This window comes from Manis pentadactyla, chromosome Y (assembly GCF_030020395.1).
Source record: "Manis pentadactyla isolate mManPen7 chromosome Y, mManPen7.hap1, whole genome shotgun sequence".
NCBI lineage: Eukaryota > Metazoa > Chordata > Mammalia > Pholidota > Manidae > Manis > Manis pentadactyla.
The window spans coordinates 16,071,156-16,215,334 of NC_080039.1; positions in this window are offsets into that span (position 1 = coordinate 16,071,156).

Sequence of the window (144,179 nt, forward strand, 5' to 3'; positions counted from 1 at the left end):
AATATCTCATTAATGTACAGTTACATTAATAAAATTAAGTGTGCTAGAACACGCCCATCACAAAGAACCCCAGGATTCGCAATTACAGTCACACACCGTGAGCACAGTTGGATACTGTAGAATCACTACCTGTGTTCCCTGTTTTCTACAGCAATTCCCGTAATGCCCACCCACGCTATTCTTGGAAATCATATAGCACACTTTGTTTACTCCGTCCTCCGCCTCCATTCCCTCCTATCCAGAGCATACCCTTCCCCTATGTAAACTCCTAGTCCAATATTCAGTTCTGTGAATATGCTGATGTTATGCTTCTTCAGTTTTTCTTGGTTCTACATCTCTACAGATGGGTCAAATCATTTGACACTTCTCTTTCTTCACCTCTTATTTCATGAGTATAATGCAATCCAGATCCTTCCGACTTGTTGCAAATGTTAGGACTTTTTTTTCTTCTTATGACTGATTATTATGCAACTGTCGAAATGTAACACAACATGTTTACACATTAATCTACTTATGGACACTTACCTGGGCTACGATGCATGGTGCTGATAAACCCGTGGATGTATATGCCTTTTTAAAGTCGGCTCCTGAAATGGATTTTTGATGAGTTTATTATTGATTTGTTGATTTACCATTAATCTACATTTACATGTGTAACGTATTTACTAGACGCCCTTTACTACGTTCCACGCAATCCACCCCTGCAGTCAATTCCATCACCAGAGCAATGTACCGTAGAATCGCTAATTGTCTTCTCTGCTGGTCAGCACACCACGTGCACCCATTCCCACCTTATACATGCTAACGGAAATGCACACTTTCTTCCCCACCTCCTTTCCCCTCCATTCCCAACCATCCATCTCTGTCTCTTTCCCTTTGGTAACTGTGAATCTGTTCTTGTCTTCTGTGACACTGCTGTTTTTCTCCTTCAGTTTTTTCTTTGTTCTTATACTCCCATGATGAGTGACGTCATTTTACCTGTACAGGTAGGCCAGAAATAGTTATGTTTGCTATGATGGTGCAGCTGTGCAAGGCTGAGCTCTGCCCACCATCTGCTAGTGGCGTTTGCAGGAACAGCACTGTTGCCTGGAGATTCCATGATGTCACTGTGGGCTTCTTTCATGTAGACAGATTCTGTTTGCTCAGAAAATTTGTTTCCCACTTCAGTGCCTGCTATCCTACACGGGGTGTACTTATGGTAAGGTTTCTGCTGAGCACCTTGACAGCATCTGAGGAAATGGAAATGAGTTCCATGATACTGCGTGTTTCTTTTTATTTTGGCATCAATGCCAGTTACCTAAGCAACATTATTTCTACTAGACGACCCACGTTATGAAATCCACACCATATACAGCATAAGGGTCACTGTCCATGAGCCCCGTATTGCACTGTAGAAACACGGCTCTTCTTTGCTGTTCTACCACCTTCCAAGTGCCAAACCCTGCCAACACATGTGTGCTACACGTAATGCCCCATTTTACCTCTCTTTCCTCCCTTCCAAGCCATTCCCCTGTGTCACTTTCCCTTTGGTTACCGTTAGTCCTCTCTTCAGTTCATGGAAGATGCTACTGTCTTGTTCCTTCACTATTTTTCATTTTTTTAAATTCTCCACAGTTGAGTGACTTCAATTGCCACTTGACTTTCTCTTCGTGGCTTATTTCACTCAGAACAATACCCACAAGTTCCATGCATGTTGCTGTAAATGGTAAGATTTGTTTTCTTCATATGGCTGAATAATATTCTACATCTCATATACTGATGGACGTTAAGCTTGGCTTTTGTCAACACTTCAGTGAGAAACATAGGGTTGCAATTCTCGTTTTTAAAATGGGCTGCTGCATTCTGCTTATATATTTATAGATTTGTTGTTTTATGTTTATTCATATATGCCTTTATTGATTCATTAATTATTAATCTAAAATTACATGAGAAACATTAATTTTACAAGACCCACACTATAACCAAGATCAACCCAGTTACTTCCCTGAAGTCACTGTCCATGAGCATAGTAAGATACTGTATATACCATTTCCCCCAATCCACATTAATAATGCTAATCGTTATGCCTACCTTCTCCTTGCTTTCATATCTAACTACGACACTATCTTCCCCTTGGTAACTGTTCCTCCAAACTTGTATTCTGTGAATCTGCTGATGATTTGCTCCTTCTGTTTTATCTTGGCGCTTCGTCTCCACGCATGTGTTAAATCATTTGATACTTATTTTCTCTTCCTCACTTATTTCACTGAGCATAATATGCTCTAGCGCCATCCATGTTGCAGCACATGCTAGGATTTGTTTTCTTGTGATGGCTGAGTAATATTCCTTTCTGTATATGTACCACATCTTCTATACCCATTAATCTATTGATGTCCATTAAGCTCGGTTTCTTTGAATAGTACTCTGATTAACATAGGGATATATATATATCTTTATTAGCTGGGCAGATTCATTGGTTTTATTGGATTCTTTATTTAATTTATTCTTTATTTACTTATTATTAATCTATACGTAAAAGTATAACATGAGATTTTCTAGACTCCACCTGTCTCGAAATTCTTCCCAATGCCCCACTGCAGTCACTTCCATCAACAGAGCAATGTACTGTCGATTCACTGCCTGTGTTCACTGTTTGGTTCAGCACTCACCGTGCACCCACAAAAACATTATATGTGCTAATCATAATGCATCCTTTCTCTCCCCACTGTTATCCCTCCATTCTACCATGTCCACATTAGTCGTTTTCCGTTTGGTAACTGGTAGTTCATTCTTGGGCTCTGTTTGTCTGCCACAATTTTGCTCCTTCAGTTCTTTCCTGCTTCTCTAATTGCACAGATTGGTCATATCATTTGATACTTGTCCTCCTGTCTTAACTCTTTGAAAATAAAACCCCATTTTTTATCCATGTTGTCGCAAAGGGGAGGATATTTTTTCTTCTTATGGGTGAAATGCAATTAATTGTTTATATATATAACTTCTTCTTTATCCATTCATCTTCTGATGGAGATGGATCGGCTACTGTGAATTGTGCTGCGATAAACTAGGGGGTGCACATACCTTTTTTAAAATTTGGCTACTGCCTTCTATCTACTTATCTGTACAACTTTGCTTTCCTCTACGTATCTATCATCTGACAATCTATCTTCTTGCTATCTCACATCTATCATAGTCATTATCTATCTCTATCATCTCTCATCTATCTTCAACTGAAATCTCTGAACCCATCTATGAGTATTTCTTATTTCTCATAATTTCACAATTACATGAGTAACACTGTTTACTAGAACTTCCATCACCAATATATCCCCAGATATCCCATTGCATTCACTATCCTCCAGTGCAGTAAAATAACGTAGAATCACTAGTCTTCTCTGTGACGTACAGTCCTCCACGTAACCCAACCCAACACTATGTACTCTCATTCAATTGCACCGTTTTTAACACCCTGTCCTACTTATCCCTCCACTATAGCACAACCGGCCCAGTCTCTTTCCTTTGGTAACCACTAGTAAATTCTTCTCTTCAGCGTGGCTTGTTCAGTTTGGTTATTTCACTTTTTCTCTATTTGTTATTACTCTGCTAGTGAGTGAAATCATTTACCATGTTTCTGACACTCCATCTCTTATTTCCCTGATCATAATTCTCTGCTATCTACATCCATGTTGTTGTAATTCGTAGGATTTGTTTTCCTCATATGGCTGAATAATATCCCTCTCCTCATCTTCTGGTGGTTACTGAACTTTGCTACTATTAATGCTGTGGTTATAAACATAGGTGAGCACATGTCTTGTTTAAACTGTGCTGCTGTATTCTGTTACTCTGTATTTATTTTATTGCATTTGTTCATTTAATAATATCTCATTAATGTACAGTTACATTAATAAAATTAAGTGTGCTAGAACACGCCCATCACAAAGAACCCCAGGATTCGCAATTACAGTCACACACCGTGAGCACAGTAGGATACTGTAGAATCACTACCTGTGTTCCCTGTTTTCTACAGCAATTCCCGTAATGCCCACCCACGCTATTCTTGGAAATCATATAGCACACTTTGTTTACTCCGTCCTCCGCCTCCATTCCCTCCTATCCAGAGCATACCCTTCCCCTATGTAAACTCCTAGTCCAATATTCAGTTCTGTGAATATGCTGATGTTATGCTTCTTCAGTTTTTCTTGGTTCTACATCTCTACAGATGGGTCAAATCATTTGACACTTCTCTTTCTTCACCTCTTATTTCATGAGTATAATGCAATCCAGATCCTTCCGACTTGTTGCAAATGTTAGGACTTTTTTTTCTTCTTATGACTGATTATTATGCAACTGTCGAAATGTAACACAACATGTTTACACATTAATCTACTTATGGACACTTACCTGGGCTACGATGCATGGTGCTGATAAACCCGTGGATGTATATGCCTTTTTAAAGTCGGCTCCTGAAATGGATTTTTGATGAGTTTATTATTGATTTGTTGATTTACCATTAATCTACATTTACATGTGTAACGTATTTACTAGACGCCCTTTACTACGTTCCACGCAATCCACCCCTGCAGTCAATTCCATCACCAGAGCAATGTACCGTAGAATCGCTAATTGTCTTCTCTGCTGGTCAGCACACCACGTGCACCCATTCCCACCTTATACATGCTAACGGAAATGCACACTTTCTTCCCCACCTCCTTTCCCCTCCATTCCCAACCATCCATCTCTGTCTCTTTCCCTTTGGTAACTGTGAATCTGTTCTTGTCTTCTGTGACACTGCTGTTTTTCTCCTTCAGTTTTTTCTTTGTTCTTATACTCCCATGATGAGTGACGTCATTTTACCTGTACAGGTAGGCCAGAAATAGTTATGTTTGCTATGATGGTGCAGCTGTGCAAGGCTGAGCTCTGCCCACCATCTGCTAGTGGCGTTTGCAGGAACAGCACTGTTGCCTGGAGATTCCATGATGTCACTGTGGGCTTCTTTCATGTAGACAGATTCTGTTTGCTCAGAAAATTTGTTTCCCACTTCAGTGCCTGCTATCCTACACGGGGTGTACTTATGGTAAGGTTTCTGCTGAGCACCTTGACAGCATCTGAGGAAATGGAAATGAGTTCCATGATACTGCGTGTTTCTTTTTATTTTGGCATCAATGCCAGTTACCTAAGCAACATTATTTCTATTAGACGACCCACGTTATGAAATCCACACCATATACAGCAAAAGGGTCACTGTCCATGAGCCCCGTATTGCACTGTAGAAACACGGCTCTTCTTTGCTGTTCTACCACCTTCCAAGTGCCCAATCCCTGCCAACACATGTGTGCTACACGTAATGCCCCATTTTACCTCTCTTTCCTCCCTTCCAAGCCATTCCCCTGTGTCACTTTCCCTTTGGTAACCGTTAGTCCTCTCTTCAGTTCATGGAAGATGCTACTGTCTTGTTCCTTCACTATTTTTCATTTTTTTAAATTCTCCACAGTTGAGTGACTTCAATTGCCACTTGACTTTCTCTTCGTGGCTTATTTCACTCAGAACAATACCCACAAGTTCCATGCATGTTGCTGTAAATGGTAAGATTTGTTTTCTTCATATGGCTGAATAATATTCTACATCTCATATACTGATGGACGTTAAGCTTGGCTTTTGTCAACACTTCAGTGAGAAACATAGGGTTGCAATTCTCGTTTTTAAAATGGGCTGCTTCATTCTGCTTTTATATTTATAGATTTGTTGTTTTATGTTTATTCATATATGCCTTTATTGATTCATTAATTATTAATCTAAAATTACATGAGAAACATTAATTTTACAAGACCCACACTATAACCAAGATCAACCTAGTTACTTCCCTGAAGTCACTGTCCATGAGCATAGTAAGATACTGTATATACCATTTCCCCCAATCCACATTAATAATGCTAATCGTTATGCCTACCTTCTCCTTGCTTTCATATCTAACTACGACACTATCTTCCCCTTGGTAACTGTTCCTCCAAACTTGTATTCTGTGAATCTGCTGATGATTTGCTCCTTCTGTTTTATCTTGGCGCTTCGTCTCCACGCATGTGTTAAATCATTTGATACTTATTTTCTCTTCCTCACTTATTTCACTGAGCATAATATGCTCTAGCGCCATCCATGTTGCAGCACATGCTAGGATTTGTTTTCTTGTGATGGCTGAGTAATATTCCTTTCTGTATATGTACCACATCTTCTATACCCATTAATCTATTGATGTCCATTAAGCTCGGTTTCTTTGAATAGTACTCTGATTAACATAGGGATATATATATCTTTATTAGCTGGGCAGATTCATTGGTTTTATTGGATTCTTTAATTAATTTATTCTTTATTTACTTATTATTAATCTATACGTAAAAGTATAACATGAGATTTTCTAGACTCCAACTGTCTCGAAATTCTTCCCAATGCCCCACTGCAGTCACTTCCATCAACAGAGCAATGTACTGTCGATTCACTGCCTGTGTTCACTGTTTGGTTCAGCACTCACCGTGCACCCACAAAAACATTATATGTGCTTATCATAATGCATCCTTTCTCTCCCCACTGTTATCCCTCCATTCTCCCATGTCCACATTAGTCGTTTTCCGTTTGGTAACTGGTAGTTCATTCTTGGGCTCTGTTTGTCTGCCACAATTTTGCTCCTTCAGTTCTTTCCTGCTTCTCTAATTGCACAGATTGGTCATATCATTTGACACTTGTCCTCCTGTCTTAACTCTTTGAAAATAAAACCCCATTTTTTATCCATGTTGTCGCAAAGGGGAGGATTTTTTTTCTTCTTATGGGTGAAATGCAATTAATTGTTTATATATACCATTTCTTCTTTATCCATTCATCTTCTGATGGAGATGGATCGGCTACTGTGAATTGTGCTGCGATAAACTAGGGGGTGCACATACCTTTTTTAAAATTTGGCTACTGCCTTCTATCTACTTATCTGTACAACTTTACTTTCCTCTACGTATCTATCATCTGACAATCTATCTTCTTGCTATCTCACATCTATCATAGTCATTATCTATCTCTATCATCTCTCATCTATCTTCAACTGAAATCTCTGAACCCATCTATGAGTATTTCTTATTTCTCATAATTTCACAATTACATGAGTAACACTGTTTACTAGAACTTCCATCACCAATATATCCCCAGATATCCCATTGAATTCACTATCCTCCAGTCCAGTAAAATAACGTAGAATCACTAGTCTTCTCTGTGACGTACAGTCCTCCACGTAACCCAACCCAACACTATGTACTCTCATTCAATTGCACCGTTTTTAACACCCTGTCCTACTTATCCCTCCACTATAGCACAACCGGCCCAGTCTCTTTCCTTTGGTAACCACTAGTAAATTCTTCTCTTCAGCGTGGCTTGTTCAGTTTGGTTATTTCACTTTTTCTCTATTTGTTATTACTCTGCTAGTGAGTGAAATCATTTACCATGTTTCTGACACTCCATCTCTTATTTCCCTGATCATAATTCTCTGCTATCTACATCCATGTTGTTGTAATTCGTAGGATTTGTTTTCCTCATATGGCTGAATAATATCCCTCTCCTCATCTTCTGGTGGTTACTGAACTTTGCTACTATTAATGCTGTGGTTATAAACATAAGTGAGCACATGTCTTGTTTAAACTGTGCTGCTGTATTCTGTTACTCTGTATTTATTTTATTGCATTTGTTAATTTAATAATATCTCAATAATGTACAGTTACATTAATAAAATTAAGTGTGCTAGAACACGCCCATCACAAAGAACCCCAGGATTCGCAATTACAGTCACACACCGTGAGCACAGTAGGATACTGTAGAATCACTACCTGTGTTCCCTGTTTTCTACAGCAATTCCCGTAATGCCCACCCACGCTATTCTTGGAAATCATATAGCACACTTTGTTTACTCCGTCCTCCGCCTCCATTCCCTCCTATCCAGAGCATTCCCTTCCCCTATGTAAACTCCTAGTCCAATATTCAGTTCTGTGAATATGCTGATGTTATGCTTCTTCAGTTTTTCTTGGTTCTACATCTCTACAGATGGGTCAAATCATTTGACACTTCTCTTTCTTCACCTCTTATTTCATGAGTATAATGCAATCCAGATCCTTCCGACTTGTTGCAAATGTTAGGACTTTTTTTCCTTCTTATGACTGATTATTATGCAACTGTCGAAATGTAACACAACATGTTTACACATTAATCTACTTATGGACACTTACCTGGGCTACGATGCATGGTGCTGATAAACCCGTGGATGTATATGCCTTTTTAAAGTCGGCTCCTGAAATGGATTTTTGATGAGTTTATTATTGATTTGTTGATTTACCATTAATCTACATTTACATGTGTAACGTATTTACTAGACGCCCTTTACTACGTTCCACGCAATCCACCCCTGCAGTCAATTCCATCACCAGAGCAATGTACCGTAGAATCGCTAATTGTCTTCTCTGCTGGTCAGCACACCACGTGCACCCATTCCCACCTTATACATGCTAACGGAAATGCACACTTTCTTCCCCACCTCCTTTCCCCTCCATTCCCAACCATCCATCTCTGTCTCTTTCCCTTTGGTAACTGTGAATCTGTTCTTGTCTTCTGTGACACTGCTGTTTTTCTCCTTCAGTTTTTTCTTTGTTCTTATACTCCCATGATGAGTGACGTCATTTTACCTGTACACGTAGGCCAGAAATAGTTATGTTTGCTATGATGGTGCAGCTGTGCAAGGCTGAGCTCTGCCCACCATCTGCTAGTGGCGTTTGCAGGAACAGCACTGTTGCCTGGAGATTCCATGATGTCACTGTGGGCTTCTTTCATGTAGACAGATTCTGTTTGCTCAGAAAATTTGTTTCCCACTTCAGTGCCTGCTATCCTACACGGGGTGTACTTATGGTAAGGTTTCTGCTGAGCACCTTGACAGCATCTGAGGAAATGGAAATGAGTTCCATGATACTGCGTGTTTCTTTTTATTTTGGCATCAATGCCAGTTACCTAAGCAACATTATTTCTATTAGACGACCCACGTTATGAAATCCACACCATATACAGCATAAGGGTCACTGTCCATGAGCTCCGTATTGCACTGTAGAAACACGGCTCTTCTTTGCTGTTCTACCACCTTCCAAGTGCCCAAACCCTGCCAACACATGTGTGCTACACGTAATGCCCCATTTTACCTCACTTTCCTCCCTTCCAAGCCATTCCCCTGTGTCACTTTCCCTTTGGTAACCGTTAGTCCTCTCTTCAGTTCATGGAAGATGCTACTGTCTTGTTCCTTCACTATTTTTCATTTTTTTAAATTCTCCACAGTTGAGTGACTTCAATTGCCACTTGACTTTCTCTTCGTGGCTTATTTCACTCAGAACAATACCCACAAGTTCCATGCATGTTGCTGTAAATGGTAAGATTTGTTTTCTTCATATGGCTGAATAATATTCTACATCTCATATACTGATGGACGTTAAGCTTGGCTTTTGTCAACACTTCAGTGAGAAACATAGGGTTGCAATTCTCGTTTTTAAAATGGGCTGCTGCATTCTGCTTATATATTTATAGATTTGTTGTTTTATGTTTATTCATATATGCCTTTATTGATTCATTAATTATTAATCTAAAATTACATGAGAAACATTAATTTTACAAGACCCACACTATAACCAAGATCAACCCAGTTACTTCCCTGAAGTCACTGTCCATGAGCATAGTAAGATACTGTATATACCATTTCCCCCAATCCACATTAATAATGCTAATCGTTATGCCTACCTTCTCCTTGCTTTCATATCTAACTACGACACTATCTTCCCCTTGGTAACTGTTCCTCCAAACTTGTATTCTGTGAATTTGCTGATGATTTGCTCCTTCTGTTTTATCTTGGCGCTTCGTCTCCACGCATGTGTTAAATCATTTGATACTTATTTTCTCTTCCTCACTTATTTCACTGAGCATAATATGCTCTAGCGCCATCCATGTTGCAGCACATGCTAGGATTTGTTTTCTTGTGATGGCTGAGTAATATTCCTTTCTGTATATGTACCACATCTTCTATACCCATTAATCTATTGATGTCCATTAAGCTCGGTTTCTTTGAATAGTACACTGATTAACATAGGGATATATATATCTTTATTAGCTGGGCAGATTCATTGGTTTTATTGGATTCTTTAATTTATTTATTCTTTATTTACTTATTATTAATCTATACGTAAAAGTATAACATGAGATTTTCTAGACACCAACTGTCTCGAAATTCTTCCCAATGCCCCACTGCAGTCACTTCCATCAACAGAGCAATGTACTGTCGATTCACTGCCTGTGTTCACTGTTTGGTTCAGCACTCACCGTGCACCCACAAAAACATTATATGTGCTAATCATAATGCATCCTTTCTCTCCCCACTGTTATCCCTCCATTCTCCCATGTCCACATTAGTCGTTTTCCGTTTGGTAACTGGTAGTTCATTCTTGGGCTCTGTTTGTCTGCCACAATTTTGCTCCTTCAGTTCTTTCCTGCTTCTCTAATTGCACAGATTGGTCATATCATTTGATACTTGTCCTCCTGTCTTAACTCTTTGAAAATAAAACCCCATTTTTTATATATGTTGTCGCAAAGGGGAGGATTTTTTTTCTTCTTATGGGTGAAATGCAATTAATTGTTTATATATACCACTTCTTCTTTATCCATTCACCTTCTGATGGAGATGGATCGGCTACTGTGAATTGTGCTGCGATAAAGTAGGGGGTGCACATACCTTTTTTAAAATTTGGCTACTGCCTTCTATCTACTTATCTGTACAACTTTACTTTCCTCTACGTATCTATCATCTGACAATCTATCTTCTTGCTATCTCACATCTATCATAGTCATTATCTATCTCTATCATCTCTCATCTATCTTCAACTGAAATCTCTGAACCCATCTATGAGTATTTCTTATTTCTCATAATTTCACAATTACATGAGTAACACTGTTTACTAGAACTTCCATCACCAATATATCCCCAGATATCCCATTGAATTCACTATCCTCCAGTCCAGTAAAATAACGTAGAATCACTAGTCTTCTCTGTGACGTACAGTCCTCCACGTAACCCAACCCAACACTATGTACTCTCATTCAATTGCACCGTTTTTAACACCCTGTCCTACTTATCCCTCCACTATAGCACAACCGGCCCAGTCTCTTTCCTTTGGTAACCACTAGTAAATTCTTCTCTTCAGCGTGGCTTGTTCAGTTTGGTTATTTCACTTTTTCTCTATTTGTTATTACTCTGCTAGTGAGTGAAATCATTTACCATGTTTCTGACACTCCATCTCTTATTTCCCTGATCATAATTCTCTGCTATCTACATCCATGTTGTTGTAATTCGTAGGATTTGTTTTCCTCATATGGCTGAATAATATCCCTCTCCTCATCTTCTGGTGGTTACTGAACTTTGCTACTATTAATGCTGTGGTTATAAACATAGGTGAGCACATGTCTTGTTTAAACAGTGCTGCTGTATTCTGTTACTCTGTATTTATTTTATTGCATTTGTTCATTTAATAATATCTCATTAATGTACAGTTACATTAATAAAATTAAGTGTGCTAGAACACGCCCATCACAAAGAACCCCAGGATTCGCAATTACAGTCACACACCGTGAGCACAGTAGGATACTGTAGAATCACTACCTGTGTTCCCTGTTTTCTACAGCAATTCCCGTAATGCCCACCCACGCTATTCTTGGAAATCATATAGCACACTTTGTTTACTCCGTCCTCCGCCTCCATTCCCTCCTATCCAGAGCATACCCTTCCCCTATGTAAACTCCTAGTCCAATATTCAGTTCTGTGAATATGCTGATGTTATGCTTCTTCAGTTTTTCTTGGTTCTACATCTCTACAGATGGGTCAAATCATTTGACACTTCTCTTTCTTCACCTCTTATTTCATGAGTATAATGCAATCCAGATCCTTCCGACTTGTTGCAAATGTTAGGACTTTTTTTCCTTCTTATGACCGATTATTATGCAACTGTCGAAATGTAACACAACATGTTTACACATTAATCTACTTATGGACACTTACCTGGGCTACGATGCATGGTGCTGATAAACCCGTGGATGTATATGCCTTTTTAAAGTCGGCTCCTGAAATGGATTTTTGATGAGTTTATTATTGATTTGTTGATTTACCATTAATCTACATTTACATGTGTAACGTATTTACTAGACGCCCTTTACTACGTTCCACGCAATCCACCCCTGCAGTCAATTCCATCACCAGAGCAATGTACCGTAGAATCGCTAATTGTCTTCTCTGCTGGTCAGCACACCACGTGCACCCATTCCCACCTTATACATGCTAACGGAAATGCACACTTTCTTCCCCACCTCCTTTCCCCTCCATTCCCAACCATCCATCTCTGTCTCTTTCCCTTTGGTAACTGTGAATCTGTTCTTGTCTTCTGTGACACTGCTGTTTTTCTCCTTCAGTTTTTTCTTTGTTCTTATACTCCCATGATGAGTGACGTCATTTTACCTGTACAGGTAGGCCAGAAATAGTTATGTTTGCTATGATGGTGCAGCTGTGCAAGGCTGAGCTCTGCCCACCATCTGCTAGTGGCGTTTGCAGGAACAGCACTGTTGCCTGGAGATTCCATGATGTCACTGTGGGCTTCTTTCATGTAGACAGATTCTGTTTGCTCAGAAAATTTGTTTCCCACTTCAGTGCCTGCTATCCTACACGGTGTGTACTTATGGTAAGGTTTCTGCTGAGCACCTTGACAGCATCTGAGGAAATGGAAATGAGTTCCATGATACTGCGTGTTTCTTTTTATTTTGGCATCAATGCCAGTTACCTAAGCAACATTATTTCTATTAGACGACCCACGTTATGAAATCCACACCATATACAGCATAAGGGTCACTGTCCATGAGCCCCGTATTGCACTGTAGAAACACGGCTCTTCTTTGTTGTTCTACCACCTTCCAAGTGCCCAAACCCTGCCAACACATGTGTGCTACACGTAATGCCCCATTTTACCTCTCTTTCCTCCCTTCCAAGCCATTCCCCTGTGTCACTTTCCCTTTGGTAACCGTTAGTCATCTCTTCAGTTCATGGAAGATGCTACTGTCTTGTTCCATCACTATTTTTCATTTTTTTTAATTCTCCACCGTTGAGTGACTTCAATTGCCACTTGACTTTCTCTTCGTGGCTTATTTCACTCAGAACAATACCCACAAGTTCCATGCATGTTGCTGTAAATGGTAAGATTTGTTTTCTTCATATGGCTGAATAATATTCTACATCTCATATACTGATGGACATTAAGCTTGGCTTTTGTCAACACTTCAGTGAGAAACATAGGGGTGCAATTCTCGTTTTTAAAATGGGCTGCTGCATTCTCTTATATATTTATAGATTTGTTGCTTTATGTTTATTCATATATGCCTTTACTGATTCATTAATTATTAATCTAAAATTACATGAGAAACATTAATTTTACAAGACCCACACTATAACCAAGATCAACCCAGTTACTTCCCTGAAGTCGCTGTCCATGAGCATAGTAAGATACTGTATATACCATTTCCCCCAATCCACATTAATAATGCTAATCGTTATGCCTACCTTCTCCTTGCTTTCATAACTAACTACGACACTATCTTCCCCTTGGTAACTGTTCCTCCAAACTTGTATTCTGTGAATCTGCTGATGATTTGCTCCTTCTGTTTTATCTTGGCGCTTCCTCTCCACGCATGTGTTAAATCATTTGATACTTATTTTCTCTTCCTCACTTATTTCACTGAGCATAATATGCTCTAGCGCCATCCATGTTGCAGCACATGCTAGGATTTGTTTTCTTGTGATGGCTGAGTAATATTCCTTTCTGTATATGTACCACATCTTCTATACCCATTAATCTATTGATGTCCATTAAGCTCGGTTTCTTTGAATAGTACTCTGATTAACATAGGGATATATATATCTTTATTAGCTGGGCAGATTCATTGGTTTTATTGGATTCTTTAATTAATTTATTCTTTATTTACTTATTATTAATCTATAAGTAAAAGTATAACATGAGATTTTCTAGACTCCAACTGTCTCGAAATTCTTCCCAATGCCCCACTGCAGTCACTTCCATCAACAGAGCAATGTACTGTCGATTCACTGCCTGTGTTCACTGTTTGGTTCAGCACTCACCGTGCACCCACAAAAACATTATATGTGCTAATCATAATGCATCCTTTCTCTCCCCACTGTTATCCCTCCATTCTCCCATGTCCACATTAGTCGTTTTCCGTTTGGTAACTGGTAGTTCATTCTTGGGCTCTGTTTGTCTGCCACAATTTTGCTCCTTCAGTTCTTTCCTGCTTCTCTAATTGCACAGATTGGTCATATCATTTGATACTTGTCCTCCTGTCTTAACTCTTTGAAAATAAAACCCCATTTTTATCCATGTTGTCGCAAAGGGGAGGATTTTTTTTCTTCTTATGGGTGAAATGCAATTAATTGTTTATATATACCACTTCTTCTTTATCCATTCATCTTCTGATGGAGATGGATCGGCTACTGTGAATTGTGCTGCGATAAAGTAGGGGGTGCACATACCTTTTTTAAAATTTGGCTACTGCCTTCTATCTACTTATCTGTACAACTTTGCTTTCCTCTACGTATCTATCATCTGACAATCTATCTTCTTGCTATCTCACATCTATCATAGTCATTATCTATCTCTATCATCTCTCATCTATCTTCAACTGAAATCTCTGAACCCATCTATGAGTATTTCTTATTTCTCATAATTTCACAATTACATGAGTAACACTGTTTACTAGAACTTCCATCACCAATATATCCCCAGATATCCCATTGAATTCACTATCCTCCAGTCCAGTAAAATAACGTAGAATCACTAGTCTTCTCTGTGACGTACAGTCCTCCACGTAACCCAACCCAACACTATGTACTCTCATTCAATTGCACCGTTTTTAACACCCTGTCCTACTTATCCCTCCACTATAGCACAACCGGCCCAGTCTCTTTCCTTTGGTAACCACTAGTAAATTCTTCTCTTCAGCGTGGCTTGTTCAGTTTGGTTATTTCACTTTTTCTCTATTTGTTATTACTCTGCTAGTGAGTGAAATCATTTACCATGTTTCTGACACTCCATCTCTTATTTCCCTGATCATAATTCTCTGCTATCTACATCCATGTTGTTGTAATTCGTAGGATTTGTTTTCCTCATATGGCTGAATAATATCCCTCTCCTCATCTTCTGGTGGTTACTGAACTTTGCTACTATTAATGCTGTGGTTATAAACATAGGTGAGCACATGTCTTGTTTAAACAGTGCTGCTGTATTCTGTTACTCTGTATTTATTTTATTGCATTTGTTCATTTAATAATATCTCATTAATGTACAGTTACATTAATAAAATTAAGTGTGCTAGAACACGCCCATCACAAAGAACCCCAGGATTCGCAATTACAGTCACACACCGTGAGCACAGTAGGATACTGTAGAATCACTACCTGTGTTCCCTGTTTTCTACAGCAATTCCCGTAATGCCCACCCACGCTATTCTTGGAAATCATATAGCACACTTTGTTTACTCCGTCCTCCGCCTCCATTCCCTCCTATCCAGAGCATACCCTTCCCCTATGTAAACTCCTAGTCCAATATTCAGTTCTGTGAATATGCTGATGTTATGCTTCTTCAGTTTTTCTTGGTTCTACATCTCTACAGATGGGTCAAATCATTTGACACTTCTCTTTCTTCACCTCTTATTTCATGAGTATAATGCAATCCAGATCCTTCCGACTTGTTGCAAATGTTAGGACTTTTTTTCCTTCTTATGACCGATTATTATGCAACTGTCGAAATGTAACACAACATGTTTACACATTAATCTACTTATGGACACTTACCTGGGCTACGATGCATGGTGCTGATAAACCCGTGGATGTATATGCCTTTTTAAAGTCGGCTCCTGAAATGGATTTTTGATGAGTTTATTATTGATTTGTTGATTTACCATTAATCTACATTTACATGTGTAACGTATTTACTAGACGCCCTTTACTACGTTCCACGCAATCCACCCCTGCAGTCAATTCCATCACCAGAGCAATGTACCGTAGAATCGCTAATTGTCTTCTCTGCTGGTCAGCACACCACGTGCACCCATTCCCACCTTATACATGCTAACGGAAATGCACACTTTCTTCCCCACCTCCTTTCCCCTCCATTCCCAACCATCCATCTCTGTCTCTTTCCCTTTGGTAACTGTGAATCTGTTCTTGTCTTCTGTGACACTGCTGTTTTTCTCCTTCAGTTTTTTCTTTGTTCTTATACTCCCATGATGAGTGACGTCATTTTACCTGTACAGGTAGGCCAGAAATAGTTATGTTTGCTATGATGGTGCAGCTGTGCAAGGCTGAGCTCTGCCCACCATCTGCTAGTGGCGTTTGCAGGAACAGCACTGTTGCCTGGAGATTCCATGATGTCACTGTGGGCTTCTTTCATGTAGACAGATTCTGTTTGCTCAGAAAATTTGTTTCCCACTTCAGTGCCTGCTATCCTACACGGTGTGTACTTATGGTAAGGTTTCTGCTGAGCACCTTGACAGCATCTGAGGAAATGGAAATGAGTTCCATGATACTGCGTGTTTCTTTTTATTTTGGCATCAATGCCAGTTACCTAAGCAACATTATTTCTATTAGACGACCCACGTTATGAAATCCACACCATATACAGCATAAGGGTCACTGTCCATGAGCCCCGTATTGCACTGTAGAAACACGGCTCTTCTTTGTTGTTCTACCACCTTCCAAGTGCCCAAACCCTGCCAACACATGTGTGCTACACGTAATGCCCCATTTTACCTCTCTTTCCTCCCTTCCAAGCCATTCCCCTGTGTCACTTTCCCTTTGGTAACCGTTAGTCATCTCTTCAGTTCATGGAAGATGCTACTGTCTTGTTCCATCACTATTTTTCATTTTTTTTAATTCTCCACCGTTGAGTGACTTCAATTGCCACTTGACTTTCTCTTCGTGGCTTATTTCACTCAGAACAATACCCACAAGTTCCATGCATGTTGCTGTAAATGGTAAGATTTGTTTTCTTCATATGGCTGAATAATATTCTACATCTCATATACTGATGGACGTTAAGCTTGGCTTTTGTCAACACTTCAGTGAGAAACATAGGGTTGCAATTCTCGTTTTTAAAATGGGCTGCTGCATTCTGCTTATATATTTATAGATTTGTTGTTTTATGTTTATTCATATATGCCTTTATTGATTCATTAATTATTAATCTAAAATTACATGAGAAACATTAATTTTACAAGACCCACACTATAACCAAGATCAACCCAGTTACTTCCCTGAAGTCACTGTCCATGAGCATAGTAAGATACTGTATATACCATTTCCCCCAATCCACATTAATAATGCTAATCGTTATGCCTACCTTCTCCTTGCTTTCATATCTAACTACGACACTATCTTCCCCTTGGTAACTGTTCCTCCAAACTTGTATTCTGTGAATTTGCTGATGATTTGCTCCTTCTGTTTTATCTTGGCGCTTCGTCTCCACGCATGTGTTAAATCATTTGATACTTATTTTCTCTTCCTCACTTATTTCACTGAGCATAATATGCTCTAGCGCCATCCATGTTGCAGCACATGCTAGGATTTGTTTTCTTGTGATGGCTGAGTAATATTCCTTTCTGTATATGTACCACATCTTCTATACCCATTAATCTATTGATGTCCATTAAGCTCGGTTTCTTTGAATAGTACACTGATTAACATAGGGATATATATATCTTTATTAGCTGGGCAGATTCATTGGTTTTATTGGATTCTTTAATTTATTTATTCTTTATTTACTTATTATTAATCTATACGTAAAAGTATAACATGAGATTTTCTAGACACCAACTGTCTCGAAATTCTTCCCAATGCCCCACTGCAGTCACTTCCATCAACAGAGCAATGTACTGTCGATTCACTGCCTGTGTTCACTGTTTGGTTCAGCACTCACCGTGCACCCACAAAAACATTATATGTGCTAATCATAATGCATCCTTTCTCTCCCCACTGTTATCCCTCCATTCTCCCATGTCCACATTAGTCGTTTTCCGTTTGGTAACTGGTAGTTCATTCTTGGGCTCTGTTTGTCTGCCACAATTTTGCTCCTTCAGTTCTTTCCTGCTTCTCTAATTGCACAGATTGGTCATATCATTTGATACTTGTCCTCCTGTCTTAACTCTTTGAAAATAAAACCCCATTTTTTATATATGTTGTCGCAAAGGGGAGGATTTTTTTTCTTCTTATGGGTGAAATGCAATTAATTGTTTATATATACCACTTCTTCTTTATCCATTCACCTTCTGATGGAGATGGATCGGCTACTGTGAATTGTGCTGCGATAAAGTAGGGGGTGCACATACCTTTTTTAAAATTTGGCTACTGCCTTCTATCTACTTATCTGTACAACTTTACTTTCCTCTACGTATCTATCATCTGACAATCTATCTTCTTGCTATCTCACATCTATCATAGTCATTATCTATCTCTATCATCTCTCATCTATCTTCAACTGAAATCTCTGAACCCATCTATGAGTATTTCTTATTTCTCATAATTTCACAATTACATGAGTAACACTGTTTACTAGAACTTCCATCACCAATATATCCCCAGATATCCCATTGAATTCACTATCCTCCAGTCCAGTAAAATAACGTAGAATCACTAGTCTTCTCTGTGACGTACAGTCCTCCACGTAACCCAACCCAACACTATGTACTCTCATTCAATTGCACCGTTTTTAACACCCTGTCCTACTTATCCCTCCACTATAGCACAACCGGCCCAGTCTCTTTCCTTTGGTAACCACTAGTAAATTCTTCTCTTCAGCGTGGCTTGTTCAGTTTGGTTATTTCACTTTTTCTCTATTTGTTATTACTCTGCTAGTGAGTGAAATCATTTACCATGTTTCTGACACTCCATCTCTTATTTCCCTGATCATAATTCTCTGCTATCTACATCCATGTTGTTGTAATTCGTAGGATTTGTTTTCCTCATATGGCTGAATAATATCCCTCTCCTCATCTTCTGGTGGTTACTGAACTTTGCTACTATTAATGCTGTGGTTATAAACATAGGTGAGCACATGTCTTGTTTAAACAGTGCTGCTGTATTCTGTTACTCTGTATTTATTTTATTGCATTTGTTCATTTAATAATATCTCATTAATGTACAGTTACATTAATAAAATTAAGTGTGCTAGAACACGCCCATCACAAAGAACCCCAGGATTCGCAATTACAGTCACACACCGTGAGCACAGTAGGATACTGTAGAATCACTACCTGTGTTCCCTGTTTTCTACAGCAATTCCCGTAATGCCCACCCACGCTATTCTTGGAAATCATATAGCACACTTTGTTTACTCCGTCCTCCGCCTCCATTCCCTCCTATCCAGAGCATACCCTTCCCCTATGTAAACTCCTAGTCCAATATTCAGTTCTGTGAATATGCTGATGTTATGCTTCTTCAGTTTTTCTTGGTTCTACATCTCTACAGATGGGTCAAATCATTTGACACTTCTCTTTCTTCACCTCTTATTTCATGAGTATAATGCAATCCAGATCCTTCCGACTTGTTGCAAATGTTAGGACTTTTTTTCCTTCTTATGACCGATTATTATGCAACTGTCGAAATGTAACACAACATGTTTACACATTAATCTACTTATGGACACTTACCTGGGCTACGATGCATGGTGCTGATAAACCCGTGGATGTATATGCCTTTTTAAAGTCGGCTCCTGAAATGGATTTTTGATGAGTTTATTATTGATTTGTTGATTTACCATTAATCTACATTTACATGTGTAACGTATTTACTAGACGCCCTTTACTACGTTCCACGCAATCCACCCCTGCAGTCAATTCCATCACCAGAGCAATGTACCGTAGAATCGCTAATTGTCTTCTCTGCTGGTCAGCACACCACGTGCACCCATTCCCACCTTATACATGCTAACGGAAATGCACACTTTCTTCCCCACCTCCTTTCCCCTCCATTCCCAACCATCCATCTCTGTCTCTTTCCCTTTGGTAACTGTGAATCTGTTCTTGTCTTCTGTGACACTGCTGTTTTTCTCCTTCAGTTTTTTCTTTGTTCTTATACTCCCATGATGAGTGACGTCATTTTACCTGTACAGGTAGGCCAGAAATAGTTATGTTTGCTATGATGGTGCAGCTGTGCAAGGCTGAGCTCTGCCCACCATCTGCTAGTGGCGTTTGCAGGAACAGCACTGTTGCCTGGAGATTCCATGATGTCACTGTGGGCTTCTTTCATGTAGACAGATTCTGTTTGCTCAGAAAATTTGTTTCCCACTTCAGTGCCTGCTATCCTACACGGTGTGTACTTATGGTAAGGTTTCTGCTGAGCACCTTGACAGCATCTGAGGAAATGGAAATGAGTTCCATGATACTGCGTGTTTCTTTTTATTTTGGCATCAATGCCAGTTACCTAAGCAACATTATTTCTATTAGACGACCCACGTTATGAAATCCACACCATATACAGCATAAGGGTCACTGTCCATGAGCCCCGTATTGCACTGTAGAAACACGGCTCTTCTTTGTTGTTCTACCACCTTCCAAGTGCCCAAACCCTGCCAACACATGTGTGCTACACGTAATGCCCCATTTTACCTCTCTTTCCTCCCTTCCAAGCCATTCCCCTGTGTCACTTTCCCTTTGGTAACCGTTAGTCATCTCTTCAGTTCATGGAAGATGCTACTGTCTTGTTCCATCACTATTTTTCATTTTTTTTAATTCTCCACCGTTGAGTGACTTCAATTGCCACTTGACTTTCTCTTCGTGGCTTATTTCACTCAGAACAATACCCACAAGTTCCATGCATGTTGCTGTAAATGGTAAGATTTGTTTTCTTCATATGGCTGAATAATATTCTACATCTCATATACTGATGGACATTAAGCTTGGCTTTTGTCAACACTTCAGTGAGAAACATAGGGGTGCAATTCTCGTTTTTAAAATGGGCTGCTGCATTCTCTTATATATTTATAGATTTGTTGCTTTATGTTTATTCATATATGCCTTTACTGATTCATTAATTATTAATCTAAAATTACATGAGAAACATTAATTTTACAAGACCCACACTATAACCAAGATCAACCCAGTTACTTCCCTGAAGTCGCTGTCCATGAGCATAGTAAGATACTGTATATACCATTTCCCCCAATCCACATTAATAATGCTAATCGTTATGCCTACCTTCTCCTTGCTTTCATAACTAACTACGACACTATCTTCCCCTTGGTAACTGTTCCTCCAAACTTGTATTCTGTGAATCTGCTGATGATTTGCTCCTTCTGTTTTATCTTGGCGCTTCCTCTCCACGCATGTGTTAAATCATTTGATACTTATTTTCTCTTCCTCACTTATTTCACTGAGCATAATATGCTCTAGCGCCATCCATGTTGCAGCACATGCTAGGATTTGTTTTCTTGTGATGGCTGAGTAATATTCCTTTCTGTATATGTACCACATCTTCTATACCCATTAATCTATTGATGTCCATTAAGCTCGGTTTCTTTGAATAGTACTCTGATTAACATAGGGATATATATATCTTTATTAGCTGGGCAGATTCATTGGTTTTATTGGATTCTTTAATTAATTTATTCTTTATTTACTTATTATTAATCTATAAGTAAAAGTATAACATGAGATTTTCTAGACTCCAACTGTCTCGAAATTCTTCCCAATGCCCCACTGCAGTCACTTCCATCAACAGAGCAATGTACTGTCGATTCACTGCCTGTGTTCACTGTTTGGTTCAGCACTCACCGTGCACCCACAAAAACATTATATGTGCTAATCATAATGCATCCTTTCTCTCCCCACTGTTATCCCTCCATTCTCCCATGTCCACATTAGTCGTTTTCCGTTTGGTAACTGGTAGTTCATTCTTGGGCTCTGTTTGTCTGCCACAATTTTGCTCCTTCAGTTCTTTCCTGCTTCTCTAATTGCACAGATTGGTCATATCATTTGATACTTGTCCTCCTGTCTTAACTCTTTGAAAATAAAACCCCATTTTTATCCATGTTGTCGCAAAGGGGAGGATTTTTTTTCTTCTTATGGGTGAAATGCAATTAATTGTTTATATATACCACTTCTTCTTTATCCATTCATCTTCTGATGGAGATGGATCGGCTACTGTGAATTGTGCTGCGATAAAGTAGGGGGTGCACATACCTTTTTTAAAATTTGGCTACTGCCTTCTATCTACTTATCTGTACAACTTTGCTTTCCTCTACGTATCTATCATCTGACAATCTATCTTCTTGCTATCTCACATCTATCATAGTCATTATCTATCTCTATCATCTCTCATCTATCTTCAACTGAAATCTCTGAACCCATCTATGAGTATTTCTTATTTCTCATAATTTCACAATTACATGAGTAACACTGTTTACTAGAACTTCCATCACCAATATATCCCCAGATATCCCATTGAATTCACTATCCTCCAGTCCAGTAAAATAACGTAGAATCACTAGTCTTCTCTGTGACGTACAGTCCTCCACGTAACCCAACCCAACACTATGTACTCTCATTCAATTGCACCGTTTTTAACACCCTGTCCTACTTATCCCTCCACTATAGCACAACCGGCCCAGTCTCTTTCCTTTGGTAACCACTAGTAAATTCTTCTCTTCAGCGTGGCTTGTTCAGTTTGGTTATTTCACTTTTTCTCTATTTGTTATTACTCTGCTAGTGAGTGAAATCATTTACCATGTTTCTGACACTCCATCTCTTATTTCCCTGATCATAATTCTCTGCTATCTACATCCATGTTGTTGTAATTCGTAGGATTTGTTTTCCTCATATGGCTGAATAATATCCCTCTCCTCATCTTCTGGTGGTTACTGAACTTTGCTACTATTAATGCTGTGGTTATAAACATAGGTGAGCACATGTCTTGTTTAAACAGTGCTGCTGTATTCTGTTACTCTGTATTTATTTTATTGCATTTGTTCATTTAATAATATCTCATTAATGTACAGTTACATTAATAAAATTAAGTGTGCTAGAACACGCCCATCACAAAGAACCCCAGGATTCGCAATTACAGTCACACACCGTGAGCACAGTAGGATACTGTAGAATCACTACCTGTGTTCCCTGTTTTCTACAGCAATTCCCGTAATGCCCACCCACGCTATTCTTGGAAATCATATAGCACACTTTGTTTACTCCGTCCTCCGCCTCCATTCCCTCCTATCCAGAGCATACCCTTCCCCTATGTAAACTCCTAGTCCAATATTCAGTTCTGTGAATATGCTGATGTTATGCTTCTTCAGTTTTTCTTGGTTCTACATCTCTACAGATGGGTCAAATCATTTGACACTTCTCTTTCTTCACCTCTTATTTCATGAGTATAATGCAATCCAGATCTTTCCGACTTGTTGCAAATGTTAGGACTTTTTTTTCTTCTTATGACTGATTATTATGCAACTGTCGAAATGTAACACAACATGTTTACACATTAATCTACTTATGGACACTTACCTGGGCTACGATGCATGGTGCTGATAAACCCGTGGATGTATATGCCTTTTTAAAGTCGGCTCCTGAAATGGATTTTTGATGAGTTTATTATTGATTTGTTGATTTACCATTAATCTACATTTACATGTGTAACGTATTTACTAGACGCCCTTTACTACGTTCCACGCAATCCACCCCTGCAGTCAATTCCATCACCAGAGCAATGTACCGTAGAATCGCTAATTGTCTTCTCTGCTGGTCAGCACACCACGTGCACCCATTCCCACCTTATACATGCTAACGGAAATGCACACTTTCTTCCCCACCTCCTTTCCCCTCCATTCCCAACCATCCATCTCTGTCTCTTTCCCTTTGGTAACTGTGAATCTGTTCTTGTCTTCTGTGACACTGCTGTTTTTCTCCTTCAGTTTTTTCTTTGTTCTTATACTCCCATGATGAGTGACGTCATTTTACCTGTACACGTAGGCCAGAAATAGTTATGTTTGCTATGATGGTGCAGCTGTGCAAGGCTGAGCTCTGCCCACCATCTGCTAGTGGCGTTTGCAGGAACAGCACTGTTGCCTGGAGATTCCATGATGTCACTGTGGGCTTCTTTCATGTAGACAGATTCTGTTTGCTCAGAAAATTTGTTTCCCACTTCAGTGCCTGCTATCCTACACGGTGTGTACTTATGGTAAGGTTTCTGCTGAGCACCTTGACAGCATCTGAGGAAATGGAAATGAGTTCCATGATACTGCGTGTTTCTTTTTATTTTGGCATCAATGCCAGTTACCTAAGCAACATTATTTCTATTAGACGACCCACGTTATGAAATCCACACCATATACAGCATAAGGGTCACTGTCCATGAGTCCCGTATTGCACTGTAGAAACACGGCTCTTCTTTGCTGTTCTACCACCTTCCAAGTGCCCAAACCCTGCCAACACATGTGTGCTACACGTAATGCCCCATTTTACCTCTCTTTCCTCCCTTCCAAGCCATTCCCCTGTGTCACTTTCCCTTTGGTAACCGTTAGTCATCTCTTCAGTTCATGGAAGATGCTACTGTCTTGTTCCATCACTATTTTTCATTTTTTTTAATTCTCCACAGTTGAGTGACTTCAATTGCCACTTGACTTTCTCTTCGTGGCTTATTTCACTCAGAACAATACCCACAAGTTCCATGCATGTTGCTGTAAATGGTAAGATTTGTTTTCTTCATATGGCTGAATAATATTCTACATCTCATATACTGATGGACATTAAGCTTGGCTTTTGTCAACACTTCAGTGAGAAACATAGGGGTGCAATTCTCGTTTTTAAAATGGGCTGCTGCATTCTCTTATATATTTATAGATTTGTTGCTTTATGTTTATTCATATATGCCTTTACTGATTCATTAATTATTAATCTAAAATTACATGAGAAACATTAATTTTACAAGACCCACACTATAACCAAGATCAACCCAGTTACTTCCCTGAAGTCGCTGTCCATGAGCATAGTAAGATACTGTATATACCATTTCCCCCAATCCACATTAATAATGCTAATCGTTATGCCTACCTTCTCCTTGCTTTCATAACTAACTACGACACTATCTTCCCCTTGGTAACTGTTCCTCCAAACTTGTATTCTGTGAATCTGCTGATGATTTGCTCCTTCTGTTTTATCTTGGCGCTTCCTCTCCACGCATGTGTTAAATCATTTGATACTTATTTTCTCTTCCTCACTTATTTCACTGAGCATAATATGCTCTAGCGCCATCCATGTTGCAGCACATGCTAGGATTTGTTTTCTTGTGATGGCTGAGTAATATTCCTTTCTGTATATGTACCACATCTTCTATACCCATTAATCTATTGATGTCCATTAAGCTCGGTTTCTTTGAATAGTACTCTGATTAACATAGGGATATATATATCTTTATTAGCTGGGCAGATTCATTGGTTTTATTGGATTCTTTAATTAATTTATTCTTTATTTACTTATTAGTAATCTATAAGTAAAAGTATAACATGAGATTTTCTAGACTCCAACTGTCTCGAAATTCTTCCCAATGCCCCACTGCAGTCACTTCCATCAACAGAGCAATGTACTGTCGATTCACTGCCTGTGTTCACTGTTTGGTTCAGCACTCACCGTGCACCCACAAAAACATTATATGTGCTAATCATAATGCATCCTTTCTCTCCCCACTGTTATCCCTCCATTCTCCCATGTCCACATTAGTCGTTTTCCGTTTGGTAACTGGTAGTTCATTCTTGGGCTCTGTTTGTCTGCCACAATTTTGCTCCTTCAGTTCTTTCCTGCTTCTCTAATTGCACAGATTGGTCATATCATTTGATACTTGTCCTCCTGTCTTAACTCTTTGAAAATAAAACCCCATTTTTATCCATGTTGTCGCAAAGGGGAGGATTTTTTTTCTTCTTATGGGTGAAATGCAATTAATTGTTTATATATACCACTTCTTCTTTATCCATTCATCTTCTGATGGAGATGGATCGGCTACTGTGAATTGTGCTGCGATAAAGTAGGGGGTGCACATACCTTTTTTAAAATTTGGCTACTGCCTTCTATCTACTTATCTGTACAACTTTGCTTTCCTCTACGTATCTATCATCTGACAATCTATCTTCTTGCTATCTCACATCTATCATAGTCATTATCTATCTCTATCATCTCTCATCTATCTTCAACTGAAATCTCTGAACCCATCTATGAGTATTTCTTATTTCTCATAATTTCACAATTACATGAGTAACACTGTTTACTAGAACTTCCATCACCAATATATCCCCAGATATCCCATTGAATTCACTATCCTCCAGTCCAGTAAAATAACGTAGAATCACTAGTCTTCTCTGTGACGTACAGTCCTCCACGTAACCCAACCCAACACTATGTACTCTCATTCAATTGCACCGTTTTTAACACCCTGTCCTACTTATCCCTCCACTATAGCACAACCGGCCCAGTCTCTTTCCTTTGGTAACCACTAGTAAATTCTTCTCTTCAGCGTGGCTTGTTCAGTTTGGTTATTTCACTTTTTCTCTATTTGTTATTACTCTGCTAGTGAGTGAAATCATTTACCATGTTTCTGACACTCCATCTCTTATTTCCCTGATCATAATTCTCTGCTATCTACATCCATGTTGTTGTAATTCGTAGGATTTGTTTTCCTCATATGGCTGAATAATATCCCTCTCCTCATCTTCTGGTGGTTACTGAACTTTGCTACTATTAATGCTGTGGTTATAAACATAGGTGAGCACATGTCTTGTTTAAACTGTGCTGCTGTATTCTGTTACTCTGTATTTATTTTATTGCATTTGTTCATTTAATAATATCTCATTAATGTACAGTTACATTAATAAAATTAAGTGTGCTAGAACACGCCCATCACAAAGAACCCCAGGATTCGCAATTACAGTCACACACCGTGAGCACAGTAGGATACTGTAGAATCACTACCTGTGTTCCCTGTTTTCTACAGCAATTCCCGTAATGCCCACCCACGCTATTCTTGGAAATCATATAGCACACTTTGTTTACTCCGTCCTCCGCCTCCATTCCCTCCTATCCAGAGCATACCCTTCCCCTATGTAAACTCCTAGTCCAATATTCAGTTCTGTGAATATGCTGATGTTATGCTTCTTCAGTTTTTCTTGGTTCTACATCTCTACAGATGGGTCAAATCATTTGACACTTCTCTTTCTTCACCTCTTATTTCATGAGTATAATGCAATCCAGATCTTTCCGACTTGTTGCAAATGTTAGGACTTTTTTTTCTTCTTATGACTGATTATTATGCAACTGTCGAAATGTAACACAACATGTTTACACATTAATCTACTTATGGACACTTACCTGGGCTACGATGCATGGTGCTGATAAACCCGTGGATGTATATGCCTTTTTAAAGTCGGCTCCTGAAATGGATTTTTGATGAGTTTATTATTGATTTGTTGATTTACCATTAATCTACATTTACATGTGTAACGTATTTACTAGACGCCCTTTACTACGTTCCACGCAATCCACCCTTGCAGTCAATTCCATCACCAGAGCAATGTACCGTAGAATCGCTAATTGTCTTCTCTGCTGGTCAGCACACCACGTGCACCCATTCCCACCTTATACATGCTAACGGAAATGCACACTTTCTTCCCCACCTCCTTTCCCCTCCATTCCCAACCATCCATCTCTGTCTCTTTCCCTTTGGTAACTGTGAATCTGTTCTTGTCTTCTGTGACACTGCTGTTTTTCTCCTTCAGTTTTTTCTTTGTTCTTATACTCCCATGATGAGTGACGTCATTTTACCTGTACACGTAGGCCAGAAATAGTTATGTTTGCTATGATGGTGCAGCTGTGCAAGGCTGAGCTCTGCCCACCATCTGCTAGTGGCGTTTGCAGGAACAGCACTGTTGCCTGGAGATTCCATGATGTCACTGTGGGCTTCTTTCATGTAGACAGATTCTGTTTGCTCAGAAAATTTGTTTCCCACTTCAGTGCCTGCTATCCTACACGGTGTGTAATTATGGTAAGGTTTCTGCTGAGCACCTTGACAGCATCTGAGGAAATGGAAATGAGTTCCATGATACTGCGTGTTTCTTTTTATTTTGGCATCAATGCCAGTTACCTAAGCAACATTATTTCTATTAGACGACAGACGTTATGAAATCCACACCATATACAGCATAAGGGTCACTGTCCATGAGCCCCGTATTGCACTGTAGAAACACGGCTCTTCTTTGCTGTTCTACCACCTTCCAAGTGCCCAAACCCTGCCAACACATGTGTGCTACACGTAATGCCCCATTTTACCTCTCTTTCCTCCCTTCCAAGCCATTCCCCTGTGTCACTTTCCCTTTGGTAACCGTTAGTCCTCTCTTCAGTTCATGGAAGATGCTACTGTCTTGTTCCTTCACTATTTTTCATTTTTTTAAATTCTCCACAGTTGAGTGACTTCAATTGCCACTTGACTTTCTCTTCGTGGCTTATTTCACTCAGAACAATACCCACAAGTTCCATGCATGTTGCTGTAAATGGTAAGATTTGTTTTCTTCATATGGCTGAATAATATTCTACATCTCATATACTGATGGACGTTAAGCTTGGCTTTTGTCAACACTTCAGTGAGAAACATAGGGTTGCAATTCTCGTTTTTAAAATGGGCTGATGCATTCTGCTTATATATTTATAGATTTGTTGTTTTATGTTTATTCATATATGCCTTTATTGATTCATTAATTATTAATCTAAAATTACATGAGAAACATTAATTTTACAAGACCCACACTATAACCAAGATCAACCCAGTTACTTCCCTGAAGTCACTGTCCATGAGCATAGTAAGATACTGTATATACCATTTCCCCCAATCCACATTAATAATGCTAATCGTTATGCCTACCTTCTCCTTGCTTTCATATCTAACTACGACACTATCTTCCCCTTGGTAACTGTTCCTCCAAACTTGTATTCTGTGAATCTGCTGATGATTTGCTCCTTCTGTTTTATCTTGGCGCTTCGTCTCCACGCATGTGTTAAATCATTTGATACTTATTTTCTCTTCCTCACTTATTTCACTGAGCATAATATGCTCTAGCGCCATCCATGTTGCAGCACATGCTAGGATTTGTTTTCTTGTGATGGCTGAGTAATATTCCTTTCTGTATATGTACCACATCTTCTATACCCATTAATCTATTGATGTCCATTAAGCTCGGTTTCTTTGAATAGTACTCTGATTAACATAGGGATATATATATCTTTATTAGCTGGGCAGATTCATTGGTTTTATTGGATTCTTTAATTAATTTATTCTTTATTTACTTATTATTAATCTATACGTAAAAGTATAACATGAGATTTTCTAGACTCCAACTGTCTCGAAATTCTTCCCAATGCCCCACTGCAGTCACTTCCATCAACAGAGCAATGTACTGTCGATTCACTGCCTGTGTTCACTGTTTGGTTCAGCACTCACCGTGCACCCACAAAAACATTATATGTGCTAATCATAATGCATCCTTTCTCTCCCCACTGTTATCCCTCCATTCTCCCATGTCCACATTAGTCGTTTTCCGTTTGGTAACTGGTAGTTCATTCTTGGGCTCTGTTTGTCTGCCACAATTTTGCTCCTTCAGTTCTTTCCTGCTTCTCTAATTGCACAGATTGGTCATATCATTTGATACTTGTCCTCCTGTCTTAACTCTTTGAAAATAAAACCCCATTTTTTATCCATGTTGTCGCAAAGGGGAGGATTTGTTTTCTTCTTATGGTTGAAATGCAATTAATTGTTTATATATACCACTTCTTCTTTATCCATTCATCTTCTGATGGAGATGGATCGGCTACTGTGAATTGTGCTGCGATAAACTAGGGGGTGCACATACCTTTTTTAAAATTTGGCTACTGCCTTCTATCTACTTATCTGTACAACTTTACTTTCCTCTACGTATCTATCATCTGACAATCTATCTTCTTGCTATCTCACATCTATCATAGTCATTATCTATCTCTATCATCTCTCATCTATCTTCAACTGAAATCTCTGAACCCATCTATGAGTATTTCTTATTTCTCATAATTTCACAATTACATGAGTAACACTGTTTACTAGAACTTCCATCACCAATATATCCCCAGATATCCCATTGAATTCACTATCCTCCAGTCCAGTAAAATAACGTAGAATCACTAGTCTTCTCTGTGACGTACAGTCCTCCACGTAACCCAACCCAACACTATGTACTCTCATTCAATTGCACCGTTTTTAACACCCTGTCCTACTTATCCCTCCACTATAGCACAACCGGCCCAGTCTCTTTCCTTTGGTAACCACTAGTAAATTCTTCTCTTCTGCGTGGCTTGTTCAGTTTGGTTATTTCACTTTTTCTCTATTTGTTATTACTCTGCTAGTGAGTGAAATCATTTACCATGTTTCTGACACTCCATCTCTTATTTCCCTGATCATAATTCTCTGCTATCTACATCCATGTTGTTGTAATTCGTAGGATTTGTTTTCCTCATATGGCTGAATAATATCCCTCTCCTCATCTTCTGGTGGTTACTGAACTTTGCTACTATTAATGCTGTGGTTATAAACATAGGTGAGCACATGTCTTGTTTAAACTGTGCTGCTGTATTCTGTTACTCTGTATTTATTTTATTGCATTTGTTCATTTAATAATATCTCATTAATGTACAGTTACATTAATAAAATTAAGTGTGCTAGAACACGCCCATCACAAAGAACCCCAGGATTCGCAATTACAGTCACACACCGTGAGCACAGTAGGATACTGTAGAATCACTACCTGTGTTCCCTGTTTTCTACAGCAATTCCCGTAATGCCCACCCACGCTATTCTTGGAAATCATATAGCACACTTTGTTTACTCCGTCCTCCGCCTCCATTCCCTCCTATCCAGAGCATACCCTTCCCCTATGTAAACTCCTAGTCCAATATTCAGTTCTGTGAATATGCTGATGTTATGCTTCTTCAGTTTTTCTTGGTTCTACATCTCTACAGATGGGTCAAATCATTTGACACTTCTCTTTCTTCACCTCTTATTTCATGAGTATAATGCAATCCAGATCTTTCCGACTTGTTGCAAATGTTAGGACTTTTTTTTCTTCTTATGACTGATTATTATGCAACTGTCGAAATGTAACACAACATGTTTACACATTAATCTACTTATGGACACTTACCTGGGCTACGATGCATGGTGCTGATAAACCCGTGGATGTATATGCCTTTTTAAAGTCGGCTCCTGAAATGGATTTTTGATGAGTTTATTATTGATTTGTTGATTTACCATTAATCTACATTTACATGTGTAACGTATTTACTAGACGCCCTTTACTACGTTCCACGCAATCCACCCTTGCAGTCAATTCCATCACCAGAGCAATGTACCGTAGAATCGCTAATTGTCTTCTCTGCTGGTCAGCACACCACGTGCACCCATTCCCACCTTATACATGCTAACGGAAATGCACACTTTCTTCCCCACCTCCTTTCCCCTCCATTCCCAACCATCCATCTCTGTCTCTTTCCCTTTGGTAACTGTGAATCTGTTCTTGTCTTCTGTGACACTGCTGTTTTTCTCCTTCAGTTTTTTCTTTGTTCTTATACTCCCATGATGAGTGACGTCATTTTACCTGTACACGTAGGCCAGAAATAGTTATGTTTGCTATGATGGTGCAGCTGTGCAAGGCTGAGCTCTGCCCACCATCTGCTAGTGGCGTTTGCAGGAACAGCACTGTTGCCTGGAGATTCCATGATGTCACTGTGGGCTTCTTTCATGTAGACAGATTCTGTTTGCTCAGAAAATTTGTTTCCCACTTCAGTGCCTGCTATCCTACACGGTGTGTAATTATGGTAAGGTTTCTGCTGAGCACCTTGACAGCATCTGAGGAAATGGAAATGAGTTCCATGATACTGCGTGTTTCTTTTTATTTTGGCATCAATGCCAGTTACCTAAGCAACATTATTTCTATTAGACGACAGACGTTATGAAATCCACACCATATACAGCATAAGGGTCACTGTCCATGAGCCCCGTATTGCACTGTAGAAACACGGCTCTTCTTTGCTGTTCTACCACCTTCCAAGTGCCCAAACCCTGCCAACACATGTGTGCTACACGTAATGCCCCATTTTACCTCTCTTTCCTCCCTTCCAAGCCATTCCCCTGTGTCACTTTCCCTTTGGTAACCGTTAGTCCTCTCTTCAGTTCATGGAAGATGCTACTGTCTTGTTCCTTCACTATTTTTCATTTTTTTAAATTCTCCACAGTTGAGTGACTTCAATTGCCACTTGACTTTCTCTTCGTGGCTTATTTCACTCAGAACAATACCCACAAGTTCCATGCATGTTGCTGTAAATGGTAAGATTTGTTTTCTTCATATGGCTGAATAATATTCTACATCTCATATACTGATGGACGTTAAGCTTGGCTTTTGTCAACACTTCAGTGAGAAACATAGGGTTGCAATTCTCGTTTTTAAAATGGGCTGATGCATTCTGCTTATATATTTATAGATTTGTTGTTTTATGTTTATTCATATATGCCTTTATTGATTCATTAATTATTAATCTAAAATTACATGAGAAACATTAATTTTACAAGACCCACACTATAACCAAGATCAACCCAGTTACTTCCCTGAAGTCACTGTCCATGAGCATAGTAAGATACTGTATATACCATTTCCCCCAATCCACATTAATAATGCTAATCGTTATGCCTACCTTCTCCTTGCTTTCATATCTAACTACGACACTATCTTCCCCTTGGTAACTGTTCCTCCAAACTTGTATTCTGTGAATCTGCTGATGATTTGCTCCTTCTGTTTTATCTTGGCGCTTCGTCTCCACGCATGTGTTAAATCATTTGATACTTATTTTCTCTTCCTCACTTATTTCACTGAGCATAATATGCTCTAGCGCCATCCATGTTGCAGCACATGCTAGGATTTGTTTTCTTGTGATGGCTGAGTAATATTCCTTTCTGTATATGTACCACATCTTCTATACCCATTAATCTATTGATGTCCATTAAGCTCGGTTTCTTTGAATAGTACTCTGATTAACATAGGGATATATATATCTTTATTAGCTGGGCAGATTCATTGGTTTTATTGGATTCTTTAATTAATTTATTCTTTATTTACTTATTATTAATCTATACGTAAAAGTATAACATGAGATTTTCTAGACTCCAACTGTCTCGAAATTCTTCCCAATGCCCCACTGCAGTCACTTCCATCAACAGAGCAATGTACTGTCGATTCACTGCCTGTGTTCACTGTTTGGTTCAGCACTCACCGTGCACCCACAAAAACATTATATGTGCTAATCATAATGCATCCTTTCTCTCCCCACTGTTATCCCTCCATTCTCCCATGTCCACATTAGTCGTTTTCCGTTTGGTAACTGGTAGTTCATTCTTGGGCTCTGTTTGTCTGCCACAATTTTGCTCCTTCAGTTCTTTCCTGCTTCTCTAATTGCACAGATTGGTCATATCATTTGATACTTGTCCTCCTGTCTTAACTCTTTGAAAATAAAACCCCATTTTTTATCCATGTTGTCGCAAAGGGGAGGATTTGTTTTCTTCTTATGGTTGAAATGCAATTAATTGTTTATATATACCACTTCTTCTTTATCCATTCATCTTCTGATGGAGATGGATCGGCTACTGTGAATTGTGCTGCGATAAACTAGGGGGTGCACATACCTTTTTTAAAATTTGGCTACTGCCTTCTATCTACTTATCTGTACAACTTTACTTTCCTCTACGTATCTATCATCTGACAATCTATCTTCTTGCTATCTCACATCTATCATAGTCATTATCTATCTCTATCATCTCTCATCTATCTTCAACTGAAATCTCTGAACCCATCTATGAGTATTTCTTATTTCTCATAATTTCACAATTACATGAGTAACACTGTTTACTAGAACTTCCATCACCAATATATCCCCAGATATCCCATTGAATTCACTATCCTCCAGTCCAGTAAAATAACGTAGAATCACTAGTCTTCTCTGTGACGTACAGTCCTCCACGTAACCCAACCCAACACTATGTACTCTCATTCAATTGCACCGTTTTTAACACCCTGTCCTACTTATCCCTCCACTATAGCACAACCGGCCCAGTCTCTTTCCTTTGGTAACCACTAGTAAATTCTTCTCTTCTGCGTGGCTTGTTCAGTTTGGTTATTTCACTTTTTCTCTATTTGTTATTACTCTGCTAGTGAGTGAAATCATTTACCATGTTTCTGACACTCCATCTCTTATTTCCCTGATCATAATTCTCTGCTATCTACATCCATGTTGTTGTAATTCGTAGGATTTGTTTTCCTCATATGGCTGAATAATATCCCTCTCCTCATCTTCTGGTGGTTACTGAACTTTGCTACTATTAATGCTGTGGTTATAAACATAGGTGAGCACATGTCTTGTTTAAACTGTGCTGCTGTATTCTGTTACTCTGTATTTATTTTATTGCATTTGTTCATTTAATAATATCTCATTAATGTACAGTTACATTAATAAAATTAAGTGTGCTAGAACACGCCCATCACAAAGAACCCCAGGATTCGCAATTACAGTCACACACCGTGAGCACAGTAGGATACTGTAGAATCACTACCTGTGTTCCCTGTTTTCTACAGCAATTCCCGTAATGCCCACCCACGCTATTCTTGGAAATCATATAGCACACTTTGTTTACTCCGTCCTCCGCCTCCATTCCCTCCTATCCAGAGCATACCCTTCCCCTATGTAAACTCCTAGTCCAATATTCAGTTCTGTGAATATGCTGATGTTATGCTTCTTCAGTTTTTCTTGGTTCTACATCTCTACAGATGGGTCAAATCATTTGACACTTCTCTTTCTTCACCTCTTATTTCATGAGTATAATGCAATCCAGATCTTTCCGACTTGTTGCAAATGTTAGGACTTTTTTTTCTTCTTATGACTGATTATTATGCAACTGTCGAAATGTAACACAACATGTTTACACATTAATCTACTTATGGACACTTACCTGGGCTACGATGCATGGTGCTGATAAACCCGTGGATGTATATGCCTTTTTAAAGTCGGCTCCTGAAATGGATTTTTGATGAGTTTATTATTGATTTGTTGATTTACCATTAATCTACATTTACATGTGTAACGTATTTACTAGACGCCCTTTACTACGTTCCACGCAATCCACCCTTGCAGTCAATTCCATCACCAGAGCAATGTACCGTAGAATCGCTAATTGTCTTCTCTGCTGGTCAGCACACCACGTGCACCCATTCCCACCTTATACATGCTAACGGAAATGCACACTTTCTTCCCCACCTCCTTTCCCCTCCATTCCCAACCATCCATCTCTGTCTCTTTCCCTTTGGTAACTGTGAATCTGTTCTTGTCTTCTGTGACACTGCTGTTTTTCTCCTTCAGTTTTTTCTTTGTTCTTATACTCCCATGATGAGTGACGTCATTTTACCTGTACACGTAGGCCAGAAATAGTTATGTTTGCTATGATGGTGCAGCTGTGCAAGGCTGAGCTCTGCCCACCATCTGCTAGTGGCGTTTGCAGGAACAGCACTGTTGCCTGGAGATTCCATGATGTCACTGTGGGCTTCTTTCATGTAGACAGATTCTGTTTGCTCAGAAAATTTGTTTCCCACTTCAGTGCCTGCTATCCTACACGGTGTGTAATTATGGTAAGGTTTCTGCTGAGCACCTTGACAGCATCTGAGGAAATGGAAATGAGTTCCATGATACTGCGTGTTTCTTTTTATTTTGGCATCAATGCCAGTTACCTAAGCAACATTATTTCTATTAGACGACAGACGTTATGAAATCCACACCATATACAGCATAAGGGTCACTGTCCATGAGCCCCGTATTGCACTGTAGAAACACGGCTCTTCTTTGCTGTTCTACCACCTTCCAAGTGCCCAAACCCTGCCAACACATGTGTGCTACACGTAATGCCCCATTTTACCTCTCTTTCCTCCCTTCCAAGCCATTCCCCTGTGTCACTTTCCCTTTGGTAACCGTTAGTCCTCTCTTCAGTTCATGGAAGATGCTACTGTCTTGTTCCTTCACTATTTTTCATTTTTTTAAATTCTCCACAGTTGAGTGACTTCAATTGCCACTTGACTTTCTCTTCGTGGCTTATTTCACTCAGAACAATACCCACAAGTTCCATGCATGTTGCTGTAAATGGTAAGATTTGTTTTCTTCATATGGCTGAATAATATTCTACATCTCATATACTGATGGACGTTAAGCTTGGCTTTTGTCAACACTTCAGTGAGAAACATAGGGTTGCAATTCTCGTTTTTAAAATGGGCTGATGCATTCTGCTTATATATTTATAGATTTGTTGTTTTATGTTTATTCATATATGCCTTTATTGATTCATTAATTATTAATCTAAAATTACATGAGAAACATTAATTTTACAAGACCCACACTATAACCAAGATCAACCCAGTTACTTCCCTGAAGTCACTGTCCATGAGCATAGTAAGATACTGTATATACCATTTCCCCCAATCCACATTAATAATGCTAATCGTTATGCCTACCTTCTCCTTGCTTTCATATCTAACTACGACACTATCTTCCCCTTGGTAACTGTTCCTCCAAACTTGTATTCTGTGAATCTGCTGATGATTTGCTCCTTCTGTTTTATCTTGGCGCTTCGTCTCCACGCATGTGTTAAATCATTTGATACTTATTTTCTCTTCCTCACTTATTTCACTGAGCATAATATGCTCTAGCGCCATCCATGTTGCAGCACATGCTAGGATTTGTTTTCTTGTGATGGCTGAGTAATATTCCTTTCTGTATATGTACCACATCTTCTATACCCATTAATCTATTGATGTCCATTAAGCTCGGTTTCTTTGAATAGTACTCTGATTAACATAGGGATATATATATCTTTATTAGCTGGGCAGATTCATTGGTTTTATTGGATTCTTTAATTAATTTATTCTTTATTTACTTATTATTAATCTATACGTAAAAGTATAACATGAGATTTTCTAGACTCCAACTGTCTCGAAATTCTTCCCAATGCCCCACTGCAGTCACTTCCATCAACAGAGCAATGTACTGTCGATTCACTGCCTGTGTTCACTGTTTGGTTCAGCACTCACCGTGCACCCACAAAAACATTATATGTGCTAATCATAATGCATCCTTTCTCTCCCCACTGTTATCCCTCCATTCTCCCATGTCCACATTAGTCGTTTTCCGTTTGGTAACTGGTAGTTCATTCTTGGGCTCTGTTTGTCTGCCACAATTTTGCTCCTTCAGTTCTTTCCTGCTTCTCTAATTGCACAGATTGGTCATATCATCTGATACTTGTCCTCCTGTCTTAACTCTTTGAAAATAAAACCCCATTTTTTATCCATGTTGTCGCAAAGGGGAGGATTTGTTTTCTTCTTATGGTTGAAATGCAATTAATTGTTTATATATACCACTTCTTCTTTATCCATTCATCTTCTGATGGAGATGGATCGGCTACTGTGAATTGTGCTGCGATAAACTAGGGGGTGCACATACCTTTTTTAAAATTTGGCTACTGCCTTCTATCTACTTATCTGTACAACTTTACTTTCCTCTACGTATCTATCATCTGACAATCTATCTTCTTGCTATCTCACATCTATCATAGTCATTATCTATCTCTATCATCTCTCATCTATCTTCAACTGAAATCTCTGAACCCATCTATGAGTATTTCTTATTTCTCATAATTTCACAATTACATGAGTAACACTGTTTACTAGAACTTCCATCACCAATATATCCCCAGATATCCCATTGAATTCACTATCCTCCAGTCCAGTAAAATAACGTAGAATCACTAGTCTTCTCTGTGACGTACAGTCCTCCACGTAACCCAACCCAACACTATGTACTCTCATTCAATTGCACCGTTTTTAACACCCTGTCCTACTTATCCCTCCACTATAGCACAACCGGCCCAGTCTCTTTCCTTTGGTAACCACTAGTAAATTCTTCTCTTCTGCGTGGCTTGTTCAGTTTGGTTATTTCACTTTTTCTCTATTTGTTATTACTCTGCTAGTGAGTGAAATCATTTACCATGTTTCTGACACTCCATCTCTTATTTCCCTGATCATAATTCTCTGCTATCTACATCCATGTTGTTGTAATTCGTAGGATTTGTTTTCCTCATATGGCTGAATAATATCCCTCTCCTCATCTTCTGGTGGTTACTGAACTTTGCTACTATTAATGCTGTGGTTATAAACATAGGTGAGCACATGTCTTGTTTAAACTGTGCTGCTGTATTCTGTTACTCTGTATTTATTTTATTGCATTTGTTCATTTAATAATATCTCATTAATGTACAGTTACATTAATAAAATTAAGTGTGCTAGAACACGCCCATCACAAAGAACCCCAGGATTCGCAATTACAGTCACACACCGTGAGCACAGTAGGATACTGTAGAATCACTACCTGTGTTCCCTGTTTTCTACAGCAATTCCCGTAATGCCCACCCACGCTATTCTTGGAAATCATATAGCACACTTTGTTTACTCCGTCCTCCGCCTCCATTCCCTCCTATCCAGAGCATACCCTTCCCCTATGTAAACTCCTAGTCCAATATTCAGTTCTGTGAATATGCTGATGTTATGCTTCTTCAGTTTTTCTTGGTTCTACATCTCTACAGATGGGTCAAATCATTTGACACTTCTCTTTCTTCACCTCTTATTTCATGAGTATAATGCAATCCAGATCTTTCCGACTTGTTGCAAATGTTAGGACTTTTTTTTCTTCTTATGACTGATTATTATGCAACTGTCGAAATGTAACACAACATGTTTACACATTAATCTACTTATGGACACTTACCTGGGCTACGATGCATGGTGCTGATAAACCCGTGGATGTATATGCCTTTTTAAAGTCGGCTCCTGAAATGGATTTTTGATGAGTTTATTATTGATTTGTTGATTTACCATTAATCTACATTTACATGTGTAACGTATTTACTAGACGCCCTTTACTACGTTCCACGCAATCCACCCTTGCAGTCAATTCCATCACCAGAGCAATGTACCGTAGAATCGCTAATTGTCTTCTCTGCTGGTCAGCACACCACGTGCACCCATTCCCACCTTATACATGCTAACGGAAATGCACACTTTCTTCCCCACCTCCTTTCCCCTCCATTCCCAACCATCCATCTCTGTCTCTTTCCCTTTGGTAACTGTGAATCTGTTCTTGTCTTCTGTGACACTGCTGTTTTTCTCCTTCAGTTTTTTCTTTGTTCTTATACTCCCATGATGAGTGACGTCATTTTACCTGTACACGTAGGCCAGAAATAGTTATGTTTGCTATGATGGTGCAGCTGTGCAAGGCTGAGCTCTGCCCACCATCTGCTAGTGGCGTTTGCAGGAACAGCACTGTTGCCTGGAGATTCCATGATGTCACTGTGGGCTTCTTTCATGTAGACAGATTCTGTTTGCTCAGAAAATTTGTTTCCCACTTCAGTGCCTGCTATCCTACACGGTGTGTAATTATGGTAAGGTTTCTGCTGAGCACCTTGACAGCATCTGAGGAAATGGAAATGAGTTCCATGATACTGCGTGTTTCTTTTTATTTTGGCATCAATGCCAGTTACCTAAGCAACATTATTTCTATTAGACGACAGACGTTATGAAATCCACACCATATACAGCATAAGGGTCACTGTCCATGAGCCCCGTATTGCACTGTAGAAACACGGCTCTTCTTTGCTGTTCTACCACCTTCCAAGTGCCCAAACCCTGCCAACACATGTGTGCTACACGTAATGCCCCATTTTACCTCTCTTTCCTCCCTTCCAAGCCATTCCCCTGTGTCACTTTCCCTTTGGTAACCGTTAGTCCTCTCTTCAGTTCATGGAAGATGCTACTGTCTTGTTCCTTCACTATTTTTCATTTTTTTAAATTCTCCACAGTTGAGTGACTTCAATTGCCACTTGACTTTCTCTTCGTGGCTTATTTCACTCAGAACAATACCCACAAGTTCCATGCATGTTGCTGTAAATGGTAAGATTTGTTTTCTTCATATGGCTGAATAATATTCTACATCTCATATACTGATGGACGTTAAGCTTGGCTTTTGTCAACACTTCAGTGAGAAACATAGGGTTGCAATTCTCGTTTTTAAAATGGGCTGATGCATTCTGCTTATATATTTATAGATTTGTTGTTTTATGTTTATTCATATATGCCTTTATTGATTCATTAATTATTAATCTAAAATTACATGAGAAACATTAATTTTACAAGACCCACACTATAACCAAGATCAACCCAGTTACTTCCCTGAAGTCACTGTCCATGAGCATAGTAAGATACTGTATATACCATTTCCCCCAATCCACATTAATAATGCTAATCGTTATGCCTACCTTCTCCTTGCTTTCATATCTAACTACGACACTATCTTCCCCTTGGTAACTGTTCCTCCAAACTTGTATTCTGTGAATCTGCTGATGATTTGCTCCTTCTGTTTTATCTTGGCGCTTCGTCTCCACGCATGTGTTAAATCATTTGATACTTATTTTCTCTTCCTCACTTATTTCACTGAGCATAATATGCTCTAGCGCCATCCATGTTGCAGCACATGCTAGGATTTGTTTTCTTGTGATGGCTGAGTAATATTCCTTTCTGTATATGTACCACATCTTCTATACCCATTAATCTATTGATGTCCATTAAGCTCGGTTTCTTTGAATAGTACTCTGATTAACATAGGGATATATATATCTTTATTAGCTGGGCAGATTCATTGGTTTTATTGGATTCTTTAATTAATTTATTCTTTATTTACTTATTATTAATCTATACGTAAAAGTATAACATGAGATTTTCTAGACTCCAACTGTCTCGAAATTCTTCCCAATGCCCCACTGCAGTCACTTCCATCAACAGAGCAATGTACTGTCGATTCACTGCCTGTGTTCACTGTTTGGTTCAGCACTCACCGTGCACCCACAAAAACATTATATGTGCTAATCATAATGCATCCTTTCTCTCCCCACTGTTATCCCTCCATTCTCCCATGTCCACATTAGTCGTTTTCCGTTTGGTAACTGGTAGTTCATTCTTGGGCTCTGTTTGTCTGCCACAATTTTGCTCCTTCAGTTCTTTCCTGCTTCTCTAATTGCACAGATTGGTCATATCATTTGATACTTGTCCTCCTGTCTTAACTCTTTGAAAATAAAACCCCATTTTTTATCCATGTTGTCGCAAAGGGGAGGATTTGTTTTCTTCTTATGGTTGAAATGCAATTAATTGTTTATATATACCACTTCTTCTTTATCCATTCATCTTCTGATGGAGATGGATCGGCTACTGTGAATTGTGCTGCGATAAACTAGGGGGTGCACATACCTTTTTTAAAATTTGGCTACTGCCTTCTATCTACTTATCTGTACAACTTTACTTTCCTCTACGTATCTATCATCTGACAATCTATCTTCTTGCTATCTCACATCTATCATAGTCATTATCTATCTCTATCATCTCTCATCTATCTTCAACTGAAATCTCTGAACCCATCTATGAGTATTTCTTATTTCTCATAATTTCACAATTACATGAGTAACACTGTTTACTAGAACTTCCATCACCAATATATCCCCAGATATCCCATTGAATTCACTATCCTCCAGTCCAGTAAAATAACGTAGAATCACTAGTCTTCTCTGTGACGTACAGTCCTCCACGTAACCCAACCCAACACTATGTACTCTCATTCAATTGCACCGTTTTTAACACCCTGTCCTACTTATCCCTCCACTATAGCACAACCGGCCCAGTCTCTTTCCTTTGGTAACCACTAGTAAATTCTTCTCTTCTGCGTGGCTTGTTCAGTTTGGTTATTTCACTTTTTCTCTATTTGTTATTACTCTGCTAGTGAGTGAAATCATTTACCATGTTTCTGACACTCCATCTCTTATTTCCCTGATCATAATTCTCTGCTATCTACATCCATGTTGTTGTAATTCGTAGGATTTGTTTTCCTCATATGGCTGAATAATATCCCTCTCCTCATCTTCTGGTGGTTACTGAACTTTGCTACTATTAATGCTGTGGTTATAAACATAGGTGAGCACATGTCTTGTTTAAACTGTGCTGCTGTATTCTGTTACTCTGTATTTATTTTATTGCATTTGTTCATTTAATAATATCTCATTAATGTACAGTTACATTAATAAAATTAAGTGTGCTAGAACACGCCCATCACAAAGAACCCCAGGATTCGCAATTACAGTCACACACCGTGAGCACAGTAGGATACTGTAGAATCACTACCTGTGTTCCCTGTTTTCTACAGCAATTCCCGTAATGCCCACCCACGCTATTCTTGGAAATCATATAGCACACTTTGTTTACTCCGTCCTCCGCCTCCATTCCCTCCTATCCAGAGCATACCCTTCCCCTATGTAAACTCCTAGTCCAATATTCAGTTCTGTGAATATGCTGATGTTATGCTTCTTCAGTTTTTCTTGGTTCTACATCTCTACAGATGGGTCAAATCATTTGACACTTCTCTTTCTTCACCTCTTATTTCATGAGTATAATGCAATCCAGATCCTTCCGACTTGTTGCAAATGTTAGGACTTTTTTTTCTTCTTATGACTGATTATTATGCAACTGTCGAAATGTAACACAACATGTTTACACATTAATCTACTTATGGACACTTACCTGGGCTACGATGCATGGTGCTGATAAACCCGTGGATGTATATGCCTTTTTAAAGTCGGCTCCTGAAATGGATTTTTGATGAGTTTATTATTGATTTGTTGATTTACCATTAATCTACATTTACATGTGTAACGTATTTACTAGACGCCCTTTACTACGTTCCACGCAATCCACCCCTGCAGTCAATTCCATCACCAGAGCAATGTACCGTAGAATCGCTAATTGTCTTCTCTGCTGGTCAGCACACCACGTGCACCCATTCCCACCTTATACATGCTAACGGAAATGCACACTTTCTTCCCCACCTCCTTTCCCCTCCATTCCCAACCATCCATCTCTGTCTCTTTCCCTTTGGTAACTGTGAATCTGTTCTTGTCTTCTGTGACACTGCTGTTTTTCTCCTTCAGTTTTTTCTTTGTTCTTATACTCCCATGATGAGTGACGTCATTTTACCTGTACAGGTAGGCCAGAAATAGTTATGTTTGCTATGATGGTGCAGCTGTGCAAGGCTGAGCTCTGCCCACCATCTGCTAGTGGCGTTTGCAGGAACAGCACTGTTGCCTGGAGATTCCATGATGTCACTGTGGGCTTCTTTCATGTAGACAGATTCTGTTTGCTCAGAAAATTTGTTTCCCACTTCAGTGCCTGCTATCCTACACGGGGTGTACTTATGGTAAGGTTTCTGCTGAGCACCTTGACAGCATCTGAGGAAATGGAAATGAGTTCCATGATACTGCGTGTTTCTTTTTATTTTGGCATCAATGCCAGTTACCTAAGCAACATTATTTCAATTAGACGACCCACGTTATGAAATCCACACCATATACAGCATAAGGGTCACTGTCCATGAGCCCCGTATTGCACTGTAGAAACACGGCTCTTCTTTGCTGTTCTACCACCTTCCAAGTGCCCAAACCCTGCCAACACATGTGTGCTACACGTAATGCCCCATTTTACCTCTCTTTCCTCCCTTCCAAGCCATTCCCCTGTGTCACTTTCCCTTTGGTAACCGTTAGTCCTCTCTTCAGTTCATGGAAGATGCTACTGTCTTGTTCCTTCACTATTTTTCATTTTTTTTAATTCTCCACAGTTGAGTGACTTCAATTGCCACTTGACTTTCTCTTCGTGGCTTATTTCACTCAGAACAATACCCACAAGTTCCATGCATGTTGCTGTAAATGGTAAGATTTGTTTTCTTCATATGGCTGAATAATATTCTACATCTCATATACTGATGGACGTTAAGCTTGGCTTTTGTCAACACTTCAGTGAGAAACATAGGGGTGCAATTCTCGTTTTTAAAATGGGCTGCTGCATTCTGTTTATATATTTATAGATTTGTTGTTTTATGTTTATTCATATATGCCTTTATTGATTCATTAATTATTAATCTAAAATTACATGAGAAACATTAATTTTACAAGACCCACACTATAACCAAGATCAACCCAGTTACTTCCCTGAAGTCACTGTCCATGAGCATAGTAAGATACTGTATATACCATTTCCCCCAATCCACATTAATAATGCTAATCGTTATGCCTACCTTCTCCTTGCTTTCATATCTAACTACGACACTATCTTCCCCTTGGTAACTGTTCCTCCAAACTTGTATTCTGTGAATCTGCTGATGATTTGCTCCTTCTGTTTTATCTTGGCGCTTCGTCTCCACGCATGTGTTAAATCATTTGATACTTATTTTCTCTTCCTCACTTATTTCACTGAGCATAATATGCTCTAGCGCCATCCATGTTGCAGCACATGCTAGGATTTGTTTTCTTGTGATGGCTGAGTAATATTCCTTTCTGTATATGTACCACATCTTCTATACCCATTAATCTATTGATGTCCATTAAGCTCGGTTTCTTTGAATAGTACTCTGATTAACATAGGGATATATATATCTTTATTAGCTGGGCAGATTCATTGGTTTTATTGGATTCTTTAATTAATTTATTCTTTATTTACTTATTATTAATCTATACGTAAAAGTATAACATGAGATTTTCTAGACTCCAACTGTCTCGAAATTCTTCCCAATGCCCCACTGCAGTCACTTCCATCAACAGAGCAATGTACTGTCGATTCACTGCCTGTGTTCACTGTTTGGTTCAGCACTCACCGTGCACCCACAAAAACATTATATGTGCTAGTCATAATGCATCCTTTCTCTCCCCACTGTTATCCCTCCATTCTCCCATGTCCACATTAGTCTTTTTCCGTTTGGTAACTGGTAGTTCATTCTTGGGCTCTGTTTGTCTGCCACAATTTTGCTCCTTCAGTTCTTTCCTGCTTCTCTAATTGCACAGATTGGTCATATCATTTGATACTTGTCCTCCTGTCTTAACTCTTTGAAAATAAAACCCCATTTTTATCCATGTTGTCGCAAAGGGGAGGATTTGTTTTCTTCTTATGGGTGAAATGCAATTAATTGTTTATATATACCACTTCTTCTTTATCCATTCATCTTCTGATGGAGATGGATCGGCTACTGTGAATTGTGCTGCGATAAACTAGGGGGTGCACATACCTTTTTTAAAATTTGGCTACTGCCTTCTATCTACTTATCTGTACAACTTTGTTTTCCTCTACGTATCTGTCATCTGACAATCTATCTTCTTGCTATCTCACATCTATCATAGTCATTATCTATCTCTATCATCTCTCATCTATCTTCAACTGAAATCTCTGAACCCATCTATGAGTATTTCTTATTTCTCATAATTTCACAATTACATGAGTAACACTGTTTACTAGAACTTCCATCACCAATATATCCCCAGATATCCCATTGAATTCACTATCCTCCAGTCCAGTAAAATAACGTAGAATCACTAGTCTTCTCTGTGACGTACAGTCCTCCACGTAACCCAACCCAACACTATGTACTCTCATTCAATTGCACCGTTTTTAACACCCTGTCCTACTTATCCCTCCACTATAGCACAACCGGCCCAGTCTCTTTCCTTTGGTAACCACTAGTAAATTCTTCTCTTCTGCGTGGCTTGTTCAGTTTGGTTATTTCACTTTTTCTCTATTTGTTATTACTCTGCTAGTGAGTGAAATCATTTACCATGTTTCTGACACTCCATCTCTTATTTCCCTGATCATAATTCTCTGCTATCTACATCCATGTTGTTGTAATTCGTAGGATTTGTTTTCCTCATATGGCTGAATAATATCCCTCTCCTCATCTTCTGGTGGTTACTGAACTTTGCTACTATTAATGCTGTGGTTATAAACATAGGTGAGCACATGTCTTGTTTAAACTGTGCTGCTGTATTCTGTTACTCTGTATTTATTTTATTGCATTTGTTCATTTAATAATATCTCATTAATGTACAGTTACATTAATAAAATTAAGTGTGCTAGAACACGCCCATCACAAAGAACCCCAGGATTCGCAATTACAGTCACACACCGTGAGCACAGTAGGATACTGTAGAATCACTACCTGTGTTCCCTGTTTTCTACAGCAATTCCCGTAATGCCCACCCACGCTATTCTTGGAAATCATATAGCACACTTTGTTTACTCCGTCCTCCGCCTCCATTCCCTCCTATCCAGAGCATACCCTTCCCCTATGTAAACTCCTAGTCCAATATTCAGTTCTGTGAATATGCTGATGTTATGCTTCTTCAGTTTTTCTTGGTTCTACATCTCTACAGATGGGTCAAATCATTTGACACTTCTCTTTCTTCACCTCTTATTTCATGAGTATAATGCAATCCAGATCCTTCCGACTTGTTGCAAATGTTAGGACTTTTTTTTCTTCTTATGACTGATTATTATGCAACTGTCGAAATGTAACACAACATGTTTACACATTAATCTACTTATGGACACTTACCTGGGCTACGATGCATGGTGCTGATAAACCCGTGGATGTATATGCCTTTTTAAAGTCGGCTCCTGAAATGGATTTTTGATGAGTTTATTATTGATTTGTTGATTTACCATTAATCTACATTTACATGTGTAACGTATTTACTAGACGCCCTTTACTACGTTCCACGCAATCCACCCCTGCAGTCAATTCCATCACCAGAGCAATGTACCGTAGAATCGCTAATTGTCTTCTCTGCTGGTCAGCACACCACGTGCACCCATTCCCACCTTATACATGCTAACGGAAATGCACACTTTCTTCCCCACCTCCTTTCCCCTCCATTCCCAACCATCCATCTCTGTCTCTTTCCCTTTGGTAACTGTGAATCTGTTCTTGTCTTCTGTGACACTGCTGTTTTTCTCCTTCAGTTTTTTCTTTGTTCTTATACTCCCATGATGAGTGACGTCATTTTACCTGTTCACGTAGGCCAGAAATAGTTATGTTTGCTATGATGGTGCAGCTGTGCAAGGCTGAGCTCTGCCCACCATCTGCTAGTGGCGTTTGCAGGAACAGCACTGTTGCCTGGAGATTCCATGATGTCACTGTGGGCTTCTTTCATGTAGACAGATTCTGTTTGCTCAGAAAATTTGTTTCCCACTTCAGTGCCTGCTATCCTACACGGGGTGTACTTATGGTAAGGTTTCTGCTGAGCACCTTGACAGCATCTGAGGAAATGGAAATGAGTTCCATGATACTGCGTGTTTCTTTTTATTTTGGCATCAATGCCAGTTACCTAAGCAACATTATTTCAATTAGACGACCCACGTTATGAAATCCACACCATATACAGCATAAGGGTCACTGTCCATGAGCCCCGTATTGCACTGTAGAAACACGGCTCTTCTTTGCTGTTCTACCACCTTCCAAGTGCCCAAACCCTGCCAACACATGTGTGCTACACGTAATGCCCCATTTTACCTCTCTTTCCTCCCTTCCAAGCCATTCCCCTGTGTCACTTTCCCTTTGGTAACCGTTAGTCCTCTCTTCAGTTCATGGAAGATGCTACTGTCTTGTTCCTTCACTATTTTTCATTTTTTTTAATTCTCCACAGTTGAGTGACTTCAATTGCCACTTGACTTTCTCTTCGTGGCTTATTTCACTCAGAACAATACCCACAAGTTCCATGCATGTTGCTGTAAATGGTAAGATTTGTTTTCTTCATATGGCTGAATAATATTCTACATCTCATATACTGATGGACGTTAAGCTTGGCTTTTGTCAACACTTCAGTGAGAAACATAGGGGTGCAATTCTCGTTTTTAAAATGGGCTGCTGCATTCTGTTTATATATTTATAGATTTGTTGTTTTATGTTTATTCATATATGCCTTTATTGATTCATTAATTATTAATCTAAAATTACATGAGAAACATTAATTTTACAAGACCCACACTATAACCAAGATCAACCCAGTTACTTCCCTGAAGTCACTGTCCATGAGCATAGTAAGATACTGTATATACCATTTCCCCCAATCCACATTAATAATGCTAATCGTTATGCCTACCTTCTCCTTGCTTTCATATCTAACTACGACACTATCTTCCCCTTGGTAACTGTTCCTCCAAACTTGTATTCTGTGAATCTGCTGATGATTTGCTCCTTCTGTTTTATCTTGGCGCTTCGTCTCCACGCATGTGTTAAATCATTTGATACTTATTTTCTCTTCCTCACTTATTTCACTGAGCATAATATGCTCTAGCGCCATCCATGTTGCAGCACATGCTAGGATTTGTTTTCTTGTGATGGCTGAGTAATATTCCTTTCTGTATATGTACCACATCTTCTATACCCATTAATCTATTGATGTCCATTAAGCTCGGTTTCTTTGAATAGTACTCTGATTAACATAGGGATATATATATCTTTATTAGCTGGGCAGATTCATTGGTTTTATTGGATTCTTTAATTAATTTATTCTTTATTTACTTATTATTAATCTATACGTAAAAGTATAACATGAGATTTTCTAGACTCCAACTGTCTCGAAATTCTTCCCAATGCCCCACTGCAGTCACTTCCATCAACAGAGCAATGTACTGTCGATTCACTGCCTGTGTTCACTGTTTGGTTCAGCACTCACCGTGCACCCACAAAAACATTATATGTGCTAGTCATAATGCATCCTTTCTCTCCCCACTGTTATCCCTCCATTCTCCCATGTCCACATTAGTCTTTTTCCGTTTGGTAACTGGTAGTTCATTCTTGGGCTCTGTTTGTCTGCCACAATTTTGCTCCTTCAGTTCTTTCCTGCTTCTCTAATTGCACAGATTGGTCATATCATTTGATACTTGTCCTCCTGTCTTAACTCTTTGAAAATAAAACCCCATTTTTATCCATGTTGTCGCAAAGGGGAGGATTTGTTTTCTTCTTATGGGTGAAATGCAATTAATTGTTTATATATACCACTTCTTCTTTATCCATTCATCTTCTGATGGAGATGGATCGGCTACTGTGAATTGTGCTGCGATAAACTAGGGGGTGCACATACCTTTTTTAAAATTTGGCTACTGCCTTCTATCTACTTATCTGTACAACTTTGTTTTCCTCTACGTATCTGTCATCTGACAATCTATCTTCTTGCTATCTCACATCTATCATAGTCATTATCTATCTCTATCATCTCTCATCTATCTTCAACTGAAATCTCTGAACCCATCTATGAGTATTTCTTATTTCTCATAATTTCACAATTACATGAGTAACACTGTTTACTAGAACTTCCATCACCAATATATCCCCAGATATCCCATTGAATTCACTATCCTCCAGTCCAGTAAAATAACGTAGAATCACTAGTCTTCTCTGTGACGTACAGTCCTCCACGTAACCCAACCCAACACTATGTACTCTCATTCAATTGCACCGTTTTTAACACCCTGTCCTACTTATCCCTCCACTATAGCACAACCGGCCCAGTCTCTTTCCTTTGGTAACCACTAGTAAATTCTTCTCTTCTGCGTGGCTTGTTCAGTTTGGTTATTTCACTTTTTCTCTATTTGTTATTACTCTGCTAGTGAGTGAAATCATTTACCATGTTTCTGACACTCCATCTCTTATTTCCCTGATCATAATTCTCTGCTATCTACATCCATGTTGTTGTAATTCGTAGGATTTGTTTTCCTCATATGGCTGAATAATATCCCTCTCCTCATCTTCTGGTGGTTACTGAACTTTGCTACTATTAATGCTGTGGTTATAAACATAGGTGAGCACATGTCTTGTTTAAACTGTGCTGCTGTATTCTGTTACTCTGTATTTATTTTATTGCATTTGTTCATTTAATAATATCTCATTAATGTACAGTTACATTAATAAAATTAAGTGTGCTAGAACACGCCCATCACAAAGAACCCCAGGATTCGCAATTACAGTCACACACCGTGAGCACAGTAGGATACTGTAGAATCACTACCTGTGTTCCCTGTTTTCTACAGCAATTCCCGTAATGCCCACCCACGCTATTCTTGGAAATCATATAGCACACTTTGTTTACTCCGTCCTCCGCCTCCATTCCCTCCTATCCAGAGCATACCCTTCCCCTATGTAAACTCCTAGTCCAATATTCAGTTCTGTGAATATGCTGATGTTATGCTTCTTCAGTTTTTCTTGGTTCTACATCTCTACAGATGGGTCAAATCATTTGACACTTCTCTTTCTTCACCTCTTATTTCATGAGTATAATGCAATCCAGATCCTTCCGACTTGTTGCAAATGTTAGGACTTTTTTTTCTTCTTATGACTGATTATTATGCAACTGTCGAAATGTAACACAACATGTTTACACATTAATCTACTTATGGACACTTACCTGGGCTACGATGCATGGTGCTGATAAACCCGTGGATGTATATGCCTTTTTAAAGTCGGCTCCTGAAATGGATTTTTGATGAGTTTATTATTGATTTGTTGATTTACCATTAATCTACATTTACATGTGTAACGTATTTACTAGACGCCCTTTACTACGTTCCACGCAATCCACCCCTGCAGTCAATTCCATCACCAGAGCAATGTACCGTAGAATCGCTAATTGTCTTCTCTGCTGGTCAGCACACCACGTGCACCCATTCCCACCTTATACATGCTAACGGAAATGCACACTTTCTTCCCCACCTCCTTTCCCCTCCATTCCCAACCATCCATCTCTGTCTCTTTCCCTTTGGTAACTGTGAATCTGTTCTTGTCTTCTGTGACACTGCTGTTTTTCTCCTTCAGTTTTTTCTTTGTTCTTATACTCCCATGATGAGTGACGTCATTTTACCTGTTCACGTAGGCCAGAAATAGTTATGTTTGCTATGATGGTGCAGCTGTGCAAGGCTGAGCTCTGCCCACCATCTGCTAGTGGCGTTTGCAGGAACAGCACTGTTGCCTGGAGATTCCATGATGTCACTGTGGGCTTCTTTCATGTAGACAGATTCTGTTTGCTCAGAAAATTTGTTTCCCACTTCAGTGCCTGCTATCCTACACGGTGTGTAATTATGGTAAGGTTTCTGCTGAGCACCTTGACAGCATCTGAGGAAATGGAAATGAGTTCCATGATACTGCGTGTTTCTTTTTATTTTGGCATCAATGCCAGTTACCTAAGCAACATTATTTCTATGAGACGACAGACGTTATGAAATCCACACCATATACAGCATAAGGGTCACTGTCCATGAGCCCCGTATTGCACTGTAGAAACACGGCTCTTCTTTGCTGTTCTACCACCTTCCAAGTGCCCAAACCCTGCCAACACATGTGTGCTACACGTAATGCCCCATTTTACCTCTCTTTCCTCCCTTCCAAGCCATTCCCCTGTGTCACATTCCCTTTGGTAACCGTTAGTCCTCTCTTCAGTTCATGGAAGATGCTACTGTCTTGTTCCTTCACTATTTTTCATTTTTTTAAATTCTCCACAGTTGAGTGACTTCAATTGCCACTTGACTTTCTCTTCGTGGCTTATTTCACTCAGAACAATACCCACAAGTTCCATGCATGTTGCTGTAAATGGTAAGATTTGTTTTCTTCATATGGCTGAATAATATTCTACATCTCATATACTGATGGACGTTAAGCTTGGCTTTTGTCAACACTTCAGTGAGAAACATAGGGTTGCAATTCTCGTTTTTAAAATGGGCTGCTGCATTCTGCTTATATATTTATAGATTTGTTGTTTTATGTTTATTCATATATGCCTTTATTGATTCATTAATTATTAATCTAAAATTACATGAGAAACATTAATTTTACAAGACCCACACTATAACCAAGATCAACCCAGTTACTTCCCTGAAGTCACTGTCCATGAGCATAGTAAGATACTGTATATACCATCTCCCCCAATCCACATTAATAATGCTAATCGTTATGCCTACCTTCTCCTTGCTTTCATATCTAACTACGACACTATCTTCCCCTTGGTAACTGTTCCTCCAAACTTGTATTCTGTGAATCTGCTGATGATTTGCTCCTTCTGTTTTATCTTGGCGCTTCGTCTCCACGCATGTGTTAAATCATTTGATACTTATTTTCTCTTCCTCACTTATTTCACTGAGCATAATATGCTCTAGCGCCATCCATGTTGCAGCACATGCTAGGATTTGTTTTCTTGTGATGGCTGAGTAATATTCCTTTCTGTATATGTACCACATCTTCTATACCCATTAATCTATTGATGTCCATTAAGCTCGGTTTCTTTGAATAGTACTCTGATTAACATAGGGATATATATATCTTTATTAGCTGGGCAGATTCATTGGTTTTATTGGATTCTTTAATTAATTTATTCTTTATTTACTTATTATTAATCTATACGTAAAAGTATAACATGAGATTTTCTAGACTCCAACTGTCTCGAAATTCTTCCCAATGCCCCACTGCAGTCACTTCCATCAACAGAGCAATGTACTGTCGATTCACTGCCTGTGTTCACTGTTTGGTTCAGCACTCACCGTGCACCCACAAAAACATTATATGTGCTAATCATAATGCATCCTTTCTCTCCCCACTGTTATCCCTCCATTCTCCCATGTCCACATTAGTCGTTTTCCGTTTGGTAACTGGTAGTTCATTCTTGGCCTCTGTTTGTCTGCCACAATTTTGCTCCTTCAGTTCTTTCCTGCTTCTCTAATTGCACAGATTGGTCATATCATTTGATACTTGTCCTCCTGTCTTAACTCTTTGAAAATAAAACCCCATTTTTTATCCATGTTGTCGCAAAGGGGAGGATTTTTTTTCTTCTTATGGGTGAAATGCAATTAATTTTTATATATACCACTTCTTCTTTATCCATTCATCTTCTGATGGAGATGGATCGGCTACTGTGAATTGTGCTGCGATAAACTAGGGGGTGCACATACCTTTTTTAAAATTTGGCTACTGCCTTCTATCTACTTATCTGTACAACTTTACTTTCCTCTACGTATCTATCATCTGACAATCTATCTTCTTGCTATCTCACATCTATCATAGTCATTATCTATCTCTATCATCTCTCATCTATCTTCAACTGAAATCTCTGAACCCATCTATGAGTATTTCTTATTTCTCATAATTTCACAATTACATGAGTAACACTGTTTACTAGAACTTCCATCACCAATATATCCCCAGATATCCCATTGAATTCACTATCCTCCAGTCCAGTAAAATAACGTAGAATCACTAGTCTTCTCTGTGACGTACAGTCCTCCACGTAACCCAACCCAACACTATGTACTCTCATTCAATTGCACCGTTTTTAACACCCTGTCCTACTTATCCCTCCACTATAGCACAACCGGCCCAGTCTCTTTCCTTTGGTAACCACTAGTAAATTCTTCTCTTCAGCGTGGCTTGTTCAGTTTGGTTATTTCACTTTTTTTCTATTTGTTATTACTCTGCTAGTGAGTGAAATCATTTACCATGTTTCTGACACTCCATCTCTTATTTCCCTGATCATAATTCTCTGCTATCTACATCCATGTTGTTGTAATTCGTAGGATTTGTTTTCCTCATATGGCTGAATAATATCCCTCTCCTCATCTTCTGGTGGTTACTGAACTTTGCTACTATTAATGCTGTGGTTATAAACATAGGTGAGCACATGTCTTGTTTAAACTGTGCTGCTGTATTCTGTTACTCTGTATTTATTTTATTGCATTTGTTCATTTAATAATATCTCATTAATGTACAGTTACATTAATAAAATTAAGTGTGCTAGAACACGCCCATCACAAAGAACCCCAGGATTCGCAATTACAGTCACACACCGTGAGCACAGTAGGATACTGTAGAATCACTACCTGTGTTCCCTGTTTTCTACAGCAATTCCCGTAATGCCCACCCACGCTATTCTTGGAAATCATATAGCACACTTTGTTTACTCCGTCCTCCGCCTCCATTCCCTCCTATCCAGAGCATACCCTTCCCCTATGTAAACTCCTAGTCCAATATTCAGTTCTGTGAATATGCTGATGTTATGCTTCTTCAGTTTTTCTTGGTTCTACATCTCTACAGATGGGTCAAATCATTTGACACTTCTCTTTCTTCACCTCTTATTTCATGAGTATAATGCAATCCAGATCCTTCCGACTTGTTGCAAATGTTAGGACTTTTTTTTCTTCTTATGACTGATTATTATGCAACTGTCGAAATGTAACACAACATGTTTACACATTAATCTACTTATGGACACTTACCTGGGCTACGATGCATGGTGCTGATAAACCCGTGGATGTATATGCCTTTTTAAAGTCGGCTCCTGAAATGGATTTTTGATGAGTTTATTATTGATTTGTTGATTTACCATTAATCTACATTTACATGTGTAACGTATTTACTAGACGCCCTTTACTACGTTCCACGCAATCCACCCCTGCAGTCAATTCCATCACCAGAGCAATGTACCGTAGAATCGCTAATTGTCTTCTCTGCTGGTCAGCACACCACGTGCACCCATTCCCACCTTATACATGCTAACGGAAATGCACACTTTCTTCCCCACCTCCTTTCCCCTCCATTCCCAACGATCCATCTCTGTCTCTTTCCCTTTGGTAACTGTGAATCTGTTCTTGTCTTCTGTGACACTGCTGTTTTTCTCCTTCAGTTTTTTCTTTGTTCTTATACTCCCATGATGAGTGACGTCATTTTACCTGTACAGGTAGGCCAGAAATAGTTATGTTTGCTATGATGGTGCAGCTGTGCAAGGCTGAGCTCTGCCCACCATCTGCTAGTGGCGTTTGCAGGAACAGCACTGTTGCCTGGAGATTCCATGATGTCACTGTGGGCTTCTTTCATGTAGACAGATTCTGTTTGCTCAGAAAATTTGTTTCCCACTTCAGTGCCTGCTATCCTACACGGGGTGTACTTATGGTAAGGTTTCTGCTGAGCACCTTGACAGCATCTGAGGAAATGGAAATGAGTTCCATGATACTGCGTGTTTCTTTTTATTTTGGCATCAATGCCAGTTACCTAAGCAACATTATTTCAATTAGACGACCCACGTTATGAAATCCACACCATATACAGCATAAGGGTCACTGTCCATGAGCCCCGTATTGCACTGTAGAAACACGGCTCTTCTTTGCTGTTCTACCACCTTCCAAGTGCCCAAACCCTGCCAACACATGTGTGCTACACGTAATGCCCCATTTTACCTCTCTTTCCTCCCTTCCAAGCCATTCCCCTGTGTCACTTTCCCTTTGGTAACCGTTAGTCCTCTCTTCAGTTCATGGAAGATGCTACTGTCTTGTTCCTTCACTATTTTTCATTTTTTTTAATTCTCCACAGTTGAGTGACTTCAATTGCCACTTGACTTTCTCTTCGTGGCTTATTTCACTCAGAACAATACCCACAAGTTCCATGCATGTTGCTGTAAATGGTAAGATTTGTTTTCTTCATATGGCTGAATAATATTCTACATCTCATATACTGATGGACGTTAAGCTTGGCTTTTGTCAACACTTCAGTGAGAAACATAGGGGTGCAATTCTCGTTTTTAAAATGGGCTGCTGCATTCTGTTTATATATTTATAGATTTGTTGTTTTATGTTTATTCATATATGCCTTTATTGATTCATTAATTATTAATCTAAAATTACATGAGAAACATTAATTTTACAAGACCCACACTATAACCAAGATCAACCCAGTTACTTCCCTGAAGTCACTGTCCATGAGCATAGTAAGATACTGTATATACCATTTCCCCCAATCCACATTAATAATGCTAATCGTTATGCCTACCTTCACCTTGCTTTCATATCTAACTACGACACTATCTTCCCCTTGGTAACTGTTCCTCCAAACTTGTATTCTGTGAATCTGCTGATGATTTGCTCCTTCTGTTTTATCTTGGCGCTTCGTCTCCACGCATGTGTTAAATCATTTGATACTTATTTTCTCTTCCTCACTTATTTCACTGAGCATAATATGCTCTAGCGCCATCCATGTTGCAGCACATGCTAGGATTTGTTTTCTTGTGATGGCTGAGTAATATTCCTTTCTGTATATGTACCACATCTTCTATACCCATTAATCTATTGATGTCCATTAAGCTCGGTTTCTTTGAATAGTACTCTGATTAACATAGGGATATATATATCTTTATTAGCTGGGCAGATTCATTGGTTTTATTGGATTCTTTAATTAATTTATTCTTTATTTACTTATTATTAATCTATACGTAAAAGTATAACATGAGATTTTCTAGACTCCAACTGTCTCGAAATTCTTCCCAATGCCCCACTGCAGTCACTTCCATCAACAGAGCAATGTACTGTCGATTCACTGCCTGTGTTCACTGTTTGGTTCAGCACTCACCGTGCACCCACAAAAACATTATATGTGCTAGTCATAATGCATCCTTTCTCTCCCCACTGTTATCCCTCCATTCTCCCATGTCCGCATTAGTCTTTTTCCGTTTGGTAACTGGTAGTTCATTCTTGGGCTCTGTTTGTCTGCCACAATTTTGCTCCTTCAGTTCTTTCCTGCTTCTCTAATTGCACAGATTGGTCATATCATTTGATACTTGTCCTCCTGTCTTAACTCTTTGAAAATAAAACCCCATTTATTATCCATGTTGTCGCAAAGGGGAGGATTTGTTTTCTTCTTATGGGTGAAATGCAATTAATTGTTTATATATACCACTTCTTCTTTATCCATTCATCTTCTGATGGAGAAGGATCGGCTACTGTGAATTGTGCTGCGATAAACTAGGGGGTGCACATACCTTTTTTAAAATTTGGCTACTGCATTCTATCTACTTATCTGTACAACTTTGTTTTCCTCTACGTATCTCTCATCTGACAATCTATCTTCTTGCTATCTCACATCTATCATAGTCATTTTCTATCTCTATCATCTCTCATCTATCTTCAACTGAAATCTCTGAACCCATCTATGAGTATTTCTTATTTCTCATAATTTCACAATTACATGAGTAACACTGTTTACTAGAACTTCCATCACCAATATATCCCCAGATATCCCATTGCATTCACTATCCTCCAGTGCAGTAAAATAACGTAGAATCACTAGTCTTCTCTGTGACGTACAGTCCTCCACGTAACCCAACCCAACACTATGTACTCTCATTCAATTGCACCGTTTTTAACACCCTGTCCTACTTATCCCTCCACTATAGCACAACCGGCCCAGTCTCTTTCCTTTGTTAACCACTAGTAAATTCTTCTCTTCAGCGTGGCTTGTTCAGTTTGGTTATTTCACTTTTTTTCTATTTGTTATTTCTCTGCTAGTGAGTGAAATCATTTACCATGTTTCTGACACTCCATCTCTTATTTCCCTGATCATAATTCTCTGCTATCTACATCCATGTTGTTGTAATTCGTAGGATTTGTTTTCCTCATATGGCTGAATAATATCCCTCTCCTCATCTTCTGGTGGTTACTGAACTTTGCTACTATTAATGCTGTGGTTATAAACATAGGTGAGCACATGTCTTGTTTAAACTGTGCTGCTGTATTCTGTTACTCTGTATTTATTTTATTGCATTTGTTCATTTAATAATATCTCATTAATGTACAGTTACATTAATGAAATTAAGTGTGCTAGAACACGCCCATCACAAAGAACCCCAGGATTCGCAATTACAGTCACACACCGTGAGCACAGTAAGATACTGTAGAATCACTACCTGTGTTCCCTGTTTTCTACAGCAATCCCCGTAATGCCCACCCACGCTATTCTTGGAAATCATATAGCACACTTTGTTTACTCCGCCCTCCGCCTCCATTCCCTCCTATCCAGAGCATACCCTTCCCCTATGTAAACTCCTAGTCCAATATTCAGTTCTGTGAATATGCTGATGTTATGCTTCTTCAGTTTTTCTTTGTTCTACATCTCTACAGATGGGTCAAATCATTTGACACTTCTCTTTCTTCACCTCTTATTTCATGAGTATAATGCAATCCAGATCCTTCCGACTTGGTGCAAATGTTAGGACTTTTTTTTCTTCTTATGACCGATTATTATGCAACTGTCGAAATGTAACACAACATGTGTACACATTAATCTACTTATGGACACTTACCTGGGCTACGATGCATGGTGCTGATAAACCCGTGGATGTTTATGCCTTTTTAAAGTCGGCTCCTGAAATGGATTTTTGATGAGTTTATTATTGATTTGTTGATTTACCATTAATCTACATTTACATGTGTAACGTATTTACTAGACGCCCTTTACTACGTTCCACCCAATCCACCCCTGCAGTCAATTCCATCACCAGAGCAATGTACCGTAGAATCGCTAATTGTCTTCTCTGCTGGTCAGCACACCACGTGCACCCATTCCCACCTTATACATGCTAACGGAAATGCACACTTTCTTCCCCACCTCCTTTCCCCTCCATTCCCAACCATCCATCTCTGTCTCTTTCCCTTTGGTAACTGTGAATCTGTTCTTGTCTTCTGTGACACTGCTGTTTTTCTCCTTCAGTTTTTTCTTTGTTCTTATACTCCCATGATGAGTGACGTCATTTTACCTGTACAGGTAGGCCAGAAATAGTTATGTTTGCTATGATGGTGCAGCTGTGCAAGGCTGAGCTCTGCCCACCATCTGCTAGTGGCGTTTGCAGGAACAGCACTGTTGCCTGGAGATTCCATGATGTCACTGTGGGCTTCTTTCATGTAGACAGATTCTGTTTGCTCAGAAAATTTGTTTCCCACTTCAGTGCCTGCTATCCTACACGGTGTGTAATTATGGTAAGGTTTCTGCTGAGCACCTTGACAGCATCTGAGGAAATGGAAATGAGTTCCATGATACTGCGTGTTTCTTTTTATTTTGGCATCAATGCCAGTTACCTAAGCAACATTATTTCAATTAGACGACCCACGTTATGAAATCCACACCATATACAGCATAAGGGTCACTGTCCATGAGCCCCGTATTGCACTGTAGAAATACGGCTCTTCTTTGCTGTTCTACCACCTTCCAAGTGCCCAAACCCTGCCAACACATGTGTGCTACACGTAATGCCCCATTTTTCCTCTCTTTCCTCCCTTCCAAGCCATTCCCCTGTGTCACTTTCCCTTTGGTAACCGTTAGTCCTCTCTTCAGTTCATGGAAGATGCTACTGTCTTGTTCCTTCACTATTTTTCATTTTTTTTAATTCTCCACAGTTGAGTGACTTCAATTGCCACTTGACTTTCTCTTCGTGGCTTATTTCACTCAGAACAATACCCACAAGTTCCATGCATGTTGCTGTAAATGGTAAGATTTGTTTTCTTCATATGGCTGAATAATATTCTACATCTCATATACTGATGGACGTTAAGCTTGGCTTTTGTCAACACTTCAGTGAGAAACATAGGGGTGCAATTCTCGTTTTTAAAATGGGCTGCTGCATTCTGCTTATATATTTATAGATTTGTTGTTTTATGTTTATTCATATATGCCTTTATTGATTCATTAATTATTAATCTAAAATTACATGAGAAACATTAATTTTACAAGACCCACACTATAACCAAGATCAACCTAGTTACTTCCCTGAAGTCACTGTCCATGTGCATAGTAAGATACTGTATATACCATTTCCCCCAATCCACATTAATAATGCTAATCGTTATGCCTACCTTCTCCTTTCTTTCATATCTAACTACGACACTATCTTCCCCTTGGTAACTGTTCCTCCAAACTTGTATTCTGTGAATCTGCTGATGATTTGCTCCTTCTGTTTTATCTTATCGCTTCGTCTCCACGCATGTGTTAAATCATTTGATACTTATTTTCTCTTCCTCACTTATTTCACTGAGCATAATATGCTCTAGCGCCATCCATGTTGCAGCACATGCTAGGATTTGTTTTCTTGTGATGGCTGAGTAATATTCCTTTCTGTATATGTACCACATCTTCTATACCCATTAATCTATTGATGTCCATTAAGCTCGGTTTCTTTGAATAGTACTCTGATTAACATAGGGATATATATATCTTTATTAGCTGGGCAGATTCATTGGTTTTATTGGATTCTTTAATTAATTTATTCTTTATTTACTTATTATTAATCTATACGTAAAAGTATAACATGAGATTTTCTAGACTCCAACTGTCTCGAAATTCTTCCCAATGCCCCACTGCAGTCACTTCCATCAACAGAGCAATGTACTGTCGATTCACTGCCTGTGTTCACTGTTTGGTTCAGCACTCACCGTGCACCCACAAAAACATTATATGTGCTAGTCATAATGCATCCTTTCTCTCCCCACTGTTATCCCTCCATTCTCCCATGTCCACATTAGTCGTTTTCCGTTTGGTAACTGGTAGTTCATTCTTGGGCTCTGTTTGTCTGCCACAATTTTGCTCCTTCAGTTCTTTCCTGCTTCTCTAATTGCACAGATTGGTCATATCATTTGATACTTGTCCTCCTGTCTTAACTCTTTGAAAATAAAACCCCATTTATTATCCATGTTGTCGCAAAGGGGAGGATTTGTTTTCTTCTTATGGGTGAAATGCAATTAATTGTTTATATATACCACTTCTTCTTTATCCATTCATCTTCTGATGGAGATGGATCGGCTACTGTGAATTGTGCTGCGATAAACTAGGGGGTGCACATACCTTTTTTAAAATTTGGCTACTGCATTCTATCTACTTATCTGTACAACTTTGTTTTCCTCTACGTATCTATCATTTGACAATCTATCTTCTTGCTATCTCACATCTATCATAGTCATTATCTATCTCTATCATCTCTCATCTATCTTCAACTGAAATCTCTGAACCCATCTATGAGTATTTCTTATTTCTCATAATTTCACAATTACATGAGTAACACTGTTTACTAGAACTTCCATCACCAATATATCCCCAGATATCCCATTGCATTCACTATCCTCCAGTGCAGTAAAATAACGTAGAATCACTAGTCTTCTCTGTGACGTACAGTCCTCCACGTAACCCAACCCAACACTATGTACTCTCATTCAATTGCACCGTTTTTAACACCCTGTCCTACTTATCCCTCCACTATAGCACAACCGGCCCAGTCTCTTTCCTTTGGTAACCACTAGTAAATTCTTCTCTTCAGCGTGGCTTGTTCAGTTTGGTTATTTCACTTTTTTTCTATTTGTTATTACTCTGCTAGTGAGTGAAATCATTTACCATGTTTCTGACACTCCATCTCTTATTTCCCTGAACATAATTCTCTGCTATCTACATCCATGTTGTTGTAATTCGTAGGATTTTTTTTCCTCATATGGCTGAATAATATCCCTCTCCTCATCTTCTGGTGGTTACTGAACTTTGCTACTATTAATGCTGTGGTTATAAACATAGGTGAGCACATGTCTTGTTTAAACTGTGCTGCTGTATTCTGTTACTCTGTATTTATTTTATTGCATTTGTTCATTTAATAATATCTCATTAATGTACAGTTACATTAATGAAATTAAGTGTGCTAGAACACGCCCATCACAAAGAACCCCAGGATTCGCAATTACAGTCACACACCGTGAGCACAGTAAGATACTGTAGAATCACTACCTGTGTTCCCTGTTTTCTACAGCAATTCCGTAATGCCCACCCACGCTATTCTTGGAAATCATATAGCACACTTTGTTTACTCCGTCCTCCGCCTCCATTCTCTCCTATCCAGAGCATACCCTTCCCCTATGTAAACTCCTAGTCCAATATTCAGTTCTGTGAATATGCTGATGTTATGCTTCTTCAGTTTTTCTTGGTTCTACATCTCTACAGATGGGTCAAATCATTTGACACTTCTCTTTCTTCACCTCTTATTTCATGAGTATAATGGAATCCAGATCCTTCCGACTTGTTGCAAATGTTAGGACTTTTTTTTCTTCTTATGACTGATTATTATGCAACCGTCGAAAGGTAACACAACATGTTTACACATTAATCTACTTATGGACACTTACCTGGGCTACGATGCATGATGCTGATAAACCCGTGGATGTTTATGCCTTTTTAAAGTCGGCTCCTGAAATGGATTTTTGATGAGTTTATTATTGATTTGTTGATTTACCATTAATCTACATTTACATGTGTAACGTATTTACTAGACGCCCTTTACTACGTTCCACCCAATCCACCCCTGCAGTCAATTCCATCGCCAGAGCAATGTACCGTAGAATCGCTAATTGTCTTCTCTGCTGGTCAGCACACCACGTGCACCCATTCCCACCTTATACATGCTAACGGAAATGCACACTTTCTTCCCCACCTCCTTTCCCCTCCATTCCCAACCATCCATCTCTGTCTCTTTCCCTTTGGTAACTGTGAATCTGTTCTTGTCTTCTGTGACACTGCTGTTTTTCTCCTTCAGTTTTTTCTTTGTTCTTATACTCCCATGATGAGTGACGTCATTTTACCTGTACAGGTAGGCCAGAAATAGTTATGTTTGCTATGATGGTGCAGCTGTGCAAGGCTGAGCTCTGCCCACCATCTGCTAGTGGCGTTTGCAGGAACAGCACTGTTGCCTGGAGATTCCATGATGTCACTGTGGGCTTCTTTCATGTAGACAGATTCTGTTTGCTCAGAAAATTTGTTTCCCACTTCAGTGCCTGCTATCCTCCACGGTGTGTAATTATGGTAAGGTTTCTGCTGAGCACCTTGACAGCATCTGAGGAAATGGAAATGAGTTCCATGATACTGCGTGTTTCTTTTTATTTTGGCATCAATGCCAGTTACCTAAGCAACATTATTTCTATTAGACGACAGACGTTATGAAATCCACACCATATACAGCATAAGGGTCACTGTCCATGAGCCCCGTATTGCACTGTAGAAACACGGCTCTTCTTTGCTGTTCTACCACCTTCCAAGTGCCCAAACCCTGCCAACACATGTGTGCTACACGTAATGCCCCATTTTACCTCTCTTTCCTCCCTTCCAAGCCATTCCCCTGTGTCACTTTCCCTTTGGTAACCGTTAGTCCTCTCTTCAGTTCATGGAAGATGCTACTGTCTTGTTCCTTCACTATTTTTCATTTTTTTAAATTCTCCACAGTTGAGTGACTTCAATTGCCACTTGACTTTCTCTTCGTGGCTTATTTCACTCAGAACAATACCCACAAGTTCCATGCATGTTGCTGTAAATGGTAAGATTTGTTTCCTTCATATGGCTGAGTAATATTCTACATCTCATATACTGATGGACCTTAAGCTTGGCTTTTGTCAACACTTCAGTGAGAAACATAGGGGTGCAATTCTCGTTTTTAAAATGGGCTGCTGCATTCTGCTTATATATTTATAGATTTGTTGTTTTATGTTTACTCATATATGCCTTTATTGATTCATTAATTATTAATCTAAAATTACATGAGAAACATTAATTTTACAAGACCCACACTATAACCAAGATCAACCCAGTTACTTCCCTGAAGTCACTGTCCATGAGCATAGTAAGATACTGTATATACCATCTCCCCCAATCCACATTAATAATGCTAATCGTTATGCCTACCTTCTCCTTGCTTTCATATCTAACTACGACACTATCTTCCCCTTGGTAACTGTTCCTCCAAACTTGTATTCTGTGAATCTGCTGATGATTTGCTCCTTCTGTTTTATCTTGGCGCTTCGTCTCCACGCATGTGTTAAATCATTTGATACTTATTTTCTCTTCCTCACTTATTTCACTGAGCATAATATGCTCTAGCGCCATCCATGTTGCAGCACATGCTAGGATTTGTTTTCTTGTGATGGCTGAGTAATATTCCTTTCTGTATATGTACCACATCTTCTATACCCATTAATCTATTGATGTCCATTAAGCTCGGTTTCTTTGAATAGTACTCTGATTAACATAGGGATATATATATCTTTATTAGCTGGGCAGATTCATTGGTTTTATTGGATTCTTTAATTAATTTATTCTTTATTTACTTATTATTAATCTATACGTAAAAGTATAACATGAGATTTTCTAGACTCCAACTGTCTCGAAATTCTTCCCAATGCCCCACTGCAGTCACTTCCATCAACAGAGCAATGTACTGTCGATTCACTGCCTGTGTTCACTGTTTGGTTCAGCACTCACCGTGCACCCACAAAAACATTATATGTGCTAATCATAATGCATCCTTTCTCTCCCCACTGTTATCCCTCCATTCTCCCATGTCCACATTAGTCGTTTTCCGTTTGGTAACTGGTAGTTCATTCTTGGCCTCTGTTTGTCTGCCACAATTTTGCTCCTTCAGTTCTTTCCTGCTTCTCTAATTGCACAGATTGGTCATATCATTTGATACTTGTCCTCCTGTCTTAACTCTTTGAAAATAAAACCCCATTTTTTATCCATCTTGTCGCAAAGGGGAAGATTTGTTTTCTTCTTATGGGTGAAATGCAATTAATTGTTTATATATACCACTTCTTCTTTATCCATTCATCTTCTGATGGAGATGGATCGGCTAATGTGAATTGTGCTGCGATAAACTAGGGGGTGCACATATCTTTTTTAAAATTTGGCTATTGCATTCTATCTACTTATCTGTACATCTTTGTTTTCCTCTATGTATCTATCATCTGACAATCTATCTTCTTTCTATCTCACATCTATCATAGTCATTATCTATCTCTATCATCTCTCATCTATCTTCAACTGAAATCTCTGAACCCATCTATGAGTATTTCTTATTTCTCATAATTTCACAATTACATGAGTAACACTGTTTACTAGAACTTCCATCACCAATATATCCCCAGATATCCCATTGCATTCACTATCCTCCAGTGCAGTAAAATAACGTAGAATCACTAGTCTTCTCTGTGACGTACAGTCCTCCACGTAACCCAACCCAACACTATGTACTCTCATTCAATTGCACCGTTTTTAACACCCTGTCCTACTTATCCCTCCACTATAGCACAACCGGCCCAGTCTCTTTAATTTGGTAAACACTAGTAAATTCTTCTCTTCAGCGTGGCTTGTTCAGTTTGGTTATTTCACTTTTTTTCTATTTGTTATTACTCTGCTAGTGAGTGAAATCATTTACCATGTTTCTGACACTCCATCTCTTATTTCCCTGATCATAATTCTCTGCTATCTACATCCATGTTGTTGTAATTCGTAGGATTTGTTTTCCTCATATGGCTGTATAATATCCCTCTCCTCATCTTCTGGTGGTTACTGAACTTTGCTACTATTAATGCTGTGGTTATAAACATAGGTGAGCACATGTCTTGTTTAAACTGTGCTGCTGTATTCTGTTACTCTGTATTTATTTTATTGCATTTGTTCATTTAATAATATCTCATTAATGTACAGTTACATTAATGAAATTAAGTGTGCTAGAACACGCCCATCACAAAGAACCCCAGGATTCGCAATTACAGTCACAAACCGTGAGCACAGTAAGATACTGTAGAATCACTACCTGTGTTCCCTGTTTTCTACAGCAATCCCCGTAATGCCCACCCACGCTATTCTTGGAAATCATATAGCACACTTTGTTTACTCCGCCCTCCGCCTCCATTCCCTCCTATCCAGAGCATACCCTTCCCCTATGTAAACTCCTAGTCCAATATTCAGTTCTGTGAATATGCTGATGTTATGCTTCTTCAGTTTTTCTTGGTTCTACATCTCTACAGATGGGTCAAATCATTTGACACTTCTCTTTCTTCACCTCTTATATCATGAGTATAATGCAATCCAGATCCTTCCGACTTGTTGCAAATGTTAGGACTTTTTTTTCCTCTTATGACTGATTATTATGCAACTGTCGAAATGTAACACAACATGTTTACACATTAATCTACTTATGGACACTTACCTGGGCTACGATGCATGGTGCTGATAAACCCGTGGATGTATATGCCTTTTTAAAGTCGGCTCCTGAAATGGATTTTTGATGAGTTTATTATTGATTTGTTGATTTACCATTAATCTACATTTACATGTGTAACGTATTTACTAGACGCCCTTTACTACGTTCCACGCAATCCACCCCTGCAGTCAATTCCATCACCAGAGCAATGTACCGTAGAATCACTAATTGTCTTCTCTGCTGGTCAGCACACCACGTGCACCCATTCCCACCTTATACATGCTAACGGAAATGCACACTTTCTTCCCCACCTCCTTTCCCCTCCATTCCCAACCATCCATCTCTGTCTCTTTCCCTTTGGTAACTGTGAATCTGTTCTTGTCTTCTGTGACACTGCTGTTTTTCTCCTTCAGTTTTTTCTTTGTTCTTATACTCCCATGATGAGTGACGTCATTTTACCTGTACAGGTAGGCCAGAAATAGTTATGTTTGCTATGATGGTGCAGCTGTGCAAGGCTGAGCTCTGCCCATCATCTGCTAGTGGCGTTTGCAGGAACAGCACTGTTGCCTGGAGATTCCATGATGTCACTGTGGGCTTCTTTCATGTAAACAGATTCTGTTTGCTCAGAAAATTTGTTTCCCACTTCAGTGCCTGCTATCCTACACGGTGTGTAATTATGGTAAGGTTTCTGCTGAGCACCTTGACAGCATCTGAGGAAATGGAAATGAGTTCCATGATACTGCGTGTTTCTTTTTATTTTGGCATCAATGCCAGTTACCTAAGCAACATTATTTCTATTAGACGACCCACGTTATGAAATCCACACCATATACAGCATAAGGGTCACTGTCCATGAGCCCCGTATTGCACTGTAGAAACACGGCTCTTCTTTGCTGTTCTACCACCTTCCAAGTGCCCAAACCCTGCCAACACATGTGTGCTACACGTAATGCCCCATTTTACCTCTCTTTCCTCCCTTCCAAGCCATTCCCCTGTGTCACTTTCCCTTTGGTAACCGTTAGTCATCTCTTCAGTTCATGGAAGATGCTACTGTCTTGTTCCATCACTATTTTTCATTTTTTTTAATTCTCCACAGTTGAGTGACTTCAATTGCCACTTGACTTTCTCTTCGTGGCTTATTTCACTCAGAACAATACCCACAAGTTCCATGCATGTTGCTGTAAATGGTAAGATTTGTTTTCTTCATATGGCTGAATAATATTCTACATCTCATATACTGATGGACGTTAAGCTTGGCTTTTGTCAACACTTCAGTGAGAAACATAGGGGTGCAATTCTCGTTTTTAAAATGGGCTGCTGCATTCTGCTTATATATTTATAGATTTGTTGTTTTATGTTTATTCATATATGCCTTTATTGATTCATTAATTATTAATCTAAAATTACATGAGAAACATTAATTTTACAAGACCCACACTATAACCAAGATCAACCCAGTTACTTCCCTGAAGTCACTGTCCATGAGCATAGTAAGATACTGCATATACCATTTCCCCCAATCCACATTAATAATGCTAATCGTTATGCCTACCTTCTCCTTGCTTTCATATCTAACTACGACACTATCTTCCCCTTGGTAACTGTTCCTCCAAACTTGTATTCTGTGAATCTGCTGATGATTTGCTCCTTCTGTTTTATCTTGGCGCTTCGTCTCCACGCATGTGTTAAATCATTTGATACTTATTTTCTCTTCCTCACTTATTTCACTGAGCATAATATGCTCTAGCGCCATCCATGTTGCAGCACATGCTAGGATTTGTTTTCTTGTGATGGCTGAGTAATATTCCTTTCTGTATATGTACCACATCTTCTATACCCATTAATCTATTGATGTCCATTAAGCTCGGTTTCTTTGAATAGTACTCTGATTAACATAGGGATATATATATCTTTATTAGCTGGGCAGATTCATTGGTTTTATTGGATTCTTTAATTAATTTATTCTTTATTTACTTATTATTAATCTATACGTAAAAGTATAACATGAGATTTTCTAGACTCCAACTGTCTCGAAATTCTTCCCAATGCCCCACTGCAGTCACTTCCATCAACAGAGCAATGTACTGTCGATTCACTGCCTGTGTTCACTGTTTGGTTCAGCACTCACCGTGCACCCACAAAAACATTATATGTGCTAGTCATAATGCATCCTTTCTCTCCCCACTGTTATCCCTCCATTCTCCCATGTCCACATTAGTCGTTTTCCGTTTGGTAACTGGTAGTTCATTCTTGGGCTCTGTTTGTCTGCCACAATTTTGCTCCTTCAGTTCTTTCCTGCTTCTCTAATTGCACAGATTGGTCATATCATTTGATACTTGTCCTCCTGTCTTAACTCTTTGAAAATAAAACCCCTTTTTTTATCCATGTTGTCGCAAATGGGAGGATTTGTTTTCTTCTTATGGGTGAAATGCAATTAATTGTTTATATATACCACTTCTTCTTTATCCATTCATCTTCTGATGGAGATGGATCGGCTACTGTGAATTGTGCTGCGATAAACTAGGGGGTGCACATACCTTTTTTAAAATTTGGCTACTTCATTCTATCTACTTATCTGTACAACTTTGTTTTCCTCTATGTATCTATCATCTGACAATCTATCTTCTTGCTATCTCACATCTATCATAGTCATTATCTATCTCTATCATCTCTCATCTATCTTCAACTGAAATCTCTGAACCCATCTATGAGTATTTCTTATTTCTCATAATTTCACAATTACATGAGTAACACTGTTTACTAGAACTTCCATCACCAATATATCCCCAGATATCCCATTGCATTCACTATCCTCCAGTGCAGTAAAATAACGTAGAAACACTAGTCTTCTCTGTAACGTACAGTCCTCCAACTAACCCAACACAACACTATGTACTCTCATTCAATTGCACCGTTTTTAACACCCTGTCCTACTTATCCCTCCACTATAGCACAACCGGCCCAGTCTCTTTCCTTTGGTAACCACTAGTAAATTCTTCTCTTCAGCGTGGCTTGTTCAGTTTGGTTATTTCACTTTTTTTCTATTTGTTATTACTCTGCTAGTGAGTGAAATCATTTACCATGTTTCTGACACTCCATCTCTTATTTCCCTGATCATAATTCTCTGCTATCTACATCCATGTTGTTGTAATTCGTAGGATTTGTTTTCCTCATATGGCTGAATAATATCCCTCTCCTCATCTTCTGGTGGTTACTGAACTTTGCTACTATTAATGCTGTGGTTATAAACATAGGTGAGCACATGTCTTGTTTAAACTGTGCTGCTGTATTCTGTTACTCTGTATTTATTTTATTGCATTTGTTCATTTAATAATATCTCATTAATGTACAGTTACATTAATAAAATTAAGTGTGCTAGAACACGCCCATCACAAAGAACCCCAGGATTCGCAATTACAGTCACACACCGTGAGCACAGTAAGATACTGTAGAATCACTACCTGTGTTCCCTGTTTTCTACAGCAATTCCGTAATGCCCACCCACGCTATTCTTGGAAATCATATAGCACACTTTGTTTACTCCGTCCTCCGCCTCCATTCCCTCCTATCCAGAGCATACCCTTCCCCTATGTAAACTCCTAGTCCAATATTCAGTTCTGTGAATATGCTGATGTTATGCTTCTTCAGTTTTTCTTGGTTCTACATCTCTACAGATGGGTCAAATCATTTGACACTTCTCTTTCTTCACCTCTTATTTCATGAGTATAATGCAATCCAGATCCTTCCGACTTGTTGCAAATGTTAGGACTTTTTTTTCTTCTTATGACTGATTATTATGCAACTGTCGAAATGTAACACAACATGTTTACACATTAATCTACTTATGGACACTTACCTGGGCTACGATGCATGGTGCTGATAAACCCGTGGATGTATATGCCTTTTTAAAGTCGGCTCCTGAAATGGATTTTTGATGAGTTTATTATTGATTTGTTGATTTACCATTAATCTACATTTACATGTGTAACGTATTTACTAGACGCCCTTTACTACGTTCCACGCAATCCACCCCTGCAGTCAATTCCATCACCAGAGCAATGTACCGTAGAATCACTAATTGTCTTCTCTGCTGGTCAGCACACCACGTGCACCCATTCCCACCTTATACATGCTAACGGAAATGCACACTTTCTTCCCCACCTCCTTTCCCCTCCATTCCCAACCATCCATCTCTGTCTCTTTCCCTTTGGTAACTGTGAATCTGTTCTTGTCTTCTGTGACACTGCTGTTTTTCTCCTTCAGTTTTTTCTTTGTTCTTATACTCCCATGATGAGTGACGTCATTTTACCTGTACAGGTAGGCCAGAAATAGTTATGTTTGCTATGATGGTGCAGCTGTGCAAGGCTGAGCTCTGCCCATCATCTGCTAGTGGCGTTTGCAGGAACAGCACTGTTGCCTGGAGATTCCATGATGTCACTGTGGGCTTCTTTCATGTAAACAGATTCTGTTTGCTCAGAAAATTTGTTTCCCACTTCAGTGCCTGCTATCCTACACGGTGTGTAATTATGGTAAGGTTTCTGCTGAGCACCTTGACAGCATCTGAGGAAATGGAAATGAGTTCCATGATACTGCGTGTTTCTTTTTATTTTGGCATCAATGCCAGTTACCTAAGCAACATTATTTCTATTAGACGACCCACGTTATGAAATCCACACCATATACAGCATAAGGGTCACTGTCCATGAGCCCCGTATTGCACTGTAGAAACACGGCTCTTCTTTGCTGTTCTACCACCTTCCAAGTGCCCAAACCCTGCCAACACATGTGTGCTACACGTAATGCCCCATTTTACCTCTCTTTCCTCCCTTCCAAGCCATTCCCCTGTGTCACTTTCCCTTTGGTAACCGTTAGTCATCTCTTCAGTTCATGGAAGATGCTACTGTCGTGTTCCATCACTATTTTTCATTTTTTTTAATTCTCCACAGTTGAGTGACTTCAATTGCCACTTGACTTTCTCTTCGTGGCTTATTTCACTCAGAACAATACCCACAAGTTCCATGCATGTTGCTGTAAATGGTAAGATTTGTTTTCTTCATATGGCTTCATAATATTCTACATCTCATATACTGATGGACGTTAAGCTTGGCTTTTGTCAACACTTCAGTGAGAAACATAGGGGTGCAATTCTCGTTTTTAAAATGGGCTGCTGCATTCTGCTTATATATTTATAGATTTGTTGTTTTATGTTTATTCATATATGCCTTTATTGATTCATTAATTATTAATCTAAAATTACATGAGAAACATTAATTTTACAAGACCCACACTATAACCAAGATCAACCCAGTTACTTCCCTGAAGTCACTGTCCATGAGCATAGTAAGATACTGTATATACCATTTCCCCCAATCCACATTAATAATGCTAATCGTTATGCCTACCTTCTCCTTGCTTTCATATCTAACTACGACACTATCTTCCCCTTGGTAACTGTTCCTCCAAACTTGTATTCTGTGAATCTGCTGATGATTTGCTCCTTCTGTTTTATCTTGGCGCTTCGTCTCCACGCATGTGTTAAATCATTTGATACTTATTTTCTCTTCCTCACTTATTTCACTGAGCATAATATGCTCTAGCGCCATCCATGTTGCAGCACATGCTAGGATTTGTTTTCTTGTGATGGCTGAGTAATATTCCTTTCTGTATATGTACCACATCTTCTATACCCATTAATCTATTGATGTCCATTAAGCTCGGTTTCTTTGAATAGTACTCTGATTAACATAGGGATATATATATCTTTATTAGCTGGGCAGATTCATTGGTTTTATTGGATTCTTTAATTAATTTATTCTTTATTTACTTATTATTAATCTATACGTAAAAGTATAACATGAGATTTTCTAGACTCCAACTGTCTCGAAATTCTTCCCAATGCCCCACTGCAGTCACTTCCATCAACAGAGCAATGTACTGTCGATTCACTGCCTGTGTTCACTGTTTGGTTCAGCACTCACCGTGCACCCACAAAAACATTATATGTGCTAGTCATAATGCATCCTTTCTCTCCCCACTGTTATCCCTCCATTCTCCCATGTCCACATTAGTCGTTTTCCGTTTGGTAACTGGTAGTTCATTCTTGGGCTCTGTTTGTCTGCCACAATTTTGCTCCTTCAGTTCTTTCCTGCTTCTCTAATTGCACAGATTGGTCATATCATTTGATACTTGTCCTCCTGTCTTAACTCTTTGAAAATAAAACCCCTTTTTTTATCCATGTTGTCGCAAATGGGAGGATTTGTTTTCTTCTTATGGGTGAAATGCAATTAATTGTTTATATATACCACTTCTTCTTTATCCATTCATCTTCTGATGGAGATGGATCGGCTACTGTGAATTGTGCTGCGATAAACTAGGGGGTGCACATACCTTTTTTAAAATTTGGCTACTTCATTCTATCTACTTATCTGTACAACTTTGTTTTCCTCTATGTATCTATCATCTGACAATCTATCTTATTGCTATCTCACATCTATCATAGTCATTATCTATCTCTATCATCTCTCATCTATCTTCAACTGAAATCTCTGAACCCATCTATGAGTATTTCTTATTTCTCATAATTTCACAATTACATGAGTAACACTGTTTACTAGAACTTCCATCACCAATATATCCCCAGATATCCCATTGCATTCACTATCCTCCAGTGCAGTAAAATAACGTAGAAACACTAGTCTTCTCTGTAACGTACAGTCCTCCAACTAACCCAACACAACACTATGTACTCTCATTCAATTGCACCGTTTTTAACACCCTGTCCTACTTATCCCTCCACTATAGCACAACCGGCCCAGTCTCTTTCCTTTGGTAACCACTAGTAAATTCTTCTCTTCAGCGTGGCTTGTTCAGTTTGGTTATTTCACTTTTTTTCTATTTGTTATTACTCTGCTAGTGAGTGAAATCATTTACCATGTTTCTGACACTCCATCTCTTATTTCCCTGATCATAATTCTCTGCTATCTACATCCATGTTGTTGTAATTCGTAGGATTTGTTTTCCTCATATGGCTGAATAATATCCCTCTCCTCATCTTCTGGTGGTTACTGAACTTTGCTACTATTAATGCTGTGGTTATAAACATAGGTGAGCACATGTCTTGTTTAAACTGTGCTGCTGTATTCTGTTACTCTGTATTTATTTTATTGCATTTGTTCATTTAATAATATCTCATTAATGTAGAGTTACATTAATAAAATTAAGTGTGCTAGAACACGCCCATCACAAAGAACCCCAGGATTCGCAATTACAGTCACACACCGTGAGCACAGTAGGATACTGTAGAATCACTACCTGTGTTCCCTGTTTTCTACAGCAATTCCGTAATGCCCACCCACGCTATTCTTGGAAATCATATAGCACACTTTGTTTACTCCGTCCTCCGCCTCCATTCCCTCCTATCCAGAGCATACCCTTCCCCTATGTAAACTCCTAGTCCAATATTCAGTTCTGTGAATATGCTGATGTTATGCTTCTTCAGTTTTTCTTGGTTCTACATCTCTACAGATGGGTCAAATCATTTGACACTTCTCTTTCTTCACCTCTTATTTCATGAGTATAATGCAATCCAGATCCTTCCGACTTGTTGCAAATGTTAGGACTTTTTTTTCTTCTTATGACTGATTATTATGCAACTGTCGAAATGTAACACAACATGTTTACACATTAATCTACTTATGGACACTTACCTGGGCTACGATGCATGGTGCTGATAAACCCGTGGATGTTTATGCCTTTTTAAAGTCGGCTCCTGAAATGGATTTTTGATGAGTTTATTATTGATTTGTTGATTTACCATTAATCTACATTTACATGTGTAACGTATTTACTAGACGCCCTTTACTACGTTCCACCCAATCCACCCCTGCAGTCAATTCCATCACCAGAGCAATGTACCGTAGAATCGCTAATTGTCTTCTCTGCTGGTCAGCACACCACGTGCACCCATTCCCACCTTATACATGCTAACGGAAATGCACACTTTCTTCCCCACCTCCTTTCCCCTCCATTCCCAACCATCCATCTCTGTCTCTTTCCCTTTGGTAACTGTGAATCTGTTCTTGTCTTCTGTGACACTGCTGTTTTTCTCCTTCAGTTTTTTCTTTGTTCTTATACTCCCATGATGAGTGACGTCATTTTACCTGTACAGGTAGGCCAGAAATAGTTATGTTTGCTATGATGGTGCAGCTGTGCAAGGCTGAGCTCTGCCCACCATCTGCTAGTGGCGTTTGCAGGAACAGCACTGTTGCCTGGAGATTCCATGATGTCACTGTGGGCTTCTTTCATGTAGACAGATTCTGTTTGCTCAGAAAATTTGTTTCCCACTTCAGTGCCTGCTATCCTACACGGTGTGTAATTATGGTAATGTTTCTGCTGAGCACCTTGACAGCATCTGAGGAAATGGAAATGAGTTCCATGATACTGCGTGTTTCTTTTTATTTTGGCATCAATGCCAGTTACCTAAGCAACATTATTTCAATTAGACGACCCACGTTATGAAATCCACACCATATACAGCATAAGGGTCACTGTCCATGAGCCCCGTATTGCACTGTAGAAACACGGCTCTTCTTTGCTGTTCTACCACCTTCCAAGTGCCCAAACCCTGCCAACACATGTGTGCTACACGTAATGCCCCATTTTACCTCTCTTTCCTCCCTTCCAAGCCATTCCCCTGTGTCACTTTCCCTTTGGTAACCGTTAGTCCTCTCTTCAGTTCATGGAAGATGCTACTGTCTTGTTCCTTCACTATTTTTCATTTTTTTTAATTCTCCACAGTTGAGTGACTTCAATTGCCACTTGACTTTCTCTTCGTGGCTTATTTCACTCAGAACAATACCCACAAGTTCCATGCATGTTGCTGTAAATGGTAAGATTTGTTTTCTTCATATGGCTGAATAATATTCTACATCTCATATACTGATGGACGTTAAGCTTGGCTTTTGTCAACACTTCAGTGAGAAACATAGGGGTGCAATTCTCGTTTATAAAATGGGCTGCTGCATTCTGCTTATATATTTATAGATTTGTTTTTTTATGTCTATTCTTATATGCCTTTATTGATTCATTAATTATTAATCTAAAATTACATGAGAAACATTAATTTTACAAGACCCACACTATAACCAAGATCAACCCAGTTACTTCCCTGAAGTCACTGTCCATGAGCATAGTAAGATACTGTATATACCATTTCCCCCAATCCACATTAATAATGCTAATCGTTATGCCTACCTTCTCCTTGCTTTCATATCTAACTACGACACTATCTTCCCCTTGGTAACTGTTCCTCCAAACTTGTATTCTGTGAATCTGCTGATGATTTGCTCCTTCTGTTTTATCTTGGCGCTTCGTCTCCACGCATGTGTTAAATCATTTGATACTTATTTTCTCTTCCTCACTTATTTCACTGAGCATAATATGCTCTAGCGCCATCCATGTTGCAGCACATGCTAGGATTTGTTTTCTTGTGATGGCTGAGTAATATTCCTTTCTGTATATGTACCACATCTTCTATATCCATTAATCTATTGATGTCCATTAAGCTCGGTTTCTTTGAATAGTACTCTGATTAACATAGGGATGTATATATCTTTATTAGCTGGGCAGATTCATTGGTTTTATTGGATTCTTTAATTAATTTATTCTTTATTTACTTATTATTAATCTATACGTAAAAGTATAACATGAGATTTTCTAGACTCCAACTGTCTCGAAATTCTTCCCAATGCCCCACTGCAGTCACTTCCATCAACAGAGCAATGTACTGTCGATTCACTGCCTGTGTTCACTGTTTGGTTCAGCACTCACCGTGCACCCACAAAAACATTATATGTGCTAATCATAATGCATCCTTTCTCTCCCCACTGTTATCCCTCCATTCTCCCATGTCCACATTAGTCGTTTTCCGTTTGGTAACTGGTAGTTCATTCTTGGACTCTGTTTGTCTGCCACAATTTTGCTCCTTCAGTTCTTTCCTGCTTCTCTAATTGCACAGATTGGTCATATCATTTGATACTTGACCTCCTGTCTTAACTCTTTGAAAATAAAACCCCATTTTTTATCCATGTTGTCACAAATGGGAGGATTTGTTTTCTTCTTATGGGTGAAATGCAATTAATTGTTTATATATACCACTTCTTCTTTATCCATTCATCTTCTGATGGAGATGGATCGGCTACTGTGAATTGTGCTGCGATAAACTAGGGGGTGCACATACCTTTTTTAAAATTTGGCTACTGCATTCTATCTACTTATCTGTACAACTTTGTTTTCCTCTATGTATCTATCATCTGACAATCTATCTTATTGATATCTCACATCTATCATAGTCATTATCTATCTCTATCATCTCTCATCTATCTTCAACTGAAATCTCTGAACCCATCTATGAGTATTTCTTATTTCTCATAATTTCACAATTACATGAGTAACACTGTTTACTAGAACTTCCATCACCAATATATCCCCAGATATCCCATTGCATTCACTATCCTCCAGTGCAGTAAAATAACGTAGAAACACTAGTCTTCTCTGTAACGTACAGTCCTCCACGTAACCCAACCCAACACTATGTACTCTCATTCAATTGCACCGTTTTTAACACCCTGTCCTACTTATCCCTCCACTATAGCACAACCGGCCCAGTCTCTTTCCTTTGGTAACCACTAGTAAATTCTTCTCTTCAGCGTGGCTTGTTCAGTTTGGTTATTTCACTTTTTTTCTATTTGTTATTACTCTGCTAGTGAGTGAAATCATTTACCATGTTTCTGACACTCCATCTCTTATTTCCCTGATCATAATTCTCTGCTATCTACATCCATGTTGTTGTAATTCGTAGGATTTGTTTTCCTCATATGGCTGAATAATATCCCTCTCCTCATCTTCTGGTGGTTACTGAACTTTGCTACTATTAATGCTGTGGTTATAAACATAGGTGAGCACATGTCTTGTTTAAACTGTGCTGCTGTATTCTGTTACTCTGTATTTATTTTATTGCATTTGTTCATTTAATAATATCTCATTAATGTAGAGTTACATTAATAAAATTAAGTGTGCTAGAACACGCCCATCACAAAGAACCCCAGGATTCGCAATTACAGTCACACACCGTGAGCACAGTAGGATACTGTAGAATCACTACCTGTGTTCCCTGTTTTCTACAGCAATTCCGTAATGCCCACCCACGCTATTCTTGGAAATCATATAGCACACTTTGTTTACTCCGTCCTCCGCCTCCATTCCCTCCTATCCAGAGCATACCCTTCCCCTATGTAAACTCCTAGTCCAATATTCAGTTCTGTGAATATGCTGATGTTATGCTTCTTCAGTTTTTCTTGGTTCTACATCTCTACAGATGGGTCAAATCATTTGACACTTCTCTTTCTTCACCTCTTATTTCATGAGTATAATGCAATCCAGATCCTTCCGACTTGTTGCAAATGTTAGGACTTTTTTTTCTTCTTATGACTGATTATTATGCAACTGTCGAAATGTAACACAACATGTTTACACATTAATCTACTTATGGACACTTACCTGGGCTACGATGCATGGTGCTGATAAACCCGTGGATGTTTATGCCTTTTTAAAGTCGGCTCCTGAAATGGATTTTTGATGAGTTTATTATTGATTTGTTGATTTACCATTAATCTACATTTACATGTGTAACGTATTTACTAGACGCCCTTTACTACGTTCCACCCAATCCACCCCTGCAGTCAATTCCATCACCAGAGCAATGTACCGTAGAATCGCTAATTGTCTTCTCTGCTGGTCAGCACACCACGTGCACCCATTCCCACCTTATACATGCTAACGGAAATGCACACTTTCTTCCCCACCTCCTTTCCCCTCCATTCCCAACCATCCATCTCTGTCTCTTTCCCTTTGGTAACTGTGAATCTGTTCTTGTCTTCTGTGACACTGCTGTTTTTCTCCTTCAGTTTTTTCTTTGTTCTTATACTCCCATGATGAGTGACGTCATTTTACCTGTACAGGTAGGCCAGAAATAGTTATGTTTGCTATGATGGTGCAGCTGTGCAAGGCTGAGCTCTGCCCACCATCTGCTAGTGGCGTTTGCAGGAACAGCACTGTTGCCTGGAGATTCCATGATGTCACTGTGGGCTTCTTTCATGTAGACAGATTCTGTTTGCTCAGAAAATTTGTTTCCCACTTCAGTGCCTGCTATCCTACACGGTGTGTAATTATGGTAATGTTTCTGCTGAGCACCTTGACAGCATCTGAGGAAATGGAAATGAGTTCCATGATACTGCGTGTTTCTTTTTATTTTGGCATCAATGCCAGTTACCTAAGCAACATTATTTCAATTAGACGACCCACGTTATGAAATCCACACCATATACAGCATAAGGGTCACTGTCCATGAGCCCCGTATTGCACTGTAGAAACACGGCTCTTCTTTGCTGTTCTACCACCTTCCAAGTGCCCAAACCCTGCCAACACATGTGTGCTACACGTAATGCCCCATTTTACCTCTCTTTCCTCCCTTCCAAGCCATTCCCCTGTGTCACTTTCCCTTTGGTAACCGTTAGTCCTCTCTTCAGTTCATGGAAGATGCTACTGTCTTGTTCCTTCACTATTTTTCATTTTTTTTAATTCTCCACAGTTGAGTGACTTCAATTGCCACTTGACTTTCTCTTCGTGGCTTATTTCACTCAGAACAATACCCACAAGTTCCATGCATGTTGCTGTAAATGGTAAGATTTGTTTTCTTCATATGGCTGAATAATATTCTACATCTCATATACTGATGGACGTTAAGCTTGGCTTTTGTCAACACTTCAGTGAGAAACATAGGGGTGCAATTCTCGTTTATAAAATGGGCTGCTGCATTCTGCTTATATATTTATAGATTTGTTTTTTTATGTCTATTCTTATATGCCTTTATTGATTCATTAATTATTAATCTAAAATTACATGAGAAACATTAATTTTACAAGACCCACACTATAACCAAGATCAACCCAGTTACTTCCCTGAAGTCACTGTCCATGAGCATAGTAAGATACTGTATATACCATTTCCCCCAATCCACATTAATAATGCTAATCGTTATGCCTACCTTCTCCTTGCTTTCATATCTAACTACGACACTATCTTCCCCTTGGTAACTGTTCCTCCAAACTTGTATTCTGTGAATCTGCTGATGATTTGCTCCTTCTGTTTTATCTTGGCGCTTCGTCTCCACGCATGTGTTAAATCATTTGATACTTATTTTCTCTTCCTCACTTATTTCACTGAGCATAATATGCTCTAGCGCCATCCATGTTGCAGCACATGCTAGGATTTGTTTTCTTGTGATGGCTGAGTAATATTCCTTTCTGTATATGTACCACATCTTCTATATCCATTAATCTATTGATGTCCATTAAGCTCGGTTTCTTTGAATAGTACTCTGATTAACATAGGGATGTATATATCTTTATTAGCTGGGCAGATTCATTGGTTTTATTGGATTCTTTAATTAATTTATTCTTTATTTACTTATTATTAATCTATACGTAAAAGTATAACATGAGATTTTCTAGACTCCAACTGTCTCGAAATTCTTCCCAATGCCCCACTGCAGTCACTTCCATCAACAGAGCAATGTACTGTCGATTCACTGCCTGTGTTCACTGTTTGGTTCAGCACTCACCGTGCACCCACAAAAACATTATATGTGCTAATCATAATGCATCCTTTCTCTCCCCACTGTTATCCCTCCATTCTCCCATGTCCACATTAGTCGTTTTCCGTTTGGTAACTGGTAGTTCATTCTTGGACTCTGTTTGTCTGCCACAATTTTGCTCCTTCAGTTCTTTCCTGCTTCTCTAATTGCACAGATTGGTCATATCATTTGATACTTGACCTCCTGTCTTAACTCTTTGAAAATAAAACCCCATTTTTTATCCATGTTGTCACAAATGGGAGGATTTGTTTTCTTCTTATGGGTGAAATGCAATTAATTGTTTATATATACCACTTCTTCTTTATCCATTCATCTTCTGATGGAGATGGATCGGCTACTGTGAATTGTGCTGCGATAAACTAGGGGGTGCACATACCTTTTTTAAAATTTGGCTACTGCATTCTATCTACTTATCTGTACAACTTTGTTTTCCTCTATGTATCTATCATCTGACAATCTATCTTATTGATATCTCACATCTATCATAGTCATTATCTATCTCTATCATCTCTCATCTATCTTCAACTGAAATCTCTGAACCCATCTATGAGTATTTCTTATTTCTCATAATTTCACAATTACATGAGTAACACTGTTTACTAGAACTTCCATCACCAATATATCCCCAGATATCCCATTGCATTCACTATCCTCCAGTGCAGTAAAATAACGTAGAAACACTAGTCTTCTCTGTAACGTACAGTCCTCCACGTAACCCAACCCAACACTATGTACTCTCATTCAATTGCACCGTTTTTAACACCCTGTCCTACTTATCCCTCCACTATAGCACAACCGGCCCAGTCTCTTTCCTTTGGTAACCACTAGTAAATTCTTCTCTTCAGCGTGGCTTGTTCAGTTTGGTTATTTCACTTTTTTTCTATTTGTTATTACTCTGCTAGTGAGTGAAATCATTTACCATGTTTCTGACACTCCATCTCTTATTTCCCTGATCATAATTCTCTGCTATCTACATCCATGTTGTTGTAATTCGTAGGATTTGTTTTCCTCATATGGCTGAATAATATCCCTCTCCTCATCTTCTGGTGGTTACTGAACTTTGCTACTATTAATGCTGTGGATATAAACATAGGTGAGCACATGTCTTGTTTAAACTGTGCTGCTGTATTCTGTTACTCTGTATTTATTTTATTGCATTTGTTCATTTAATAATATCTCATTAATGTACAGTTACATTAATAAAATTAAGTGTGCTAGAACACGCCCATCACAAAGAACCCCAGGATTCGCAATTACAGTCACACACCGTGAGCACAGTAGGATACTGTAGAATCACTACCTGTGTTCCCTGTTTTCTACAGCAGTTCCGTAATGCCCACCCACGCTATTCTTGGAAATCATATAGCACACTTTGTTTACTCCGTCCTCCGCCTCCATTCCCTCCTATCCAGAGCATACCCTTCCCCTATGTAAACTCCTAGTCCAATATTCAGTTCTGTGAATATGCTGATGTTATGCTTCTTCAGTTTTTCTTGGTTCTACATCTCTACAGATGGGTCAAATCATTTGACACTTCTCTTTCTTCACCTCTTATTTCATGAGTATAATGCAATCCAGATCCTTCCGACTTGTTGCAAATGTTAGGATTTTTTTTCTTCTTATGACTGATTATTATGCAACTGTCGAAATGTAACACAACATGTTTACACATTAATCTACTTATGGACACTTACCTGGGCTACGATGCATGGTGCTGATAAACCCGTGGATGTATATGCCTTTTTAAAGTCGGCTCCTGAAATGGATTTTTGATGAGTTTATTATTGATTTGTTGATTTACCATTAATCTACATTTACATGTGTAACGTATTTACTAGACGCCCTTTACTACGTTCCACGCAATCCACCCCTGCAGTCAATTCCATCACCAGAGCAATGTACCGTAGAATCGCTAATTGTCTTCTCTGCTGGTCAGCACACCACGTGCACCCATTCCCACCTTATACATGCTAACGGAAATGCACACTTTCTTCCCCACCTCCTTTCCCCTCCATTCCCAACCATCCATCTCTGTCTCTTTCCCTTTGGTAACTGTGAATCTGTTCTTGTCTTCTGTGACACTGCTGTTTTTCTCCTTCAGTTTTTTCTTTGTTCTTATACTCCCATGATGAGTGACGTCATTTTACCTGTACAGGTAGGCCAGAAATAGTTATGTTTGCTATGATGGTGCAGCTGTGCAAGGCTGAGCTCTGCCCACCATCTGCTAGCGGCGTTTGCAGGAACAGCACTGTTGCCTGGAGATTCCATGATGTCACTGTGGGCTTCTTTCATGTAGACAGATTCTGTTTGCTCAGAAAATTTGTTTCCCACTTCAGTGCCTGCTATCCTACACGGGGTGTACTTATGGTAAGGTTTCTGCTGAGCACCTTGACAGCATCTGAGGAAATGGAAATGAGTTCCATGATACTGCGTGTTTCTTTTTATTTTGGCATCAATGCCAGTTACCTAAGCAACATTATTTCAATTAGACGACCCACGTTATGAAATCCACACCATATACAGCATAAGGGTCACTGTCCATGAGCCCCGTATTGCACTGTAGAAACACGGCTCTTCTTTGCTGTTCTACCACCTTCCAAGTGCCCAAACCCTGCCAACACATGTGTGCTACACGTAATGCCCCATTTTACCTCTCTTTCCTCCCTTCCAAGCCATTCCCCTGTGTCACTTTCCCTTTGGTAACCGTTAGTCCTCTCTTCAGTTCATGGAAGATGCTACTGTCTTGTTCCTTCACTATTTTTCATTTTTTTTAATTCTCCACAGTTGAGTGACTTCAATTGCCACTTGACTTTCTCTTCGTGGCTTATTTCACTCAGAACAATACCCACAAGTTCCATGCATGTTGCTGTAAATGGTAAGATTTGTTTTCTTCATATGGCTGAATAATATTCTACATCTCATATACTGATGGACGTTAAGCTTGGCTTTTGTCAACACTTCAGTGAGAAACATAGGGGTGCAATTCTCGTTTATAAAATGGGCTGCTGCATTCTGCTTATATATTTATAGATTTGTTTTTTTATGTCTATTCTTATATGCCTTTATTGATTCATTAATTATTAATCTAAAATTACATGAGAAACATTAATTTTACAAGACCCACACTATAACCAAGATCAACCCAGTTACTTCCCTGAAGTCACTGTCCATGAGCATAGTAAGATACTGTATATACCATTTCCCCCAATCCACATTAATAATGCTAATCGTTATGCCTACCTTCTCCTTGCTTTCATATCTAACTACGACACTATCTTCCCCTTGGTAACTGTTCCTCCAAACTTGTATTCTGTGAATCTGCTGATGATTTGCTCCTTCTGTTTTATCTTGGCGCTTCGTCTCCACGCATGTGTTAAATCATTTGATACTTATTTTCTCTTCCTCACTTATTTCACTGAGCATAATATGCTCTAGCGCCATCCATGTTGCAGCACATGCTAGGATTTGTTTTCTTGTGATGGCTGAGTAATATTCCTTTCTGTATATGTACCACATCTTCTATATCCATTAATCTATTGATGTCCATTAAGCTCGGTTTCTTTGAATAGTACTCTGATTAACATAGGGATGTATATATCTTTATTAGCTGGGCAGATTCATTGGTTTTATTGGATTCTTTAATTAATTTATTCTTTATTTACTTATTATTAATCTATACGTAAAAGTATAACATGAGATTTTCTAGACTCCAACTGTCTCGAAATTCTTCCCAATGCCCCACTGCAGTCACTTCCATCAACAGAGCAATGTACTGTCGATGCACTGCCTGTGTTCACTGTTTGGTTCAGCACTCACCGTGCACCCACAAAAACATTATATGTGCTAATCATAATGCATCCTTTCTCTCCCCACTGTTATCCCTCCATTCTCCCATGTCCACATTAGTCGTTTTCCGTTTGGTAACTGGTAGTTCATTCCTGGACTCTGTTTGTCTGCCACAATTTTGCTCCTTCAGTTCTTTCCTGCTTCTCTAATTGCACAGATTGGTCATATCATTTGATACTTGACCTCCTGTCTTAACTCTTTGAAAATAAAACCCCATTTTTTATCCATGTTGTCCCAAATGGGAGGATTTGTTTTCTTCTTATGGGTGAAATGCAATTAATTGTTTATATATACCACTTCTTCTTTATCCATTCATCTTCTGATGGAGATGGATCGGCTACTGTGAATTGTGCTGCGATAAACTAGGGGGTGCACATACCTTTTTTAAAATTTGGCTACTGCATTCTATCTACTTATCTGTACAACTTTGTTTTCCTCTATGTATCTATCATCTGACAATCTATCTTATTGCTATCTCACATCTATCATAGTCATTATCTATCTCTATCATCTCTCATCTATCTTCAACTGAAATCTCTGAACCCATCTATGAGTATTTCTTATTTCTCATAATTTCACAATTACATGAGTAACACTCTTTACTAGAACTTCCATCACCAATATATCCCCAGATATCCCATTGCATTCACTATCCTCCAGTGCAGTAAAATAACGTAGAAACACTAGTCTTCTCTGTAACGTACAGTCCTCCACGTAACCCAACCCAACACTATGTACTCTCATTCAATTGCACCGTTTTTAACACCCTGTCCTACTTATCCCTCCACTATAGCACAACCGGCCCAGTCTCTTTCCTTTGGTAACCACTAGTAAATTCTTCTCTTCAGCGTGGCTTGTTCAGTTTGGTTATTTCACTTTTTTTCTATTTGTTATTACTCTGCTAGTGAGTGAAATCATTTACCATGTTTCTGACACTCCATCTCTTATTTCCCTGATCATAATTCTCTGCTATCTACATCCATGTTGTTGTAATTCGTAGGATTTGTTTTCCTCATATGGCTGAATAATATCCCTCTCCTCATCTTCTGGTGGTTACTGAACTTTGCTACTATTAATGCTGTGGATATAAACATAGGTGAGCACATGTCTTGTTTAAACTGTGCTGCTGTATTCTGTTACTCTGTATTTATTTTATTGCATTTGTTCATTTAATAATATCTCATTAATGTACAGTTACATTAATAAAATTAAGTGTGCTAGAACACGCCCATCACAAAGAACCCCAGGATTCGCAATTACAGTCACACACCGTGAGCACAGTAGGATACTGTAGAATCACTACCTGTGTTCCCTGTTTTCTACAGCAATTCCGTAATGCCCACCCACGCTATTCTTGGAAATCATATAGCACACTTTGTTTACTCCGTCCTCCGCCTCCATTCCCTCCTATCCAGAGCATACCCTTCCCCTATGTAAACTCCTAGTCCAATATTCAGTTCTGTGAATATGCTGATGTTATGCTTCTTCAGTTTTTCTTGGTTCTACATCTCTACAGATGGGTCAAATCATTTGACACTTCTCTTTCTTCACCTCTTATTTCATGAGTATAATGCAATCCAGATCCTTCCGACTTGTTGCAAATGTTAGGACTTTTTTTTCTTCTTATGACTGATTATTATGCAACTGTCGAAATGTAACACAACATGTTTACACATTAATCTACTTATGGACACTTACCTGGGCTACGATGCATGGTGCTGATAAACCCGTGGATGTATATGCCTTTTTAAAGTCGGCTCCTGAAATGGATTTTTGATGAGTTTATTATTGATTTGTTGATTTACCATTAATCTACATTTACATGTGTAACGTATTTACTAGACGCCCTTTACTACGTTCCACGCAATCCACCCCTGCAGTCAATTCCATCACCAGAGCAATGTACCGTAGAATCGCTAATTGTCTTCTCTGCTGGTCAGCACACCACGTGCACCCATTCCCACCTTATACATGCTAACGGAAATGCACACTTTCTTCCCCACCTCCTTTCCCCTCCATTCCCAACCATCCATCTCTGTCTCTTTCCCTTTGGTAACTGTGAATCTGTTCTTGTCTTCTGTGACACTGCTGTTTTTCTCCTTCAGTTTTTTCTTTGTTCTTATACTCCCATGATGAGTGACGTCATTTTACCTGTACAGGTAGGCCAGAAATAGTTATGTTTGCTATGATGGTGCAGCTGTGCAAGGCTGAGCTCTGCCCACCATCTGCTAGTGGCGTTTGCAGGAACAGCACTGTTGCCTGGAGATTCCATGATGTCACTGTGGGCTTCTTTCATGTAGACAGATTCTGTTTGCTCAGAAAATTTGTTTCCCACTTCAGTGCCTGCTATCCTACACGGTGTGTAATTATGGTAATGTTTCTGCTGAGCACCTTGACAGCATCTGAGGAAATGGAAATGAGTTCCATGATACTGCGTGTTTCTTTTTATTTTGGCATCAATGCCAGTTACCTAAGCAACATTATTTCAATTAGACGACCCACGTTATGAAATCCACACCATATACAGCATAAGGGTCACTGTCCATGAGCCCCGTATTGCACTGTAGAAACACGGCTCTTCTTTGCTGTTCTACCACCTTCCAAGTGCCCAAACCCTGCCAACACATGTGTGCTACACGTAATGCCCCATTTTACCTCTCTTTCCTCCCTTCCAAGCCATTCCCCTGTGTCACTTTCCCTTTGGTAACCGTTAGTCCTCTCTTCAGTTCATGGAAGATGCTACTGTCTTGTTCCTTCACTATTTTTCATTTTTTTTAATTCTCCACAGTTGAGTGACTTCAATTGCCACTTGACTTTCTCTTCGTGGCTTATTTCACTCAGAACAATACCCACAAGTTCCATGCATGTTGCTGTAAATGGTAAGATTTGTTTTCTTCATATGGCTGAATAATATTCTACATCTCATATACTGATGGACGTTAAGCTTGGCTTTTGTCAACACTTCAGTGAGAAACATAGGGGTGCAATTCTCGTTTATAAAATGGGCTGCTGCATTCTGCTTATATATTTATAGATTTGTTTTTTTATGTCTATTCTTATATGCCTTTATTGATTCATTAATTATTAATCTAAAATTACATGAGAAACATTAATTTTACAAGACCCACACTATAACCAAGATCAACCCAGTTACTTCCCTGAAGTCACTGTCCATGAGCATAGTAAGATACTGTATATACCATTTCCCCCAATCCACATTAATAATGCTAATCGTTATGCCTACCTTCTCCTTGCTTTCATATCTAACTACGACACTATCTTCCCCTTGGTAACTGTTCCTCCAAACTTGTATTCTGTGAATCTGCTGATGATTTGCTCCTTCTGTTTTATCTTGGCGCTTCGTCTCCACGCATGTGTTAAATCATTTGATACTTATTTTCTCTTCCTCACTTATTTCACTGAGCATAATATGCTCTAGCGCCATCCATGTTGCAGCACATGCTAGGATTTGTTTTCTTGTGATGGCTGAGTAATATTCCTTTCTGTATATGTACCACATCTTCTATATCCATTAATCTATTGATGTCCATTAAGCTCGGTTTCTTTGAATAGTACTCTGATTAACATAGGGATGTATATATCTTTATTAGCTGGGCAGATTCATTGGTTTTATTGGATTCTTTAATTAATTTATTCTTTATTTACTTATTATTAATCTATACGTAAAAGTATAACATGAGATTTTCTAGACTCCAACTGTCTCGAAATTCTTCCCAATGCCCCACTGCAGTCACTTCCATCAACAGAGCAATGTACTGTCGATTCACTGCCTGTGTTCACTGTTTGGTTCAGCACTCACCGTGCACCCACAAAAACATTATATGTGCTAATCATAATGCATCCTTTCTCTCCCCACTGTTATCCCTCCATTCTCCCATGTCCACATTAGTCGTTTTCCTTTTGGTAACTGGTAGTTCATTCTTGGACTCTGTTTGTCTGCCACAATTTTGCTCCTTCAGTTCTTTCCTGCTTCTCTAATTGCACAGATTGGTCATATCATTTGATACTTGACCTCCTGTCTTAACTCTTTGAAAATAAAACCCCATTTTTTATCCATGTTGTCGCAAATGGGAGGATTTGTTTTCTTCTTATGGGTGAAATGCAATTAATTGTTTATATATACCACTTCTTCTTTATCCATTCATCTTCTGATGGAGATGGATCGGCTACTGTGAATTGTGCTGCGATAAACTAGGGGGTGCACATACCTTTTTTAAAATTTGGCTACTGCATTCTATCTACTTATCTGTACAACTTTGTTTTCCTCTATGTATCTATCATCTGACAATCTATCTTATTGCTATCTCACATCTATCATAGTCATTATCTATCTCTATCATCTCTCATCTATCTTCAACTGAAATCTCTGAACCCATCTATGAGTATTTCTTATTTCTCATAATTTCACAATTACATGAGTAACACTCTTTACTAGAACTTCCATCACCAATATATCCCCAGATATCCCATTGCATTCACTATCCTCCAGTGCAGTAAAATAACGTAGAAACACTAGTCTTCTCTGTAACGTACAGTCCTCCACGTAACCCAACCCAACACTATGTACTCTCATTCAATTGCACCGTTTTTAACACCCTGTCCTACTTATCCCTCCACTATAGCACAACCGGCCCAGTCTCTTTCCTTTGGTAACCACTAGTAAATTCTTCTCTTCAGCGTGGCTTGTTCAGTTTGGTTATTTCACTTTTTTTCTATTTGTTATTACTCTGCTAGTGAGTGAAATCATTTACCATGTTTCTGACACTCCATCTCTTATTTCCCTGATCATAATTCTCTGCTATCTACATCCATGTTGTTGTAATTCGTAGGATTTGTTTTCCTCATATGGCTGAATAATATCCCTCTCCTCATCTTCTGGTGGTTACTGAACTTTGCTACTATTAATGCTGTGGATATAAACATAGGTGAGCACATGTCTTGTTTAAACTGTGCTGCTGTATTCTGTTACTCTGTATTTATTTTATTGCATTTGTTCATTTAATAATATCTCATTAATGTACAGTTACATTAATAAAATTAAGTGTGCTAGAACACGCCCATCACAAAGAACCCCAGGATTCGCAATTACAGTCACACACCGTGAGCACAGTAGGATACTGTAGAATCACTACCTGTGTTCCCTGTTTTCTACAGCAATTCCGTAATGCCCACCCACGCTATTCTTGGAAATCATATAGCACACTTTGTTTACTCCGTCCTCCGCCTCCATTCCCTCCTATCCAGAGCATACCCTTCCCCTATGTAAACTCCTAGTCCAATATTCAGTTCTGTGAATATGCTGATGTTATGCTTCTTCAGTTTTTCTTGGTTCTACATCTCTACAGATGGGTCAAATCATTTGACACTTCTCTTTCTTCACCTCTTATTTCATGAGTATAATGCAATCCAGATCCTTCCGACTTGTTGCAAATGTTAGGACTTTTTTTTCTTCTTATGACTGATTATTATGCAACTGTCGAAATGTAACACAACATGTTTACACATTAATCTACTTATGGACACTTACCTGGGCTACGATGCATGGTGCTGATAAACCCGTGGATGTATATGCCTTTTTAAAGTCGGCTCCTGAAATGGATTTTTGATGAGTTTATTATTGATTTGTTGATTTACCATTAATCTACATTTACATGTGTAACGTATTTACTAGACGCCCTTTACTACGTTCCACGCAATCCACCCCTGCAGTCAATTCCATCACCAGAGCAATGTACCGTAGAATCGCTAATTGTCTTCTCTGCTGGTCAGCACACCACGTGCACCCATTCCCACCTTATACATGCTAACGGAAATGCACACTTTCTTCCCCACCTCCTTTCCCCTCCATTCCCAACCATCCATCTCTGTCTCTTTCCCTTTGGTAACTGTGAATCTGTTCTTGTCTTCTGTGACACTGCTGTTTTTCTCCTTCAGTTTTTTCTTTGTTCTTATACTCCCATGATGAGTGACGTCATTTTACCTGTACAGGTAGGCCAGAAATAGTTATGTTTGCTATGATGGTGCAGCTGTGCAAGGCTGAGCTCTGCCCACCATCTGCTAGTGGCGTTTGCAGGAACAGCACTGTTGCCTGGAGATTCCATGATGTCACTGTGGGCTTCTTTCATGTAGACAGATTCTGTTTGCTCAGAAAATTTGTTTCCCACTTCAGTGCCTGCTATCCTACACGGTGTGTAATTATGGTAATGTTTCTGCTGAGCACCTTGACAGCATCTGAGGAAATGGAAATGAGTTCCATGATACTGCGTGTTTCTTTTTATTTTGGCATCAATGCCAGTTACCTAAGCAACATTATTTCAATTAGACGACCCACGTTATGAAATCCACACCATATACAGCATAAGGGTCACTGTCCATGAGCCCCGTATTGCACTGTAGAAACACGGCTCTTCTTTGCTGTTCTACCACCTTCCAAGTGCCCAAACCCTGCCAACACATGTGTGCTACACGTAATGCCCCATTTTACCTCTCTTTCCTCCCTTCCAAGCCATTCCCCTGTGTCACTTTCCCTTTGGTAACCGTTAGTCCTCTCTTCAGTTCATGGAAGATGCTACTGTCTTGTTCCTTCACTATTTTTCATTTTTTTTAATTCTCCACAGTTGAGTGACTTCAATTGCCACTTGACTTTCTCTTCGTGGCTTATTTCACTCAGAACAATACCCACAAGTTCCATGCATGTTGCTGTAAATGGTAAGATTTGTTTTCTTCATATGGCTGAATAATATTCTACATCTCATATACTGATGGACGTTAAGCTTGGCTTTTGTCAACACTTCAGTGAGAAACATAGGGGTGCAATTCTCGTTTATAAAATGGGCTGCTGCATTCTGCTTATATATTTATAGATTTGTTTTTTTATGTCTATTCTTATATGCCTTTATTGATTCATTAATTATTAATCTAAAATTACATGAGAAACATTAATTTTACAAGACCCACACTATAACCAAGATCAACCCAGTTACTTCCCTGAAGTCACTGTCCATGAGCATAGTAAGATACTGTATATACCATTTCCCCCAATCCACATTAATAATGCTAATCGTTATGCCTACCTTCTCCTTGCTTTCATATCTAACTACGACACTATCTTCCCCTTGGTAACTGTTCCTCCAAACTTGTATTCTGTGAATCTGCTGATGATTTGCTCCTTCTGTTTTATCTTGGCGCTTCGTCTCCACGCATGTGTTAAATCATTTGATACTTATTTTCTCTTCCTCACTTATTTCACTGAGCATAATATGCTCTAGCGCCATCCATGTTGCAGCACATGCTAGGATTTGTTTTCTTGTGATGGCTGAGTAATATTCCTTTCTGTATATGTACCACATCTTCTATATCCATTAATCTATTGATGTCCATTAAGCTCGGTTTCTTTGAATAGTACTCTGATTAACATAGGGATGTATATATCTTTATTAGCTGGGCAGATTCATTGGTTTTATTGGATTCTTTAATTAATTTATTCTTTATTTACTTATTATTAATCTATACGTAAAAGTATAACATGAGATTTTCTAGACTCCAACTGTCTCGAAATTCTTCCCAATGCCCCACTGCAGTCACTTCCATCAACAGAGCAATGTACTGTCGATTCACTGCCTGTGTTCACTGTTTGGTTCAGCACTCACCGTGCACCCACAAAAACATTATATGTGCTAATCATAATGCATCCTTTCTCTCCCCACTGTTATCCCTCCATTCTCCCATGTCCACATTAGTCGTTTTCCGTTTGGTAACTGGTAGTTCATTCTTGGACTCTGTTTGTCTGCCACAATTTTGCTCCTTCAGTTCTTTCCTGCTTCTCTAATTGCACAGATTGGTCATATCATTTGATACTTGTCCTCCTGTCTTAACTCTTTGAAAACAAAACCCCATTTTTTATCCATGTTGTCGCAAAGGGGAGGATTTGTTTTCTTCTTATGGGTGAAATGCAATTAATTGTTTATATATACCACTTCTTCTTTATCCATTCATCTTCTGATGGAGATGGATCGGCTACTGTGAATTGTGCTGCGATAAACTAGGGGGTGCACATACCTTTTTTAAAATTTGGCTACTGCATTCTATCTACTTATCTGTACAACTTTGTTTTCCTCTATGTATCTATCATCTGACAATCTATCTTCTTGCTATCTCACATCTATCATAGTCATTATCTATCTCTATCATCTCTCATCTATCTTCTACTGAAATCTCTGAACCCATCTATGAGTATTTCTTATTTCTCATAATTTCACAATTACATGAGTAACACTGTTTACTAGAACTTCCATCACCAATATATCCCCAGATATCCCATTGCATTCACTATCCTCCAGTGCAGTAAAATAACGTAGAAACACTAGTCTTCTCTGTAACGTACAGTCCTCCACGTAACCCAACCCAACACTATGTACTCTCATTCAATTGCACCGTTTTTAACACCCTGTCCTACTTATCCCTCCACTATAGCACAACCGGCCCAGTCTCTTTCCTTTGGTAACCACTAGTAAATTCTTCTCTTCAGCGTGGCTTGTTCAGTTTGGTTATTTCACTTTTTTTCTATTTGTTATTACTCTGCTAGTGAGTGAAATCATTTACCATGTTTCTGACACTCCATCTCTTATTTCCCTGATCATAATTCTCTGCTATCTACATCCATGTTGTTGTAATTCGTAGGATTTGTTTTCCTCATATGGCTGAATAATATCCCTCTCCTCATCTTCTGGTGGTTACTGAACTTTGCTACTATTAATGCTGTGGATATAAACATAGGTGAGCACATGTCTTGTTTAAACTGTGCTGCTGTATTCTGTTACTCTGTATTTATTTTATTGCATTTGTTCATTTAATAATATCTCATTAATGTACAGTTACATTAATAAAATTAAGTGTGCTAGAACACGCCCATCACAAAGAACCCCAGGATTCGCAATTACAGTCACACACCGTGAGCACAGTAGGATACTGTAGAATCACTACCTGTGTTCCCTGTTTTCTACAGCAATTCCGTAATGCCCACCCACGCTATTCTTGGAAATCATATAGCACACTTTGTTTACTCCGTCCTCCGCCTCCATTCCCTCCTATCCAGAGCATACCCTTCCCCTATGTAAACTCCTAGTCCAATATTCAGTTCTGTGAATATGCTGATGTTATGCTTCTTCAGTTTTTCTTGGTTCTACATCTCTACAGATGGGTCAAATCATTTGACACTTCTCTTTCTTCACCTCTTATTTCATGAGTATAATGCAATCCAGATCCTTCCGACTTGTTGCAAATGTTAGGACTTTTTTTTCTTCTTATGACTGATTATTATGCAACTGTCGAAATGTAACACAACATGTTTACACATTAATCTACTTATGGACACTTACCTGGGCTACGATGCATGGTGCTGATAAACCCGTGGATGTATATGCCTTTTTAAAGTCGGCTCCTGAAATGGATTTTTGATGAGTTTATTATTGATTTGTTGATTTACCATTAATCTACATTTACATGTGTAACGTATTTACTAGACGCCCTTTACTACGTTCCACGCAATCCACCCCTGCAGTCAATTCCATCACCAGAGCAATGTACCGTAGAATCGCTAATTGTCTTCTCTGCTGGTCAGCACACCACGTGCACCCATTCCCACCTTATACATGCTAACGGAAATGCACACTTTCTTCCCCACCTCCTTTCCCCTCCATTCCCAACCATCCATCTCTGTCTCTTTCCCTTTGGTAACTGTGAATCTGTTCTTGTCTTCTGTGACACTGCTGTTTTTCTCCTTCAGTTTTTTCTTTGTTCTTATACTCCCATGATGAGTGACGTCATTTTACCTGTACAGGTAGGCCAGAAATAGTTATGTTTGCTATGATGGTGCAGCTGTGCAAGGCTGAGCTCTGCCCACCATCTGCTAGTGGCGTTTGCAGGAACAGCACTGTTGCCTGGAGATTCCATGATGTCACTGTGGGCTTCTTTCATGTAGACAGATTCTGTTTGCTCAGAAAATTTGTTTCCCACTTCAGTGCCTGCTATCCTACACGGTGTGTAATTATGGTAATGTTTCTGCTGAGCACCTTGACAGCATCTGAGGAAATGGAAATGAGTTCCATGATACTGCGTGTTTCTTTTTATTTTGGCATCAATGCCAGTTACCTAAGCAACATTATTTCAATTAGACGACCCACGTTATGAAATCCACACCATATACAGCATAAGGGTCACTGTCCATGAGCCCCGTATTGCACTGTAGAAACACGGCTCTTCTTTGCTGTTCTACCACCTTCCAAGTGCCCAAACCCTGCCAACACATGTGTGCTACACGTAATGCCCCATTTTACCTCTCTTTCCTCCCTTCCAAGCCATTCCCCTGTGTCACTTTCCCTTTGGTAACCGTTAGTCCTCTCTTCAGTTCATGGAAGATGCTACTGTCTTGTTCCTTCACTATTTTTCATTTTTTTTAATTCTCCACAGTTGAGTGACTTCAATTGCCACTTGACTTTCTCTTCGTGGCTTATTTCACTCAGAACAATACCCACAAGTTCCATGCATGTTGCTGTAAATGGTAAGATTTGTTTTCTTCATATGGCTGAATAATATTCTACATCTCATATACTGATGGACGTTAAGCTTGGCTTTTGTCAACACTTCAGTGAGAAACATAGGGGTGCAATTCTCGTTTATAAAATGGGCTGCTGCATTCTGCTTATATATTTATAGATTTGTTTTTTTATGTCTATTCTTATATGCCTTTATTGATTCATTAATTATTAATCTAAAATTACATGAGAAACATTAATTTTACAAGACCCACACTATAACCAAGATCAACCCAGTTACTTCCCTGAAGTCACTGTCCATGAGCATAGTAAGATACTGTATATACCATTTCCCCCAATCCACATTAATAATGCTAATCGTTATGCCTACCTTCTCCTTGCTTTCATATCTAACTACGACACTATCTTCCCCTTGGTAACTGTTCCTCCAAACTTGTATTCTGTGAATCTGCTGATGATTTGCTCCTTCTGTTTTATCTTGGCGCTTCGTCTCCACGCATGTGTTAAATCATTTGATACTTATTTTCTCTTCCTCACTTATTTCACTGAGCATAATATGCTCTAGCGCCATCCATGTTGCAGCACATGCTAGGATTTGTTTTCTTGTGATGGCTGAGTAATATTCCTTTCTGTATATGTACCACATCTTCTATATCCATTAATCTATTGATGTCCATTAAGCTCGGTTTCTTTGAATAGTACTCTGATTAACATAGGGATGTATATATCTTTATTAGCTGGGCAGATTCATTGGTTTTATTGGATTCTTTAATTAATTTATTCTTTATTTACTTATTATTAATCTATACGTAAAAGTATAACATGAGATTTTCTAGACTCCAACTGTCTCGAAATTCTTCCCAATGCCCCACTGCAGTCACTTCCATCAACAGAGCAATGTACTGTCGATTCACTGCCTGTGTTCACTGTTTGGTTCAGCACTCACCGTGCACCCACAAAAACATTATATGTGCTAATCATAATGCATCCTTTCTCTCCCCACTGTTATCCCTCCATTCTCCCATGTCCACATTAGTCGTTTTCCGTTTGGTAACTGGTAGTTCATTCTTGGACTCTGTTTGTCTGCCACAATTTTGCTCCTTCAGTTCTTTCCTGCTTCTCTAATTGCACAGATTGGTCATATCATTTGATACTTGTCCTCCTGTCTTAACTCTTTGAAAACAAAACCCCATTTTTTATCCATGTTGTCGCAAAGGGGAGGATTTGTTTTCTTCTTATGGGTGAAATGCAATTAATTGTTTATATATACCACTTCTTCTTTATCCATTCATCTTCTGATGGAGATGGATCGGCTACTGTGAATTGTGCTGCGATAAACTAGGGGGTGCACATACCTTTTTTAAAATTTGGCTACTGCATTCTATCTACTTATCTGTACAACTTTGTTTTCCTCTTTGTATCTATCATCTGACAATCTATCTTCTTGCTATCTCACATCTATCATAGTCATTATCTATCTCTATCATCTCTCATCTATCTTCTACTGAAATCTCTGAACCCATCTATGAGTATTTCTTATTTCTCATAATTTCACAATTACATGAGTAACACTGTTTACTAGAACTTCCATCACCAATATATCCCCAGATATCCCATTGCATTCACTATCCTCCAGTGCAGTAAAATAACGTAGAAACACTAGTCTTCTCTGTAACGTACAGTCCTCCACGTAACCCAACCCAACACTATGTACTCTCATTCAATTGCACCGTTTTTAACACCCTGTCCTACTTATCCCTCCACTATAGCACAACCGGCCCAGTCTCTTTCCTTTGGTAACCACTAGTAAATTCTTCTCTTCAGCGTGGCTTGTTCAGTTTGGTTATTTCACTTTTTTTCTATTTGTTATTACTCTGCTAGTGAGTGAAATCATTTACCATGTTTCTGACACTCCATCTCTTATTTCCCTGATCATAATTCTCTGCTATCTACATCCATGTTGTTGTAATTCGTAGGATTTGTTTTCCTCATATGGCTGAATAATATCCCTCTCCTCATCTTCTGGTGGTTACTGAACTTTGCTACTATTAATGCTGTGGATATAAACATAGGTGAGCACATGTCTTGTTTAAACTGTGCTGCTGTATTCTGTTACTCTGTATTTATTTTATTGCATTTGTTCATTTAATAATATCTCATTAATGTACAGTTACATTAATAAAATTAAGTGTGCTAGAACACGCCCATCACAAAGAACCCCAGGATTCGCAATTACAGTCACACACCGTGAGCACAGTAGGATACTGTAGAATCACTACCTGTGTTCCCTGTTTTCTACAGCAATTCCGTAATGCCCACCCACGCTATTCTTGGAAATCATATAGCACACTTTGTTTACTCCGTCCTCCGCCTCCATTCCCTCCTATCCAGAGCATACCCTTCCCCTATGTAAACTCCTAGTCCAATATTCAGTTCTGTGAATATGCTGATGTTATGCTTCTTCAGTTTTTCTTGGTTCTACATCTCTACAGATGGGTCAAATCATTTGACACTTCTCTTTCTTCACCTCTTATTTCATGAGTATAATGCAATCCAGATCCTTCCGACTTGTTGCAAATGTTAGGACTTTTTTTTCTTCTTATGACTGATTATTATGCAACTGTCGAAATGTAACACAACATGTTTACACATTAATCTACTTATGGACACTTACCTGGGCTACGATGCATGGTGCTGATAAACCCGTGGATGTATATGCCTTTTTAAAGTCGGCTCCTGAAATGGATTTTTGATGAGTTTATTATTGATTTGTTGATTTACCATTAATCTACATTTACATGTGTAACGTATTTACTAGACGCCCTTTACTACGTTCCACGCAATCCACCCCTGCAGTCAATTCCATCACCAGAGCAATGTACCGTAGAATCGCTAATTGTCTTCTCTGCTGGTCAGCACACCACGTGCACCCATTCCCACCTTATACATGCTAACGGAAATGCACACTTTCTTCCCCACCTCCTTTCCCCTCCATTCCCAACCATCCATCTCTGTCTCTTTCCCTTTGGTAACTGTGAATCTGTTCTTGTCTTCTGTGACACTGCTGTTTTTCTCCTTCAGTTTTTTCTTTGTTCTTATACTCCCATGATGAGTGACGTCATTTTACCTGTACAGGTAGGCCAGAAATAGTTATGTTTGCTATGATGGTGCAGCTGTGCAAGGCTGAGCTCTGCCCACCATCTGCTAGTGGCGTTTGCAGGAACAGCACTGTTGCCTGGAGATTCCATGATGTCACTGTGGGCTTCTTTCATGTAGACAGATTCTGTTTGCTCAGAAAATTTGTTTCCCACTTCAGTGCCTGCTATCCTACACGGTGTGTAATTATGGTAATGTTTCTGCTGAGCACCTTGACAGCATCTGAGGAAATGGAAATGAGTTCCATGATACTGCGTGTTTCTTTTTATTTTGGCATCAATGCCAGTTACCTAAGCAACATTATTTCAATTAGACGACCCACGTTATGAAATCCACACCATATACAGCATAAGGGTCACTGTCCATGAGCCCCGTATTGCACTGTAGAAACACGGCTCTTCTTTGCTGTTCTACCACCTTCCAAGTGCCCAAACCCTGCCAACACATGTGTGCTACACGTAATGCCCCATTTTACCTCTCTTTCCTCCCTTCCAAGCCATTCCCCTGTGTCACTTTCCCTTTGGTAACCGTTAGTCCTCTCTTCAGTTCATGGAAGATGCTACTGTCTTGTTCCTTCACTATTTTTCATTTTATTTAATTCTCCACAGTTGAGTGACTTCAATTGCCACTTGACTTTCTCTTCGTGGCTTATTTCACTCAGAACAATACCCACAAGTTCCATGCATGTTGCTGTAAATGGTAAGATTTGTTTTCTTCATATGGCTGAATAATATTCTACATCTCATATACTGATGGACGTTAAGCTTGGCTTTTGTCAACACTTCAGTGAGAAACATAGGGGTGCAATTCTCGTTTATAAAATGGGCTGCTGCATTCTGCTTATATATTTATAGATTTGTTTTTTTATGTCTATTCTTATATGCCTTTATTGATTCATTAATTATTAATCTAAAATTACATGAGAAACATTAATTTTACAAGACCCACACTATAACCAAGATCAACCCAGTTACTTCCCTGAAGTCACTGTCCATGAGCATAGTAAGATACTGTATATACCATTTCCCCCAATCCACATTAATAATGCTAATCGTTATGCCTACCTTCTCCTTGCTTTCATATCTAACTACGACACTATCTTCCCCTTGGTAACTGTTCCTCCAAACTTGTATTCTGTGAATCTGCTGATGATTTGCTCCTTCTGTTTTATCTTGGCGCTTCGTCTCCACTCATGTGTTAAATCATTTGATACTTATTTTCTCTTCCTCACTTATTTCACTGAGCATAATATGCTCTAGCGCCATCCATGTTGCAGCACATGCTAGGATTTGTTTTCTTGTGATGGCTGAGTAATATTCCTTTCTGTATATGTACCACATCTTCTATATCCATTAATCTATTGATGTCCATTAAGCTCGGTTTCTTTGAATAGTACTCTGATTAACATAGGGATGTATATATCTTTATTAGCTGGGCAGATTCATTGGTTTTATTGGATTCTTTAATTAATTTATTCTTTATTTACTTATTATTAATCTATACGTAAAAGTATAACATGAGATTTTTCTAGACTCCAACTGTCTCAAAATTCTTCCCAATGCCCCACTGCAGTCACTTCCATCAACAGAGCAATGTACTGTCGATTCACTGCCTGTGTTCACTGTTTGGTTCAGCACTCACCGTGCACCCACAAAAACATTATATGTGCTAATCATAATGCATCCTTTCTCTCCCCACTGTTATCCCTCCATTCTCCCATGTCCACATTAGTCGTTTTCCGTTTGGTAACTGGTAGTTCATTCTTGGACTCTGTTTGTCTGCCACAATTTTGCTCCTTCAGTTCTTTCCTGCTTCTCTAATTGCACAGATTGGTCATATCATTTGATACTTGACCTCCTGTCTTAACTCTTTGAAAATAAAACCCCATTTTTTATCCATGTTGTCGCAAAGGGGAGGATTTGTTTTCTTCTTATGGGTGAAATGCAATTAATTGTTTATATATACCACTTCTTCTTTATCCATTCATCTTCTGATGGAGATGTATCGGCTACTGTGAATTGTGCTGCGATAAACTAGGGGGTGCACATACCTTTTTTAAAATTTGGCTACTGCATTCTATCTACTTATCTGTACAACTTTGTTTTCCTCTACGTATCTATCATCTGACAATCTATCTTCTTGCTATCTCACATCTATCATAGTCATTATCTATCTCTATCATCTCTCATCTATCTTCAACTGAAATCTCTGAACCCATCTATGAGTATTTCTTATTTCTCATAATTTCACAATTACATGAGTAACACTGTTTACTAGAACTTCCATCACCAATATATCCCCAGATATCCCATTGCATTCACTATCCTCCAGTGCAGTAAAATAACGTAGAAACACTAGTCTTCTCTGTAACGTACAGTCCTCCACGTAACCCAACCCAACACTATGTACTCTCATTCAATTGCACCGTTTTTAACACCCTGTCCTACTTATCCCTCCACTATAGCACAACCGGCCCAGTCTCTTTCCTTTGGTAACCACTAGTAAATTCTTCTCTTCAGCGTGGCTTGTTCAGTTTGGTTATTTCACTTTTTTTCTATTTGTTATTACTCTGCTAGTGAGTGAAATCATTTACCATGTCTCTGACACTCCATCTCTTATTTCCCTGATCATAATTCTCTGCTATCTACATCCATGTTGTTGTAATTCGTAGGATTTGTTTTCCTCATATGGCTGAATAATATCCCTCTCCTCATCTTCTGGTGGTTACTGAACTTTGCTACTATTAATGCTGTGGATATAAACATAGGTGAGCACATGTCTTGTTTAAACTGTGCTGCTGTATTCTGTTACTCTGTATTTATTTTATTGCATTTGTTCATTTAATAATATCTCATTAATGTACAGTTACATTAATAAAATTAAGTGTGCTAGAACACGCCCATCACAAAGAACCCCAGGATTCGCAATTACAGTCACACACCGTGAGCACAGTAGGATACTGTAGAATCACTACCTGTGTTCCCTGTTTTCTACAGCAATTCCGTAATGCCCACCCACGCTATTCTTGGAAATCATATAGCACACTTTGTTTACTCCGTCCTCCGCCTCCATTCCCTCCTATCCAGAGCATACCCTTCCCCTATGTAAACTCCTAGTCCAATATTCAGTTCTGTGAATATGCTGATGTTATGCTTCTTCAGTTTTTCTTGGTTCTACATCTCTACAGATGGGTCAAATCATTTGACACTTCTCTTTCTTCACCTCTTATTTCATGAGTATAATGCAATCCAGATCCTTCCGACTTGTTGCAAATGTTAGGACTTTTTTTTCTTCTTATGACTGATTATTATGCAACTGTCGAAATGTAACACAACATGTTTACACATTAATCTACTTATGGACACTTACCTGGGCTACGATGCATGGTGCTGATAAACCCGTGGATGTATATGCCTTTTTAAAGTCGGCTCCTGAAATGGATTTTTGATGAGTTTATTATTGATTTGTTGATTTACCATTAATCTACATTTACATGTGTAACGTATTTACTAGACGCCCTTTACTACGTTCCACGCAATCCACCCCTGCAGTCAATTCCATCACCAGAGCAATGTACCGTAGAATCGCTAATTGTCTTCTCTGCTGGTCAGCACACCACGTGCACCCATTCCCACCTTATACATGCTAACGGAAATGCACACTTTCTTCCCCACCTCCTTTCCCCTCCATTCCCAACGATCCATCTCTGTCTCTTTCCCTTTGGTAACTGTGAATCTGTTCTTGTCTTCTGTGACACTGCTGTTTTTCTCCTTCAGTTTTTTCTTTGTTCTTATACTCCCATGATGAGTGACGTCATTTTACCTGTACAGGTAGGCCAGAAATAGTTATGTTTGCTATGATGGTGCAGCTGTGCAAGGCTGAGCTCTGCCCACCATCTGCTAGTGGCGTTTGCAGGAACAGCACTGTTGCCTGGAGATTCCATGATGTCACTGTGGGCTTCTTTCATGTAGACAGATTCTGTTTGCTCAGAAAATTTGTTTCCCACTTCAGTGCCTGCTATCCTACACGGGGTGTACTTATGGTAAGGTTTCTGCTGAGCACCTTGACAGCATCTGAGGAAATGGAAATGAGTTCCATGATACTGCGTGTTTCTTTTTATTTTGGCATCAATGCCAGTTACCTAAGCAACATTATTTCAATTAGACGACCCACGTTATGAAATCCACACCATATACAGCATAAGGGTCACTGTCCATGAGCCCCGTATTGCACTGTAGAAACACGGCTCTTCTTTGCTGTTCTACCACCTTCCAAGTGCCCAAACCCTGCCAACACATGTGTGCTACACGTAATGCCCCATTTTACCTCTCTTTCCTCCCTTCCAAGCCATTCCCCTGTGTCACTTTCCCTTTGGTAACCGTTAGTCCTCTCTTCAGTTCATGGAAGATGCTACTGTCTTGTTCCTTCACTATTTTTCATTTTTTTTAATTCTCCACAGTTGAGTGACTTCAATTGCCACTTGACTTTCTCTTCGTGGCTTATTTCACTCAGAACAATACCCACAAGTTCCATGCATGTTGCTGTAAATGGTAAGATTTGTTTTCTTCATATGGCTGAATAATATTCTACATCTCATATACTGATGGACGTTAAGCTTGGCTTTTGTCAACACTTCAGTGAGAAACATAGGGGTGCAATTCTCGTTTATAAAATGGGCTGCTGCATTCTGCTTATATATTTATAGATTTGTTTTTTTATGTCTATTCTTATATGCCTTTATTGATTCATTAATTATTAATCTAAAATTACATGAGAAACATTAATTTTACAAGACCCACACTATAACCAAGATCAACCCAGTTACTTCCCTGAAGTCACTGTCCATGAGCATAGTAAGATACTGTATATACCATTTCCCCCAATCCACATTAATAATGCTAATCGTTATGCCTACCTTCTCCTTGCTTTCATATCTAACTACGACACTATCTTCCCCTTGGTAACTGTTCCTCCAAACTTGTATTCTGTGAATCTGCTGATGATTTGCTCCTTCTGTTTTATCTTGGCGCTTCGTCTCCACGCATGTGTTAAATCATTTGATACTTATTTTCTCTTCCTCACTTATTTCACTGAGCATAATATGCTCTAGCGCCATCCATGTTGCAGCACATGCTAGGATTTGTTTTCTTGTGATGGCTGAGTAATATTCCTTTCTGTATATGTACCACATCTTCTATATCCATTAATCTATTGATGTCCATTAAGCTCGGTTTCTTTGAATAGTACTCTGATTAACATAGGGATGTATATATCTTTATTAGCTGGGCAGATTCATTGGTTTTATTGGATTCTTTAATTAATTTATTCTTTATTTACTTATTATTAATCTATACGTAAAAGTATAACATGAGATTTTCTAGACTCCAACTGTCTCGAAATTCTTCCCAATGCCCCACTGCAGTCACTTCCATCAACAGAGCAATGTACTGTCGATTCACTGCCTGTGTTCACTGTTTGGTTCAGCACTCACCGTGCACCCACAAAAACATTATATGTGCTAATCATAATGCATCCTTTCTCTCCCCACTGTTATCCCTCCATTCTCCCATGTCCACATTAGTCGTTTTCCGTTTGGTAACTGGTAGTTCATTCTTGGACTCTGTTTGTCTGCCACAATTTTGCTCCTTCAGTTCTTTCCTGCTTCTCTAATTGCACAGATTGGTCATATCATTTGATACTTGTCCTCCTGTCTTAACTCTTTGAAAACAAAACCCCATTTTTTATCCATGTTGTCGCAAAGGGGAGGATTTGTTTTCTTCTTATGGGTGAAATGCAATTAATTGTTTATATATACCACTTCTTCTTTATCCATTCATCTTCTGATGGAGATGGATCGGCTACTGTGAATTGTGCTGCGATAAACTAGGGGGTGCACATACCTTTTTTAAAATTTGGCTACTGCATTCTATCTACTTATCTGTACAACTTTGTTTTCCTCTATGTATCTATCATCTGACAATCTATCTTCTTGCTATCTCACATCTATCATAGTCATTATCTATCTCTATCATCTCTCATCTATCTTCTACTGAAATCTCTGAACCCATCTATGAGTATTTCTTATTTCTCATAATTTCACAATTACATGAGTAACACTGTTTACTAGAACTTCCATCACCAATATATCCCCAGATATCCCATTGCATTCACTATCCTCCAGTGCAGTAAAATAACGTAGAAACACTAGTCTTCTCTGTAACGTACAGTCCTCCACGTAACCCAACCCAACACTATGTACTCTCATTCAATTGCACCGTTTTTAACACCCTGTCCTACTTATCCCTCCACTATAGCACAACCGGCCCAGTCTCTTTCCTTTGGTAACCACTAGTAAATTCTTCTCTTCAGCGTGGCTTGTTCAGTTTGGTTATTTCACTTTTTTTCTATTTGTTATTACTCTGCTAGTGAGTGAAATCATTTACCATGTTTCTGACACTCCATCTCTTATTTCCCTGATCATAATTCTCTGCTATCTACATCCATGTTGTTGTAATTCGTAGGATTTGTTTTCCTCATATGGCTGAATAATATCCCTCTCCTCATCTTCTGGTGGTTACTGAACTTTGCTACTATTAATGCTGTGGATATAAACATAGGTGAGCACATGTCTTGTTTAAACTGTGCTGCTGTATTCTGTTACTCTGTATTTATTTTATTGCATTTGTTCATTTAATAATATCTCATTAATGTACAGTTACATTAATAAAATTAAGTGTGCTAGAACACGCCCATCACAAAGAACCCCAGGATTCGCAATTACAGTCACACACCGTGAGCACAGTAGGATACTGTAGAATCACTACCTGTGTTCCCTGTTTTCTACAGCAATTCCGTAATGCCCACCCACGCTATTCTTGGAAATCATATAGCACACTTTGTTTACTCCGTCCTCCGCCTCCATTCCCTCCTATCCAGAGCATACCCTTCCCCTATGTAAACTCCTAGTCCAATATTCAGTTCTGTGAATATGCTGATGTTATGCTTCTTCAGTTTTTCTTGGTTCTACATCTCTACAGATGGGTCAAATCATTTGACACTTCTCTTTCTTCACCTCTTATTTCATGAGTATAATGCAATCCAGATCCTTCCGACTTGTTGCAAATGTTAGGACTTTTTTTTCTTCTTATGACTGATTATTATGCAACTGTAGAAATGTAACACAACATGTTTACACATTAATCTACTTATGGACACTTACCTGGGCTACGATGCATGGTGCTGATAAACCCGTGGATGTATATGCCTTTTTAAAGTCGGCTCCTGAAATGGATTTTTGATGAGTTTATTATTGATTTGTTGATTTACCATTAATCTACATTTACATGTGTAACGTATTTACTAGACGCCCTTTACTACGTTCCACGCAATCCACCCCTGCAGTCAATTCCATCACCAGAGCAATGTACCGTAGAATCGCTAATTGTCTTCTCTGCTGGTCAGCACACCACGTGCACCCATTCCCACCTTATACATGCTAACGGAAATGCACACTTTCTTCCCCACCTCCTTTCCCCTCCATTCCCAACCATCCATCTCTGTCTCTTTCCCTTTGGTAACTGTGAATCTGTTCTTGTCTTCTGTGACACTGCTGTTTTTCTCCTTCAGTTTTTTCTTTGTTCTTATACTCCCATGATGAGTGACGTCATTTTACCTGTACAGGTAGGCCAGAAATAGTTATGTTTGCTATGATGGTGCAGCTGTGCAAGGCTGAGCTCTGCCCACCATCTGCTAGTGGCGTTTGCAGGAACAGCACTGTTGCCTGGAGATTCCATGATGTCACTGTGGGCTTCTTTCATGTAGACAGATTCTGTTTGCTCAGAAAATTTGTTTCCCACTTCAGTGCCTGCTATCCTACACGGTGTGTAATTATGGTAATGTTTCTGCTGAGCACCTTGACAGCATCTGAGGAAATGGAAATGAGTTCCATGATACTGCGTGTTTCTTTTTATTTTGGCATCAATGCCAGTTACCTAAGCAACATTATTTCAATTAGACGACCCACGTTATGAAATCCACACCATATACAGCATAAGGGTCACTGTCCATGAGCCCCGTATTGCACTGTAGAAACACGGCTCTTCTTTGCTGTTCTACCACCTTCCAAGTGCCCAAACCCTGCCAACACATGTGTGCTACACGTAATGCCCCATTTTACCTCTCTTTCCTCCCTTCCAAGCCATTCCCCTGTGTCACTTTCCCTTTGGTAACCGTTAGTCCTCTCTTCAGTTCATGGAAGATGCTACTGTCTTGTTCCTTCACTATTTTTCATTTTTTTTAATTCTCCACAGTTGAGTGACTTCAATTGCCACTTGACTTTCTCTTCGTGGCTTATTTCACTCAGAACAATACCCACAAGTTCCATGCATGTTGCTGTAAATGGTAAGATTTGTTTTCTTCATATGGCTGAATAATATTCTACATCTCATATACTGATGGACGTTAAGCTTGGCTTTTGTCAACACTTCAGTGAGAAACATAGGGGTGCAATTCTCGTTTATAAAATGGGCTGCTGCATTCTGCTTATATATTTATAGATTTGTTTTTTTATGTCTATTCTTATATGCCTTTATTGATTCATTAATTATTAATCTAAAATTACATGAGAAACATTAATTTTACAAGACCCACACTATAACCAAGATCAACCCAGTTACTTCCCTGAAGTCACTGTCCATGAGCATAGTAAGATACTGTATATACCATTTCCCCCAATCCACATTAATAATGCTAATCGTTATGCCTACCTTCTCCTTGCTTTCATATCTAACTACGACACTATCTTCCCCTTGGTAACTGTTCCTCCAAACTTGTATTCTGTGAATCTGCTGATGATTTGCTCCTTCTGTTTTATCTTGGCGCTTCGTCTCCACGCATGTGTTAAATCATTTGATACTTATTTTCTCTTCCTCACTTATTTCACTGAGCATAATATGCTCTAGCGCCATCCATGTTGCAGCACATGCTAGGATTTGTTTTCTTGTGATGGCTGAGTAATATTCCTTTCTGTATATGTACCACATCTTCTATATCCATTAATCTATTGATGTCCATTAAGCTCGGTTTCTTTGAATAGTACTCTGATTAACATAGGGATGTATATATCTTTATTAGCTGGGCAGATTCATTGGTTTTATTGGATTCTTTAATTAATTTATTCTTTATTTACTTATTATTAATCTATACGTAAAAGTATAACATGAGATTTTCTAGACTCCAACTGTCTCGAAATTCTTCCCAATGCCCCACTGCAGTCACTTCCATCAACAGAGCAATGTACTGTCGATTCACTGCCTGTGTTCACTGTTTGGTTCAGCACTCACCGTGCACCCACAAAAACATTATATGTGCTAATCATAATGCATCCTTTCTCTCCCCACTGTTATCCCTCCATTCTCCCATGTCCACATTAGTCGTTTTCCGTTTGGTAACTGGTAGTTCATTCTTGGACTCTGTTTGTCTGCCACAATTTTGCTCCTTCAGTTCTTTCCTGCTTCTCTAATTGCACAGATTGGTCATATCATTTGATACTTGTCCTCCTGTCTTAACTCTTTGAAAACAAAACCCCATTTTTTATCCATGTTGTCGCAAAGGGGAGGATTTGTTTTCTTCTTATGGGTGAAATGCAATTAATTGTTTATATATACCACTTCTTCTTTATCCATTCATCTTCTGATGGAGATGGATCGGCTACTGTGAATTGTGCTGCGATAAACTAGGGGGTGCACATACCTTTTTTAAAATTTGGCTACTGCATTCTATCTACTTATCTGTACAACTTTGTTTTCCTCTTTGTATCTATCATCTGACAATCTATCTTCTTGCTATCTCACATCTATCATAGTCATTATCTATCTCTATCATCTCTCATCTATCTTCTACTGAAATCTCTGAACCCATCTATGAGTATTTCTTATTTCTCATAATTTCACAATTACATGAGTAACACTGTTTACTAGAACTTCCATCACCAATATATCCCCAGATATCCCATTGCATTCACTATCCTCCAGTGCAGTAAAATAACGTAGAAACACTAGTCTTCTCTGTAACGTACAGTCCTCCACGTAACCCAACCCAACACTATGTACTCTCATTCAATTGCACCGTTTTTAACACCCTGTCCTACTTATCCCTCCACTATAGCACAACCGGCCCAGTCTCTTTCCTTTGGTAACCACTAGTAAATTCTTCTCTTCAGCGTGGCTTGTTCAGTTTGGTTATTTCACTTTTTTTCTATTTGTTATTACTCTGCTAGTGAGTGAAATCATTTACCATGTTTCTGACACTCCATCTCTTATTTCCCTGATCATAATTCTCTGCTATCTACATCCATGTTGTTGTAATTCGTAGGATTTGTTTTCCTCATATGGCTGAATAATATCCCTCTCCTCATCTTCTGGTGGTTACTGAACTTTGCTACTATTAATGCTGTGGATATAAACATAGGTGAGCACATGTCTTGTTTAAACTGTGCTGCTGTATTCTGTTACTCTGTATTTATTTTATTGCATTTGTTCATTTAATAATATCTCATTAATGTACAGTTACATTAATAAAATTAAGTGTGCTAGAACACGCCCATCACAAAGAACCCCAGGATTCGCAATTACAGTCACACACCGTGAGCACAGTAGGATACTGTAGAATCACTACCTGTGTTCCCTGTTTTCTACAGCAATTCCGTAATGCCCACCCACGCTATTCTTGGAAATCATATAGCACACTTTGTTTACTCCGTCCTCCGCCTCCATTCCCTCCTATCCAGAGCATACCCTTCCCCTATGTAAACTCCTAGTCCAATATTCAGTTCTGTGAATATGCTGATGTTATGCTTCTTCAGTTTTTCTTGGTTCTACATCTCTACAGATGGGTCAAATCATTTGACACTTCTCTTTCTTCACCTCTTATTTCATGAGTATAATGCAATCCAGATCCTTCCGACTTGTTGCAAATGTTAGGACTTTTTTTTCTTCTTATGACTGATTATTATGCAACTGTCGAAATGTAACACAACATGTTTACACATTAATCTACTTATGGACACTTACCTGGGCTACGATGCATGGTGCTGATAAACCCGTGGATGTATATGCCTTTTTAAAGTCGGCTCCTGAAATGGATTTTTGATGAGTTTATTATTGATTTGTTGATTTACCATTAATCTACATTTACATGTGTAACGTATTTACTAGACGCCCTTTACTACGTTCCACGCAATCCACCCCTGCAGTCAATTCCATCACCAGAGCAATGTACCGTAGAATCGCTAATTGTCTTCTCTGCTGGTCAGCACACCACGTGCACCCATTCCCACCTTATACATGCTAACGTAAATGCACACTTTCTTCCCCACCTCCTTTCCCCTCCATTCCCAACCATCCATCTCTGTCTCTTTCCCTTTGGTAACTGTGAATCTGTTCTTGTCTTCTGTGACACTGCTGTTTTTCTCCTTCAGTTTTTTCTTTGTTCTTATACTCCCATGATGAGTGACGTCATTTTACCTGTACAGGTAGGCCAGAAATAGTTATGTTTGCTATGATGGTGCAGCTGTGCAAGGCTGAGCTCTGCCCACCATCTGCTAGTGGCGTTTGCAGGAACAGCACTGTTGCCTGGAGATTCCATGATGTCACTGTGGGCTTCTTTCATGTAGACAGATTCTGTTTGCTCAGAAAATTTGTTTCCCACTTCAGTGCCTGCTATCCTACACGGTGTGTAATTATGGTAATGTTTCTGCTGAGCACCTTGACAGCATCTGAGGAAATGGAAATGAGTTCCATGATACTGCGTGTTTCTTTTTATTTTGGCATCAATGCCAGTTACCTAAGCAACATTATTTCAATTAGACGACCCACGTTATGAAATCCACACCATATACAGCATAAGGGTCACTGTCCATGAGCCCCGTATTGCACTGTAGAAACACGGCTCTTCTTTGCTGTTCTACCACCTTCCAAGTGCCCAAACCCTGCCAACACATGTGTGCTACACGTAATGCCCCATTTTACCTCTCTTTCCTCCCTTCCAAGCCATTCCCCTGTGTCACTTTCCCTTTGGTAACCGTTAGTCCTCTCTTCAGTTCATGGAAGATGCTACTGTCTTGTTCCTTCACTATTTTTCATTTTATTTAATTCTCCACAGTTGAGTGACTTCAATTGCCACTTGACTTTCTCTTCGTGGCTTATTTCACTCAGAACAATACCCACAAGTTCCATGCATGTTGCTGTAAATGGTAAGATTTGTTTTCTTCATATGGCTGAATAATATTCTACATCTCATATACTGATGGACGTTAAGCTTGGCTTTTGTCAACACTTCAGTGAGAAACATAGGGGTGCAATTCTCGTTTATAAAATGGGCTGCTGCATTCTGCTTATATATTTATAGATTTGTTTTTTTATGTCTATTCTTATATGCCTTTATTGATTCATTAATTATTAATCTAAAATTACATGAGAAACATTAATTTTACAAGACCCACACTATAACCAAGATCAACCCAGTTACTTCCCTGAAGTCACTGTCCATGAGCATAGTAAGATACTGTATATACCATTTCCCCCAATCCACATTAATAATGCTAATCGTTATGCCTACCTTCTCCTTGCTTTCATATCTAACTACGACACTATCTTCCCCTTGGTAACTGTTCCTCCAAACTTGTATTCTGTGAATCTGCTGATGATTTGCTCCTTCTGTTTTATCTTGGCGCTTCGTCTCCACGCATGTGTTAAATCATTTGATACTTATTTTCTCTTCCTCACTTATTTCACTGAGCATAATATGCTCTAGCGCCATCCATGTTGCAGCACATGCTAGGATTTGTTTTCTTGTGATGGCTGAGTAATATTCCTTTCTGTATATGTACCACATCTTCTATATCCATTAATCTATTGATGTCCATTAAGCTCGGTTTCTTTGAATAGTACTCTGATTAACATAGGGATGTATATATCTTTATTAGCTGGGCAGATTCATTGGTTTTATTGGATTCTTTAATTAATTTATTCTTTATTTACTTATTATTAATCTATACGTAAAAGTATAACATGAGATTTTTCTAGACTCCAACTGTCTCAAAATTCTTCCCAATGCCCCACTGCAGTCACTTCCATCAACAGAGCAATGTACTGTCGATTCACTGCCTGTGTTCACTGTTTGGTTCAGCACTCACCGTGCACCCACAAAAACATTATATGTGCTAATCATAATGCATCCTTTCTCTCCCCACTGTTATCCCTCCATTCTCCCATGTCCACATTAGTCGTTTTCCGTTTGGTAACTGGTAGTTCATTCTTGGACTCTGTTTGTCTGCCACAATTTTGCTCCTTCAGTTCTTTCCTGCTTCTCTAATTGCACAGATTGGTCATATCATTTGATACTTGACCTCCTGTCTTAACTCTTTGAAAATAAAACCCCATTTTTTATCCATGTTGTCGCAAAGGGGAGGATTTGTTTTCTTCTTATGGGTGAAATGCAATTAATTGTTTATATATACCACTTCTTCTTTATCCATTCATCTTCTGATGGAGATGGATCGGCTACTGTGAATTGTGCTGCGATAAACTAGGGGGTGCACATACCTTTTTTAAAATTTGGCTACTGCATTCTATCTACTTATCTGTACAACTTTGTTTTCCTCTACGTATCTATCATCTGACAATCTATCTTCTTGCTATCTCACATCTATCATAGTCATTATCTATCTCTATCATCTCTCATCTATCTTCAACTGAAATCTCTGAACCCATCTATGAGTATTTCTTATTTCTCATAATTTCACAATTACATGAGTAACACTGTTTACTAGAACTTCCATCACCAATATATCCCCAGATATCCCATTGCATTCACTATCCTCCAGTGCAGTAAAATAACGTAGAAACACTAGTCTTCTCTGTAACGTACAGTCCTCCACGTAACCCAACCCAACACTATGTACTCTCATTCAATTGCACCGTTTTTAACACCCTGTCCTACTTATCCCTCCACTATAGCACAACCGGCCCAGTCTCTTTCCTTTGGTAACCACTAGTAAATTCTTCTCTTCAGCGTGGCTTGTTCAGTTTGGTTATTTCACTTTTTTTCTATTTGTTATTACTCTGCTAGTGAGTGAAATCATTTACCATGTCTCTGACACTCCATCTCTTATTTCCCTGATCATAATTCTCTGCTATCTACATCCATGTTGTTGTAATTCGTAGGATTTGTTTTCCTCATATGGCTGAATAATATCCCTCTCCTCATCTTCTGGTGGTTACTGAACTTTGCTACTATTAATGCTGTGGATATAAACATAGGTGAGCACATGTCTTGTTTAAACTGTGCTGCTGTATTCTGTTACTCTGTATTTATTTTATTGCATTTGTTCATTTAATAATATCTCATTAATGTACAGTTACATTAATAAAATTAAGTGTGCTAGAACACGCCCATCACAAAGAACCCCAGGATTCGCAATTACAGTCACACACCGTGAGCACAGTAGGATACTGTAGAATCACTACCTGTGTTCCCTGTTTTCTACAGCAATTCCGTAATGCCCACCCACGCTATTCTTGGAAATCATATAGCACACTTTGTTTACTCCGTCCTCCGCCTCCATTCCCTCCTATCCAGAGCATACCCTTCCCCTATGTAAACTCCTAGTCCAATATTCAGTTCTGTGAATATGCTGATGTTATGCTTCTTCAGTTTTTCTTGGTTCTACATCTCTACAGATGGGTCAAATCATTTGACACTTCTCTTTCTTCACCTCTTATTTCATGAGTATAATGCAATCCAGATCCTTCCGACTTGTTGCAAATGTTAGGACTTTTTTTTCTTCTTATGACTGATTATTATGCAACTGTCGAAATGTAACACAACATGTTTACACATTAATCTACTTATGGACACTTACCTGGGCTACGATGCATGGTGCTGATAAACCCGTGGATGTATATGCCTTTTTAAAGTCGGCTCCTGAAATGGATTTTTGATGAGTTTATTATTGATTTGTTGATTTACCATTAATCTACATTTACATGTGTAACGTATTTACTAGACGCCCTTTACTACGTTCCACGCAATCCACCCCTGCAGTCAATTCCATCACCAGAGCAATGTACCGTAGAATCGCTAATTGTCTTCTCTGCTGGTCAGCACACCACGTGCACCCATTCCCACCTTATACATGCTAACGGAAATGCACACTTTCTTCCCCACCTCCTTTCCCCTCCATTCCCAACCATCCATCTCTGTCTCTTTCCCTTTGGTAACTGTGAATCTGTTCTTGTCTTCTGTGACACTGCTGTTTTTCTCCTTCAGTTTTTTCTTTGTTCTTATACTCCCATGATGAGTGACGTCATTTTACCTGTACAGGTAGGCCAGAAATAGTTATGTTTGCTATGATGGTGCAGCTGTGCAAGGCTGAGCTCTGCCCACCATCTGCTAGTGGCGTTTGCAGGAACAGCACTGTTGCCTGGAGATTCCATGATGTCACTGTGGGCTTCTTTCATGTAGACAGATTCTGTTTGCTCAGAAAATTTGTTTCCCACTTCAGTGCCTGCTATCCTACACGGTGTGTAATTATGGTAATGTTTCTGCTGAGCACCTTGACAGCATCTGAGGAAATGGAAATGAGTTCCATGATACTGCGTGTTTCTTTTTATTTTGGCATCAATGCCAGTTACCTAAGCAACATTATTTCAATTAGACGACCCACGTTATGAAATCCACACCATATACAGCATAAGGGTCACTGTCCATGAGCCCCGTATTGCACTGTAGAAACACGGCTCTTCTTTGCTGTTCTACCACCTTCCAAGTGCCCAAACCCTGCCAACACATGTGTGCTACACGTAATGCCCCATTTTACCTCTCTTTCCTCCCTTCCAAGCCATTCCCCTGTGTCACTTTCCCTTTGGTAACCGTTAGTCCTCTCTTCAGTTCATGGAAGATGCTACTGTCTTGTTCCTTCACTATTTTTCATTTTTTTTAATTCTCCACAGTTGAGTGACTTCAATTGCCACTTGACTTTCTCTTCGTGGCTTATTTCACTCAGAACAATACCCACAAGTTCCATGCATGTTGCTGTAAATGGTAAGATTTGTTTTCTTCATATGGCTGAATAATATTCTACATCTCATATACTGATGGACGTTAAGCTTGGCTTTTGTCAACACTTCAGTGAGAAACATAGGGGTGCAATTCTCGTTTATAAAATGGGCTGCTGCATTCTGCTTATATATTTATAGATTTGTTTTTTTATGTCTATTCTTATATGCCTTTATTGATTCATTAATTATTAATCTAAAATTACATGAGAAACATTAATTTTACAAGACCCACACTATAACCAAGATCAACCCAGTTACTTCCCTGAAGTCACTGTCCATGAGCATAGTAAGATACTGTATATACCATTTCCCCCAATCCACATTAATAATGCTAATCGTTATGCCTACCTTCTCCTTGCTTTCATATCTAACTACGACACTATCTTCCCCTTGGTAACTGTTCCTCCAAACTTGTATTCTGTGAATCTGCTGATGATTTGCTCCTTCTGTTTTATCTTGGCGCTTCGTCTCCACGCATGTGTTAAATCATTTGATACTTATTTTCTCTTCCTCACTTATTTCACTGAGCATAATATGCTCTAGCGCCATCCATGTTGCAGCACATGCTAGGATTTGTTTTCTTGTGATGGCTGAGTAATATTCCTTTCTGTATATGTACCACATCTTCTATATCCATTAATCTATTGATGTCCATTAAGCTCGGTTTCTTTGAATAGTACTCTGATTAACATAGGGATGTATATATCTTTATTAGCTGGGCAGATTCATTGGTTTTATTGGATTCTTTAATTAATTTATTCTTTATTTACTTATTATTAATCTATACGTAAAAGTATAACATGAGATTTTCTAGACTCCAACTGTCTCGAAATTCTTCCCAATGCCCCACTGCAGTCACTTCCATCAACAGAGCAATGTACTGTCGATTCACTGCCTGTGTTCACTGTTTGGTTCAGCACTCACCGTGCACCCACAAAAACATTGTATGTGCTAATCATAATGCATCCTTTCTCTCCCCACTGTTATCCCTCCATTCTCCCATGTCCACATTAGTCGTTTTCCGTTTTGTAACTGGTAGTTCATTCTTGGGCTCTGTTTGTCTGCCACAATTTTGCTCCTTCAGTTCTTTCCTGCTTCTCTAATTGCACAGATTGGTCATATCATTTGATACTTGACCTCCTGTCTTAACTCTTTGAAAATAAAACCCCATTTTTTATCCATGTTGTCGCAAATGGGAGGATTTGTTTTCTTCTTATGGGTGAAATGCAATTAATTGTTTATATGTACCACTTCTTCTTTATCCATTCATCTTCTGATGGAGATGGATCGGCTACTGTGAATTGTGCTGCGATAAACTAGGGGGTGCACATACCTTTTTTAAAATTTGGCTACTGCATTCTATCTACTTATCTGTACAACTTTGTTTTCCTCTATGTATCTATCATCTGACAATCTATCTTCTTGCTATCTCACATCTATCATAGTCATTATCTATCTCTATCATCTCTCATCTATCTTCAACTGAAATCTCTGAACCCATCTATGAGTATTTCTTATTTCTCATAATTTCACAATTACATGAGTAACACTGTTTACTAGAACTTCCATCACCAATATATCCCCAGATATCCCATTGCATTCACTATACTCCAGTGCAGTAACATAACGTAGAATCAATAGTCTTCTCTGTGACGTACAGTCCTCCACGTAACCCAACCCAACACTATGTACTCTCATTCAATTGCACCGTTTTTAACACCCTGTCCTACTTATCCCTCCACTATAGCACAACCGGCCCAGTCTATTTCCTTTGGTAACCACTAGTAAATTCTTCTCTTCAGCGTGGCTTGTTCTGTTTGGTTATTTCACGTTTTTTCTATTTGTTATTACTCTGCTAGTGAGTGAAATCATTTACCATGTTTCTGACACTCCATCTCTTATTTCCCTGATCATAATTCTCTGCTGTCTACATCCATGTTGTTGTAATTCGTAGGATTTGTTTTCCTCATATGGCTGAATAATATCCCTCTCCTCATCTTCTGGTGGTTACTGAACTTTGCTACTATTAATGCTGTGGTTATAAACATAGGTGAGCACATGTGTTGTTTAAACTGTTCTGCTGTATTCTGTTACTCTGTATTTATTTTATTGCATTTGTTCATTTAATAATATCTCATAAATCTACAGTTACATTAATAAAATTAAGTGTGCTAGAACACGCCCATCACAAAGAACCCCCGGATTCGCAATTACAGTCACACACCGTGAGCACAGTAGGATACTGTAGAATCACTACCTGTGTTCCCTGTTTTCTGCAGCAATTCCCGTAATGCCCACCCACGCTATTCTTGGAAATCATATAGCACACTTTGTTTACTCCGTCCTCCGCCTCCATTCCCTCCTATCCAGAGCATACCCTTCCCCTATGTAAACTCCTAGTCCAATATTCAGTTCTGTGAATATGCTGATGTTATGCTTCTTCAGTTTTTCTTGGTTCTACATCTCTACAGATGGGTCAAATCATTTGACACTTCTCTTTCTTCACCTCTTATTTCATGAGTATAATGCAATCCAGATCCTTCCGACTTGTTGCAAATGTTAGGACTTTTTTTTCTTCTTATGACTGATTATTATGCAACTGTCGAAATGTAACACAACATGTTTACACATTAATCTACTTATGGACACTTACCTGGGCTACGATGCATGGTGCTGATAAACCCGTGGATGTGTATGCCTTTTTAAAGTCGGCTCCTGAAATGGATTTTTGATGAGTTTATTATTGATTTGTTGATTTACCATTAATCTACATTTACATGTGTAACGTATTTACTAGACGCCCTTTACTACGTTCCACCCAATCCACCCCTGCAGTCAATTCCATCACCAGAGCAATGTACCGTAGAATCGCTAATTGTCATCTCTGCTGGTCAGCACACCACGTGCACCCATTCCCACCTTATACATACTAACGGAAATGCACACTTTCTTCCCCACCTCCTTTCCCCTCCATTCCCAACCATCCATCTCTGTCTCTTTCCCTTTGGTAACTGTGAATCTGTTCTTGTCTTCTGTGACACTGCTGTTTTTCTCCTTCAGTTTTTTCTTTGTTCTTATACTCCCATGATGAGTGACGTCATTTTACCTGTACAGGTAGGCCAGAAATAGTTATGTTTGCTATGATGGTGCAGCTGTGCAAGGCTGAGCTCTGCCCACCATCTGCTAGTGGCGTTTGCAGGAACAGCACTGTTGCCTGGAGATTCCATGATGTCACTGTGGGCTTCTTTCATGTAGACAGATTCTGTTTGCTCAGAAAATTTGTTTCCCACTTCAGTGCCTGCTATCCTACACGGGGTGTACTTATGGTAAGGTTTCTGCTGAGCACCTTGACAGCATCTGAGGAAATGGAAATGAGTTCCATGATACTGCGTGTTTCTTTTTATTTTGGCATCAATGCCAGTTACCTAAGCAACATTATTTCAATTAGACGACCCACGTTATGAAATCCACACCATATACAGCATAAGGGTCACTGTCCATGAGTCCCGTATTGCACTGTAGAAACACGGCTCTTCTTTGCTGTTCTACCACCTTCCAAGTGCCCAAACCCTGCCAACACATGTGTGCTACACGTAATGCCCCATTTTACCTCTCTTTCCTCCCTTCCAAGCCATTCCCCTGTGTCACTTTCCCTTTGGTAACCGTTAGTCCTCTCTTCAGTTCATGGAAGATGCTACTGTCTTGTTCCTTCACTGTTTTTCATTCTTTTTAATTCTCCACAGTTGAGTGACTTCAATTGCCACTTGACTTTCTCTTCGTGGCTTATTTCACTCAGAACAATACCCACAAGTTCCATGCATGTTGCTGTAAATGGTAAGATTTGTTTTCTTCATATGGCTGAATAATATTCTACATCTCATATACTGATGGACGTTAAGCTTGGCTTTTGTCAACACTTCAGTGAGAAACATAGGGGTGCAATTCTCGTTTTTAAAATGGGCTGCTGCATTCTGCTTATATATTTATAGATTTGTTGTTTTATGTTTATTCATATATGCCTTTATTGATTCATTAATTATTAATCTAAAATTACATGAGAAACATTAATTTTACAAGACCCACACTATAACCAAGATCAACCCAGTTACTTCCCTGAAGTCACTGTCCATGAGCATAGTAAGATACTGTATATACCATTTCCCCCAATCCACATTAATAATGCTAATCGTTATGCCTACCTTCTCCTTGCTTTCATATCTAACTACGACACTATCTTCCCCTTGGTAACTGTTCCTCCAAACTTGTATTCTGTGATTCTGCTGATGATTTGCTCCTTCTGTTTTATCTTGGCGCTTCGTCTCCACGCATGTGTTAAATCATTTGATACTTATTTTCTCTTCCTCACTTATTTCACTGAGCATAATATGCTCTAGCGCCATCCATGTTGCAGCACATGCTAGGATTTGTTTTCTTGTGATGGCTGAGTAATATTCCTTTCTGTATATGTACCACATCTTCTATACCCATTAATCTATTGATGTCCATTAAGCTCGGTTTCTTTGAATAGTACTCTGATTAACATAGGGATATATATATCTTTATTAGCTGGGCAGATTCATTGGTTTTATTGGATTCTTTAATTAATTTATTCTTTATTTACTTATGATTAATTTATACGTAAAAGTATAACATGAGATTTTCTAGACTCCAACTGTCTCGAAATTCTTCCCAATGCCCCACTGCAGTCACTTCCATCAACAGAGCAATGTACTGTCGATTCACTGCCTGTGTTCACTGTTTGGTTCAGCACTCACCGTGCACCCACAAAAACATTATATGTGCTAATCATAATGCATCCTTTCTCTCCCCACTGTTATCCCTCCATTCTCCCATGTCCACATTAGTCGTTTTCCGTTTGGTAACTGGTAGTTCATTCTTGGGCTCTGTTTGTCTGCCACAATTTTGCTCCTTCAGTTCTTTCCTGCTTCTCTAATTGCACAGATTGGTCATATCATTTGATACTTGTCCTCCTGTCTTAACTCTTTGAAAATAAAACCCAATTTTTTATTAATGTTGTCGCAAAGGGGAGGATTTGTTTTCTTCTTATGGGTGAAATGCAATTAATTGTTTATATATACCACTTCTTCTTTATCCATTCATCTTCTGATGGAGATGGATCGGCTACTGTGAATTGTGCTGCGATAAACTAGGGGGTGCACATACCTTTTTTAAAATTTGGCTACTGCATTCTATCTACTTATCTGTACAACTTTGTTTTCCTCTATGTATCTATCATCTGACAATCTATCTTCTTGCTATCTCACATCTATCATAGTCATTATCTATCTCTATCATCTCTCATCTATCTTCAACTGAAATCTCTGAACCCATCTATGAGTATTTCTTATTTCTCATAATTTCACAATTACATGAGTAACACTGTTTACTAGAACTTCCATCACCAATATATCCCCAGATATCCCATTGCATTCACTATCCTCCAGTGCAGTAAAATAACGTAGAATCACTAGTCTTCTCTGTGACGTACAGTCCTCCACGTAACCCAACCCAACACTATGTACTCTCATTCAATTGCACCGTTTTAACACCCTGTCCTACTTATCCCTCCACTATAGCACAACCGGCCCAGTCTCTTTCCTTTGGTAACCGCTAGTAAATTCTTCTCTTCAGCGTGGCTTGTTCAGTTTGGTTATTTCACTTTTTTTCTATTTGTTATTACTCTGCTAGTGAGTGAAATCATTTACCATGTTTCTGACACTCCATCTCTTATTTCCCTGATCATAATTCTCTGCTATCTACATCCATGTTGTTGTAATTCGTAGGATTTGTTTTCCTCATATGGCTGAATAATATCCCTCTCCTCATCTTCTGGTGGTTACTGAACTTTGCTACTATTAATGCTGTGGTTATAAACATAGGTGAGCACATGTCTTGTTTAAACTGTGCTGCTGTATTCTGTTACTCTGTATTTATTTTATTGCATTTGTTCATTTAATAATATCTCATTAATGTACAGTTACATTAATAAAATTAAGTGTGCTAGAACACGCCCATCACAAAGAACCCCAGGATTCGCAATTACAGTCACACACCGTGAGCACAGTAAGATACTGTAGAATCACTACCTGTGTTCCCTGTTTTCTACAGCAATCCCCGTAATGCCCACCCACGCTATTCTTGGAAATCATATAGCACACTTTGTTTACTCCGCCCTCCGCCTCCATTCCCTCCTATCCAGAGCATACCCTTCCCCTATGTAAACTCCTAGTCCAATATTCAGTTCTGTGAATATGCTGATGTTATGCTTCTTCAGTTTTTCTTGGTTCTACATCTCTACAGATGGGTCAAATCATTTGACACTTCTCTTTCTTCACCTCTTATTTCATGAGTATAATGCAATCCAGATCCTTCCGACTTGGTGCAAATGTTAGGACTTTTTTTTCTTCTTATGACCGATTATTATGCAACTGTCGAAATGTAACACAACAGGTTTACACATTAATCTACTTATGGACACTTACCTGGGCTACGATGCATGGTGCTGATAAACCCGTGGATGTATATGCCTTTTTAAAGTCGGCTCCTGAAATGGATTTTTGATGAGTTTATTATTGATTTGTTGATTTACCATTAATCTACATTTACATGTGTAACGTATTTACTAGACGCCCTTTACTACGTTCCACGCAATCCACCCCTGCAGTCAATTCCATCACCAGAGCAATGTACCGTAGAATCGCTAATTGTCTTCTCTGCTGGTCAGCACACCACGTGCACCCATTCCCACCTTATACATGCTAACGGAAATGCACACTTTCTTCCCCACCTCCTTTCCCCTCCATTCCCAACCATCCATCTCTGTCTCTTTCCCTTTGGTAACTGTGAATCTGTTCTTGTCTTCTGTGACACTGCTGTTTTTCTCCTTCAGTTTTTTCTTTGTTCTTATACTCCCATGATGAGTGACGTCATTTTACCTGTACAGGTAGGCCAGAAATAGTTATGTTTGCTATGATGGTGCAGCTGTGCAAGGCTGAGCTCTGCCCACCATCTGCTAGTGGCGTTTGCAGGAACAGCACTGTTGCCTGGAGATTCCATGATGTCACTGTGGGCTTCTTTCATGTAGACAGATTCTGTTTGCTCAGAAAATTTGTTTCCCACTTCAGTGCCTGCTATCCTACACGGTGTGTAATTATGGTAATGTTTCTGCTGAGCACCTTGACAGCATCTGAGGAAATGGAAATGAGTTCCATGATACTGCGTGTTTCTTTTTATTTTGGCATCAATGCCAGTTACCTAAGCAACATTATTTCAATTAGACGACCCACGTTATGAAATCCACACCATATACAGCATAAGGGTCACTGTCCATGAGCCCCGTATTGCACTGTAGAAACACGGCTCTTCTTTGCTGTTCTACCACCTTCCAAGTGCCCAAACCCTGCCAACACATGTGTGCTACACGTAATGCCCCATTTTACCTCTCTTTCCTCCCTTCCAAGCCATTCCCCTGTGTCACTTTCCCTTTGGTAACCGTTAGTCCTCTCTTCAGTTCATGGAAGATGCTACTGTCTTGTTCCTTCACTATTTTTCATTTTTTTTAATTCTCCACAGTTGAGTGACTTCAATTGCCACTTGACTTTCTCTTCGTGGCTTATTTCACTCAGAACAATACCCACAAGTTCCATGCATGTTGCTGTAAATGGTAAGATTTGTTTTCTTCATATGGCTGAATAATATTCTACATCTCATATACTGATGGACGTTAAGCTTGGCTTTTGTCAACACTTCAGTGAGAAACATAGGGGTGCAATTCTCGTTTATAAAATGGGCTGCTGCATTCTGCTTATATATTTATAGATTTGTTTTTTTATGTCTATTCTTATATGCCTTTATTGATTCATTAATTATTAATCTAAAATTACATGAGAAACATTAATTTTACAAGACCCACACTATAACCAAGATCAACCCAGTTACTTCCCTGAAGTCACTGTCCATGAGCATAGTAAGATACTGTATATACCATTTCCCCCAATCCACATTAATAATGCTAATCGTTATGCCTACCTTCTCCTTGCTTTCATATCTAACTACGACACTATCTTCCCCTTGGTAACTGTTCCTCCAAACTTGTATTCTGTGAATCTGCTGATGATTTGCTCCTTCTGTTTTATCTTGGCGCTTCGTCTCCACGCATGTGTTAAATCATTTGATACTTATTTTCTCTTCCTCACTTATTTCACTGAGCATAATATGCTCTAGCGCCATCCATGTTGCAGCACATGCTAGGATTTGTTTTCTTGTGATGGCTGAGTAATATTCCTTTCTGTATATGTACCACATCTTCTATATCCATTAATCTATTGATGTCCATTAAGCTCGGTTTCTTTGAATAGTACTCTGATTAACATAGGGATGTATATATCTTTATTAGCTGGGCAGATTCATTGGTTTTATTGGATTCTTTAATTAATTTATTCTTTATTTACTTATTATTAATCTATACGTAAAAGTATAACATGAGATTTTTCTAGACTCCAACTGTCTCAAAATTCTTCCCAATGCCCCACTGCAGTCACTTCCATCAACAGAGCAATGTACTGTCGATTCACTGCCTGTGTTCACTGTTTGGTTCAGCACTCACCGTGCACCCACAAAAACATTATATGTGCTAATCATAATGCATCCTTTCTCTCCCCACTGTTATCCCTCCATTCTCCCATGTCCACATTAGTCGTTTTCCGTTTGGTAACTGGTAGTTCATTCTTGGACTCTGTTTGTCTGCCACAATTTTGCTCCTTCAGTTCTTTCCTGCTTCTCTAATTGCACAGATTGGTCATATCATTTGATACTTGACCTCCTGTCTTAACTCTTTGAAAATAAAACCCCATTTTTTATCCATGTTGTCGCAAAGGGGAGGATTTGTTTTCTTCTTATGGGTGAAATGCAATTAATTGTTTATATATACCACTTCTTCTTTATCCATTCATCTTCTGATGGAGATGGATCGGCTACTGTGAATTGTGCTGCGATAAACTAGGGGGTGCACATACCTTTTTTAAAATTTGGCTACTGCATTCTATCTACTTATCTGTACAACTTTGTTTTCCTCTACGTATCTATCATCTGACAATCTATCTTCTTGCTATCTCACATCTATCATAGTCATTATCTATCTCTATCATCTCTCATCTATCTTCAACTGAAATCTCTGAACCCATCTATGAGTATTTCTTATTTCTCATAATTTCACAATTACATGAGTAACACTGTTTACTAGAACTTCCATCACCAATATATCCCCAGATATCCCATTGCATTCACTATCCTCCAGTGCAGTAAAATAACGTAGAAACACTAGTCTTCTCTGTAACGTACAGTCCTCCACGTAACCCAACCCAACACTATGTACTCTCATTCAATTGCACCGTTTTTAACACCCTGTCCTACTTATCCCTCCACTATAGCACAACCGGCCCAGTCTCTTTCCTTTGGTAACCACTAGTAAATTCTTCTCTTCAGCGTGGCTTGTTCAGTTTGGTTATTTCACTTTTTTTCTATTTGTTATTACTCTGCTAGTGAGTGAAATCATTTACCATGTTTCTGACACTCCATCTCTTATTTCCCTGATCATAATTCTCTGCTATCTACATCCATGTTGTTGTAATTCGTAGGATTTGTTTTCCTCATATGGCTGAATAATATCCCTCTCCTCATCTTCTGGTGGTTACTGAACTTTGCTACTATTAATGCTGTGGATATAAACATAGGTGAGCACATGTCTTGTTTAAACTGTGCTGCTGTATTCTGTTACTCTGTATTTATTTTATTGCATTTGTTCATTTAATAATATCTCATTAATGTACAGTTACATTAATAAAATTAAGTGTGCTAGAACACGCCCATCACAAAGAACCCCAGGATTCGCAATTACAGTCACACACCGTGAGCACAGTAGGATACTGTAGAATCACTACCTGTGTTCCCTGTTTTCTACAGCAATTCCGTAATGCCCACCCACGCTATTCTTGGAAATCATATAGCACACTTTGTTTACTCCGTCCTCCGCCTCCATTCCCTCCTATCCAGAGCATACCCTTCCCCTATGTAAACTCCTAGTCCAATATTCAGTTCTGTGAATATGCTGATGTTATGCTTCTTCAGTTTTTCTTGGTTCTACATCTCTACAGATGGGTCAAATCATTTGACACTTCTCTTTCTTCACCTCTTATTTCATGAGTATAATGCAATCCAGATCCTTCCGACTTGTTGCAAATGTTAGGACTTTTTTTTCTTCTTATGACTGATTATTATGCAACTGTCGAAATGTAACACAACATGTTTACACATTAATCTACTTATGGACACTTACCTGGGCTACGATGCATGGTGCTGATAAACCCGTGGATGTATATGCCTTTTTAAAGTCGGCTCCTGAAATGGATTTTTGATGAGTTTATTATTGATTTGTTGATTTACCATTAATCTACATTTACATGTGTAACGTATTTACTAGACGCCCTTTACTACGTTCCACGCAATCCACCCCTGCAGTCAATTCCATCACCAGAGCAATGTACCGTAGAATCGCTAATTGTCTTCTCTGCTGGTCAGCACACCACGTGCACCCATTCCCACCTTATACATGCTAACGGAAATGCACACTTTCTTCCCCACCTCCTTTCCCCTCCATTCCCAACCATCCATCTCTGTCTCTTTCCCTTTGGTAACTGTGAATCTGTTCTTGTCTTCTGTGACACTGCTGTTTTTCTCCTTCAGTTTTTTCTTTGTTCTTATACTCCCATGATGAGTGACGTCATTTTACCTGTACAGGTAGGCCAGAAATAGTTATGTTTGCTATGATGGTGCAGCTGTGCAAGGCTGAGCTCTGCCCACCATCTGCTAGTGGCGTTTGCAGGAACAGCACTGTTGCCTGGAGATTCCATGATGTCACTGTGGGCTTCTTTCATGTAGACAGATTCTGTTTGCTCAGAAAATTTGTTTCCCACTTCAGTGCCTGCTATCCTACACGGTGTGTAATTATGGTAAGGTTTCTGCTGAGCACCTTGACAGCATCTGAGGAAATGGAAATGAGTTCCATGATACTGCGTGTTTCTTTTTATTTTGGCATCAATGCCAGTTACCTAAGCAACATTATTTCAATTAGACGACCCACGTTATGAAATCCACACCATATACAGCATAAGGGTCACTGTCCATGAGCCCCGTATTGCACTGTAGAAACACGGCTCTTCTTTGCTGTTCTACCACCTTCCAAGTGCCCAAACCCTGCCAACACATGTGTGCTACACGTAATGCCCCATTTTACCTCTCTTTCCTCCCTTCCAAGCCATTCCCCTGTGTCACTTTCCCTTTGGTAACCGTTAGTCCTCTCTTCAGTTCATGGAAGATGCTACTGTCTTGTTCCTTCACTATTTTTCATTTTTTTTAATTCTCCACAGTTGAGTGACTTCAATTGCCACTTGACTTTCTCTTCGTGGCTTATTTCACTCAGAACAATACCCACAAGTTCCATGCATGTTGCTGTAAATGGTAAGATTTGTTTTCTTCATATGGCTGAATAATATTCTACATCTCATATACTGATGGACGTTAAGCTTGGCTTTTGTCAACACTTCAGTGAGAAACATAGGGGTGCAATTCTCGTTTATAAAATGGGCTGCTGCATTCTGCTTATATATTTATAGATTTGTTTTTTTATGTCTATTCTTATATGCCTTTATTGATTCATTAATTATTAATCTAAAATTACATGAGAAACATTAATTTTACAAGACCCACACTATAACCAAGATCAACCCAGTTACTTCCCTGAAGTCACTGTCCATGAGCATAGTAAGATACTGTATATACCATTTCCCCCAATCCACATTAATAATGCTAATCGTTATGCCTACCTTCTCCTTGCTTTCATATCTAACTACGACACTATCTTCCCCTTGGTAACTGTTCCTCCAAACTTGTATTCTGTGAATCTGCTGATGATTTGCTCCTTCTGTTTTATCTTGGCGCTTCGTCTCCACGCATGTGTTAAATCATTTGATACTTATTTTCTCTTCCTCACTTATTTCACTGAGCATAATATGCTCTAGCGCCATCCATGTTGCAGCACATGCTAGGATTTGTTTTCTTGTGATGGCTGAGTAATATTCCTTTCTGTATATGTACCACATCTTCTATATCCATTAATCTATTGATGTCCATTAAGCTCGGTTTCTTTGAATAGTACTCTGATTAACATAGGGATGTATATATCTTTATTAGCTGGGCAGATTCATTGGTTTTATTGGATTCTTTAATTAATTTATTCTTTATTTACTTATTATTAATCTATACGTAAAAGTATAACATGAGATTTTTCTAGACTCCAACTGTCTCAAAATTCTTCCCAATGCCCCACTGCAGTCACTTCCATCAACAGAGCAATGTACTGTCGATTCACTGCCTGTGTTCACTGTTTGGTTCAGCACTCACCGTGCACCCACAAAAACATTATATGTGCTAATCATAATGCATCCTTTCTCTCCCCACTGTTATCCCTCCATTCTCCCATGTCCACATTAGTCGTTTTCCGTTTGGTAACTGGTAGTTCATTCTTGGACTCTGTTTGTCTGCCACAATTTTGCTCCTTCAGTTCTTTCCTGCTTCTCTAATTGCACAGATTGGTCATATCATTTGATACTTGACCTCCTGTCTTAACTCTTTGAAAATAAAACCCCATTTTTTATCCATGTTGTCGCAAAGGGGAGGATTTGTTTTCTTCTTATGGGTGAAATGCAATTAATTGTTTATATATACCACTTCTTCTTTATCCATTCATCTTCTGATGGAGATGGATCGGCTACTGTGAATTGTGCTGCGATAAACTAGGGGGTGCACATACCTTTTTTAAAATTTGGCTACTGCATTCTATCTACTTATCTGTACAACTTTGTTTTCCTCTACGTATCTATCATCTGACAATCTATCTTCTTGCTATCTCACATCTATCATAGTCATTATCTATCTCTATCATCTCTCATCTATCTTCAACTGAAATCTCTGAACCCATCTATGAGTATTTCTTATTTCTCATAATTTCACAATTACATGAGTAACACTGTTTACTAGAACTTCCATCACCAATATATCCCCAGATATCCCATTGCATTCACTATCCTCCAGTGCAGTAAAATAACGTAGAAACACTAGTCTTCTCTGTAACGTACAGTCCTCCACGTAACCCAACCCAACACTATGTACTCTCATTCAATTGCACCGTTTTTAACACCCTGTCCTACTTATCCCTCCACTATAGCACAACCGGCCCAGTCTCTTTCCTTTGGTAACCACTAGTAAATTCTTCTCTTCAGCGTGGCTTGTTCAGTTTGGTTATTTCACTTTTTTTCTATTTGTTATTACTCTGCTAGTGAGTGAAATCATTTACCATGTTTCTGACACTCCATCTCTTATTTCCCTGATCATAATTCTCTGCTATCTACATCCATGTTGTTGTAATTCGTAGGATTTGTTTTCCTCATATGGCTGAATAATATCCCTCTCCTCATCTTCTGGTGGTTACTGAACTTTGCTACTATTAATGCTGTGGATATAAACATAGGTGAGCACATGTCTTGTTTAAACTGTGCTGCTGTATTCTGTTACTCTGTATTTATTTTATTGCATTTGTTCATTTAATAATATCTCATTAATGTACAGTTACATTAATAAAATTAAGTGTGCTAGAACACGCCCATCACAAAGAACCCCAGGATTCGCAATTACAGTCACACACCGTGAGCACAGTAGGATACTGTAGAATCACTACCTGTGTTCCCTGTTTTCTACAGCAATTCCGTAATGCCCACCCACGCTATTCTTGGAAATCATATAGCACACTTTGTTTACTCCGTCCTCCGCCTCCATTCCCTCCTATCCAGAGCATACCCTTCCCCTATGTAAACTCCTAGTCCAATATTCAGTTCTGTGAATATGCTGATGTTATGCTTCTTCAGTTTTTCTTGGTTCTACATCTCTACAGATGGGTCAAATCATTTGACACTTCTCTTTCTTCACCTCTTATTTCATGAGTATAATGCAATCCAGATCCTTCCGACTTGTTGCAAATGTTAGGACTTTTTTTTCTTCTTATGACTGATTATTATGCAACTGTCGAAATGTAACACAACATGTTTACACATTAATCTACTTATGGACACTTACCTGGGCTACGATGCATGGTGCTGATAAACCCGTGGATGTATATGCCTTTTTAAAGTCGGCTCCTGAAATGGATTTTTGATGAGTTTATTATTGATTTGTTGATTTACCATTAATCTACATTTACATGTGTAACGTATTTACTAGACGCCCTTTACTACGTTCCACGCAATCCACCCCTGCAGTCAATTCCATCACCAGAGCAATGTACCGTAGAATCGCTAATTGTCTTCTCTGCTGGTCAGCACACCACGTGCACCCATTCCCACCTTATACATGCTAACGGAAATGCACACTTTCTTCCCCACCTCCTTTCCCCTCCATTCCCAACCATCCATCTCTGTCTCTTTCCCTTTGGTAACTGTGAATCTGTTCTTGTCTTCTGTGACACTGCTGTTTTTCTCCTTCAGTTTTTTCTTTGTTCTTATACTCCCATGATGAGTGACGTCATTTTACCTGTACAGGTAGGCCAGAAATAGTTATGTTTGCTATGATGGTGCAGCTGTGCAAGGCTGAGCTCTGCCCACCATCTGCTAGTGGCGTTTGCAGGAACAGCACTGTTGCCTGGAGATTCCATGATGTCACTGTGGGCTTCTTTCATGTAGACAGATTCTGTTTGCTCAGAAAATTTGTTTCCCACTTCAGTGCCTGCTATCCTACACGGTGTGTAATTATGGTAATGTTTCTGCTGAGCACCTTGACAGCATCTGAGGAAATGGAAATGAGTTCCATGATACTGCGTGTTTCTTTTTATTTTGGCATCAATGCCAGTTACCTAAGCAACATTATTTCAATTAGACGACCCACGTTATGAAATCCACACCATATACAGCATAAGGGTCACTGTCCATGAGCCCCGTATTGCACTGTAGAAACACGGCTCTTCTTTGCTGTTCTACCACCTTCCAAGTGCCCAAACCCTGCCAACACATGTGTGCTACACGTAATGCCCCATTTTACCTCTCTTTCCTCCCTTCCAAGCCATTCCCCTGTGTCACTTTCCCTTTGGTAACCGTTAGTCCTCTCTTCAGTTCATGGAAGATGCTACTGTCTTGTTCCTTCACTATTTTTCATTTTTTTTAATTCTCCACAGTTGAGTGACTTCAATTGCCACTTGACTTTCTCTTCGTGGCTTATTTCACTCAGAACAATACCCACAAGTTCCATGCATGTTGCTGTAAATGGTAAGATTTGTTTTCTTCATATGGCTGAATAATATTCTACATCTCATATACTGATGGACGTTAAGCTTGGCTTTTGTCAACACTTCAGTGAGAAACATAGGGGTGCAATTCTCGTTTATAAAATGGGCTGCTGCATTCTGCTTATATATTTATAGATTTGTTTTTTTATGTCTATTCTTATATGCCTTTATTGATTCATTAATTATTAATCTAAAATTACATGAGAAACATTAATTTTACAAGACCCACACTATAACCAAGATCAACCCAGTTACTTCCCTGAAGTCACTGTCCATGAGCATAGTAAGATACTGTATATACCATTTCCCCCAATCCACATTAATAATGCTAATCGTTATGCCTACCTTCTCCTTGCTTTCATATCTAACTACGACACTATCTTCCCCTTGGTAACTGTTCCTCCAAACTTGTATTCTGTGAATCTGCTGATGATTTGCTCCTTCTGTTTTATCTTGGCGCTTCGTCTCCACGCATGTGTTAAATCATTTGATACTTATTTTCTCTTCCTCACTTATTTCACTGAGCATAATATGCTCTAGCGCCATCCATGTTGCAGCACATGCTAGGATTTGTTTTCTTGTGATGGCTGAGTAATATTCCTTTCTATATATGTACCACATCTTATATATCCATTAATCTATTGATGTACATTAAGCTCGGTTTCTTTGAATAGTACTCTGATTAACATAGGGATGTATATATCTTTATTAGCTGGGCAGATTCATTGGTTTTATTGGATTCTTTAATTAATTTATTCTTTATTTACTTATTATTAATCTATACGTAAAAGTATAACATGAGATTTTCTAGACTCCAACTGTCTCGAAATTCTTCCCAATGCCCCACTGCAGTCACTTCCATCAACAGAGCAATGTACTGTCGATTCACTGCCTGTGTTCACTGTTTGGTTCAGCACTCACCGTGCACCCACAAAAACATTGTATGTGCTAATCATAATGCATCCTTTCTCTCCCCACTGTTATCCCTCCATTCTCCCATGTCCACATTAGTCGTTTTCCGTTTTGTAACTGGTAGTTCATTCTTGGGCTCTGTTTGTCTGCCACAATTTTGCTCCTTCAGTTCTTTCCTGCTTCTCTAATTGCACAGATTGGTCATATCATTTGATACTTGACCTCCTGTCTTAACTCTTTGAAAATAAAACCCCATTTTTTATCCATGTTGTCGCAAATGGGAGGATTTGTTTTCTTCTTATGGGTGAAATGCAATTAATTGTTTATATGTACCACTTCTTCTTTATCCATTCATCTTCTGATGGAGATGGATCGGCTACTGTGAATTGTGCTGCGATAAACTAGGGGGTGCACATACCTTTTTTAAAATTTGGCTACTGCATTCTATCTACTTATCTGTACAACTTTGTTTTCCTCTATGTATCTATCATCTGACAATCTATCTTCTTGCTATCTCACATCTATCATAGTCATTATCTATCTCTATCATCTCTCATCTATCTTCAACTGAAATCTCTGAACCCATCTATGAGTATTTCTTATTTCTCATAATTTCACAATTACATGAGTAACACTGTTTACTAGAACTTCCATCACCAATATATCCCCAGATATCCCATTGCATTCACTATACTCCAGTGCAGTAACATAACGTAGAATCAATAGTCTTCTCTGTGACGTACAGTCCTCCACGTAACCCAACCCAACACTATGTACTCTCATTCAATTGCACCGTTTTTAACACCCTGTCCTACTTATCCCTCCACTATAGCACAACCGGCCCAGTCTATTTCCTTTGGTAACCACTAGTAAATTCTTCTCTTCAGCGTGGCTTGTTCTGTTTGGTTATTTCACGTTTTTTCTATTTGTTATTACTCTGCTAGTGAGTGAAATCATTTACCATGTTTCTGACACTCCATCTCTTATTTCCCTGATCATAATTCTCTGCTGTCTACATCCATGTTGTTGTAATTCGTAGGATTTGTTTTCCTCATATGGCTGAATAATATCCCTCTCCTCATCTTCTGGTGGTTACTGAACTTTGCTACTATTAATGCTGTGGTTATAAACATAGGTGAGCACATGTGTTGTTTAAACTGTTCTGCTGTATTCTGTTACTCTGTATTTATTTTATTGCATTTGTTCATTTAATAATATCTCATAAATCTACAGTTACATTAATAAAATTAAGTGTGCTAGAACACGCCCATCACAAAGAACCCCCGGATTCGCAATTACAGTCACACACCGTGAGCACAGTAGGATACTGTAGAATCACTACCTGTGTTCCCTGTTTTCTGCAGCAATTCCCGTAATGCCCACCCACGCTATTCTTGGAAATCATATAGCACACTTTGTTTACTCCGTCCTCCGCCTCCATTCCCTCCTATCCAGAGCATACCCTTCCCCTATGTAAACTCCTAGTCCAATATTCAGTTCTGTGAATATGCTGATGTTATGCTTCTTCAGTTTTTCTTGGTTCTACATCTCTACAGATGGGTCAAATCATTTGACACTTCTCTTTCTTCACCTCTTATTTCATGAGTATAATGCAATCCAGATCCTTCCGACTTGTTGCAAATGTTAGGACTTTTTTTTCTTCTTATGACTGATTATTATGCAACTGTCGAAATGTAACACAACATGTTTACACATTAATCTACTTATGGACACTTACCTGGGCTACGATGCATGGTGCTGATAAACCCGTGGATGTGTATGCCTTTTTAAAGTCGGCTCCTGAAATGGATTTTTGATGAGTTTATTATTGATTTGTTGATTTACCATTAATCTACATTTACATGTGTAACGTATTTACTAGACGCCCTTTACTACGTTCCACCCAATCCACCCCTGCAGTCAATTCCATCACCAGAGCAATGTACCGTAGAATCGCTAATTGTCATCTCTGCTGGTCAGCACACCACGTGCACCCATTCCCACCTTATACATACTAACGGAAATGCACACTTTCTTCCCCACCTCCTTTCCCCTCCATTCCCAACCATCCATCTCTGTCTCTTTCCCTTTGGTAACTGTGAATCTGTTCTTGTCTTCTGTGACACTGCTGTTTTTCTCCTTCAGTTTTTTCTTTGTTCTTATACTCCCATGATGAGTGACGTCATTTTACCTGTACAGGTAGGCCAGAAATAGTTATGTTTGCTATGATGGTGCAGCTGTGCAAGGCTGAGCTCTGCCCACCATCTGCTAGTGGCGTTTGCAGGAACAGCACTGTTGCCTGGAGATTCCATGATGTCACTGTGGGCTTCTTTCATGTAGACAGATTCTGTTTGCTCAGAAAATTTGTTTCCCACTTCAGTGCCTGCTATCCTACACGGGGTGTACTTATGGTAAGGTTTCTGCTGAGCACCTTGACAGCATCTGAGGAAATGGAAATGAGTTCCATGATACTGCGTGTTTCTTTTTATTTTGGCATCAATGCCAGTTACCTAAGCAACATTATTTCAATTAGACGACCCACGTTATGAAATCCACACCATATACAGCATAAGGGTCACTGTCCATGAGTCCCGTATTGCACTGTAGAAACACGGCTCTTCTTTGCTGTTCTACCACCTTCCAAGTGCCCAAACCCTGCCAACACATGTGTGCTACACGTAATGCCCCATTTTACCTCTCTTTCCTCCCTTCCAAGCCATTCCCCTGTGTCACTTTCCCTTTGGTAACCGTTAGTCCTCTCTTCAGTTCATGGAAGATGCTACTGTCTTGTTCCTTCACTGTTTTTCATTCTTTTTAATTCTCCACAGTTGAGTGACTTCAATTGCCACTTGACTTTCTCTTCGTGGCTTATTTCACTCAGAACAATACCCACAAGTTCCATGCATGTTGCTGTAAATGGTAAGATTTGTTTTCTTCATATGGCTGAATAATATTCTACATCTCATATACTGATGGACGTTAAGCTTGGCTTTTGTCAACACTTCAGTGAGAAACATAGGGGTGCAATTCTCGTTTTTAAAATGGGCTGCTGCATTCTGCTTATATATTTATAGATTTGTTGTTTTATGTTTATTCATATATGCCTTTATTGATTCATTAATTATTAATCTAAAATTACATGAGAAACATTAATTTTACAAGACCCACACTATAACCAAGATCAACCCAGTTACTTCCCTGAAGTCACTGTCCATGAGCATAGTAAGATACTGTATATACCATTTCCCCCAATCCACATTAATAATGCTAATCGTTATGCCTACCTTCTCCTTGCTTTCATATCTAACTACGACACTATCTTCCCCTTGGTAACTGTTCCTCCAAACTTGTATTCTGTGAATCTGCTGATGATTTGCTCCTTCTGTTTTATCTTGGCGCTTCGTCTCCACGCATGTGTTAAATCATTTGATACTTATTTTCTCTTCCTCACTTATTTCACTGAGCATAATATGCTCTAGCGCCATCCATGTTGCAGCACATGCTAGGACTTGTTTTCTTGTGATGGCTGAGTAATATTCCTTTCTGTATATGTACCACATCTTCTATACCCATTAATCTATTGATGTCCATTAAGCTCGGTTTCTTTGAATAGTACTCTGATTAACATAGGGATGTATATATCTTTATTAGCTGGGCAGATTCATTGGTTTTATTGGATTCTTTAATTAATTTATTCTTTATTTACTTATTATTAATCTATACGTAAAAGTATAACATGAGATTTTCTAGACTCCAACTGTCTCGAAATTCTTCCCAATGCCCCACTGCAGTCACTTCCATCAACAGAGCAATGTACTGTCGATTCACTGCCTGTGTTCACTGTTTGGTTCAGCACTCACCGTGCACCCACAAAAACATTGTATGTGCTAATCATAATGCATCCTTTCTCTCCCCACTGTTATCCCTCCATTCTCCCATGTCCACATTAGTCGTTTTCCGTTTTGTAACTGGTAGTTCATTCTTGGGCTCTGTTTGTCTGCCACAATTTTGCTCCTTCAGTTCTTTCCTGCTTCTCTAATTGCACAGATTGGTCATATCATTTGATACTTGACCTCCTGTCTTAACTCTTTGAAAATAAAACCCCATTTTTTATCCATGTTGTCGCAAATGGGAGGATTTGTTTTCTTCTTATGGGTGAAATGCAATTAATTGTTTATATGTACCACTTCTTCTTTATCCATTCATCTTCTGATGGAGATGGATCGGCTACTGTGAATTGTGCTGCGATAAACTAGGGGGTGCACATACCTTTTTTAAAATTTGGCTACTGCATTCTATCTACTTATCTGTACAACTTTGTTTTCCTCTATGTATCTATCATCTGACAATCTATCTTCTTGCTATCTCACATCTATCATAGTCATTATCTATCTCTATCATCTCTCATCTATCTTCAACTGAAATCTCTGAACCCATCTATGAGTATTTCTTATTTCTCATAATTTCACAATTACATGAGTAACACTGTTTACTAGAACTTCCATCACCAATATATCCCCAGATATCCCATTGCATTCACTATACTCCAGTGCAGTAACATAACGTAGAATCAATAGTCTTCTCTGTGACGTACAGTCCTCCACGTAACCCAACCCAACACTATGTACTCTCATTCAATTGCACCGTTTTTAACACCCTGTCCTACTTATCCCTCCACTATAGCACAACCGGCCCAGTCTATTTCCTTTGGTAACCACTAGTAAATTCTTCTCTTCAGCGTGGCTTGTTCTGTTTGGTTATTTCACGTTTTTTCTATTTGTTATTACTCTGCTAGTGAGTGAAATCATTTACCATGTTTCTGACACTCCATCTCTTATTTCCCTGATCATAATTCTCTGCTGTCTACATCCATGTTGTTGTAATTCGTAGGATTTGTTTTCCTCATATGGCTGAATAATATCCCTCTCCTCATCTTCTGGTGGTTACTGAACTTTGCTACTATTAATGCTGTGGTTATAAACATAGGTGAGCACATGTGTTGTTTAAACTGTTCTGCTGTATTCTGTTACTCTGTATTTATTTTATTGCATTTGTTCATTTAATAATATCTCATAAATCTACAGTTACATTAATAAAATTAAGTGTGCTAGAACACGCCCATCACAAAGAACCCCCGGATTCGCAATTACAGTCACACACCGTGAGCACAGTAGGATACTGTAGAATCACTACCTGTGTTCCCTGTTTTCTGCAGCAATTCCCGTAATGCCCACCCACGCTATTCTTGGAAATCATATAGCACACTTTGTTTACTCCGTCCTCCGCCTCCATTCCCTCCTATCCAGAGCATACCCTTCCCCTATGTAAACTCCTAGTCCAATATTCAGTTCTGTGAATATGCTGATGTTATGCTTCTTCAGTTTTTCTTGGTTCTACATCTCTACAGATGGGTCAAATCATTTGACACTTCTCTTTCTTCACCTCTTATTTCATGAGTATAATGCAATCCAGATCCTTCCGACTTGTTGCAAATGTTAGGACTTTTTTTTCTTCTTATGACTGATTATTATGCAACTGTCGAAATGTAACACAACATGTTTACACATTAATCTACTTATGGACACTTACCTGGGCTACGATGCATGGTGCTGATAAACCCGTGGATGTGTATGCCTTTTTAAAGTCGGCTCCTGAAATGGATTTTTGATGAGTTTATTATTGATTTGTTGATTTACCATTAATCTACATTTACATGTGTAACGTATTTACTAGACGCCCTTTACTACGTTCCACCCAATCCACCCCTGCAGTCAATTCCATCACCAGAGCAATGTACCGTAGAATCGCTAATTGTCATCTCTGCTGGTCAGCACACCACGTGCACCCATTCCCACCTTATACATACTAACGGAAATGCACACTTTCTTCCCCACCTCCTTTCCCCTCCATTCCCAACCATCCATCTCTGTCTCTTTCCCTTTGGTAACTGTGAATCTGTTCTTGTCTTCTGTGACACTGCTGTTTTTCTCCTTCAGTTTTTTCTTTGTTCTTATACTCCCATGATGAGTGACGTCATTTTACCTGTACAGGTAGGCCAGAAATAGTTATGTTTGCTATGATGGTGCAGCTGTGCAAGGCTGAGCTCTGCCCACCATCTGCTAGTGGCGTTTGCAGGAACAGCACTGTTGCCTGGAGATTCCATGATGTCACTGTGGGCTTCTTTCATGTAGACAGATTCTGTTTGCTCAGAAAATTTGTTTCCCACTTCAGTGCCTGCTATCCTACACGGGGTGTACTTATGGTAAGGTTTCTGCTGAGCACCTTGACAGCATCTGAGGAAATGGAAATGAGTTCCATGATACTGCGTGTTTCTTTTTATTTTGGCATCAATGCCAGTTACCTAAGCAACATTATTTCAATTAGACGACCCACGTTATGAAATCCACACCATATACAGCATAAGGGTCACTGTCCATGAGTCCCGTATTGCACTGTAGAAACACGGCTCTTCTTTGCTGTTCTACCACCTTCCAAGTGCCCAAACCCTGCCAACACATGTGTGCTACACGTAATGCCCCATTTTACCTCTCTTTCCTCCCTTCCAAGCCATTCCCCTGTGTCACTTTCCCTTTGGTAACCGTTAGTCCTCTCTTCAGTTCATGGAAGATGCTACTGTCTTGTTCCTTCACTGTTTTTCATTCTTTTTAATTCTCCACAGTTGAGTGACTTCAATTGCCACTTGACTTTCTCTTCGTGGCTTATTTCACTCAGAACAATACCCACAAGTTCCATGCATGTTGCTGTAAATGGTAAGATTTGTTTTCTTCATATGGCTGAATAATATTCTACATCTCATATACTGATGGACGTTAAGCTTGGCTTTTGTCAACACTTCAGTGAGAAACATAGGGGTGCAATTCTCGTTTTTAAAATGGGCTGCTGCATTCTGCTTATATATTTATAGATTTGTTGTTTTATGTTTATTCATATATGCCTTTATTGATTCATTAATTATTAATCTAAAATTACATGAGAAACATTAATTTTACAAGACCCACACTATAACCAAGATCAACCCAGTTACTTCCCTGAAGTCACTGTCCATGAGCATAGTAAGATACTGTATATACCATTTCCCCCAATCCACATTAATAATGCTAATCGTTATGCCTACCTTCTCCTTGCTTTCATATCTAACTACGACACTATCTTCCCCTTGGTAACTGTTCCTCCAAACTTGTATTCTGTGAATCTGCTGATGATTTGCTCCTTCTGTTTTATCTTGGCGCTTCGTCTCCACGCATGTGTTAAATCATTTGATACTTATTTTCTCTTCCTCACTTATTTCACTGAGCATAATATGCTCTAGCGCCATCCATGTTGCAGCACATGCTAGGATTTGTTTTCTTGTGATGGCTGAGTAATATTCCTTTCTGTATATGTACCACATCTTCTATACCCATTAATCTATTGATGTCCATTAAGCTCGGTTTCTTTGAATAGTACTCTGATTAACATAGGGATATATATATCTTTATTAGCTGGGCAGATTCATTGGTTTTATTGGATTCTTTAATTAATTTATTCTTTATTTACTTATGATTAATTTATACGTAAAAGTATAACATGAGATTTTCTAGACTCCAACTGTCTCGAAATTCTTCCCAATGCCCCACTGCAGTCACTTCCATCAACAGAGCAATGTACTGTCGATTCACTGCCTGTGTTCACTGTTTGGTTCAGCACTCACCGTGCACCCACAAAAACATTATATGTGCTAATCATAATGCATCCTTTCTCTCCCCACTGTTATCCCTCCATTCTCCCATGTCCACATTAGTCGTTTTCCGTTTGGTAACTGGTAGTTCATTCTTGGGCTCTGTTTGTCTGCCACAATTTTGCTCCTTCAGTTCTTTCCTGCTTCTCTAATTGCACAGATTGGTCATATCATTTGATACTTGTCCTCCTGTCTTAACTCTTTGAAAATAAAACCCAATTTTTTATTAATGTTGTCGCAAAGGGGAGGATTTGTTTTCTTCTTATGGGTGAAATGCAATTAATTGTTTATATATACCACTTCTTCTTTATCCATTCATCTTCTGATGGAGATGGATCGGCTACTGTGAATTGTGCTGCGATAAACTAGGGGGTGCACATACCTTTTTTAAAATTTGGCTACTGCATTCTATCTACTTATCTGTACAACTTTGTTTTCCTCTATGTATCTATCATCTGACAATCTATCTTCTTGCTATCTCACATCTATCATAGTCATTATCTATCTCTATCATCTCTCATCTATCTTCAACTGAAATCTCTGAACCCATCTATGAGTATTTCTTATTTCTCATAATTTCACAATTACATGAGTAACACTGTTTACTAGAACTTCCATCACCAATATATCCCCAGATATCCCATTGCATTCACTATCCTCCAGTGCAGTAAAATAACGTAGAATCACTAGTCTTCTCTGTGACGTACAGTCCTCCACGTAACCCAACCCAACACTATGTACTCTCATTCAATTGCACCGTTTTAACACCCTGTCCTACTTATCCCTCCACTATAGCACAACCGGCCCAGTCTCTTTCCTTTGGTAACCGTTAGTAAATTCTTCTCTTCAGCGTGGCTTGTTCAGTTTGGTTATTTCACTTTTTTTCTATTTGTTATTACTCTGCTAGTGAGTGAAATCATTTACCATGTTTCTGACACTCCATCTCTTATTTCCCTGATCATAATTCTCTGCTATCTACATCCATGTTGTTGTAATTCGTAGGATTTGTTTTCCTCATATGGCTGAATAATATCCCTCTCCTCATCTTCTGGTGGTTACTGAACTTTGCTACTATTAATGCTGTGGTTATAAACATAGGTGAGCACATGTCTTGTTTAAACTGTGCTGCTGTATTCTGTTACTCTGTATTTATTTTATTGCATTTGTTCATTTAATAATATCTCATTAATGTACAGTTACATTAATAAAATTAAGTGTGCTAGAACACGCCCATCACAAAGAACCCCAGGATTCGCAATTACAGTCACACACCGTGAGCACAGTAAGATACTGTAGAATCACTACCTGTGTTCCCTGTTTTCTACAGCAATCCCCGTAATGCCCACCCACGCTATTCTTGGAAATCATATAGCACACTTTGTTTACTCCGCCCTCCGCCTCCATTCCCTCCTATCCAGAGCATACCCTTCCCCTATGTAAACTCCTAGTCCAATATTCAGTTCTGTGAATATGCTGATGTTATGCTTCTTCAGTTTTTCTTGGTTCTACATCTCTACAGATGGGTCAAATCATTTGACACTTCTCTTTCTTCACCTCTTATTTCATGAGTATAATGCAATCCAGATCCTTCCGACTTGGTGCAAATGTTAGGACTTTTTTTTCTTCTTATGACCGATTATTATGCAACTGTCGAAATGTAACACAACAGGTTTACACATTAATCTACTTATGGACACTTACCTGGGCTACGATGCATGGTGCTGATAAACCCGTGGATGTATATGCCTTTTTAAAGTCGGCTCCTGAAATGGATTTTTGATGAGTTTATTATTGATTTGTTGATTTACCATTAATCTACATTTACATGTGTAACGTATTTACTAGACGCCCTTTACTACGTTCCACCCAATCCACCCCTGCAGTCAATTCCATCACCAGAGCAATGTACCGTAGAATCGCTAATTGTCTTCTCTGCTGGTCAGCACACCACGTGCACCCATTCCCACCTTATACATGCTAACGGAAATGCACACTTTCTTCCCCACCTCCTTTCCCCTCCATTCCCAACCATCCATCTCTGTCTCTTTCCCTTTGGTAACTGTGAATCTGTTCTTGTCTTCTGTGACACTGCTGTTTTTCTCCTTCAGTTTTTTCTTTGTTCTTATACTCCCATGATGAGTGACGTCATTTTACCTGTACAGGTAGGCCAGAAATAGTTATGTTTGCTATGATGGTGCAGCTGTGCAAGGCTGAGCTCTGCCCACCATCTGCTAGTGGCGTTTGCAGGAACAGCACTGTTGCCTGGAGATTCCATGATGTCACTGTGGGCTTCTTTCATGTAGACAGATTCTGTTTGCTCAGAAAATTTGTTTCCCACTTCAGTGCCTGCTATCCTACACGGTGTGTAATTATGGTAATGTTTCTGCTGAGCACCTTGACAGCATCTGAGGAAATGGAAATGAGTTCCATGATACTGCGTGTTTCTTTTTATTTTGGCATCAATGCCAGTTACCTAAGCAACATTATTTCAATTAGACGACCCACGTTATGAAATCCACACCATATACAGCATAAGGGTCACTGTCCATGAGCCCCGTATTGCACTGTAGAAACACGGCTCTTCTTTGCTGTTCTACCACCTTCCAAGTGCCCAAACCCTGCCAACACATGTGTGCTACACGTAATGCCCCATTTTACCTCTCTTTCCTCCCTTCCAAGCCATTCCCCTGTGTCACTTTCCCTTTGGTAACCGTTAGTCCTCTCTTCAGTTCATGGAAGATGCTACTGTCTTGTTCCTTCACTATTTTTCATTTTATTTAATTCTCCACAGTTGAGTGACTTCAATTGCCACTTGACTTTCTCTTCGTGGCTTATTTCACTCAGAACAATACCCACAAGTTCCATGCATGTTGCTGTAAATGGTAAGATTTGTTTTCTTCATATGGCTGAATAATATTCTACATCTCATATACTGATGGACGTTAAGCTTGGCTTTTGTCAACACTTCAGTGAGAAACATAGGGGTGCAATTCTCGTTTATAAAATGGGCTGCTGCATTCTGCTTATATATTTATAGATTTGTTTTTTTATGTCTATTCTTATATGCCTTTATTGATTCATTAATTATTAATCTAAAATTACATGAGAAACATTAATTTTACAAGACCCACACTATAACCAAGATCAACCCAGTTACTTCCCTGAAGTCACTGTCCATGAGCATAGTAAGATACTGTATATACCATTTCCCCCAATCCACATTAATAATGCTAATCGTTATGCCTACCTTCTCCTTGCTTTCATATCTAACTACGACACTATCTTCCCCTTGGTAACTGTTCCTCCAAACTTGTATTCTGTGAATCTGCTGATGATTTGCTCCTTCTGTTTTATCTTGGCGCTTCGTCTCCACGCATGTGTTAAATCATTTGATACTTATTTTCTCTTCCTCACTTATTTCACTGAGCATAATATGCTCTAGCGCCATCCATGTTGCAGCACATGCTAGGATTTGTTTTCTTGTGATGGCTGAGTAATATTCCTTTCTGTATATGTACCACATCTTCTATATCCATTAATCTATTGATGTCCATTAAGCTCGGTTTCTTTGAATAGTACTCTGATTAACATAGGGATGTTTATATCTTTATTAGCTGGGCAGATTCATTGGTTTTATTGGATTCTTTAATTAATTTATTCTTTATTTACTTATTATTAATCTATACGTAAAAGTATAACATGAGATTTTTCTAGACTCCAACTGTCTCAAAATTCTTCCCAATGCCCCACTGCAGTCACTTCCATCAACAGAGCAATGTACTGTCGATTCACTGCCTGTGTTCACTGTTTGGTTCAGCACTCACCGTGCACCCACAAAAACATTATATGTGCTAATCATAATGCATCCTTTCTCTCCCCACTGTTATCCCTCCATTCTCCCATGTCCACATTAGTCGTTTTCCGTTTGGTAACTGGTAGTTCATTCTTGGACTCTGTTTGTCTGCCACAATTTTGCTCCTTCAGTTCTTTCCTGCTTCTCTAATTGCACAGATTGGTCATATCATTTGATACTTGACCTCCTGTCTTAACTCTTTGAAAATAAAACCCCATTTTTTATCCATGTTGTCGCAAAGGGGAGGATTTGTTTTCTTCTTATGGGTGAAATGCAATTAATTGTTTATATATACCACTTCTTCTTTATCCATTCATCTTCTGATGGAGATGGATCGGCTACTGTGAATTGTGCTGCGATAAACTAGGGGGTGCACATACCTTTTTTAAAATTTGGCTACTGCATTCTATCTACTTATCTGTACAACTTTGTTTTCCTCTACGTATCTATCATCTGACAATCTATCTTCTTGCTATCTCACATCTATCATAGTCATTATCTATCTCTATCATCTCTCATCTATCTTCAACTGAAATCTCTGAACCCATCTATGAGTATTTCTTATTTCTCATAATTTCACAATTACATGAGTAACACTGTTTACTAGAACTTCCATCACCAATATATCCCCAGATATCCCATTGCATTCACTATCCTCCAGTGCAGTAAAATAACGTAGAAACACTAGTCTTCTCTGTAACGTACAGTCCTCCACGTAACCCAACCCAACACTATGTACTCTCATTCAATTGCACCGTTTTTAACACCCTGTCCTACTTATCCCTCCACTATAGCACAACCGGCCCAGTCTCTTTCCTTTGGTAACCACTAGTAAATTCTTCTCTTCAGCGTGGCTTGTTCAGTTTGGTTATTTCACTTTTTTTCTATTTGTTATTACTCTGCTAGTGAGTGAAATCATTTACCATGTTTCTGACACTCCATCTCTTATTTCCCTGATCATAATTCTCTGCTATCTACATCCATGTTGTTGTAATTCGTAGGATTTGTTTTCCTCATATGGCTGAATAATATCCCTCTCCTCATCTTCTGGTGGTTACTGAACTTTGCTACTATTAATGCTGTGGATATAAACATAGGTGAGCACATGTCTTGTTTAAACTGTGCTGCTGTATTCTGTTACTCTGTATTTATTTTATTGCATTTGTTCATTTAATAATATCTCATTAATGTACAGTTACATTAATAAAATTAAGTGTGCTAGAACACGCCCATCACAAAGAACCCCAGGATTCGCAATTACAGTCACACACCGTGAGCACAGTAGGATACTGTAGAATCACTACCTGTGTTCCCTGTTTTCTACAGCAATTCCGTAATGCCCACCCACGCTATTCTTGGAAATCATATAGCACACTTTGTTTACTCCGTCCTCCGCCTCCATTCCCTCCTATCCAGAGCATACCCTTCCCCTATGTAAACTCCTAGTCCAATATTCAGTTCTGTGAATATGCTGAAGTTATGCTTCTTCAGTTTTTCTTGGTTCTACATCTCTACAGATGGGTCAAATCATTTGACACTTCTCTTTCTTCACCTCTTATTTCATGAGTATAATGCAATCCAGATCCTTCCGACTTGTTGCAAATGTTAGGACTTTTTTTTCTTCTTATGACTGATTATTATGCAACTGTCGAAATGTAACACAACATGTTTACACATTAATCTACTTATGGACACTTACCTGGGCTACGATGCATGGTGCTGATAAACCCGTGGATGTATATGCCTTTTTAAAGTCGGCTCCTGAAATGGATTTTTGATGAGTTTATTATTGATTTGTTGATTTACCATTAATCTACATTTACATGTGTAACGTATTTACTAGACGCCCTTTACTACGTTCCACGCAATCCACCCCTGCAGTCAATTCCATCACCAGAGCAATGTACCGTAGAATCGCTAATTGTCTTCTCTGCTGGTCAGCACACCACGTGCACCCATTCCCACCTTATACATGCTAACGGAAATGCACACTTTCTTCCCCACCTCCTTTCCCCTCCATTCCCAACCATCCATCTCTGTCTCTTTCCCTTTGGTAACTGTGAATCTGTTCTTGTCTTCTGTGACACTGCTGTTTTTCTCCTTCAGTTTTTTCTTTGTTCTTATACTCCCATGATGAGTGACGTCATTTTACCTGTACAGGTAGGCCAGAAATAGTTATGTTTGCTATGATGGTGCAGCTGTGCAAGGCTGAGCTCTGCCCACCATCTGCTAGTGGCGTTTGCAGGAACAGCACTGTTGCCTGGAGATTCCATGATGTCACTGTGGGCTTCTTTCATGTAGACAGATTCTGTTTGCTCAGAAAATTTGTTTCCCACTTCAGTGCCTGCTATCCTACACGGTGTGTAATTATGGTAATGTTTCTGCTGAGCACCTTGACAGCATCTGAGGAAATGGAAATGAGTTCCATGATACTGCGTGTTTCTTTTTATTTTGGCATCAATGCCAGTTACCTAAGCAACATTATTTCAATTAGACGACCCACGTTATGAAATCCACACCATATACAGCATAAGGGTCACTGTCCATGAGCCCCGTATTGCACTGTAGAAACACGGCTCTTCTTTGCTGTTCTACCACCTTCCAAGTGCCCAAACCCTGCCAACACATGTGTGCTACACGTAATGCCCCATTTTACCTCTCTTTCCTCCCTTCCAAGCCATTCCCCTGTGTCACTTTCCCTTTGGTAACCGTTAGTCCTCTCTTCAGTTCATGGAAGATGCTACTGTCTTGTTCCTTCACTATTTTTCATTTTATTTAATTCTCCACAGTTGAGTGACTTCAATTGCCACTTGACTTTCTCTTCGTGGCTTATTTCACTCAGAACAATACCCACAAGTTCCATGCATGTTGCTGTAAATGGTAAGATT